At 35.0% G+C, this 144,179-nt stretch overlaps 4 protein-coding genes and 4 pseudogenes across 8 annotated transcripts; 4 read left to right on the top strand and 4 right to left on the bottom strand.

The window, feature by feature from the left end:
• The first annotated feature begins 12,822 nt into the window (after positions 1-12,822).
• On the top strand, positions 12,823-35,559 carry GPRC6A (G protein-coupled receptor class C group 6 member A). The gene is given in 17 exon segments (XM_033102715.1): positions 12,823-12,956; positions 12,958-13,014; positions 17,018-17,321; positions 19,519-19,825; positions 19,828-19,869; positions 19,872-20,294; positions 20,297-20,352; positions 27,100-27,163; positions 27,166-27,210; positions 27,213-27,310; positions 31,701-31,824; positions 34,544-34,757; positions 34,759-34,863; positions 34,865-35,058; positions 35,061-35,137; positions 35,139-35,344; positions 35,346-35,559. Coding segments are annotated over 17 exon segments (2,664 nt in total).
• Positions 35,560-54,457: 18,898 nt separating this feature from the next.
• FAM162B (family with sequence similarity 162 member B) lies at positions 54,458-61,840 on the top strand. Of its 3 annotated transcripts, none has more exons than XR_004422688.1 (5): positions 54,458-54,858; positions 55,011-55,119; positions 58,016-58,124; positions 61,100-61,261; positions 61,375-61,840. XR_004422688.1 is itself a non-coding variant. In XM_033102868.1 (4 exons), exons 1-4 carry the CDS (start codon positions 54,687-54,689, stop codon positions 61,196-61,198), a joined length of 492 nt encoding a protein of 163 aa, XP_032958759.1. In that variant the 5' UTR covers positions 54,464-54,686; the 3' UTR covers positions 61,199-61,284. The 3 variants fall into 3 exon arrangements, 1 of the variants encoding a protein (XP_032958759.1); XR_004422687.1 differs by having other exon boundaries at positions 54,464-54,858; positions 55,008-55,119; positions 61,375-61,837; XM_033102868.1 differs by lacking the exon at positions 61,375-61,840 and having other exon boundaries at positions 54,464-54,858; positions 55,008-55,119; positions 61,100-61,284.
• A 1,178-nt stretch (positions 61,841-63,018) lies between these two features.
• Positions 63,019-63,149, bottom strand: LOC117020930 (uncharacterized; annotated as a pseudogene).
• A 5,665-nt stretch (positions 63,150-68,814) lies between these two features.
• Positions 68,815-110,222, bottom strand: KPNA5 (karyopherin subunit alpha 5). Of its 3 annotated transcripts, none has more exons than XM_033103210.1 (14): positions 109,967-110,220; positions 104,872-105,005; positions 103,344-103,445; positions 103,125-103,224; positions 98,717-98,811; positions 95,630-95,761; positions 93,714-93,802; positions 86,349-86,448; positions 82,159-82,322; positions 80,087-80,165; positions 78,191-78,316; positions 77,464-77,591; positions 74,649-74,827; positions 68,815-70,285 (listed from the first exon to the last, which is right to left on the bottom strand). In XM_033103210.1, exons 1-14 carry the CDS (start codon positions 109,968-109,970, stop codon positions 70,098-70,100), a joined length of 1,620 nt encoding a protein of 539 aa, XP_032959101.1. In that variant the 5' UTR covers positions 109,971-110,220; the 3' UTR covers positions 68,815-70,097. The 3 variants fall into 3 exon arrangements, with proteins under 3 accessions (XP_032959101.1, XP_032959103.1, XP_032959102.1); XM_033103211.1 differs by lacking the exon at positions 68,815-70,285 and adding an exon at positions 70,346-70,659 and having other exon boundaries at positions 109,967-110,222; XM_033103212.1 differs by lacking the exon at positions 104,872-105,005 and having other exon boundaries at positions 109,967-110,221.
• Positions 108,825-108,926, top strand: LOC117020931 (uncharacterized; annotated as a pseudogene).
• Positions 110,223-112,989: 2,767 nt separating the features above from the next.
• Positions 112,990-142,950, top strand: ZUP1 (zinc finger containing ubiquitin peptidase 1). The gene is given in 12 exon segments (XM_033103006.1): positions 112,990-113,212; positions 113,883-113,975; positions 114,908-115,459; positions 115,462-115,482; positions 123,680-123,790; positions 127,022-127,140; positions 128,746-128,914; positions 131,984-132,172; positions 132,473-132,638; positions 134,698-134,849; positions 135,922-136,142; positions 139,637-142,950. Coding segments are annotated over 10 exon segments (1,734 nt in total). The 5' UTR covers positions 112,990-113,212; positions 113,883-113,975; positions 114,908-114,921; the 3' UTR covers positions 139,685-142,950.
• On the bottom strand, positions 122,384-123,283 carry LOC117018280 (eukaryotic peptide chain release factor subunit 1-like; annotated as a pseudogene).
• Positions 124,557-126,997, bottom strand: LOC117020481 (HIG1 domain family member 1A, mitochondrial-like; annotated as a pseudogene).
• Positions 142,951-144,179: the final 1,229 nt, after the last annotated feature.

The raw sequence follows: 144,179 nt of genomic DNA, 5'->3' as shown, positions 1-144,179 counted from the left end.
AACAAAAATTCACTGACACATACTTAATATGTGTCAGGCACTTGGGGTTCATCAGTGAGCAAGACTGAAAAAGGTCTTGCCCTTGAGGAGCTTATATTCTAGCCAAGAAGATAGACAATTTAACAAAATTAAGAATAAATTATATAGTAGCTTAAAAGAACATAAGTATGGGGAAAAGTCAAACTAGTACAGGATAAATGAGATCAAGAAGGTGCTGGGAAGGCGAGAGTACCAGGGTTAGGGCTAACTGATAGTCTTAAATAAGGTATCAGGGTAGGCCTCATTGAGTAGTCTATCGAGAAGTCGACATTTGAGCAAATACTTAAGGGAGGAGAAGGAGTTAGCCAAGTGGCTCTGTGGAAGAAGAGTATTCTCTAGCGGAGAAAACTGCTAGAGCCATTAGTAGGATATTACTGAGTGGTTTTGTTTGTTTTCCAGGAGAGCAGAGGCAAGTGTGGCAGCAAGGACGGCAGCAGGGAATAAAGGTAGAGAAGGCATGGAGACCAGATTATGTAAGGGCGTGAAGATAACTGTAAGAGCTTTGGGTTTTATAGTGTCACAGAGTGTATCCAGAAGAAGGACAAGATCTGATGTACATTTCAAAGCACCCTCTGGCGGCTGTGCTGAGAGTGGGCTGCTGGGGAATGTTCTGGTTATCTATTGCTGGCTAACAATTTACCCCCAAATGTAGTGTTATAAAATAATCCCCATTATGTCTGTTGATTGCATGAGTTAAAAATTCAGGCAAGGGTCAGTTTGTCAATTCCTCTGTTCCATGTGGCATCAACAGAGGTCACCTAGTGGTCTTTTGCAGGTAGAAAGGCTGCTCTGGAGAGTCTAAGATGGTTTCACTCACATCTCTAGTGTTTGGGAAGGTTGGACTGAGAGTGTCAACTGGAGTACCTACCCACCCACAGCCTCTCCACCATGGAGGTCTCAGGGTAGCTGGAGTCTTACATGAAGCTTTGGGCCTCCCAGTGTTCCAAGAATCAGGAAGTGGAAGCTGCTCATACCCTCATGGGCCTGGAAATATGCATAGTATCACTTCCGTGTATTATATCGGTCAAAGTAGTTACAGAGCCCAGCAAACTTGGAGGAGAGGGGCTATAGACCGTCATTTCTCAGTGTGAAAGAATTTATGGCAAGCTCTAAAGTCCATTCTCTGACCACAAATCACGTTCATTTCTCCCACTTTTAAATACCCTCCCTCCCTCCCCAAGTCCCTAACGTGTCATTCCCTTATGGCACTGGGCTCAGGCTAAGATCCAGGATCGCACTGTCTAGATCATATCCTTTTTCAATCTCTTGCTTCCCCCAACCTATGGGATCTTTATCTAATCAGGTGGGGAATCTGTTCTGATATCATTGTGTAATTTTTCAAATCAACTTCACAGTATTTTTCAAATACTTCATGCTATGTTGTCTTCTGGGGTTTCTCTTTGCATCATTTTCACTCACAAGTCCAACCCTATCAACTGAAAGTCTTAGCTTTAAGACTATTGTCCCTGCTTTGAAAAAAAAAAAAAGTTAACCTTTCTTTAAAAAGTCTATTCAGAAACTTATTTCCCGTCTTTGTTTTTAACTGCCACAAGAAAATTAATGTCACAGTGTAGAATGGACTGGCTTGAGGAAAAACTAGAAGCAAAGAGGCCATTTAGGTGGCTGTTGCGATCAGGCCCAAGATGATATGGATCCAAGATCCTACTTTAGATTGAGTCACTGGTTTGTTCTCTTGTCCAGTGATAATGTTGAAAATAATTTCTTCCGTAGGTTACAACGACTCAATCTAAAACATACTTTATTATTCTGTGATTTACCATATCATAAAGCTCTTGAAAAGGACTCTAAACACTTAGTAAGTGCTCAGTACACATTAATCATTACCATTACTACTTTACACTACACCTTTAAAGCTGGGAATTATCAGTTCTTTCACTAACTGAATAATATTTAGAGTTACCAGTAGGTGGGGATGTTGAACTATATTTTTCGAGGTTGTCACAAACCTTGTTTCTAACTAAAAAGAAAGAACAAGCAGGCCTGTGAATAAACATTTGCCCTATTATATTGCATAGTCTCTTTTTAATGGAAAATTTTTTCAAAACTTATAAATGACTTTTCAAAATAACTATAATGATTGAATTCAGCCTAGATGTGAATTGTGGACTTCCTGGAGAAGGCCTTCTCACTGATGGGGTCAACATTTCAACCTCTTGCCTGTGGGCTGCTTAGTGGACTCTGAACCAATGTCTCATCTCATTTTTAGACTCAGTGCTTTAAGAGTAGGTTAAAATATTATTGATAAATAAATGCCTGTGTCTGACCCACATTCTGAAAATACTAGGGTAGAGCCTGACTCTACTTATTCTCTTTTTATTACTAATGGCTATTAAGCAATTTACTGGTTCCAGGTGCTTACGTTGGGTACTTTCCATACTTGGAATTATTTAATCCTCATAGCAGCCTTAGGAGGTCAGTGTTACTAGCCTTATTTAACAGATAGAGGAACTGAGAAATTAAGTTATTTGGCTAGGCTCATTCAACTACTGGGTGGTAAAGACAGAATTTTAACTCAGACCTGGTTGACTCTCACGTTTTGCTTCTTATTGCTTCTGATAAGATACCAGAATTCATTTACTAATTTTTAAAAGAGAAACTAACTTAAACATGTGCACTGTTGGTCCCCCTCAATTTAAACTATCTACTTGATGACTATGTTTTGTCCTAGGAGTAAATCCTGTCTAAAAGCCTAGAGATTAAATGGAACTAGCAAATTATGTCGCTGCCAGTAGCAAAACGACAGCATTCAACTCACTGTTTTGGAAATTCAATTTCAGTTTCATCATAGGGTTCTGTAGGCATCTATGGAAACTCCCGGTTTAGCAACAAGGAAAAAAACAAAGCAAAACAAAACGAAAAGAAACAGTGTTTTCTTGCCTTACCCATGAAATTTTCTCCTTGGACTAGTCATTCCGACCTAAATGAGACACAATTTTTTTCTGACACTTTAGGGAATAAAAATGGAGAGGGGCTTGAGAAGGCAAGACAGAGTGTTACAAAATACTTTTATTTCATATGTCTAGCTAAATTCATAAAGAACTTCAAATCAATAAGAAAAAGAGACTATCCCCAAACACTTAGAACATGTACTTCACAAACGATACCTCCATATGGCTGTATGTCTTGTAAGGCCAAATCCAGTTTGAGATGTGAGAGCCCTAGGGCTGAGTAAAAATCTGACTCCTAAATTTAACCCAGTGTTATCCATTTTATTTAAACAATCCTTTTATCAAAGGATACTTATTAACATCTTCAGGAAGTTTTGGAATTACTTTCTCTTTTCCTCTAGTAGCTTACATAAAATTCTCAGAGGTTCCTGGCACCTAAAATAGTAAGTCATTAGACACACTTTGCTCTTGCTGGCTAGCTATCATTCACTGAAATTGTAACTCATCAGTGTTTTTTCTTGTATTTCCTGAAAAGTCTTTTCTTAAGGGAGTTGTTTGTTTACTTCATAATCACAAAAAAATGCTTTCATCATCTTTTGTTTACTAAAGCAAATTGTGGAGGTTTTAAACTAATCATGAAAGTAAAATGTGAAAATACACTGAGAGATAGTAACAAAGTTCAAAAGTGGAAAATGTTCATTATTATTCTTTTTCCTGTTTTCCCTTTACTATCTTTGAAGATGAATGGAGGAAACCCTTTGATCTTTTGCATTTTCCAACATGGATATATTCAGTTATTTTTAGATAAACACAAAGACAGAACCATGAAGTTCAAATTAAATGTCTCAGCCACACTTCATTAAAAGTAATATTTACTATATGCTTAGTAAGAGAAAAGATAGTTTGCATTTTATCTTTTATCTTATTTTATCTGAATAACCTAGAATATAACAGTTACAAAAATATTGAGAAATATTATATAGTTTTCTTGACTTTTGTCTACTTTAAAATTATATCTCTATAGGCAAGTAATTTGACTTTCTGAATCAGCCCCAGAATCCTTAGTATGTAGATGGCAACTGACAAAGGAAAAAAATATGAATTTCAGAGTTGGCAATTTTTCTAAGTAATTATCTCAGTAAATTCTGTTGGCCCTACTTTTTAAATACAGAAGGTGACAAAAAAAAATGTATACACATTTTAAGAAAGGAAAACTGTATTAAAATTGTAATATTCAATATATATCGACAACAAAAGATGAATACTACTCATGTGTATACATTTTTTTGGCACCCTCAGTATATCCAGAATTTGACTACCTCTCACTTTCTTTGCTGCTACCGGACTCATCAGAGCCAATATCAACTTGCCTGGGTTATTGCAACGACTACCAACTTGCCTCCAATCTAATGTCAACACAGATAAAATGATCCTTTAAAAACGTCAATCAGAACATATCACTCTACTACTCAGAATCTTGCAATAACTTACCATTTCATACTAAAAACCAAAGTCCTTACAATGACTGGCAAGGCCTTCGTGATATGGTCCCCTGCTGTTTCTCTAATTCATCTCTTAGGATTCCACCCCCTTGTTCCCTTTACTCAGTTACACTGGCCTCTTGTTTTTCTGGTGTGCTCCCTGTTCAGGTCTTTACAATCACCTCTACCTGGTTCACTCTTCCTTCCCACATCTACCAAGTTCTCTCCTTTACCTTCTTTAAGTCTTTGCTCAAATGTCATCTTCTCAGCAAGGCCTTAACTGATCAAATTGCCTGACCAAAGTTCCAACCCTTCCCGGGAATTTTCCATGCCCCTTCACTGCTTTATTCTTTAAACCTTCTTAACACGTTCTAATATATTGTAAAACATACATTTTGTATAATTGCCTGTCTCTCTCCCATTAGAATATGAATTCTATGAGGTATGGGGTTTTCTTTCCTGTTTTGTTCACTTCTGTTTCTCCAGCATCTAGAACAGTGCCAGACACATAGTAGACACTCAATATTTATTGAATATGAATATACTATAGGCATGGTTTAATATACCTCTTTCCCCAAAAAAGGAAAGCATCCACAGGCAAATGAAAAATAACTTTGATCAATTGTCAGGTAATTGCCTGAGGCTAATTTAGATAAATCAAGCCTCAGGATTGAATTGCAAGTATAACTGATCCAAGTTCTCTCCACACTTCCTCCAAAGGCTTGAATTGCTACATAATCCGTTTCTTTTGATAGATTATTATCATATTTATTGAGGTACTATCAACACAAATATATTTGATTCAACCTCATTTGTTTCCAACTCTCATTTTCTACTTTACTGATTTAAAGACTTACATATATTTATTTCTACAGTATTTGAGGACAGTTGGAAATAGAATTGTTTTCTTTCTAAGTTAGTTATCTGTTACACTGTCTATTTCAATTATAAGAGAGAGGTTTCTACCTGTTTGTTTTCAATAGCTCTATTATCTCTTTCTACAAGTAAACTTTGAAAAAACCCTTCAATGATTGCATGCCAACTGAAAGCAGCCAGATCTGCAATAATTCACTAACCTGGTCTAACCAAATTTGCCTGCCTTTGTTTGAGGAATTAAGCCTGTTGATTTTCTGGAATCTCAAGGGAGGAGACCTGATCTTGTCTCTTACACAATGTCCTGTTTCCCACTCAAAATCGCCAACCTCTTATTTTTCCCACATTTCTGTGAAAACTATAAAGGTGAAAACTCCTATTCCTGAGCAATCTTTCAGTCTTTTCACTGATGACCTTTTTCTATGACAGTTTCTGAGTTCGTTGACTAATTTATTTATTTTGTCCTGTTCTTTGCTGTTGAAATGAAATTAAGATTTGCATGTGCACGGAGCACATCCCAAAGGTTATCTATCCTTAAAATATAAACATGTGACACTCACATGAACTGTGAACCTGATGAAGTATGTTGAAAACAAATAGGTGGGTAGTGAACAGAGTGTTGAGGCTACAGTCAGCCAGGTGCTCACTATACCACTTCATTAGGAGCTGAGAGCAGAGAATGAATAAGAAAAAAGCAGGTTCACTGATGCCCCAAACAAGTCTCCTTTCTGGAGAAAAGCTCTGTGAACTGGGAGTTTCTGCTTTTAGCTTGTGTGTGGTCTTCACCAACAGTCAGGTCTCAGAGTTCCTGCAAGTGCTGCAGGTACCTAAAGCTACAGCCACTTGGCCACGAAGGGCAGCCAAAGCTGTAATCATCCATTTCTGTGCTGTTCCAATACATTCATTCATTTGTCTAACAACTAGTTATTGTCCACCATGTGTTAGGCACTGTATAAGATACTGGATATTCAAGTGAACCTATGGATATATCTCTATCTTTATAGAGCTTTAACTAAAATGGAGGAGGTGGACAGTAAACAAACAACTAGTGACAGATACAAATAAATGCTGTGATGAAAATGAATAAGTTCCCTGAGGAAGTGACATTTGAGCCAAAATCAAATGCAAGGAGGTTGCAGATGCTCTAGTATCAACATCTGCAGGGTAAAAAGAATGATCTTTATACTTTTTCAACTTTGAGCCTAACACAGCAATCTGGGTAAGAAGGAATAGGCTTATCACCAAAGTAAGCATCTGTTATATAAAGTGTTTGTCAGGGAATGCGACGACATAGGCATACAGTTTCTAAATTCCCGAAGAAAATTTATTTCATAAATTCTACATTATTTATTGACCATGGAGAAAAGAGAGTTAAGTGGTTGACTTGGACTATGTCTATACACATCAAAAAAACTATTTGAAAAATGAGAAGTTCAGTCAATCAATTAACTGTATCAACAGTACTAAAGTAGTGATTTGCCACATTGTTTTCCCATTGAATTTACAGTCCAGTTTGATATTAAAAATGCCTTCAAAGCATATGCATCTTGTTATACACAAGACTAAGACCTTTCAGTTTTTTTCTGTAACTCCACTGAAAATAAAATATAGTTTGCAATATGAGAGATTTAGTTAATATATAAAAAGAAGGTTGAGGCAATAATTAGATACTGAGGTAGACCCTGCTGGATTTCAATTTCCTTGCCTATTTTACAATTAATGATAAGATGGGTAAAAGCGTACTTTTAGAAGTGAAACTCTAATATCAGAGCTGAAGGAGATGAAATACTGCATTATCATTCCACATGAGATTATGAAAGGTAGATCTAAATGATAACCCCAAATATTAAAGTTCTTCCCTTAAGAGAGAGGGTTGCCAGGGTGGGGGGAATACACACGACACACCCCCTCAAGTTACACAAAAATAACTATTTTAATAATAATTAGCATTTTTTGTGTGATTGGTGAACAAAGAATAAAGAAAATAGAAAACGCTTTGAAAAATGTATACTTGGCCTATTCTAAGCTAATGAAACACTAGAGACTCCTTGTGCTTACTTTCACCATCCTTGACTTCATTTTGTCGTATGTAAGGCAAGTTGGTCTGGTCTTCTTAGGGTAGTGATCTAAGCTATGCTCTATTCTGACATGGACGGGAAGTGATTTGTGGGCAATAATGCTTTGCTCGCATAATCCTCTCAGTAGTGGTATGAAATGGTGATGTGTATTAAGCAAATGATGAAGATGTTGGTGGAAGATTAGTGAGAATGATTTGAATTACAAATGGGTAACAACAAAAGCAGGACTATTATCTCAGGAAACATTCCTGTGTTTCCTGGGAACCAAGGCTCAAATCTGTTCTAATAGACAGTTCTTAACTTTTCTGGGCATAACAGACCCCTGTGGTAATTTGATAAAGGCACTGGACACTCTCCCCAGAAAAATCCATATATGCATGTTCACTCAAAATTTTCATACAACTTTAAGGGATTCAGAGACTTCCATAGACCTTCTAGCGTGCCCTAAGTAGTATAACATACCCTATGTCATACATTAAAATAAATTAATTACCTAATATTATAACTATATGTTAAATGAAAATGCTAAGACATAAATTTCAATTACAGACAGAAGTACAGCAAAGATGATGGTATATGATACAGTGTTGCAGTGATAAATGACAATTCAATATGGAATAGCACAGTGAGGGAATACTGAGCAAAGGTGGATAAATACAGAGGAAGAGGGTACCTGATAAGAGAAAGAATGCAAGAGGACCCAAATCTGACTCAACTATTTTATAACATTGTTAAGGACCAACCCTGATCTTATTGATATATTTGAAAACCAACTAAATGAAATAAACTACTTAGCCATGCACCCAGTTTGGTCCATTGGGGAATTAAGACTTTGCCATGTAATTTTTACCTCTAGCTGAAGCTTTGCTGAACTTTGTGATTTATACATGGTACATGGTATCCTTTTAGCACCAATGCTGCTTAAGCAATAGCAATATGAATTGAGATTTTGATTTTTGCACGTGAATGATAATAGTAATCGACTCTAAAAGATGGTCATGTCCACTGCACAGTATAGCAGCATTAGCTTTCTGTGGCTCATCTGTCTACTATAAGCTTATTGATAACTTGGTAAGATGATCTAACTGAGCGATATATTTGTAATGTAGTAAAATACATCACAAAACTGTATTTTTTAAACACTGAGATGTACAAAGAACTTGACAACGCTATCTCAGTCTTCAAAAAGCTTCCATCTGGTTGAGGTAATAGTCAAGCACATAAAATATTAGGAAACAATGAGAGTAGTTAAGTAAACATATAAGACATTATCACAATAGATGCCAGTTGAAAGTGCCTAATGATGAGATGCATGACTTAGAGTTGTGTTTTTAATGTGACCATCTCTCCTGTTAGGACTTCTTGATAAGGGATTCTTATAGAAGAGAAGCACGCTACAAACAGAAAAATGCATTGAAATTTAATGTCGATCAAATAAAATGTAATTGTGATGTTGTGCTTTGAATAACTGCTTGTTTTAGCTAAATATATTTTTGTTTGTGCAGCCCTGAAAAAAAAAAAAACTAAAGGAGATTGACAATGTGGACTGCTGGATCAGAACTCATTCTTGAGCTGTTTATTTTCCCCCACAGCTATAGATATTGGCGTCTACCTTCATACCATGGGTGCTGGCTTCTTTAATTTCACAATCAGCACTCTGACCTCTCCTGTCAGGCTGACCCTGTCAGGCTGGCAGAGTAGGCATCTGCCTGTGTAGTGTGGGTCAAAGGTTCCCCACGAGCCCCTGCCATGCTGTATCTTCCCCAACCCTCTTGCAGATAACTGAAATCTATTCCTCTAATTTTGAAGATGGTTTTATTTTTTGAATCTCATTCCCAATTCAAATAGTACTGAAAGCAACTTTGTGGCATCATTGTAATTTAATGAATTATGAAAGAAGTGTGTGGAGGTTGGGAGGGTACATGGGAAACTATGATAAAAGGAGGAAAATCTAAGTGCTAAAAGATGATAAGTGTCAGACCTCATTGCTTTAAAAGTTCCCTAGAGTGCTGATGCTATATTCTGTGCCTATGGTCCCAGAGGGCCATTTAGAAATGCCACTGACCCTCTAAAAAGCCTGACCCAGTCTTCACTGCAGCCTTTTATCATGGGGGGAGTCATCCCATTATCAGTGCTACCAACTAATAATGATAGAACAAAGCATCCTTACTCAGTGATTAGACTCCATACTGCACTTGTCCAAGCAGAGCAAAAGTGTCTTTATGAGATTTACTTGGGAAGGGATATTACTTTTGTACTATTCCCTTTAAATAATATTAACCAGATACCCCATCACATAAAGATAGCTACAAAGAAATATAGAACCTTGGGATCAAAAGGAGGAACAAGCTAATGCCATCAGAAATTCATCTCTCAAAATTTCTTCAAGAGTGTTTATCCTCCAGAAAAAGTTGTTTAAGGGAAAAAGACAAAACAAAACAAAAAAACCCACTGTTGGAATAGTAACACTCATTGTCACTTTTAAGTGTCTTTAAATAGCAGAAAATATGTACTATACACTATTGTGGATTCTTGATTATGGCTAAAAGTTCTGTCCCTAGTCCACAATTAAATTTTGATAATAAAAACTACAACAATGAAGGTTATGTGTCCAATGGAATTCTGAAGTAATTTATACCATGTTTCCCCGAAAATCAGACCTAGCTGAACAATCAGCTTTAATGCGTCTTTTGAAGCAAAAATTATAGTAAAATATAATAAATATATTTTATTTAAAAATATATACTTTATTAAAATAAACATATTTTAATAAAATATAGTAAAAACTTATAGTAAAATAAAACCGGGTCTTACACAATGTAGTGTAATATAAGACTGGGTCTTATATTAATTTTTGCTCCAAAAGACGCATTAGAGCTGATTGTCCTGCTAGGTCTTATTTTCAGGGAAACATGGTATACTTTGTATCTTCCTTCAAGCTTAACTTAATAATGGATTTACATTATAGGGGGACAATGACCAGCCAGTGGTACTATTACAAACATCATCGTTTCTACCAGGCATACATTTAAGACGTTTGAGAAAGAGCTCTGAACAATGATTTAACCAACTGTAGCAGTCACTCCAAATTTAGGAATTAATACCATTCAGTTTAATTTTGGGAGGGGAAGGAGGGAGCTCCGAGGTTCTGAATGCTTGTGTGGTTCCAAAGTTCATATGTTGAAACCGAACCCCAAAGGCATGGTATTAGGATGTGGGGAAGTCATGAGGTCACAGACCTCCTGAATGGGATTAGTGCCCTTAGAAAAACAGCCAGAGAAAGCTCCCTTGTCCCTTCCGCCCTGTGAGGTTTACATAGAAAAGCCCGCCCTGTATGAGGAAGCAGGCCCTCACCAGACATCAAATCTGCCGGCAAAATATCTTGGATTTCCCAGCAAAATAAATGTTTGCATTCTTTCAGATAAACAAATGTTTGTGGTTTAGAAGCCATCAGTTCATAGTATTTTTGCTATAGCAGCCTTAGCTAAGATAGGAGCTAATTATTGAGTACCTACTACAATACAGGAGCTTTACAAATCAAGGCAGCACAAGTCTCAGAACACACGCATGAGGTAGAATATCTTGCCTATTTTACAAAAGATAAAATTGTTGTTCAGAAAAGTTAAGTAACTCACTTACGGTCACATGCTAAGTGATGGGCAAAGCTTCTCAGGTCTGAGCCGAAGTTGGAGCCTTTTCTGCCACATGACACTGCATTTCCCAGGACAAGGACTTTAGAAATCTTTTTGTTTTCCTACCCTTAGAAGTCTCCATTATAAGAAATAGATTTTCCATCTTAAATTACATTTATTAAAATAAGAAAACATGGTTTATCTTTAAATTTTCTCAGATAACAAAGACCTTAAATACTGTTAAAATTGCAACCTAAGAGAAATTATTTGTTATAACTTTTGTCACTGATTTCTCAAATAAATGTCAGGTCTGAGCAATATGCTCACATGAGGGTCATATCTTCAGAATCATACTGAGTTGCTTACCATCTATTATGTATGTTTGCTGGACAATTATCTGAATTTCTTATTTTTTAGTATATCTTTTCCAAAATCACCTTTGAACTATAATCATGGCAGAACTTGAAGGTTATGTGAGCAAAATAGCTAAATTCATTAAAACATGAGTTTATTCAATTGGACGTGCGCACACACACACACACACACACACACACAGAGAGAGACGAATAAATAGTAAGATTAAGATGAGTAAAATGCAATTGTGAAACATTTAAAAAGTATTCAAACTTATGTATGTTTATTGGACTTTCTGGATAGCTAAAGTTTAGTCATTTGGGGACTAAGAGGAAATCTTGCCATGGGTAAAAATGGTAAGATTTAAGAAAACATTTGACACTGTGTAAAAAACTGTGACTTCTCCACTCTTCAGTTGGCATAATCCCGTATGTCAATGGAAACTAAGGCTAATATGGATGATGAAAAATACCATAATAGCCATTGTACTCTTTTATTTTTGGAAATTCCTTTAAATGTGTGCTACCCATTAAATAAGCTGGACGTATTAGATTTCGAAGTGCTTGCCCATAATATTTTCCTCTTTAATCCAATGTTTGAAAAAAGATTGATTTTATAAAGTTTAAAATTTTAAACTTTTTCTTAATGCTGCCTAATTTACTGAGGTTTATCTATCCTCTGTCAAATTCTTAAAAATATCCATAAAATCATGTTAATTCAGATTCCTAAGCATTTAAAAACATGTAGCCGAAACTAGTTCCAAATTTATAAAAATAAAATTCACAAACAACTGTGAAAGTGTCAATGATATATGACAGATCTTTCTTGTTCAAAGCAAAATACTATAAGACAAATTTCCTTTCATTTTTAGTTTTGCTCATCACCACAAAAGCTTCTTATTTCTGAAACATGTAAACAAGAAATGATAAATACCTAAACTTATTGAATTTCATTTTTTCAAGTAGAGCTTTTCCAAGAAAGTAAAAGCAGGATGCTATTTTTCTAAACAATTATAAACTACATTGAAACTTTTGTGCCTTGAATGTCATATACCTAGAAATGCAAAACTTCCATTTCTGAAGTGAGACAACTTTCCCAAACGGCCACCTCTTAAAGATTCTATACTCTAGTTCAAAAGAATAATAACTCAAAGCCCTTGACATATCAGTGGAATAAAAGAGAGCTGTTACAGGGAGACTGTGTTTCTAATTCTATCAGCATTTACCTAGCGTCCCTACTATAACATATCTTCAACAGAGGAGTGTTAGAAAGTTTGACATGTTTTGATTAGTGAAGAACTGTTTTGACTACCATCTGAATACTGAATGTTTTGGGCTCTTGACACTGTCTTATACCTTACATGGTGTTTACAGGTAAAATAGGAACATATTGCTTGCACTGTATGAGCTTAATGATTCCTAAGAACTTGCATGAAGTGAGCAAATGAGATAGAAACATGGCATTATTGATTACACTGATTACCTGTTTTGTGATTATTCTTCCTACTTTCCAGCCTTGCCAGATCCCTGATGACTCTGTGGCTGCCAGCTGTCTGGGACGTATCATGATTGAAGGTTTCTTTGCCATTCATAAAGATACTGTCCTCAGAAGACTATCCCAGACGACCAGAAATCCAGAAGAATGTTGGGTGAGTAAAGCCTTAAAGAAAACAATTAGATTTCAAGATTATACAGTGAGACTAGGTATATGTTGATTTGTATTGACATCTAACTTGTTTTTATAAAAGTTAAACTCATATTTTTAAGTTGTGCATAGTCTTGCAATGCTTTCTTAAAAGAGAGAAATATCAGTGCTATGTTTATAACTAACTTCCAAGTGCAGAGGCAATGAATGCTTTTCATTAATATATTTACATGGATTTTGCCTAAAAAAAAAAATCCCTGAAGTCAATTGAGAAAACCAGTAAGAAGACACTGCAGCCTGTCCACCACAAGCATACATAGCACATTTCCATTTCTATCATCCACAACATACACTTTGTCTTAAACATGTATCTATTATTTCTTTGTCTGAAATAGACTACATTTAAAATTTTTCTCTATGCTAACATTTTTGTCAACAGTGTATTCATTTCCTTCTTTTTAAAAATTATTTTATATTTATTTTTAATTAAAGTTTATTGGAGTGACAATTGTTAGTAAATTTCATGTGTACAATTCTGTAGTGTATTATCTATAGCTCACTGTGTGTTTGCCATCCAGAGTCAGACCTCCTTCCATCACCATATATTTGACCCCGTTTACCCTCTTCTAGGACCCCCACCAACCCTCTGGTAACTACTAAACTATTGTCTGCATCTATGAGTTTTTGTTTCTTCATTTGTTTGTCTTTTTCTTTTGTTGTTTTCAGTTTTATATACCACATATAAGTGAAATCGTATGGTTCTCAACTTTTTCTGTCTGACTTATTTTGCTCAGCATAATTATCTCAAGATTCATCTCTGTTGTTGCAAATGGTACTATTTTATCTTTTCTTATGGCAGAATACTACTCCATTGTATATATATACCACTTCTTTATCCATTCATCTATCAAAGGTCACTTTCGTTGTTTCCATGTCTTGGCCATCGCATATAAAGCTGCAATGAACATTGGAGCACATATATCTTTATGGATAAATGTTTTCAGATTTATTTGGCAGATACCCAGGAGAGGGATTGTTGGGTCATATGGTAATTCTATTCTTAATTTTTTGATGGACCTCCACACTGCCTTCCATAACGGCTGCACCAGTCTGCATTCCCACCAACAGTGTATAAGGATTCCTTTTTCTCCACAGCCTCTCCAACACTTGTTACTATTTGTCTTGTTGATGATAGCCATTCTATCTGGGGTGAGGTGATATCTCATTGTGGTTTTTATTTGCATTTCTCTGATGAGTGACGTTGAGCATTTTTGCATATGTTATTGGCCGTTTGTTTGTCCTCTTTGGAGAAATGTCTCTTCAGGTCCTCTGCCCATTTTTTTTTTTTTTTGGATTGTTTGTTTTTTTGTTGTTGAGTTGTATGAGTTCCTTATATATTTTGGATATTAGCCCTTTATCAGGGCGTTGTTTGCAAAAATCTTCTCCCATTCGGTTGGTTGCCTCTTTATTTTGCCAATGGTTTCTTTTGCTGTGCAGAAGCTTTGATAGTTTGATATAGTACCATTCATTTATTTTAGCTTTTACTTCCCTTACCTTTAGAGTCAAATTCATAAAATGCTCTTTGAACCCAAGGTACATAAGTTTAGTACAGGTGTTTTCTTCTATGCAGTTTATTGTTTTAGGTCTTATGTTTAGATCTTTGATCCATTTTGAGTTAATTTTGGTACATGGTGACAGATAGCAGTCTAGTTTCATTCTTTTGCACGTAGCTTTCCAATTCTCCTAGCACCATTTATGTATGTTTTTGGCTTCTTTGTCAAAAATTATCTGTCCATATTTATGTGGGTTTATTTCTGGGTTCTCAATTCTATTCCATTGGTCTTCTGCCAGTACCATACTGTTTTGATTATTGTTGCCCTGTAGTACAACCTGAAGTCAGGGAGTGTGATACCTCCAGCATTGTTCTTTTTTCTTAGGATTGCTTTGGCTATTCGGGGTCTTTTGTGGTTCCATACAAATCTGATGATATTTTGTTCTATTGCTTTAAAAAATGCCATTGGGATTTTGATGGGTATATTTATTTTTATTTAAATGTAATATACAGATTAAGTTTCTTTCTAATTTTTAAATTTTTTTTATATTAGTTTCAGGTGTATCATTTCCTTCTTAAAAGAATCTAATTCTTTTATGATAAATTAAGGCCCTACATCAACTCAAACTGTTCCTTCTTTGATGAGCTCTTTACATTGTAAAAGCTTTTTTATTAGAGAAAAGACATTTGGCACAGTGTAGTATGGAAAAGTAAAGTTGGGTAGAGGATGTTACAAATGGCTTTTCTTTAAGGGGAGCAGGATATTTGAATTCCAAATTCAGTTTGGGGACAAACTAATTTTATACACTATGCAAATCACTTAAACTCTTTGAGTTCCAGTTCCTAATGTTCTCATCTGTAAAATAAGGGGCCTGGATAACCTCTAAGTACACAGGTGGCTTCAGCTTCTGTTGCTATGGCAATGTGATCCTGATTTCTATCTTGATGTTTTTATGTGCAAATTTAATCTCCTCTTGTCTCCTCCCTGTTTTTCTTTCTCTATCAAAAAGTATTCAATATTGTATACCAACTATACTTAAATTTAAAAGACAGTATTTACCACCCCCTCTAAGAATGCTTTCTGATAAAATGTGATCTCACATCACACTGAGATTCCTTCCTGGCATTCTACCCAGAAGTTGGTCATGTTGAGCTACTGTCATCATAATTGTTGATCATCAGGAATACCAGGGAATGCCCCAAAATAATTCATGAAGATTTTTAGAGCACTAAATTGGTACCTAAAGAATGATGGCAGATTTGAGGCCCAGAATTGTAGGCCAGCAATTAATGAAGGAAAACACTAAAGAACCATTTGATCTAATAAGCAAATTTATTCTGGGAAGTAATCACTAAACTGAACATCCTTTCACCTTATTGTCATTCGTTGAGAGAAATAGTATTCATTCAACAATAAATAACTATTTTTTAAATGCCTACATTACCTCGGCCCAATTCTAGGCACTGAAAATCCTGAGGTGAGTACACCAAAAAGGTTCTGACTGTCATGGAGCTAACATGCAGGGTACTCTGAAGATATTACACAATTTAATTGGCAGATAATCTATTACTTTAACCTTTCTCTCTTCTTTGTGCCTTTATTTAAATTAAAAACTTAATGGTAATTTACCAAACTTCACATTTAGATAGTCCACAATGACAAATAGTATTACTCAAACAGTTTTATTTATCATAACTCAATGAAGTAAAAGGAAATTTTAGAATATTAAAACACTGAACAATAATATCCCTCCTTTATTCATTTAAAAACATTATTGAACCCTTACTATGGTTTAGCCTCTGTTTATAATGTTCTGTATACATCAGTGGATGAAATAAACTTAACAGTAAATCAATACAAAGAACTCACTGCTCTGGGAAAATCACAAATCTAAAAGTCAATTGGAAAAGTCCTCTAAAAGAGAAAATGGCTATGACTTAGAACTAAAACTGTGTACTTTTATCTAGGAGAAGGCTACTGGACTTTTATTCAGAGCCCATTTTATATGTACTTTTTAATGAGCCTTATTACTCTAGATTTCAACCACAACAGATTAAAATCACAAAAGTAAAAGATGGGCTAGTGAGTGTAACAAGCAAGTGCTTACACAGAAGTAAAATGTTGACATTTAATTACAAAAAGGAACAAAAATCAAACACATCTTCATACTGCAGAATACTAACTTGAGTGTTCAAAGTTATCCCAACATTCCTTAAGAAAAGGTTAAATCCTGTTCCATAAAATCCATTTGAGAAACTGTGTGTTTCTATATACACTTAGAAATGTTTCCATCAAAAATTATTTTTAAATAAATAAAGTTTAGACCCATCAAGAGGTAAGCTTCAGTGATCCAGAAATTATCTATTGTAAGGCAGAGAGGTGGATAAAATGAGATATCATCATGTCTGTTGAAGAGATATATTCTGATTTCAAAAAACACTTGTTTCTCAACAGCTTTGAAATATCAAATTTTCTTCAAACTCTTGCTATGATACACAGCATCGAGATGATCAATAATTCAACACTATTATCTGCAGTCAAACGGGGGTATGAAATCTGTGACACTTTTACACAAGACACAGTGGCAATGGCAACTGCTCTGAGGTTTCTTCCTAAGTTCAACTGCTCCAGAGAAACTGTAGAGTATAAGTGTGACTATTCCAGCTACATGCCAAGGGTTAAGGCTGTCGTCGGGGCTGGCTACTCAGAAATAAGCACGGCTGTCTCCAGGATGTTGAATTTACAGCTCATGCCATAGGTAAATTTTGTTCTATTTCCATAAATTGGTTTTGATTATTCTTTATTATGAAAGGACCAGGGTAACCTGGGAAACTAGTTAGGGAGTTGGTTTTACCTTAACTTTCCTTTCTCTTCAGTCAAAGGATGTGCACTATTATAGATCAGATAATAGACAAAGCACTAAGGGAGTAGTTACTCTTCAATCTGTTGTGTCTAGTTTCTGATGGTTTTCAGCATGATTTGGATCGGATACAAACTTCTGAGGATCTCTACCGCCTTGTTTCCTATTATAACATAAGTCAGGTACTATGAAGAAAACAGAAGAGAGAATGAAGAGTAAAGGAGAATGGAGGTCAAAGACTTCTTGAGGAGGTGCTGTTTAGCTTAAAATTTGAAGGAGAAGGGGCAGCCAAGAGAAGACGGGGGCCAGGGGGACAGCATCTAGGCTGAAAAAAGCAGCAAGTGCAAAGTTGAAATGTCCAAAGAATAACAAAAAGATTAATAGGGCTAAATCAGTTGACCAGAAAGGAGCATGGTAAGTGAGCATTTATACAGATACACAAAGGCCAGGTCATGTAGCATCTCATAAGCTGTGGTATGACTTACATTTGTTCTGAGTATGACGAGAAAACTTTGAGCCGAAACTGTGGAACTACGTATCTCCCTGTGATGCAAGTCAATAACTAGGAAGTAAGCAAAAAGATCTCTGAAAGACCAAAAGAGATTTTAGAGAGCCCTGCACTAAGTTCTTGCATATTGCTCAGAGTCAAACAAGTCTCATTGGCTTTCATTTTGAGCTATTTACCTTCAGATCACAGCACTCTGTAACTAAGTAGGTCACTGCTTTCTAAATTCAAGGAAGATTAGAAGCCAAAAGTTAGAAAATAAAAAGGCTTGTAGTCAGATTATCAAGAAATGACCATCTGACAGAAGTGAACAAATAGAAAAAATATATAATAAATGTTCATAAGAATTCAAAATATATAACTCCCTGGAGCTGTAGAAAATGAATTCTTATGCCCATGAAAGACACAAGAGTTCTATTATGTTGTAGCCTAGTGAAGTTGATAATGAAAAGTTTAAACCCAAAATGATAAAACAACAGAATTATTCCCCCAAATATCTGAGATAAGTGTAATGCTATGTGTAATGCTAGTTAGGAGACAAGTAAGAAAAGTAGACCGTTTTTGACAATGATTGCTTAGTGTAGAAATGTAATTTCCATGACAGACAACACAAAAGTAAAGGAGACCCTGCACGGACACTGACTTTATAGAAGCCCAGCTTTTACAACACAGGTGGGCATGGCAATGTCCGGTACTAGGAAAGGAACGAAGGTTTAGTGGAGGTCCACCAAGTGCTAATATCCATTTAAATTTAAAAAAAAATTCACTGAGCAAGTGACATGGTGCAACTGCAGCTGTTGAAGGTAATAATTCTCCTTAGAATAAAATCACCAAAGCCATAACTCATTCAAAACTTTCACACATTAGACAGGACTCCGCAAATGCTAATGCTTCTTTGATGAGATCAACAATCAGAAAACTAGCCTGCAGACCAAATGTGGCTCTCAAGTTCTTAAGCTGTTGAGCTAAGAATTATTTTTATATATTTTTTAAGTTTGTAACCAAAAAACTATGACAAAGACAATATGTGGCCAACAAAGCTTAAAATATTTTATATCTGGTCCTTTACAGAAAAATTTTGCTGACCCCTGCACTGAATGATTATTTGGCTGGATGATTTATTTGATATAAAATAAAAATCACCAAAGTTGTAAATTAGACAAAATTTTGAACATACTAGGTGTCCCAAAATGCATTTTGCTTATTTGACTGGCTGTGTTTTTCCTATATTTATCCATAAGTATTTAAATAATATCCACTGTTGTACCTGGTCTGAGATATAAGATAGATATAGATGGATAAGGAAGTATAGATGGAGATATATGATGGAGCCTGAACCCTCAAAGGGCTTGTACTGTACGCAATATGAAATGATTGAAGAGCAATGCCTCTAAACCATCACCAGGCACAAAATCTCATTACTTAAGCTATTTGTAAAGTAGGAGTTTATTGAAAGGAAAGGATGGAAAGGACCAGAAAATTTAGGAAAAGTTTATGATAACTCACAGACATCAAAGAGAGGAACATGTGCTATGAACAGCCACCTAAAGTTCGTCAACACCATAACTAAAAGATTCTGTCAATTTCCAGGTGAGTTACGAATCAACTGCAGAAATCCTAAGTGACAAAATTCTCTTTCCTTCATTTTTACGGACTGTGCCTGGTGACTTCTATCAGACTAAAGCAATGGCCCACCCGATTCAGAAATCTGGATGGAACTGGATTGGCATCATAACCACAGATGATGACTATGGACAAATGGCTGTTAACACATTTGCAATTCACACCATGGCAAATAATGTGTACATAGCCTTCAAAGAAGTTCTCTCAGCCTTCCTCTCAGATAATATCATCGAAGTCAGGATCAATCAGACACTTGAGAAAATCATAGCAGAAGCCACGTTAATGTCATTGTGGTATTTCTGAGGCAATTCCATGTTTTCAACTCTTCAGCAAAGCTATTGAAAGGAATATAAATAAGGTCTGGATTGCTAGTGATAATTGGTCAATAGCCACCAAGATTACTACCATTCCTGATGTCAAAAGGATTGGCAAAGTTGTAGGGTTTACCTTCAGAAAAGGGAACGTGTCCTCTTTCCAGTCCTTTCTTCAAAATCTGCATAGGTTTCCCAGTGACAATAACAAACCCTTAAATGGATATGCTTTGCTCTTGTCTGCATGTGCATATGTTGAGGACAGTGATTTGAGTCAATGCATTTGGAATCATTCTCAGGAGACTTTAGCCTACCAGGCTAACAAGGATATAGAAAGGAAATTTTCCCTGAGAAATGATTTGCTGTGGGATTACATTGAACCAGGGCTTGTTCACAGTATTCAGCTTGCCGTGTTTGCCCTTGGCTATGCCCTTTGGATCTGTGCCAAGTTCGAGACTGTCAGAACACCAGTGCCTTTCAACCATGAGAGGTGCTAGCTCATACATCCAAGAAAATTCCCCTACCATCATTGTATCCTTCTCTTTATTGTTTTAATTTGCAAAGAGTTGTATGAACAGCTCTTAAAACTATTCTTTTTATAAGTAGACACCTTCAGTGTTTGAATAACCTGCATTCCTATTATTTCTCTGTTCTTGAGGATAATAGAGCTGTTATTTTACTTTCACCTCCTACTCTGACCCACCAAAATTGTGTTCTTTTATTTTTCAAGAAGAGTCTATTGATAGTGCTGTTTTCCTTGAGTCTATGGCTTTGTAGCTGATCTTAGAGTTTCTAGTTTTCATATGGATTATCTCTTTTAATGCTCTTAACACACACAAGAGCAGCATGGTTAATGATTCTTTTTATTATTACTAAATATTTTGGATGAGAAAGCTAAAGCTAGGAAATGCCAGAAATATGAATCTAGTCTGGGTCTTCTGGCTCCATACCCTTTACTTTTCATGGTGTCTCTGGTGGTTTATAATCCCAAAGACTCCAGTTAGGACTATTACTTACGGCTGTCTCCCTAGAACTCCAGTCTTCTTCAAATGATTGTTGTTTGGTCAATCATAACATTTCCTACTATATCTCTCTTTAAAAGGAATCACTAATTGTGTGTAAAAGAAGTCTCTCACTTTCTCTTGTTTGATTACTTTGTAGAAACTCAAAGCTTAATGTGGCCCTGTTTAGTGAAAAATGTCTATTGTATTTTTTTTAATAATGCCCATGAACAAGGCATTTAAAAGCAAATTGCTGCTTTATATGATGGTAAATTTTACTCATCAAAACCAAATTCCTCAATAATGTGTATTTAAAGCCAAACTTATCTGTCGTGAGACAGAATGATGTTCCAAAAATATATTTGTTTTAAATCTGTAAGAGAAAAGAGCATGAAAGGGAGTAAGATTTAATTCTTCTGATCTTACAAGTGGATATACAAGACAGGTTATTTCTACTTTTTTAATTTTTATTTTAAACACCCACAAACGCAAGCTGTAAGATTGGAAGTGATCAGCTTACATTTGGGTGGATCACGTGATGGTCAGAGGGTGTTTTTATGCTCATTTTAAAACGAGTTTTCACTTGGTAAATGCAAAGCACAAAACCTAATGAAGAGGTAAGACTGGAGATTAGGATTTTTTTTTAAATTAAAACTCTTTTAGAATATATATAGATATTTATATGTCTTGTGATTTTAAGGTGCCTGTTTGAAAGTCTACTCTTTGTAGTATAAAACTTTTAATGAGGGATTGGTAAAAACTAAATTAAGTGGACCACTATAATGAAACCACAACATGGTATTTTAGAAATCAGAGATTGAGAAAGTGTATGGAAAGAAAATAGACCATCATAGAGACAGACAGGATAAAGGGGAGGAGATATGATGAGCTTCATAAAGAAAGAAATAAAATAGCAAGATCTAGTTATCCTCTAAAGATTTGGGAAAGTATTTTAAATCAGGAATAAATCTCAAACATTCTGATGAAAAGACTCAAGAAAGTATAATCTAAGCAGAGTCTGCTAAACGTTTTATTTAAACACAGAAGCCTAGGGTCATTCTTTATGTCCCTTGGAGCCTGTTTATCTAGAAACAAACAGAAACAGATTGGAAAGGAGGAACAGGGGAGTGACTTGCTCCTTTGATCATGCTGTGAGTGAGCTAAGTCTGTGCCACGTTCAGTAGGACAGATAATGCAAACAATTTTATCTTTTTATGAAGGAATCTCTGTGGACATTAAATTTAAAATATCAGCAACATTTAGGCTTAATAATCAAAGATACATTCCTAAAGATTATTTTGTCCCCTGGCAAAATTCACTAATATTTAAATGATAGATTCTGAATGATTTTAGATCCAAAACTCTTTAAAGGAGATGGTTTTCCCCAATATTTGAGGACAGTCCTTACTTAGGCTTCACACTTGGTGATAATTGTGACAGGGACAGTACGACCAGTAATTTCGGTATTCTTTTTTCTTTTCATTTACCTCTGATGATATTCTAAAAATATTATAGAAACTAAGACAGTTTTCTCCCTAAAGGAGTCATCTGTCTAGTGAGGTATATAATCAATTAGGGGGCTGACTATAATGCAGGATGATGTATTACAATATTTCATAAATACAAGATAGCAGAGAGGCACATAATTGAGGCAAACTAATCCAGTATTAGTAATTCAGAGAACATTCTCCAAAGATCATGACATCTATAGTGAATATGATGGATGGGTTAGAATTTATCCAGGCGGAAATTCTCCAGCAACATCCCAGAAGGGGGAGAAAACATGGCATTTTGAGGGAGCAGAAAATAGTACCATTCCCCTCTTCCTCCTTTCCAATCTGTTTCTGTTTGTTTCTATATAAACAGGCTCGCAGAGACATAAAGAATGACCGTAGGCTTCTAGTGTTTAAATAAAACATTTAGCAGAATTGGAGGGGAAACTAGACGCAAATGAGACTGGTGGGTTTAGTAAAGGATCCATCATTAGGGCCATATCAATTAGAGCATCTCAAACTTTGACGTGCAATTGAGTTGTCTTGGAATCTTATTATCATGCAGATGCTAATTCAGTACAGTTTTGGGGGCCTAGGGGGACAACATGAAAGTCTGTACTCCTACCAAGCTCTCAGGTGATGCTGATAACTGCTGGTACAGGACCATCCTTCAAACAGAAATTCTGCAAACTGTGTTGAAAGATTTGGGCTTGGTAGAGCAAAGAGGAGCCAATTAAAGATAGGTTTAGACAGGAGAGTGATGTGATCTGTTTTCCAGTATGGAAATAGCATTCTCACTGCAGTGCACATTGACTAGCAGGAGACAGGACTACAGGGAGAAAGACCAACTTGGTAATCCAAGCATAAGATAAGAATGCCTTGTACAGCAGGTGTGACACTAAGGATGGAGAGACATATACATGGATATTTAAAAGGATGAAGAGCATTTGGACACAGATTGGATGTAAAGATAACAGACAGAAGCAAGACTATTGCAAACGGTTCAAAAATTTGGGCAACTGGTTGCATTTTATGAGATGGAAACAGAGAAAATGGCGATCTGGTGGGAAGAGAAAATATTAAGCATTTGATTTTGGAGATGTTGAATTTGAAGAACATATGAGACAACCTACTGTAGCGATGGTCAAATATTAGTCCAGAAGTCAAAAGAGACATGTTCCAAGAAGAGAATGAGTTTGGAGTGGTAGGGAAAATACTGATTAAACATTTTTAAGGCCTACTGTACTAGGCACTGACATACATCATCTCTCATCTTCATAAATTGTTGTATATCCACAGGACTTATATTCTTTATACTTCATTCTAAAGAAGTGACAAGAGGAAGTGTTACTGGTGGCTGACTACAGCAGTTTAGAGAGGGAAGGGACCTGGCCCAGGGTCACCTAGGGTCTGGCCCAGGGTCACTCACGTAGTAAGCAGTAAAACTATCCCAGCTTTAGTCTAGTAGGCTTTTTGTTACACCACAGAAAACCTCCCAAAAGAAAAAAAAACATAGGTTGGGTACCAGAGATGCAAGGCTGCTTCCTCTGCTACTCCCTAATTTACTCACATAGATCCCTCTTTTTATGAGCACAGCTTACTTATGGAGACATAGTGGACATCAGAGCAGTTAGGGAAATGGAAAGCAACATCCCATACCAGCTTAACTGGTGTGGTGCCCTGGCCTTTTGTTCTCAAAAACAGGTTATTACCATACAGAGGTGAATTATCTAATAATGAAATGCAAATCCTGCTCTCTAACTTTTGTAGTGTCAATTCATAGTAAATTTCAGTCTCAATGAAAAATAAATAAATAATCGATGGGAAAAGAATTTAGTAGCTTAATGACTGGAGCATTAATGTTCAAAATTTACCCTAATACAGAGCAAATGTTCTGTCGTATTTAACAAGTAATGAATGCCCTGTTTTATTTGCCTCCACCCTCTTTCCTGTAAGAACAAGCATAGAGTCGCACTAGTTTATTTACATCACACAATGTTATCATTATTTACAGAACATATATGTGTCAGAACTTTACCCTGTGAGACCTAATTAAATGCAGGAAAAAAACGGGTGGATTTATAGTTCAAACACAAGAGTAGACGACGATATGCTCTCTAAAGAACTGAATTACTGGGGCTTATTGTGTGTGTATTGCTTAAGGGAAGAACAGAAGAAAACTCAATATATAGGTACAGGTGGGACTATTGACAGTAAGCCCTCACTTATTCTTTTATTTTTGTTACCTCCATTTTTTCTCTTCCAACAATTGGTAGAATAAGTTTTGCTTTTCGGTTTTTTTTTCTGATTAATTCCACAATGTCAGAATTAATATCCTTTAATGTAATACTAATTAACTTACAATCGTTAAACTATGAAATCTGTAGGGGTGTATAATAAATTCAATACACTTAGAGATTTTACTAATATGACATTTGGTCATTGACATGACTATGGTAGCTAATATATTTACTTTAAAATGTACCCTGATTTTCTTATATTCTCTTGACAAAATAATAATAATACTAATAATAAAAGAAAGAAATATTCATCACAGATTAACAGAGAAGGAATAGAGTAATTCTATTCAAATGAAATAATTTTTGCTGCATTCCATAGATTTTGCACCCAATAAAAGCCACGTGGCATCATAGATCTAGATAATGGCTGGGCTTCGTGTGTTCACAGAGTTTACTTAGCCATGACTATGCATCAAGTTAATGGTGAAGCCAGAATTGCAATCTGTTTTCCTCCCTTCTAGTCTTCCTCTGCATCACAAGCTCAGTATGGCTGCCTCATTTGTCAGTAAAACATTTTCTGTCCTGTGTACACAAGTTCTCACTACGTAAATTGGGTAACAAGACAAGTAATTTTCATTACATTTCTATCGTCTCTAGTTTAAAAAATCATTTTATTAATTTTTTTTTTTTTCCTTTTATTAGCATTTATTTGATGTTGAATTTACTCCCGGGCCATAAGTTTTTGTTTCTTCAGTTTCTTCTAGGAGATCTTCTTCTTCTGAGCAACCTCCTCTTCTGGTTTCGGAACAATTTGTTCTTTTTCAGTGAGGATCATCTCAATGTGGCAGGGAGAGTTCATGTATGGGTTAATCCGCCCGTGAGCTCTGTAAGTTCTGCGCCGCATCTTGGGAGCTTTGTTCACTTGGATGTGCTCGATGACCAGAGAGTCTACATCTAAGCCCTTAAGTTCAGCATTACTCTCTGCATTTTTAAGCATGTGCAGTAAAAATTCTGCACTCTTTTTGGGCCAACGACCTTGTGTCCAACCCCACTGTTTGGCCTGGGCACATCTCCCAACTCCACCATTGTAACGACGGAATGGCACACACTGCTTTTATAACGTGACATCCTTTAAATACTTGGTGGCTTTTCGGATATGCATCCCCTTGATGGCCTGCGCAGTTTCATGAGTGTTCTTAAAATGAACCCGCAGATTTGAACCTCTCGATTTACATGATTTTGTAGGGTTCTCTGGGTCAAGCGAATAGCGAACCATTTTCAGAGGTCACCTCAGGCCGCTTTCGGGAAAAGCCATTTTATTAATTTAATTAGCAATATAATTTAGAGGTCATTTTACTATGCACTCAATCACTGAAGAAGACTTGAAAACCGTTGGAGATAATAAGATCCTCACCTTCCACTGAATGAGTAACGAAGTATTGACTTAGGAGGTGGACACTAGCAGTTCCCTTACTTAGGCCTCCCAACAAAAGTTCCCTAGTGGGAACATTTCTCAATACACACCCAGGAACAGAGCACTGTTGTTACTGGACTGTCTCCCAAGTTTGTAGCTCTGTTCCCTCAGCCTTTACTTCGGGGATGGTGAGCACTGGCTTGGATTGCCCACTCATACTGGGCCGAGAATCAGTCCCGATTGACACTAGAAGGGAAGACTTCCATAGCTCCAGATGGCACATTGGTGATTACGTTTCGGTGAGAAGGAAACAACAATGAAGAGATTTTTTAAATTAAGATATTATATGGTGTAATAGAAAGACCCCACATTGAAAGTTAAGATATGTGTCCTCAGATAAGTCCCTTCACTGAGTTGTTATTGAGTAAAAGGATATCACAGATTTGAGTATTATCAAGTAATATATGAATGTCAGTTGACATTATTAGTTGATAGACTCAAAACATTTTTATTTATTTGCACATTGTCCCTATTAGCTAATAACAGGTATTAACAGGCATTAATCCAAATTTTATGAACCCTTAATCTGTGCCAGATACCAGGCTAAACTCTTTATATTCCTAATTACATTTGATCCTTCCCGTAACCCTATAAAGTAGGTTTCATTTGTCTCATCTTACAGACGGGGAAGCTGAGGTCTAGAAAGAAATTGTAACTTTCAAGATCACACCATTAATGAGATATGCAACCAGAATTAGAACCTAGAGCCCCAGATAACCCATTTTGAAATTCTGCAATGTGGAAAAATTAACATGCTCAGATTTCAATTTTATGGGCAGAGAAGCTACCCTCCAAAATATTAACTTGCTTTCTCAATTTCACAGAGCAAGACTTTAGCAGAAATGAGGCTAGAATTCTCATTGTTCCTGCATAGTTAAGAACTTTATCAACTACATACCATACTCACTGAACCAGAATGGCCGTTTTGCATTTTTAAATGATATTACTTGGAAGTCAGTGTTATAATTGAGAAAATGAATACACTTACAATATTTTTATTAGTGTTCAGTATTTTATTAATTTTTGTAGTTACTTGATGTACTGAAAAATGTGACATTCACTGACGGAGGGAATTCATTTCATTTTGATGCCCATTGGCTATGAATACTGGATATGATGTTGTGCTCTGGAAGGAGATCCACGGCACCTGTATATGACCAAGATGGCACAATATGATCTGGAGAATGAAGCCTTTATCATCATAGACCAGGAAACAAAAAATGAGTTCAGGAATCTTAAGGTAATTGTGTTGTAGGCTGCTTTGTAGCATTCAAATCAATCGGTACCTCAACTGCAAAAGTCCTTGACCCCATCAGGACTTCCAGGGATCCTAGTACCTGTTCACTGTCCCTAACTTGCTTCCTTAGATTCCATCATCAACTTGTATTTCACTTCCTCGTACACACCCTCAAATCCTTTGCCCCGCAACCGTCCCCCACCTTAGACATACTCATTCATCCAAAGCAATATCCTAGTTAAATTAAACTCTCTGCCTCATCAATGTAGCCCTCAGGTAGCTGAACTTGACAAAAAGAAAAAAAAGAAAACATGACCTTGCTGACTGTTCTCACTTTAAATTCATGATCTCTAACCTCCAGTGGGCCCGAATGCTGCTGGGCAATCAGACTATTACCCTAGTCCATTAACTTGCCCACTTACCTAGATGGTTATTTTACGCTTTCTTTTCTGACTCCAACACATTTTTCCCATCATCACTTTCAGTTGATCCTGCTTCCTATTTCACTAACAAAACTGAAAAAAATCAGAAGAAAACGCCAGTGTTCCCCTGCCACCACATCTGTGCCTGTGTCCCTACCGTCCATCCGGCACTGTGGATGGACTGTGTGTGCTTCTAGCCAAGGTGAGCTCCTCCACTTCACATCTAGATCCCAACCCCTTTCACTTACTCAAGGATTTTGCTCTGACAATTCTCCACTCTCTCCTTTATCCTCAAATATGTTCCCTTCTGGGTTTTCTACATGATGATATAAATGTGCTGTTATTTCTCCCATCTTAAAGAAAAATAAAAGGAAGAAAGAAACTCCATTGATCCCCCACTTCCCCTTCCATTCCTCTATTTCTCTTTACAGCAAAACTCTTTGAAAATCTTGAATATATTCACTGGCCCAAATTTCTCCCCTTCTAGAATTATCTTGAACTCTTTAATCCATCAAAATTATTTCCGTCTAGTTCCCCAATGTTAATAAATCCAAACATCGTTTTACTTTGCTTACTTGTTAGTTAGTCTCCCCTCCATGAAATGCTATCTTCATTTGCTTGCTCGACACCACACTCCCTCGATTTTCTTTTTCTGTTTCTGGCTACTGCTCCTCAATCTCGTTTGTTGATTCCTCCTCCTTTCCACTGCCTATAAATATTGGTGAGCCCAGATCTCAGAACTACTCTTTTTTTTTTTTTTTGTCCACACTTTTCCTTAGTGGTCTTATCCAGGCTCTCGGATTTAAACAATGTTGTTACCTAGAAACCAAATGATTCCGAGATTTTTCTCTTCAGAATTTCAACCCAAATAAATATACACTTGCCTAATTGATATCTGTACCTAGTTGTCCAATAGTTATCTAAACTGATTATCTCCAATTGAGCTCCCAAACTTTTTCCCATCTCAGTAAATGGCAACTCCCTTCTCCTAGTTGCTCATGGCAAAACCTGGTGGGATCCTTCACTTCTCTTTCTGTCATGCTTCATAATTAATCTAAGTTTTACTTTCAAAATGGGTCCAGAAGCTGACAATGTTTGTCTTCTACTCTGTTGCTGCCACTCTACTCCAAGCTACAATTACCTCTCAACCAGATTAAGACAGTAGGTTTTTAACTGCTCTTTGCTTCCACTCTTAACCCCTTCAGTCTGTTCTTAAAACAATAGCCATGGTAATGCTGTAAAATATAATACTCTGCCCAGAACCCTCCCTAAACATGTTATTTCTCTCAATGTCTTTAAAAAAAGCCTTACATGACCTGACACCAGTACCTCCTGACCTTATCACCTACTAATCCCCCTTACTCTCACCCCTTTTTACTACCCTGCAGGCTTTCTTGATCTTTTACACACGCCTTCCCTTCTCCTAGTTCAAGGCCTTTCACCTGCTGTTTCCTTTGCCTGTAATAATCTTCTGCGATATCCACGTGGTTCACTTTCTTACTTCCTTTCTGTCTTTCCTAAAACATCACTATCTCAGGAAGGTCATCCTCTGTCACCATATTTAAAATTGCATTGTCAACCTAATACTTCTTATACATTCTCCTGCCCGTTTCTCCAGAGCACTTATCACTATGTAGCATTCTGTACATTTTGCTTATTTTTATCTTGTTTATTTCAACCTTGTCAACTAGAACTGCAGGTCTATGAAAACATGGATTTTTGTCTTTCATTTCCTGCTGTGACTCTAACAATTACAAGAGTGCCTGGCATATAATAGGCACTCAAAAAAATATGTGTTAGATGAAAGAATGAATATAGTAATGCTTTAAATCACTATCTTTATTCAATTTTCCCTAAAGCAAAATACTTTTTCCTTGAAAGATAGAAATGTAGTTATCATTCTGTGTTCTTAGACTTTCATCATCTTCATTATCATCACCACATCCTTACAAATGCCTTGTCAACTCAGCACTCTGCTAAACACAGTAACTCACACTGGATCTTTTAAACCATGCTGTGACTCATTTTCTCATTGAATACAGAGAGGATTCTCTATTATAATTTCTGCAACAAACATTGTTTTTAATTGTTACCAAGACTTATCTCCAGACTTTGTATGAGAGACACTCAATGAGGGGGAGGTGATATGATCACAAATGAGTGAGTGGGTCTTTTAGTGACTAAATGCAAGAGGACGATCACAAAGAAAGAGACAAGTTTTCCTTTCTGATGGAAACACCCATAAACACTTCAAAAAGGTAGTAGAAACCAATAATATCTGAGATCAATTAGGTCAGATTCCATTTGCCAATATGCAGCTAGCTGGGGTATAGCATTTCTGGTAAGTCACCAAAATTCAGAGTCTAAGACATTGGATAATCCTAAATCTATTGATATCCCAAAGTTATCAATACTGGACTTTAGAATGTCTTTGCTATGTCTTATGTGGTGGAGGGAAAGGGTTGTGTTTCTGGAAAGAAATGTTTCACGTTTATCCCCTTAATGATGTCCAACTTTATCTTATAGTTAAATCCTTTTTTGTCCTCTGGGCATCCTTCAGATTAAAAGTTTTTCCTGGCGAATCCACAAGGCAGATGTCCTGAGTACTGAAAACCCAGGTCATCAATAACTCTGTTGAGAAGAAAAAAGACAGTGCTTATGGACACAGGGATATTGGCTACTTTTCTCTCTCAGCCAGTCCATTCTCATCTCCCAGAGAAAAGACTAGTTAGCTTAGTACTTAGTGCTCCAGGCTTAGGAACAGCTGTTAAGAGAACCTAGAGAATGTCTCATTTCCTCATTCTGCTTTGGCTTCCCAAGAGTAAGTGTGAGAAAATAACAGATTTATCTCACAAAATGTGCCATGAGAAAGAGACTGTGAATGGAAAAAATGACACAGCTGAAGGGAATTATTAGCTACATTGGAAGTAGAGGCTTTTATGAAAGTAGAATGCTACATGGGATTCACATTGTGATAGAAGAATTATAAACTAAATTTTCAGGATGATTTAAATATTTTTTATACATGTAGGGTGTCGTGCGGGGGACCCTGCTAGCTGCGCCATTTGTCTTGCAGGGCGGCCTGCGGGGTCTCTGCTCCCGCTCCCCCCATAAGAACGCAGGACAAGGTGAGGTCAAAAAGGAACACCCACGGAGCCATAGGTAGGGGAGTCACACCACTATATTCTCGCTGGCGGCTGGGTTGGAGACACAGGAAACAGGAGCCACACAATTCTCAACCCTCACTGCGCCGCTTGCAGGCTCAGCCACCATCTTCTTGCTAACCCCCATTTGCTGCTAGCCTAGCCACGGCAGTTATATTAGTGGCCAATGGCTCACTGGTTACAGCTGACGGCCACTAGCCACAGCTGATGGCCATTTGATCACAGTCGATGGCCATTTACTACCTGAGCCAGCACCTTTCCATGTGAGGCCGAGAGCCTGGAAACTGCTTTTTGGGGCTCTGTCCCCACATAGGGCTAATACTTTAATGGTTTTAAACTAAAATTTTTTCCATTGTTTTGTTTTTTAAGATTATACTGGACATGGTCCTTAGCATGATTAATAATCTTGTTCTAAAGAATATAAAAGCCTAATAATTTACTATTTTCTTATATAGTTGAACTCCTTAAACAGCACATGATTGGGAATTTCCAAACAATCATTTCCTTCTTTAAGTCCACTACTACACATTTCTCCCTCTGATAGGGGCTTTTTGAAAGAGCTAATTTCCCTTATTTGCTTATAGAATTTATTAATACGACAAAAACTGTGTTCTTCCTAAAGCAGTCTCACAATCTGAAATATTTCTGTTTTTTTAGACTTGTTCACATTCCTCCAGCTGACAAAACAATTTTATTATGCTCTAAAAAAAGACCAAAATACTATTTACTAAAAATATCTTTAAATTAAGTCAAAGTTAATTAGGATAAATCTTTTTAAAAATCTATTTGGGATTTTGCATTTTGAAGCATATTCAGTCCAAATGTTCCAAGGAATACAGTCCTGGGCAAATGAAGAAAACCACAAGAAGTCAACATATCTGCTGCCATGAATGTGTGAACTGTCCTGAAAATCACTACAGTAATCAGACAGGTAATTACAGTCATTATACATGTACAGCGACACACACCTAAAACATATCTCTTAGGCTGATTTTTTTTCCCCATGAATCCTATTTTGTTTGTTTTTTTTTTTGTTTTTTTTTCATTTGGAAAAAAAGAGCATCTCCTGCTCCTGCTGGATTAAATTCCAGTGAGATTTCATTTTATCGTGGAATTTGTTCTATTTTATTAGCAGACATGCAACCAATAAATAATAACTTTACTTCCAAGAGAAAAATTGTCATGCAGAGACTCACCAGCACCATACCCTGCTCGCTGCTCCATGTGTCATGCAGGGTCTCTGGTCCCGCTCCCCGCACAAGAACACAGGACATGGTGAGGCCAAGGAAAACCAACGGAGCCATAGACAGGGGAGTCATACTGCTATATTCTCACTGGCGGCTGGGTTGGAGACACAGGAGGCAGACATCCACCAGTTCCCCAAGGAGAGGTCTTCCTACACCACAGTCTTGCTGGTGGCTGGGTGAGACACAGGAAGTAGGATCCAAACGATCTGAAATCCGCCATCTGCGCTTGCTAAGCGCACTTCTTAGCCGCATTCCGCAGTCTGCTTCTCTGCCTGTCAACCAACCAACCAACAAACTTGCTAACTGCAATCCGTGCTTGCTAGCTCGGCCACGGCAGTTATATCGGTGGCCAATGGCTAACTGGTTACAGCTGATGGCCAACTAGGCACCCGAGCCATGTACTGATGGCCATCTACTACCTGAGCCAGTACCTTTCCACGTGAGGCCGAGAGCCTGGAAACTGCTCTCTGGGACTCTGTCCCCACAAAAATGTTCTCCTCTCAACTGAATTCCTCTCCAGCACCTATTAAAACAATGAGAGTGCAATTGTTATCCACAGAGGTGTGCATACCCTGGAAATCTCATTATTCCTACCAAGAAGCAAGAATGAAGCCCAGAAAAAGAACTTTCTGTGAGACAAGGGGATGAACTGTTGAGATGTTATAACTGATTGTTTCCCAAACCTGTTAACAATTTAACAAGGCCAGAGCAAAATACACAAATTAAAGAACAGGAGTGAGGAGCTATCAGCACTTTCCCTGGTGTTAAGCCTTGTTTAAAAGCATCGTATTTCCTTGTTTATGGTAGCATTCTTATTAATCCTATAAAAGCTGAGAACTCCAGAGTCAGAATAGTGCCCAAATACTTATTCTTTTTTTCTTATTGGCTCCAAGGGGAGAAGTATCCCAGTGTAAACATTCACTATCTCAGTGAATAACATTCACTGTTATTGTTTTACCAAAATGCCATTTATCCCAACCTGAAATGGGCTGTGCTGTGTCAATAATTAGGTAATGTCGTGGGGGGGGGGCGGGGAGGGCGGGGCAGATTTTCCAGGCAAAATGGTAGCTAACGACTGTCTGCTAAGTGGGATAAATAACAACAACAAAAGAGTATGTAGCATTTGTTTGCCATAAAGATGTACAGGGGTTTTTCAAGATGCAATCTGGGTTGTTGTTTGATAATTAGGGCAAGTTGCTTCCAAGAACAAGTGTAAAAGACTGAGGACACATAGAGGAAAAGCAAAGATTTAGGATAATCAGAAAGGACAGCCTCTCCTATCTCTCTTGACATCTCCAGTGTACGGCTCACATATATAGACACAAAATGTTCGCTGAAGGAATAAAATGGCAGACACTAGGCAGTTATGGTTAAGGGAGGACAGAGAAAAATGGATATTTGTAGGGAAATAGCGTTTAGAAAGAGGAGGAGGCTGGGAAGGTAATGAAGTTTATAAACAGAAACACAAACTGACTTGGAGGTTAATGAGGAAAAGAACACAGGCACTGTCTTGCACGGACACTGGGGAGTGTCATCAAATGGAGAGGTGTTTGGACAGTCACGAGGACCCCATCAGTACGGGGTGGAATCGGGAGCAAATGCAATCACACTCCAAGAAACTCCACTCTGGCATCAATTATCAGGTGCTACCCTGCAGTCAGAATCAGCATAAATCATTTTCAAGCTTATCACTGCCTGTGTGAGAGTCTCAACTTTACTAGCCTCCTGGAGAAAAACTAAACTTTAATTCCTCATTAACTGTCATTGATCACAGCCTTATGCTATCTCACTTTTAGAGAGCTTTTAGGGTGACCCAGCCACTTTGTCTTTGCTTTTAAAAGAACGGCAGCCTTTTTTATACTATCAGCTCCCACCATAGTGGTGTCTAATTGTGTGCAATGCTCCATGCAAAGCATTTGATGTTTATTATGTCACTGAATACAGCATCTCAATGAGGCAGCATTTTTTTTTTATTTTTTTAAGAGATTTAGAAATAGACTCAGAACATTCAATTCGCGTGTTCAAGATTACAGGAATCATAAGTGATAGAGCAAGGGACTTGAGATATGTCTGGTTCCAAAGCCCTTATTCTTAACAGAGTCCCTGAACTGCCACCTATCATAGCAAGTTCATAAGAGGCTAGCATCTGTCTTGAGTATATTAATTTCCTAAAGACTCATAGTCCAGCTCTCTTTTTTCTTTCTCTTCTTTCTCTTTGCTCACCCTTCTCTCTCACTTTCTTTGGGTTCTGTGCATGATTTATTTTAATAAGCATGCACCAGTGTGAAAATTACCTATATCCATTTTGTGGTGAGGGCTATTACTGAGAAGTGTTCTATTTGCAGCATTGTGGACAATTACCTGGTTTAAATGTTTGCAATGTAACTGAATCTCTTCTTTTAGACATGGATCACTGCCTTTTATGCAACAATGAAACACACTGGACCCCTGAAAGGAGCACTGTGTGCTTTGAAAAGGAAGTACAGTATCTCAACTGGAAGGACGGGCGCACTATCCTGCTCCTGATCCTCTCCCTACCCAGAATCCTGTTTGTTCTGGCCATTGGCATAATATTTACAAGAAACCTGATCACACCTGTTGTGAAATCACCTGCGGGAAATCCTCTGTCATTTCCTCGACTTTGCCAGCACTGCCTTTTTCATTGGAGAACCACAGGACTTCACATGTAAAATCCGGCAGACGCTATTTGGTGTGAGCTTCACTCTGCATCTCCTGCATTTTGACGAAGTCTCTGAAGATTTTGCTAGCCTTTAGTTTCGTGCCCAAGTTGCAGAACTTCCCGACGTGCCTCCATAAACCGATCCCCCTTATCTTCACTTGCACAGGTATCCGGGTTGTCATTTGCCCACTTTGGGTAATCGTTGCAGCCCCTGCTGTGGAAGAGAATGTCTCCTTGCCCTTCTGGCCTTCATTTGCTTCATATTTGCCTCCAAAGGCAGGAAATTACCTGGGAATTACAATGAAGCCAAATTCACAAACATTTGGCATGCTCATTTATTTCATAGCTTGGATCACGTTCATCCCCATCTATGCTACCCCATTTAGCAAATATTTGCCAGCTGTGGAGATTATCGTTACTTTAATATCTAACTGTGGGATCCTATGTTGCACATTCTTCCCCAAATGCTATGTTATTCTTTGCAAGCAAGAGACTAACACAAAATCTGCCTTTCTCAAGATGATTTTCATACTCTTTCCACAGTGCAAGCAGCCTTCCCGTGAGTCATGCTTCACTGGACTCCAGTAACAGCAATGTCACAACAACCAATCTCAGCTCTGGAAGCACGTCTGCAGCCTGGCAGAAAAGCAAAGATCTCCAAGCATTTTCACACATATGCAAGGAAAATGCTACAAATCTGTCTAAAATTTGACCTCGAAAAAGATTTTCAAGTTTATGAATGAGTCCTTAAGAGAGGGCACATTCCAGAGTGAAATATTTCTAGGGTCTTTGCATTTAAAATGTGCATTTACTTTCTGAACAAATATATTCTATGTGTTTCTTCACTGCCACTATTTTCACCATATTTTAGTTGAACACTCCCTGTGTCCAAACACCTGTTTAATGAAGAAAATAGATTCCTCAACCTAAAACTCCTTTTATTCCTTACCACCTCCACCTGCCTCCATCTTTACTTCCTTCCTCTTAGGCATGTAGTTAAAGGTATCTCTTCTATTCAAAATTATCCATCAGTATACCAATCATTTTTATTCCATCCTCTACCACTCTTCTCAAACCTCTTTGTATCAGTTCTCTCCTTCTCTCTTGAGCATCTTACCTTCCCACCTCCACTGCTGTGTTCAGTTAAACCAGTATTGGAGCAGTTGCCACATGCCAGGTGATATACTAAATACAAAGGAACAAGAGGATCAGGGCATCATTTCTGACCTCAAAGAGCTCAATATCCAGGGGGAGACTCACCTATAGATATCTTCACTTCAGTGTGGGGGATTCTATGAATGTACAGTACCACTTTAACAGTGGCACTTTAGCCACCCTGGGGGATGACGGGAGGGTTTCAAAGAAAGCTAGAGAGAGGGTATGCTGTTTAAGTGAAGTCCCAAAAGATGAGAAAGAGGTAAAACTATTAATAATCAAATAAATTATAGAAAGCTGTTCTATATAAAGGGGGAAAGCGGGAGAAGCAGCAGAAAGTATGTTGAGAAGTGTATTCAGAGAAGTGCAGTCACTTTGGTATTACTAGAGAGGAGTCTTGTGTATGTAGAGGTTAGGCCATGAATGAATGCCAAGGGCTGGAGTTCTTTCACAAGGATCTTAGGTCTTCAGCATGTGGGTGGCCATCAAAGTATCTGGCAGAAAGATGACAGATTTCAAATCCCATTTTAGGAATGTCTCTCTGATACAGGGTGGAGGATGAAGTCTAGTTGGGAGAGGATCAGCAACTATACTAGGAATGGAAAAGAGAATATGTATATTATTCAAGCTAAATAGGAGGTAGCAATTTATTTGAAGAAGGATGAGGTATAGACTTCTAGTTTGGTTTATTGAAGGGTGACATGGTTTAGAGTAGAAGATGGAACATTGAATTTGAAGTACGTGGAGTAATTTCAAAATATATCAAGCATTCATATGAATGTAAGACTGAGCTCAGGGGGTAATAGATCAGCGCTGGTGATAAAGATTTGGATGCCATGTTCATATCACTCCCATACTTATAAAATAGATAAAGGCACAAAATACCATTGTCTCTAATCCTGAAATTCTTTTTAGCTTCCACTCCTTCTCCTTTCTTTTCACAACTTAGTGTTTGAAGGAACAGTGTCATTGACTTGGGACCCAGTAATTCTGAGCCCACCGAAATCTGGCTTCTAGTTGCACCACTCTGCTGAAATTATTCACAGAAAAGTTACCTGTGACTTTTCATCTGTCAAATTCAATGGTCATTTTTAAGCATTTATCTCCCTTGAATCTTAATGATATTTGTGGTATAATTCCTCCTCCTTGAAATTGTTCTTCATTCCCATGATATTTTAAAGCTTTCAATTAGCAAAACTCTTTAATTTGATGCAAAGGCCCTTTGGGTCTGACATCCCTGACCATTCAGTTTTGGCCTTTATTGCTGGTATGTCTTCCTCCCTTGACTCTAAAATGTGGGTATTCCACAGAGTTTCACCCTCAATCTAAATTTCTTTTCTCTCAACACACTCCCTTGCACACAATATTATCCGTCTCAACACACAATATTATCCGTCTTCATGTCTTAACTCTGACTCAAACAACTCCCAAAACCACATGGTCCAGGTCACTCTCTAACCAACTCATCTGCTTGTCCCTCTAACACTTCAAAGTCAGTATGTCTAAGATTTAATTCAGTATTTTCTTCTCCTAACTCCTCCTTGTTCTGTTTTCCATTTCTCAGCATGTTGTACCACCTTTGGGCTAGGCTGAACCCTGGAATTCATCCCATCCATCCTTGATGCCACTATTTGCTTTACCCTTCTACCTTTAATTCATCATCTGTATTATTTTCTAAGTCCTGCATTTTCTCAAAACTTCGCCATGTTCTCTACCCCTGTCACTGCTTCCTTAATCCAGGCCTGTATCACCTCTTTCATATTGTTGCAGTAACCTTCTCATTTGACTCTGGTCCCTCAATATTTCATTCTAAACATAGGGAAGATCTCAACAAACTTTCCACTCATTTCCACTAGACATATTTCTATAGTTAAAACCTCTTTGTGTTATTCAGTTGTTTTAAGGCCTGCAATAAGTCAAATGTTCTTATCCTGATTCCCAGATTCTTCAAGTCCAGCACCAACATCTACCCCTTCCTGTGTGATGCATTACCCTTGAGATATGGCCAAGTGCTGGTGATTCTCTGTACCCACGCCTCAGAGCCTGCCTCTTCTCTCTGCCTTGATGTCCTCTCCACCCCTTGTTCTCCTGGAGCACTCTAGCTAATCCACCAGACACAATTCAAGCATCTCTCCTTCTACCAAGTCTTCCTTTCTGCTTCTGTCACAGCACCTATTACACTTTATTGCATTTACTTGTTTTCGTTTATTTTGTTCAGCTAATATTTACCAAGTGTCTACTATGTGACAGGCATAATTCAATGCCTAGGGAATATAAAAATGACAAAAGACAGCCAAGTTCTCTCCTCTCAAGGAATTTACATTCTAGTGTTTTCACCATTGTGCAGTGAACAGTCACTTCTTTGGTAGCAGCTCTCTCCACTGCTCTTTCCTCTCTACCACCACTACTATCATCACCACAGTTTAGGTTCTTATGACTTTACACCTCTGTTGTTAAAAGATTCCAAATGAGTTACCTACCGCAGGAGTCCCCTTCCAATACAAAGAGCACATTACCACAGACCAATGATTCTCAAGTTAGTTCCAGTACTATCATTCTCCTATTCAGAAAAATTTAATAACCTCCGATAGCCTTCAGAATTAAGTCAAATTCTCCTATCTTGCTAGCAAGACTTTCCACACTCTTACGTCAACATGGACTGAATGTTATAAAGCAAAACAGGATATTAATCCTAGTTTACTGCTTAACCTAAATGTATTCACATACAAGATGTTGATAATCTCTCATAAATTGTTAAAGGTATAAAATATTCTGATGTACATGAACATGTTAAGAAATGAGTATTCGGTGGTTTCACTGACTCATTGCTCTGTTGATGTGAAAACAGTTTTTTCTATTGATATGAGAGCAAAGCTAGGAGAGCTTCCAGATTCTTGAGTGTGATCACATAAAACAGAAAAACTGTTGTGCCAATAGAACAATAAAAGAAATATTGTTTCATAAGACTTGTAAGTTTTACTACAATTACATAGCTTTCAACAATTAATCCAGAAGAAAAAAAAAATTCAGAAATTAAGTTCTGAATTCCTTGAAGGCAAAACTACACCTATGCCATTGTATACAACAACTAAGAGAAGGACTATTGTACTTCATTTTTCTGTTAACTTTTGAGGCTCTTAAAATTAATAGGGTGTAAGTTAAATTATTTTCTTACTTTCTTTGGAGTAAAGGATTTCCTCTTTTCTATTATAAAGGCAATATCTGAATATTATCTTAAAAATAATTAAATAAAACTAAGCAAAAAGAACACACAAAAAAGAACTTATAACTCTATAACCAACAATCCTTTGTTATATGAATAGTCAACTCTTTACATGTTACCTTAATCAAGTCCAAATCATTATTCAGAGAGAAACTTTCTCATTGCTCAAGACAAACTGATCTGAAAGGACGAGGGAAAGCATTTAGAGTTCTGTGACAGACTGACTCATAGAGTTATCCCCTTACCCTGCTTGCAGAAACTACACACACTAAAATAGTTTATTGTTAAAATGCAGGGGTTGGGAATAATCCACATTGTACCATAGCCTTTATTGACAGAATAAAATCAGAAGCCAGTCAGCCCAGATTGTGAAGATCTCAAGAGCAAGGTACCAGGGTCATTGTTATCTGTACACTCTGGGTTTTGTATAAGGCCACCCCCAAAATTAGTATTCAATAAATGTTGAAAGAGTAACTCTAATGTTCTCACAAATATTCTTGATATCTTGGTCAGTACAGTAATTCTGTCATATTTTTTACAATCTTGTCCTCTGATAATTGAGTCTCCACAGCTTTAAATTAAACCAGATAGGCCTTACCGCCATTGCCAGCAAAATAAGATTTCCAGAAAGTTAGAGTAGAAAACAGTTAATTGCATAATCCCCAAAACTATGGTTAAAAAAGATGAAGAATAAACATGTGAACAATTAAACATGAAAGTTATTGTGATATTAAAAGTAAGAGTGTGCCCTCCCCCTACTTCTTTTCCCCTTTTTGCTGGCTTCTATACAGAATAGGGCAGCTATCTTGTACCATGAGATAGAATCTGCAAATTAAAGGTGGCAGAACAACAAGACTGAAGAAGCCTTGGCCTCCAACACCCTGAAGCTGCTTTTTCAGCCCTGGATTGTTTATGTTTGCACAATATGTAAGAAAAGCAAACAGCCTGGTAAATTCATGTGTGGGCTGCCTGTCTGCCAAGCACAAAAACAATGTGAAGAGTTGGAAGATTGAACATAGCAAGTAGATGCATTCACATCCAAGAGCTCCTTGGATGAAATAGCTTACATTCACAACTTCTTCTATTACTTAATTTTTCTGGTATCTGGCATTACAATTCCAGCCAAAATCAGATTATCAGAAAATGAAAATTTGAGGATATCAGACCTAAAAGAAAAATTAATAAAATATCTTCTCATTTTTACAAATAGCCATTCTTTCACATCCCTAAGTATGTGAACCTGATCTGTTTCTTGCTTATTAGACATAGAAGGCAAGACTAGAAAAAGTACAAACTGGAAGTGTGAAGTCCAGTATGTAACTAATCAGTGGGTCTGTGCTAAAGTATTTCCCATCTAAAGAGCTATCCATCGTAAATAGTCTGATAAACAGAAAACCTGGGAACAAAGTTCTGGGAGTTACCAGTGCAAAACTAATGGAATCCAGCATATTACAAAAACTGGTATGCCCTTACGTGAGACTGAATAGAAGTGAGAACAGCTAGTAAGTAAGAGACCCCAATATTGGTAAAAAGCAGAGGGAATGTATTGATGGGTACAATTTATTCATCATATTTGCCACCACCTATTTTATAAAAAGATCGGAACTGAATTTTATATTAAAAATATATATTTAATAAAATTCTCAAAATAAATATTTTAAAAATCAAACACATGGTGGAACAAGGAAGATAACTGAAATAGAGCCTAGGAATAGTGGTTGCTCTTACACTAAATTTAATTCTGGACATCATGGCAGATAAGAGAAGTGGACACCATAGCCCTCAACAGGCATAACCTGCAGTAATGTTGGAAAGTTCATACCATAGGAGATTTATTTTCCGGTCTCAGCTCCTTCTGTATCTGCTATGTAACCTTACACGTCGCCATCCCTCCTCACAATTCTTTGAGGAACTGTTCATTTTATGTGCCACTGGAAGGATTGCGAGTCCATGGAGGTGGAAAGGTGGCTCAGACTAAGCTAAAGAGTTCATCTGGGTCCTATATGTTCTTGGGAGGAGTCAGAAAGAGTCTCCCTGACTTAGACTTATGAATGATAGGGCTTCCAACCATCAGCTTTCCTGTCACATGAAGGAAACCTCTTTGATACAGGAGAAAATGAAGTCAAAATCAAAGTAAAGCAGAGCCACGGGATGAAGAGGAGGAAGAGAGGGAAAGAAAGGCGGGCAGGAGGTGGGGAGGAAAGGGAGAGGAAAGAAAAAGAGAGAACCATTTGAACATCTTGATCCAGCTCTACCTAAACCTGAACTACCTTAGACTATTGATCATGAGAGCTGATAAATTTGTCCTTTTCTTTTTCAGCATATTTTTCTCAGATTTCTATTATTTGACACTAAAGAATCATGATTAAAACTTTTGTTTCACATCATTGGTTACATCTTCCCATCTGTAAAATGAAAGGCATGAAATAAATTTATCTCAAACTTCCCTTTCAAATCTAAAAGTCAATATTTCTAACTAGATTAATATGTGAACTTCTTCTGGACGGGGTATTATCTCACCTGTTTTGGTATCCAGGGTTACTGGCACTTAGTAGGCTCTCAGTAACTACTTCTTGTAGTCAATTGAAAAAAAAAACAAAAAACAGTTTAGCCATTCTCTAAATCTATCATTTTATAAAGCATTTACCTTTTGTAATTTTTGCTTATTTCCTGTCCTTGTCCCCAATAAAGCAGTGACAGATACATGTTGGCAGCTAAATAATGTAGTTAAATTACTGAATGTGTTTATTCCCCAGGTGAGGAATACACATTGTACTGTAAATCTGATTCCATGGGAAGTCTACTATTTCAAAAGAATTATTTATTATTGACCTAGTCCAAGCTAGTAAGAAAAACTCTTAATTATTCCATTCATAGTGAATATTAAGATTTGATATTTCTTGCTTTCTGTTTGTGGAAAACATAAAAGAATTTATTGGATCAGTAGATTTTAAAAAGTATAAACCAAGTTTTGGAACATTAGCTCATGCTTCTGTTAATGTCAAGACTTTTCTTTCAAGTATCGTCCCTCAGAAAAAAAATATATATATTCCATTTGATCCTCCAGGTTGGGGGAGAAAATAACATATCATTCTGCTACGCACATGACAGAAAGAGTTGTTTTCCGTTCTCCTCTAAGACACAGTGTGTATTGGGTTCTGGAGCTAACCCTAATAACCTAGTGTGAGAACTCACCAAGAATGAGTTTAGCAAGTCTTAAATCAAAGCTTGTAATGACATTCTAGTGGGAGCTGAGAAAACAGAAGTTACAAGTTAAATGCATAACCAAGGCTTCCAGTGGTGATAGAGGGAAGAAAATTTAACTATCCTATTTTCATTGGGCATTGGTGAAATGAATTGCTATACAAAAGCAATGACTGTCCAAAAATTCTCATTATTCATATAATGTACATTTATAAACAGATTTCTATTTTCTGGTAATTAAGCTTTTCTCTATAACCATATACAAGGAGTTTTGGTGGGAAAAATGGAGGAAAAAAGGTCCTCAGGAATGTTGGAAGAAGAAATGCCATAGGCACACAGTATTTTCTGAAGCTCATTGCCAGGAACACTTACATGTGTCCTTGTCCTTGGTATTAACTGATGTGGTAACCTGAACTTCTCAAAGAGACATTTCTTGATATTGCTACCAAATCTTAATTGTGCCCTTGTTTTCTTATGTGACAAAATGATGATAAAAATGCTTGTCCACTCTACCATATAAGGTTACTATAAAGATCAAAAGAGATAATGCATATTAAAGTGCTTTGAAAGCTATAAATCACTATTCAAAATATTATTACTATCCTTATCATGGCTATTATTTGTTTTCACAACAATCTTGTGAGGTCAGTAACTATTACTAAGGAGGAAATTAAGGAACAGTAAGATTAAGTGTCTTGCTTGACGTCGCACAGCTATGTAGTGGTCAAATAAATAAGAATTCAGACACCCTAACCTGCTATGAGACCGTACAGATTCGTGTACACTGAAAATCAGAGAGAGAAGAGATTTCCCGAGTTGTGTAGGAACACTTTTTTTTCATGTCTTTGATCTAAAATGTTTAAACTTTTAAAGAGATTTATGAAATAATCTTACAGACATCCAAGTCAAAATATCAGGTTACAGTCATAAACTTGTTTTTCCAGTGAATCATTCAAAACCAGATATGGAACAAGAAGAAAACTGTGCGTTCCACGGAGTGTTTACCCAACCAGAAAAAAACAGATACTGTTTTCTCAGACTTTCAGATACAGGATGTTCTTTGTAACAATCCTTATAATAATATTTTTTTTCCAATTTCAAATACCTTAAATGTCCGTAAAGAATCCACAAAATAATGGTACATTTGTTCAATAAAAGACTGTTCAACCATTGGAAAAAGTGAGGTAAGTTTATATGAATAGGTATTAAAAGATCCTGCCAGTCATTGTGAATGACATAAACTGGTTGCAGAATAGTATTAATTTTTGCATATATAATATACATTAAGATTGGAAAGACAAGTATCTAACTAACTACTAGTTCCCCCTCAAGCGTGCGTGATTGAGTAGACTCACTTTCTATGTTTCTTTATTGTTTGAATTTTCATGACAATGAGCATGTTTTATTTCAGAATAAAATTTAAATAAAAATAATTTCTTAACCAGTCCATTTGCTGATTTGGTGTCATCCTAATGAAAATCATGTTTTATATGATAAAAATTGAAAAATGATGATAAAGAATATTTTAAAACAGAATGATGATGATAAAGATAAAACTAGAAACAACCTATTTCCACCATAGAAATAAAATAAATTATAACTTATCTTTATAACGAAATATTAAGATGCCGCTTAAAAAAATAAATATGAAAATTAGGCTGCAATAGAGAAATGGTTTATGACCTAATAACTGAAAAATTTTAAATGTTATCGGTACTTTAATTAGAACTCTGCATAAAGGTGGATGAAAATTATAATAGAAAATATTTGTGTTCAGGATGTGGGATAATTTTAGGTTACCTTTAATGTTATTTTAACAATATATATTTAAATCACCTAATGGAGTATATTGAAATTACAGATGATAAGAGAAAGATTGTTGTCATCAACTTGCAACTCTATGGCCACTAGTTAGGACGAAAGGACACGATAAGGCAAATGTAATAATGTGAACTGTGTGCCACAGAAGCACAATTGTTTTCTAATACATAAACGCCAGTTTCAATTGTCTGGAGACTGAGCAAAAATGCAATGAAAAAAGTAATGCCTGAGACCACATTTATTTTTAGTGTAAAGTATATTATAAACTGTCTGTTAGATTTACTTTGGGGAAGGGGGTTGTGACACAAAGCTCACAATTTATTTCCAGGCACATCACATACCATTGAGTAGCTTAGGCTCCACACTGGCAAAATGACTACAGTAGTCTCACTTTTTTTTGCACACTTGAGACTGGTTTATGCTTAGAATCTTCAATTACCAAAAGAAAAAGAGAAAAGAAAATGCACATATTTTAGATTCAAAATACAGACTGTGAGTTAGTTGAGAACAGGGACAAAAGTCATCCCCTTCATATTCCATGAATTTAATCAAGTACCCCTACTCTACTGGTGTTCGTACAACAATTGGAAATTCTGCTGCCACCTGGTGGGCAATTCTATTCTTACTTTTTATTTATAGGCAATATAACTGGAACAAGATCCTCATGGAACACTTTTAGAACAATTTCATAATAAACACTAATATTGATGTTTCCATTTAGTCCAATATTGATGAATACAGGCATTAAAATAAAAAATGTTTTATTAGTTTACGAAACATAAGTAATTAAGACATAGTAACAGAAAGATATATTCTTAGAAGCAAAGAATTTTTTTTTTCTATCTTAAAATTCTCTGCCATGAAAGCTTTTAACTGAAGATGAGGATCGTTTTAAGAAATCTATTGGCTAAATGAAATTCATCAGTATACCAAAAAATAATGTAACATGACAAGGAGCTTTCAATCCAACCATCCAAAGTCTGTTAATGTAATATCCTCATTTTACATGAAAAAAAAGTAGAAACTCTTTTAAGTTATTACTCTTTTATTTTTTAAAAAAATATCCTTGCAAATTAAGAATAGAAGACATATTCTTAACCTGGTCAAATCTATCTACCTGTACTGTGTTGAATATCATCCCCCCTGCCCCTCCAAATTCATGTGTACCTGGAACCTATGAATATGACCTTATTTAAAAATGAGATTCTTACAGACATAATCTAGTTAAAATACAGTCATACTGGGTTAAGGTGCACCCTAAATCCAATATGACTACTGTACTTGTAAGAAGGAAATTTGGGCACAGAGACAAACACACAGGGGAAAATGCCATGTGAAGATAGAAGCAGAGATTGGAACGACGCATCTATAAACCAAGGAAAACCAAGAATTGCTGGCAACCAACAGAAGCTAGAAGAGGCAAGGAAGGATTCTTTCCTAGAGCCTTTGGAGGAAGAATGATCCTGCCAACACATGATTTTGGACTTCTAGCCTCCAGAATTGAGATAAAGTAAATTTATATTGTTTGTGACAATTTGTTATGGTAGCGCTAGGAAACTAATATACCACCCAAGCTTTCAAGCCAATTGTCTTAGTCCATTCGGGCTGCTATAATAAAAATGACATAAACTGGATAGCTTATAAACAGCAAACATTTATTTCTTATAGTCCTGGTGGATGGTAAGTCAAAGATCAAGGTGCTGGCAGATTCCATGTCTCTTAAAAGCCTGCTTCCTAGATAGCCATCTTTTCACTGTAACCCCATATGGCAAAAAGGACAAGCAAGTTTTCTTGGGCATTTTAAATAAGGGCACTAATCCCATCCACCAGGGCTTCAGCCTCATGACCTGACGACCTTCCGAAGGCTCCACCTCATAATACCATCATCTTGGTGGTTGGGATTTCAACATATGAAATTGGGGGTTGGGGGAGTGGGATATACACATTCCGACCACAGCACCAATATTAGAATTCACGGTGAAACTGTAAAAGTATCCCATTAAATAAAAGAACAAAATACATTATTCTATCTTCTCATAAATACTGTTCTGGAGGTCATAGCCAGTGATTATAAGGAGGTATAAAAGTGAGAAAGAAACAAACCGGAATGCCTTATTTTTGACAATATAATTATATAAATAGAAAATTCAAGAATATGTACAAGCCAACTAACATAGAAAGTTCATCAGGATCGATGTATACAAAATCAGTATAGAAAATTCAATAGCATTTCCATACATTAGTATTAACCCATCAGAAATTATCATTGAAAAAATATTCATTTGCCCAAGTAATAAAAACTATAAGTTACCTAGGAGTAAATCAACTGATGTACAGTATTAACTTTATGGAGAAATAACCAAATATTTCTGAAGTATATAAAAGAAAACCTGAATAAATGGAGACTTCTAATCAGGATTAGAAGACTTGCTATCATAGGAACAATAAAAAGTCTATCTAATTAATTCTCCACAGATTAATTTCAACACATTTCAGTAAAAATCCCAACAGGATTGACAAACAGATCTTAAGATACATAGAGAGGAATAGAGTCAAGATACTCTTGTAGAATCAAGGTAAGGAGATTTAAGGTAGCTCAATACTGGTGAAGGGATACATGATTCAACCAATGAAATACAGAAATAAAAACCCAGATATACGTTTTGCCTACATCAAAAATCAGTGCAGAAATATGGATGCTTTATATTGATGGCAGGAAAAATGGTTCTTCTTATTGAAAAAAAAAATTAGACCCCTAACTCATAGCATACAAAAAACAATAGATGTTATGTATCCCCAGGTCTCATGGCAAGTTACTGGGCCATCCATGAAGACGAAAAAGAAATCACCAAAAAGAACTTTGTGGTGTATAGTAGACATGTGGACATACTCATGGATGTCCATTTATGCATGCTGCCTTTCCAAAATGAAATAAAAAGTGACATCATATATTTCCCATTCTCCCTTGCTGCTGCTATGCCCCCATATGAGATTTTGATTTAGCAGTGACAAATGTGAAGAACTAGGCAGAGGCAACATGTTCTGGGGTTAACAGTGTCAGCAACAGCTGCCCAACCAGGGCAGAGGCAGGGTGGCTCCAGAGTTGGAGGAGGCAGAGTTCCTAACCAGGCCAATTCTGTGGGTGGTTTTCCAAGAGCAGTTACTGAAAGCTTGGCTGAGAGCCTATTCCTCTAGCAGTCCCATGATACCATAAGCTTTATAATATCCCTAATAATCCCTCCAGTTTAGACAAATTAGAAAGGATTCTGTCATACTCAGAAGATACAGGATCATTATCACCTATATTATGAATATTTAAAACACTGGAAGAGCCAGGAGAGAGGGACGGTTTAAGAGAGAAACTGTTTGAGAAAAATGTGAAGTGCTTCCGAACTTCCGTCACTCTGAGATTGGCAGGAGAGGGTTGGGAGAGAGAATCCTTTCTCTCACATCAAACCAAGGGAGAGAAGTTTTAACCAGTTGGAGAACTTGACACATGTACCCTGGAGATTGACCCAAGACTTGAAATTTAAAGGCAAAGATTGTGACTAAAGCAGCACCGAATAGCTGTATCAGGAATAAGCTCCAACTCCACTGATATAGTGAGGGGTGCATGAGGGTATCTCCCAGGAAGAACACAAAGCACCCCCACTCAAGAAAAAGAATCAGCTCGTAACACGCATCAAGCACAGAGAGCGTCATCAGAACACAAAAGAATCTCTCAAGTAAGACCTTTCTTGTCCCTTTTCTCTCCTCCCAACCTTTTTCATTCCCAAATTTGAGTGATCCCTAGAGGACTAGTGAAGGGGACAAGGGGTTAGGGCCATCACAGGTTTAAGAGCATAAAGTGGGGAGGTGATAGAAAAGAAACAGACCACATGCTCCTTTCCCCATGGCAGGCGTTCATCTGGGAATACACTGGAGTTCAGAGAGGGAGACAAGTTTAATTTTAAGTGAAGTTCAGAATATTTATCATTATGACTGTATTAGACATTTAATTTCTAAAGTGAGACCTTCTTAGGACTAAAAATAGCTAGTTGACTCAAAAAGTAATTTAAATAGTTTAGAATCTGCCCAAGATTTCATTCAAGCGGCCAAGAATAGTTCAAAGGATGGATTTAAAGGGACAGCATAGGGGTTGGGTGCAGGGGAGGTAGGAAATAAAGTAACTTTCTTTTGTGCCCTACCTATCCATTTTAACCTATAATGGATACAATAAAGATTTTTATTTATGTTGATTCAGAAATTTCACTTCTGGGTAAATACCTCAAGACAAACTATTGTGCAGATGCCCAATGAGATATGTCAAGAATGTTCATTGCAGCATAGTTCATAATAATGAAAAAATGGAAACAGGACAGTAAATAAATAATGGGTAAAAAATAGACAACTACACAGCAGGTAAAATGAATGATTTAGTGATAGAGGTAGTAATACAGATACATTTCAAAGACACTGTTGAGTAAAGAGAACATATGTTAGAAGGTTAAGTACTCTATGATCTCAACCCAAGAGAGCCTCCTCAGTGATTGGGGAGATTAGGGGGGGAAAAACTGAATGTGTCTGGCCCAGCTTCTTCCTCTGTGAATCTTGCTGCCTGCAGAGAGCACACGTTCTGTACTGTCCCCCATGCCACACATTTCACAAGGCCAATGCTGGTGCAGATGGGAGTTCTGCAGGTCCAGGTGGCCTGGGATTTGAGTCACTCTACTTAATTATAGGATTCAGTATGGAAGTCCACTTGCCTTACAGATGCCATACCCTCCTGTCCATTTTATGAATAATAGAGGTAAAACTTTGGTTTCCTGTCAGCAAACTCTTTTGTTTTATTTTTCAACTGGCAGGAAATAGATCCATTTTATGAATACTAGAGGTAAAACTTTGGTTTCCTGTCAGCAAACTCTTTTGTTTTATTTTTCAACTGGCAGGAAATAGAGGTGTCATTTATTGGGCCTCCTCAAATACCCCAATATTCTACATTTAGAATAGTAGCCGTTAAGTCTGGAGACCTGCTACTGGCTTTAAGTTTAGGGAACTGCTACTGGCTTTAACATGTTTCTTTTTGTACTTTATTATGTAATTCACATTTTAGTCTTTCTCTAAATTTTCATATTATTCTCCTTTGTGCATTTTTTGTACATTTTGTACATTGTGATAGAGATTCATCTTATGCTTAATTATAGCCAATTACTCTATAAGGCAGGATATTTTTCATTTATGTGTAACTAAATTTATTCTCTAAAGGCAATTGAGATAGTATACATAAAAGTGACCTCACAGTTCAATCTTTTAATAAAACACTTACACAACTGCCAAGGGCTGCGAGCCCTTCTTTAATGGCCTCTTAGAACAGTCTAGCTTTTTATGAGCTGGCTTTCAAGATTTTAGATGACTACTAGAGGAAGCAAGGAAACACTTCAAACTCAGAACATAATGGTTGTAACAGAAGTAAAGACTATTTAACACTTAGGTACATACCTCTCCATCCCATTTAATCTTTTTTGCATGATCTAAACAGAACTTTATTATTGAATAATACATCTCATCCCGTCAGTGTCATAAATTCTTTTGTTTTAGAGTTAGCATTTAGTCAAAGTACACATAAGACATAGAATTTAAGTATACATTCAAGGAAAAAGTTGTTTTATATATTTTTAATGTTTGATTTCTGGATACGCTGGATGTGGCTAATTCTTGGATATATAGTAGTACTAAGCTTCTGAGAATAGATATTTAATCTATACTTTCTGGTTGTTGAAAGAATGAAGAAATTAATGAGCAAATAAAATAGCTGATTGTTAACCTCTATAACATTTTGTCTCTTAAGTTATCCAGTTCAACTTTAAAAAATTTCCCTAGATTTTGGTTCTTTAACCCAACCCAGACCTCATTTACATGATTTGTGGTAGTAGTGCCTTGCCAATTACCTTTAACAAATTTTCTTGTAAATCTTCATTATCATAATCATAAATAATGATTAAGCTTCCATTTGTAGATGGTGGTGTAATGGGAAATGGGGAAATGTGAGAGAAAAAAAGAACTTAGTCTGTGCCCTTTTAATTAGCTATGCCTACACATTATATTTCGCACTGAAAATTAGCAATCAGTATGAGTAGCCCCAAGTAAAAAGGTTTGAAAGAGAAAAAGAAATTCTTCTGATAAGTTGATTTTTAAAATTTTTATCCCCGAATAGGCAAAACATTCAAATAGGCCCAATTTCTGAGAAAACATGACCACATAAGCCAAGAGACAAGCAGCTGAGAGAAGCTGAAGAACTGTGCAAACACATGTAGGGCAAGAGGTAATTGTCTTAAGGGAAGTTAGGGTGGCATCATCCACATCATGATTATGAAAGAGCAGCCTTCTTTAATTGTAACCAGTTAGGTAAGGTATTATATTTATAATAGGTGTTATTAATTTTGCAAGACCACTTTCCTATGTGCTTGTGAATGTATGTGTATGTGTGCATGTGTGTGTGTGTGTGTGTGTGTATGTGTGTGTGTGTGTATGGTATGGGATGGGGGCTGGGGGCTGGAGAAGTACTAGTAAGTCCTCATGATACTGAAGCATGCAGATTTGAACCACTTAAAGTCATTATTGTACCTCAAGGGTGAAAATTCTGTAGCAGATTTAGTTCTTGGGACCACAAATTGCTCACTTTGTTTTATAAGACTGATACCAGGAACTTTGGAGTTTGAAATCCATCACTGGGGCCATTGCAGATGCACCTTTTCTGTCCTGAGGGCAGTTTGTATAAACAGTACCTCATAAGACTGCATGCATTTCAGATTTGCTATTTCTAGAACAAATAAAAGCTATGTATTATGGAAAATATATAAGACTTTGAACAGTGCAGGAAGCAGTTAATCCAATCTGTTTTCTTCTGAATGTATGCCTCAGACTAATGTTTAGAACAATAGGACAAGTAACAACCAGTCAGAACTCAGCCATGTCCTCATGAGCGCTGGTCACACACACAGTGCTTACCCAGCCGTCCAAGCCAGAGCTAAACTGTGGGTAGCTTCCCTATGTTGTCCATCCCTATTCCACAGAGTCATCCATTGTGGTCTACCTACCTGTGGTTAGTGACATTTTAAATGTCTAGGGATACGACAAGGGCTGAAAATTTGAATCAGACTATACAAAATATCAAAGCAAAAGGCTCGCAAAGAGTTCTCCCTGCCTCACTTTGCTTTCTTTCAGAGTTGTTTTTGTAGCCTATGTATGGGTAGGAATGTAGGATGCAGGGTTAGAGAAAGAACAGGGAAGAAATTGGCACCACAAAAGTTTTACATGATTACACTTATGTTTTAGAAAACTACCTCTGGGGACTAGGCAGAGAAAGAATTGACCAGAAATGGGGAAAAGACTTTGGAGGTCATTATAGTGGGATGGTTGAGAGAGAATTAAAGACTGAATGGTAGCAATGAAAATGGGAATTAAGGGAATAACACGAAGATCTGTATGTAGGAGCTCATTAATGGTTTCTGAGGTCTCGTTTTGAGCTTTTGCTGCTGTCCTAAGTGCATGCTTAGTAATCTCGTCAGTAATTGGCCCTTGCCTGGGCCACCCACTTGATAAGGTTGCCTAAAACACTGGAGACCGCTATGAGCTGGGTCTGCAGGTTAACTGCCACTTCAGAACTTTTCCTACAGAGAGACTAGTAGGGCTGGCAAACAAGTGAGTTAAGTTCCCTCCCAGCCCCTCCTTTAAGCAGAAGGCATTTCCTGAGGAGGAAATATCCCAGCCAGACTGGGAGCTTCTCAGAGATAGCTCTGCAGCAACCTTTGCATATCCCGTCTTAGCCCAGTGCCAAGCACAGTAGCTTTCATTAATAAAAAAGTAGTAATTAAAAAAATAATTTAAAAATGACCTGCACTTTCCACCCAGTCTACATAATGACTTTATTTAAAATGTATTCCTAGTTATAACTAGTATATCTTAAGAAGTAACTAAATTAACTGTAGGACATGGAAACATAAACCATACTCATCAAAAACAAGACTTGAAGGAGCAAAACGTATATACAAATTAGATGAACCATAGGATTGAAAAGCAATATACTATAGAATGGGTAAACTGAAAACACCATGGATTAATGTTAAGCTCTGTGAGAAGCAAAGATTTTTGTGTGGTTACCTGCTGCAACCTCAGAGCCTAGAGCAGTGCTCAGTACATAAGGGGCATTCAATGAGTCAATGAGGTGTCCTGGTTAAAACAACAACAACGACAATAATAATATAAAGAAAGGAATACAATTAGCTTTTTCTTCTATTAGAAGTTGACTTGAGTCTTTTTAAAATTTGTTCCAATTCTAGACTAAAGAAAACATCTCTCATACAGCTGCAAGTAATTTTTTAAAAATGTAGGCTACTGCCAAATAGTGATATTTTAATCCCATCAGGAATAGAGAATAGAATGCAAATTGTTCTTTCTCTCATGACATAAGCCCTTATTCTCTTGCCTTGTCCTTCTGCAATGCTACAGAAGCCTGAGACAGAAAATCATGTGTAAATGCCTGACATTTAGTTTTCTCCAGGGAATAAACTCAGATAGCTCATTTAATGTTCCTTGGTGAACTATTAATGATTGGTTGATTCGCAGAGATGTTTTTCTCTAGCTCTCCAGATATTTCTTCTTAGTAACATGAAGAAAAATAAAATATTAAAGTAAAAATAACACATTTGAATAATGGGAGAATTATCAAGTAGCATATTCTTGGAACAATCCAATATTATCTATGGCAATATACTTATGCAGAAATTCATTCAGTTCATTTTGTAGCACATCCTCAAGTATTTCAGTCTTTTCTTAAACTAGCCCAGACGGAGTCTATTTTACTATTGAAGACTTGCATGCATGTGTTTATTTACTTAACAAATACTTATTAAATATCTATTAAGTTGCAAATTTTCAGCTACATCCTGGGGATATTGTGGTAACTAAGACATAATCCTTACAGTCGGAGAGCTTATAGTTTGCTACAATTCTCTACAGGAGATTTCACAAATTGTGATTTGGGACTCATTAAACAAAAATGTAAAGGGAAAGAAACCATAACATCTTTTGAAGTGTTATTTTGTGCCAAGCACATTTAGAGGGGTTTCCCTAACCACCATCCTTTCTAAATAGCTTCCATGCTGACCCTGCTTGCTTTTTTTTTTTTCTTCATCTACTAACCCCCACTTGATATTGTTCTCTGCTCTATGAAGCTTTGAGAAGTAGCTGGCAAGTAGTAGTTTTTTTGTAGTCATTGCATGAACTTAGAGATAGGAAGTCTTGTTTTACAAATGGGACCAAGACTGATGACTTAAATGATTTGCTGATGATTGTGCAACTCTTAAGTCACAAATCAGAGGTTTAAACCTTGGAAAGAAGGCAAAGCCCATGTTCTTTCTACACTCACTCCTCTACATGCACATTTCTTTACAAAGGTATGTTCTCTTCTTTTGTTAAACACCATTACATGAAAGCCACTTGGAGTTACAGAGATCTTGCCTTCAAGAGCCTGACAGTCTAGTTACTAAGAAAAAAAAAACTATCCGGAGCTCCAACTGAAAGTGTAAGGCAGAGTCTGGGTACGGAAGGAACCTCAGAAAGGTGAACAGGAGGAGGGTAAGCTGGGCCGGGTCTGTGACCTCAGAGCACTTTCACCTGACTGGGGTCCGTTGTCCCTGGAATACGAATTAAGGAAAATAAGTAAACTCCTTCAGAGTAGACAACTTTCCTACAAAGAATGTAGACAGTCCTTTCTCTGAGTCCCTGTTCCCATTTAGAATCACAAAATAGTAGATTTCCCCCGCTTTTGGCAGAGGGAAGATGGTGGAAGGTAGAAGAAAGGCTCATTTGGAAGGGAGTTTGGAGAATTTGTGGTCTTACTAAGAAATGAAGAGGTAGGGGAAAACAATTTTAACAGCTGAGGTGGTTTTGCCTAGAGAGAGAAAAGGTATGGAAGCGGAGGGTGGGGTGAGGAGCAAACTTCAACATCAGAAGTTTGTAGAATGTCCTTACATTTATTTGAATGTCCTTAAACTTTTGAAGTGTCCAGTACCTGAAAGACTGTTGGGGCTTCCCGGCGGAGAGGGTTTAGATATATTCTCTTGGGCACCAAACAGTGGGACCAAAGGGTGAACCAAAGGATATTTAACTCCTTACAAGGAAATGCCTTTAAAACGAGCTGCAGGGAGTTGTCTCAAGCGATGGTGAGTCTCTGCGGCCCAACGTTTTCACGCAGAGCAGGCCGCTCCCAGGGTCCCGCTTGCAGAGGGAATCAGCGCCTAGGGTCGTGACGCACTGGTCCGAGGTCGCCAGCCGGGGCGGGGACCAGGAGTCGAGTTTGCGCGCGTCAGACACTCCAGCTACGCGTCTGGGATCCCCTGGGAGGCCAGCGGGGCCTTGCAGGAGTGCCCGGAGCTCGCACTCTGGCTGGACCAGCTCCTGCCAGCGCGGGAACAGAGCGCAGCATGCTCGCCGCCGCCGAGAGCCTCCTGCGTCTCCGCCCGGGGCGCATCCTCAGCTGCGCCCCGAGGGCTTCTCGAGAAGCCGCGCGGCTACCCATCGCGCTTCTCCGGCCCCGGGGTCTCCCCCACTACTCCAGCGGTGGAGCTCCCAGTAGCTCTGGGCCCCAGGGTCCGGGTGAGTCAGGACTGGGAATAGCTTAGGAGGGAGGGGGCTGCGGTAGGATGGGGCAGGAGCTGGGGCCCGGGGGTCGAGGCATGAGCGCGCGCTTATACTCTGTGCCTTGGTTCTGTCGGTTTCTCCATCCATCCCCGTCGTTTTCGCAGCAGGGAAGGTTCACAGGGTCCCCGCCGAGCACAAGCCTTCCCAATTCGACAAGAAAATCCTGCTGTGGACCGGGCGTTTCAAAGCGATGGAGGACATCCCGCCTCGGATCCCGTAAGTGTATCTATCCTATGCCAAAGCCGGGGTTGCGCTCCCTTGGGAGGGCCCGGCCCGAGATTCGCGGGGTGCGTGGTCCATCCACTCCCCGACCTGGGCGCACCCTGGAGCGAAGGCGGCCTCAGTGCCACACAATGCTTCACTATAACACCTACCACCTTAAGGAATTTGCCTATGCTCTCCTAGTGCAGTTACTGTCAAGTTTCTTGACTGAACGGTGGGCAGCTAAGCTGACAGGGAGACTGTTGAAGTTGGGTGAAAACCGAGAAGTTCAGTGGGCACTTCAACCATCGCTCAGATACCCCCCCCCCCGCCCACCCAGTACCCTGGGTGGCTGCGGGGCCGCCAGGGATCGGGGGCATCTCCCTGCCCCACCCAAGGAAGGATCATGGCCTGTGGAGTGGCTGGCGAGTCTCTGGGAAGAAGCCGCATCCGCGAGACCTTCTTGTCTGGGGCGAGAGACGCCTGGCGTGCGTGGCTCTACAGCTTTCTAAACATCAGTTTAGTCTGGCTCGGGCTCCTGGAGCATCACCATAACTCTCTTCACTATCCCAAACCCAAGATAGAGGTTTGATAAATGATAAAACAAGGTGACAACTTCACCTCCAGGGTAAATGTTTAAAAAAAAAAAAAAAGGTAAATGTACCCTGTAAAAACCATCTTTCTACAATTTGAATTTATACAAAGCCCAAAAACTTCCCAGCACTTTTACAAGGGTGTGAGTAAAAAGGGAAGGAAGGAAACTAAGAATAAAATCAATTTAACGCGCTTTAAACTGATTTTTAAAAAATAGACTGGAACTATCCTATTAAACAAGGACTTCACATGTTCTGTGTATTACACTTACACAATGCAATCAATGCCTATCAGAATGGATAATGGAAACTCGGCCTACATCTTGTTCTGTACATATTACATACACTTTTATTGTTTATTAATTTACTAGTTACCAAAAGCATCTTAAATAAATGGGGGAAAATATGTGGTGAGAAATGCTCACTCGAGAATGAATTCTCAAACATTATTGTTCCTTTCTTGGATCAAATTATTTAATGAAGAATGGACATGGGATTTGAAATAACATTTGAAATCTGTTTTCAGCATTTATTCAACTACAGAGACGTTTTTAAGATTATAAAACAAATTTTATTTTCTTTGAGATCTATAGACTCCAAATTACAGACAGCCCAAAGCAGAAATTAGCCTCAGAAAAACTAAAATATCACCCTCAGTCTTTTTGGATTTTGAGTTCTAGTGCCGTAACAGTAATTTAGAATGTAAAGAACCCGCATTATTGTAAGTTAATGCTTATCAAGAGACACTGGTCCTGGTATTGCATTAACATAGCTGTATGTGTGAAGAGACACAGTTTATAGGAATAAATTTAATTTCCCTCAGGATCACAGTCCAAAGAAGTATTATACGCAGGAGAATTTAACTTTGAACAAGATACCTCTGAAAAGTACTTTAGTTTGGAGTTGAAAACATGAAAGTATTTGAATATTTTTCATTTTATTATTTTCTATAATTCTATAATTTTTTAAAGCATTGCTACTTAGAAGGGATATGCCTCCTATGCTTGGTTTTAGACTTACAGTGTAAATAGCTTTCACTTTTTATGCATTTAATGGACATATAATTACCAACTGACCTATAATTTTTGTACCATACACTAATGATATTTAATAATAACTGTACTTGGCTATTTTTTTTCCAGTGCTAAACTAATTTGGTATAGTAGATCAAAGCCAGATGGATGAGTAAAAAAAAAATCAGATCTTTTAGGTTCCATCTGGAACAAAAGTCAGCAACAAATGTAATCTAATAATATCTTCATATTCACCTGTTTGCAACTAACATCTTAAAACTTACATTAATCTGACAGAAATCTAAGGAAAGCAGGCTTGATATTGGTTCTCTGTGCTCTTTCAACTAGTGGAAAAGTTTTTCATTTTTAAGAGAAATTGCAATTTGCCTTTCTGGAATTTTTTAAATGTAATTGAATTCTATTTAAACTTGACTTTAGATGAGAAAGAATACTGCTGAATACATTCTCAAGAATTATTCTTTAATAATCTGTATTTATAAACTGCCACTTCATATTATTGCAAATTGTTAATTTCAATATAAAAGGCTTACAGATATGATTACTTTTGTAACACTACTTTGTAAGTGGTATTGTTAAAATTTTGGACAGTTTGCTTATAACTTTATTAAAAAAAGAAGACTACCCAGTGTTCAAATAAACATAAAATTTCAGAGTAAAAATAACAAAATGAAGGTGTCTTTTCTTTTTCTTTTACAAATTATTGTGATTTTGATAATTTCTTTGAAAACTTCATGCAAAAGCTATGAAGGAAACACCCTATTTTCTATAATCATTCTCACAAAATGTATAATAATTTCTTTAATTGGGATAGGATGGGAGGGGCCAAGAAGAGATTGGGAGGCCAGTGAAAAAAACGAAATGATGAAAATTAGTTTTAAAAAGACAACCTGTTTAAAACTGAAAACAAAGCCCACTTAATAACACAGGGGCCAAATGAGCACAAATCATAGACATACATAGGCTTTAGTTCTTATCTTTACCCCAATCAGTGAAAAAAAAATGGTGAGTCAGGCCATTATCTCTAGTAATTATATTTCGAGAAATTAGAAATGAAATAATCTACACTGTGGTTTCATAGTGGCTAACATTAGTTAAGACCTAAATAAATATCTGTTGATTTGAAATTGATAAGACAATGAATGACCTAGCCTTTGGAAGTCTTTCACATCTGTAATTTGCATTCAGGGATCTTTGGAATATTAACATTACAAAACATTGCCTGTTATGCAAGTCAGAAAATCACATTGCTTTAATATAATTAATAAACTATATATCTTGATTTAGGCCAGAAATGATAGATGCTGCAAGAAACAAAGCTCGAGTGAAAGCTTGTTACATAATGATTGGACTCACAATTATTGCCTGCTTTGCAGTGATAGCATCAGCCAAAAGGGTGAGTACCTTTTTAAAATCAAGATAGAATTTAAAATAATGATAGACAGAAGTACAGTATGTTTTCACTTAGGAGTGTGAAAAAAAATAAAGATTTGTGAATTTTATGAAATGTTATGAGATTTGTTCTCAATTTGGGGATTACTGCTATTCTTTCCGTGTAAGAACAATTTTGTCTCAGACACCTTGAGTCACCCACATATATCTACCATACTGGAAACAAACATGTTCATGGAAATTTGAGTCAACAAATTATATGGGCAGGAGGGACAAAAGCTTGTTTCCACTTATAAACAAAAACAAAACAGAACAGTATATTACCTGGTTAAAATCTGCACAAGAAGAACTTGCTTGTGGGAAAGTTATCCAGACTAGATCATTCCTTAAATCATGAACTCAATTAGCTAGTGCACAGAATCATAAAATAGTTAGAAATTTAAAAGTTGGAAGTGATTGCCAAGGCTGACTAGTTTGCCTGTATCCTGTATTTGAGCCCTTTTCTCACTGTCTTCAATATGTGGCTTCTAGAGAGAAATTAAGAGTTAATTACTCTCTCATTTTGTTTCTTGCTTCCCTAAATCCTTCCATCTGCTGATCACTTTTTACCACATAGAGCAGCCCCACACATATTGGGAGGCATCCAATACAGACCTATGAGTCTTCTCTTCTCCAGTGCTAATTACTCTATCCCTAAAAACTTCTATTTTGAGCTTTCCTCTGGACACACTCCATTTTATCAATGTCTGTTCATTTTGGCACCTGCAACTAAACCCATTGGAGCATGATTATAACTTCTTTGTTCATGAACACTGTGTTTTGGTAGTGCAGTCAGAGTTGGAACTAGATTTTGACAGCCACATCATACAGAATAATTTGCTTGGATCCATACATCTTCAGTCTCTGGGCATGTTTAGCCAATGCCCAGAGAATGGTAATTTAGAATGTTAATTCTGCCTAGTCCTATGATTCTGCTCTTCTTTGCTTCTCAGGTTTTCAAGAGTATTTGAGCCCAATAATTCGCATATGGAATAGGGCATCTAAGTTTACTGATGTTATGTTATTCATTTCTGTTAGTATGACAAAGAATTTAATTCCTTAAAATTATTCTCTTCACATGGAAAATGTCATCAATATTTGCTTGACTGAACACATAAACATAGGAATAAAGAAATTTAATCATCTCTTGTTTTTACCCTCCCTAAATAAAATGATTGCCCACCAAGTTGATGATTCTCTAGCTCGTAAATGATAGATTGGAGCCTGAGACTGTCTGGACCCTCCCTGTTTTACATCATCTTCTCTCTGTTCATTATGCTCCATACACAATGGTTCTTTTCTATTTTTCAGCATACCAAACTCTCTCTTTTCTAGGCTTTCCTTCCTTTCCCTGTTCTTGCCATAGCTGGCTTATTCTCGATCTCCACAGAGAAAGCTTCTCTGGCCACCACACCTAAAATGGCCTCGTCCAGGTACTATTTTATCATCTTTCCAGTAACTCATGAGTAAGTCATTATATGTCATTGATCCTTTGGCCCTACTTTAAAATATATTCACAACTGGACCACTCCACACCATCTTTCTTGATATCACTCTGGTCGAAGACAGCCAACATCTGTTGTCTAGTTTATTGCAGTATCTTCTAAATGGTCTCACTGCTGTCCCGCTTGCCTCTCTCCAATTCACTTTTCATTTCGAATCACTAATGCATGTACCTTAACTAAGATCGGGGCAGATTGGAGATGGAGAAAAGGTTAGCAATTTGAAATATATTTGGGAGGTACAAAGAACTTTGTGGTAAATTCATTGTGAGAAGAGGATAGAAAACAGAAGAAAGAAACCCAAAAACCTAGGTTTTTGACTTGAACAAACTAGATGGCTGATGATGCCATTGTTGAGATGTGTAAGGCTGGGGAAAGAACGGGCAGCATGCCAAACCTCTCCTTTAAGTACGTGGACTGTGACATGCACCTTAGATATCCATCAATATAAAATTTTTGTTTATTCTGCTCAGGGCATTGTATGTCCTTCAGTCTGAGGACCTAGAGCTTTCCTTACTTCTGAAAAAGTCTAAGCTGTCATAACTTCAAGTATGGCCCCTTCCCTCAGCTTATCTATTCTCTTTCACCTGTTATGAATATATGTTGGAACTTGTAATTCTATTCTCCATGTTTCTTAACTTCTCTTTTCTATTATTTTGTATCTTTGTCTCTGTGCTGCATTTAGATTATTTCCTCAGATATATTTTCTAGCTGGAGTTCTTATTTCTTAATTATGATGCTGATTGTCTTTTCTCTTCACAGGTGACTTGCGCCCCCGCCTCCCCCCCACCCCCCCCCCAGATAAATGCTTAGTTTCTTTGCCAGTTTCTCGGGCTGGTGAGAGAAGTTTCATTAATTTCTTAGGGGTATCTTTTTGTGATACCTCCAACTTTTTATTGGTAGCTCAGTTCTATGCCCAAGATCCAAATCCTGGACTTGACTGTTGGTATAGGGATTAAATTCTCAATTTACAGCTGCAAAAGCCAACATTTTCCCTTAATAAACTCAGAATAAAACTATTGCCTTCCATCCTGGCTTCAATCCTTTTCAGTTCCCACCAGTTTATATGCCTTTTGAGTTTTTTCCATTTCTAGAACCTGAGGATTTCCCTTTCTTGATTTTGAGGTTAATTATTTGAAAATATTTTTGTTACTTTTTATCCAACAAATACTATATCTATGTATGCCAAGAGAGGGTGGGGCAGATTTCTGACATCAGCTTGTCCTGTTGACTGGAAGTCCAGCAACTTAAGGAATGTTTTTCTATACAAAAGCATCATTTTTCTTGGATACTATTTGTGACAGATGTTTTAAGTTACTTTTCTCCTTTTCACAGAGTCGTTCCTATATGTCGATCTAAAATACAAATTCGTTGCAGAAAGTTAAAAAGCTTTGTTTTGTTCTGTTTTGTGTTTTGTTTTGTTTTGTGGTTTTTGCAGGCTGTAGAACGACACGAATCCTTAACAAGTTGGAACCTGGCAAAGAAAGCTAAGTGGCGTGAAGAAGCCGCGTTGGCTGCACAGGCTAAGGCTAAATGATACTCCAAGTGACAAAGTGTTAAGCAGAAGGTCATCACTATTACCAGCAACAATTAAAGATAGGTAAAATAGAACATTTAACAAAACATTTGCCATGGTCTTTGTTTTGTTTTGTTTTGTTGGTTGGTTGGTTTTGTGACAAGAAACACAAAGTGTTTTCTATTTTTCCTTTCTAGTAAATTTTTATTGAAGTATCAACCATGCAGACAAGTGCACCAAAGTGTATACAGCTTGATAGATTTTTGTACATAGAGAACACACCTGCATCACCACTGCCCAGGTCAAGATATAGAACATCCCCAGCAACTCGGAATCCTCCTTTCTGTCAGTCAATACCCTCCCAAAGGAACCATTCTTGTGAGTTTTATCACCATACTCACCATTCATTAGTTTTTGAACTTTATATAAATAGAATTACACAATATGCACTTGTGAACATGGATTCTTATACTCAACATTATGCTGTGAGATTTATCCACAAACTGTGTACAGTGTGAATTCATTTACTTTTAGTGTTACGATATTCCATTATATGATGTGCCACAGTTTATCTGGATATTTGATCCAGTTTTTGGTCATTACAGATAATGCTAAAATTAACACTCTGTGCAAGTAATTAAAATGTTATTGAACTAAAATCACTAAGGGCCCCTTAAACTCTAACTAATTTTTAACCAAAGTTCTACTGTTATTTGGTAACTGGATAGTCCCTCTGGTTATTCTTTTCATAGTTTGTAACTAAGTGGAACAGGTTTAAAAAGTCTTATAAACCAAGAACTATTAATTTCAAAATCTATTTTTAAATTATAAAAGTACTTAAGCAGTACTTGTGAAAACAATTTTAAAAAGACAAAATCATTAGAAAAAGAAAAATAGTATGTAACAGTGGTCTTCAAACTTGTCTGAGCAATCCCAAAAGCAACTTTTAAAATTATATATACCTTCTCCTCTCACATTTTTAATTTGGCATCTATAATTTTTCTCTAAATTTATTGGGATAACATTATATAAATTTCAAGTGTACAACTTTATGTGACATCTGTATAATTTTTAATCATAAATGTAAGTAGTTGAATGACATAATTTCCAGTTTATTGTATATTAAATGCACCTTAAATATATTTTTCATCATAACTTTGAAGCTACATAGTTAGTTCATTCAATGGAGGATGTCCGCTTTGTAATGTTAAGGAAAAAGCCAGTCCCCACTGTCAAACTAACAAGCTAATTCAAACTTATACTTTCTTTTAGAAAAAGTCCTATTTTGATTTGAAAACGGAAATGTTAATACACATTCCTGTGATGATAATCTCACTTCTAAATTCAACTCTAAGATAGACAGAGAAGGCAGGAAACGTTGTTATGAGTTCACCCCCTAGATGAACCAAGGCATTTTGCACCTGGCTCTCTTTGCTTAGCCCTCGTGGAACTCTTCCTCAGGAGCTACCCGTTCTTGAACTATCCATTTGTCACTCAGAAGGTTTTTTGCACCACAGAGCAAAGCATGAGTAACATTCAAAATGGATGAGAAGTACTTTTTTGGGGCATAATAGTATTAAGTTGATTATGAGGAGAGATGAGAAAGGAAAACCAGCAGACCGCAGGTCTATTCTCAGACAAATCAAATTTAGGAAAAGTATATGAGTTTATTTGTATATAGAGTTTAAAGATCTAGAAATCAGTTCTCTTAAAAAAAATCTTACTCTATATACTTCCTTGAAAGTTTTTTTTTTTTTTTTTTTTTTTTGTATACTCTGCTTGAATCCTGAGACATTCTAAATATTATAGGAAAAACCTAAAATGTTTATAAGGATGAGTATGATGATTTCTATTTCTGGTTAGATGGAAGACTAGATGTCCAGGGAAGTCACCTAGTATTGAACTATAAATTATATTAAACTGATAAGAACAGATACTACACTTGATCTTAGCCAAAAGGCCGAGAAGCGATGAACTATAAATTATAGATAAAACAATTTTTAGAGCATCTTTAAAAACACTTGGCTGAACTGTTGGAGAAAGAATAAGATCCTTGCTACAGATAATAAGAAAGTAAACATCGAGGGAGTTAAGCCTATCTTGTGCTGCTATTTGCCAAGGGGGCATCTGACTATCCTATGGGGGTCATGTGCTTGAAAGAACAGACAAAAACATGAAGCTGGAAAAAGCTGAGTATAGATATCCATATGAAGCCAGAATCCCAGAAAGATTATACAGTCAGAGGATTGAATCAGGGTTTGGTGGTGATGGCAGTATGCCTGTATCAGTCAGCGTTCTACAAGAGAAATAGAACCAGTAGAAGAAGATCACACACACCGCTAGTCAAAGTATCTTTAATCTCCGGTTGCTGAGAATCCAGGGCTTTGATTAAAAACATTTTTGAGAACAAGATAAAAGTTCACCTTGCCATCAAACCCAGGAACTATCATGGGCTGGTGGTAAGCATTTGGTACCATGGGCTAATCAGAGATAGCCTTAGTATGACAGTGGAATCTGGGTTTGGAAGGCAGAAATCCATGTGAGATAGGATGTGAAAGGTTCACTGGTTAATGGTGGAGTGGGTACTGACACTGTCCATAAATGTACAGTCAATGCATTATGAAAAGTGAAGGCGTCTGTCGTCATGTTAAAAAATGTTTGCTCAGAGGCTGCTTAGAATGGCTATTATCAAAAGTCAACAAATAACAAGTATTGGCAAGGATGTGGCGAAAATAACACCTGTACATTATTAGTGGGATTGTAAATTGTTGCAGCCACTATGGAAAACAGTATGGAGATTCCTCAAAAAATTAAAAACAGAACTACCATATGACCCAGGAATTTCACTTCTGGGTATTTATTCAAAGAAAACAAAAACACTAATTCGAAAACATACATGCACACCTATGTTCACTGCAGTATTATTTAGCCAAGACATGGATGCAAGGTAGGTGTCCATTGGTAGATGAATAAAGAAGATACACACACATACACACACACACACACACACACACAGAGAATATTAGCAATAAAAAATGAAATCTTGCCATTTGTGCCAACATAAATGGACTTAAAGGGAATTATGCTAAGGGAAATGACTAAGAAATACAAATACCACATGATTTAATTTATACGTGGAATCTAAAAAACCAAAAGCAAACAAACAAAACAAAGACTCATGGAGACATAAAGCAAACTGATGGTTGTCAGACAGGAGGAGGGTTGGGGGATAAGTGAAAAAGGTAAAGGGAAAAAAATGTTTCCTCCTTTAAAAGGACCAGTATAATTTCCAGTCCCTAACAAAAATCCCAAAGACTAGGCCAGCAAGCCAGGATTGTCAGTTTTATGGTGTAAGTTAAACATCCTTTTCACCTGAGAAAAACGTGATTCATACAAATGTACAAATCGTCGAGTTTCACATAGAAAAATTGTTGTAATAGGTTCAGAAAAATTTTCCTTACTGTATACTCTCCAATACTGTATATTGTATTGCAACATTATTCTTTGAAAAATTTTAACTCTAGGATGCAAGTAGAAATAGATTTCTATTTAAATATAGTAAGCTACGGCAAGGAATGACTAAATAGGTTAGCTAGAAAGACAACAGTATTTTTATTTTACACTGATGTATTTTTTTTATTTGGAGTGAACCTAAAAGATGTGAATGAACTATATGAAAAAATTGTAAAATTTTGTTGAAATACAGTAAGGAAGATCTAAAAAAAAGTTCATGGATTGAAAGTATCATTAAGATGCTGTCCAAACTTGTCCTATAGATTAAATGTAATTTCCTCCAAAATCCCTATGGGGCCTTTCATGGAATTTGACAAGTGGATTCTGTATTTATATGGACATGCAAAGAGCTAAGAGAATCATGGAGAAGGGAGAAGGCTTGCCCTACTAGAGATATAATGCTGTAACCACAAAATGGAATAGTATACAACAAAGAAAATGGACCACAGATATAAGCATCAACATGAATCTCAAAAAATGTTAACACTAAGCTAAAAAAAAAAACACAGAGTGCATAAAATACTCCATTTTATACATTTCAAAACAGGCAAGTAAATCTATATATCTTAGGAATACATACATGTGAGCTGAACAATGAGGAAAAGCACAAGAATTATTAATAAAATCCAGAGTAAAGATCACAAGGTCTGATAATTAAGCTGGGTAGTGAAAAAATAGGTGTTCATTTTATTAGCCAGTCTTCTTACACATTATTCTGTGTATATTTTATAATAAAACAATTTAAATGATAGAATGTTCAGAAAAGTCATGTTGAAGCCCTAAATAGAGTATATTAAATATTGCCATTCTATTTTCGGTAATAGATTTTAAAAACATGTTAACTATAACTGAAAGCGAACAGGAGGGATCCCTCAAAAATAAAGTTGTCCACAAGATGAAAACATTCAATTTTTAAAGAACAGGCACTTTGGGGTATTACACATTGAAATCTCTAAACTGTCTACTGTTTACAAATTAAAGTCTACTGTTGGTACATTAATTACTGAGTTCTTTACTTGGTGGGGTTGCCCCCATCAACATTTTAGTTCTGGTGCTGTACAGCATTGCTTGCCAGTGCAATTATTTGAAAAAGATTTTTCATAACAGAATGGAAAATTGAAATGTTAGTGATATTAATAATGATACAATGCATATGTCTCCTAAAACTTAAACTACTGAAAGACATAAAAATCATTAGATGTGCTACAAGGGGGCGGGGGGAATCATGTGCTCATTGAACTAATCAACTGTCCAGATATGAATGGAAAGAAAATTAAAAATAAAAAATGAATAAAATTAAGCAAACATATCATTCAAGGGTGTCCATAGGGATTTCTGGGAAGCTGAACCCTAGTGTATACTGAAGTTTATCGTGTTTGACCTGTACATTGTATTTTCATATGTTCTAATTCATTTGCCACAAAATTGATGGCTACCTTACTGGAGGCAAGGTACCTAAAAATAACTGATTCAATTACTTTCACTACTGTGATTAGCATACTCGTAGTTTCAAATACTAAAGGAAATGAAGCCAACCAAAAGCAAAAACCATGGTAGCGAAAGAAAAACATTAGGCTAGGGGATCTAGGCTTGGCTACTGTGTGACCTTATGTTCCAGAGTATATTAGGAAAGTTAAATCAGACATTCCCTCCGATTTTTATTTATTAGGTTTAAACCTCTACTCCTTAAATAGAGGTATTGTATTGCATTAAAGTAACAGAAAAGGAAAATAATCTCAAATATGTGAAGGCCGACTAATTGCCAAGATTTGAGATACAAAGATAAATCAGACACATTTCCTATTATAGCAGAACACATAGATTCTAAAGCAAAAGGAACATACTAATTCAATCAGATATGCTACAAACAAAAATCTTGCTGGTTTTAGAAAAGTGGATAGAATTTTAATCAATGAGGGCATCTGCTTTTGCTCCGCTAGGAATACACAATCACAAGTGAGAACAAACAAAATAGACACATTTATATAAATGCAATTGTAAAATAGTATTTTATTATTTTTAATATAGTACTGTAACATTTCATAATATTGCATACTGCTCAGATATTGATTTATTTAGTTAGGCAACAACATCTTCCCTTCATCCCACTCCCCAACCAGAATTTAAAGATGCATTGTCCTTTTAGAGCCCTACCATATTGGCTCCTAATATGTCACATTTCATAAAACAGTAATGCTATGAACTAAAATGAGTAAAGGTTAACAATTACTTTGATTTCACAGTTTCACAGAGCAGCCAGTAAATTGCTGAATTTAGAGCAGCAACAAAAATCCACTAAGATTTTTTTTTACTTTTAAGTTACTTTTTTTTTTAAGTTACTTTTTCCGTAATGCTCCTTCTTAAGAGAAGAAAAAATAAGAAGGCAAAGATAATGCTTCTTTTAGTCCTTTATCCTACAAATGAAGCTTTAACTGCAAATAGGTTTTAGTTACCAAATGATGTTATTTCTGTGCCAGCAGATTTTATTATTTATTTATTTATTTATTTTTTGCTTTCTTGTTCTGGTGCTACCAGTAAGTGAACAAAATAACACTAAAAATTAAGTCCTAGGAACACCTTTCAAAATACTTATAGTAAAAAAAAAAAAAAAAAAAAAACAGGCCAGTGAGTCAAGTACTTATAAATATAAAACAAGTAAGCAAAATTGCATAGTTTGGTAAAAATTAAAATTCAATAAAACACTGAATTTAATTAAATAAAGGGCTCTTTCAAGTATTTTCTTGATTTTTGTATTAATGTTGTATGTGTTCCTCTTTGCAACATGTTTTATTATTTTTGGCACAGTTTCTCGCAGACTTAAATATAATAAATCTTAGATAAGCAAGTTAAAAACATGTTTTTCCCAACAAAGGTCAGTGAAGATTAATGAAAATACATTTTAGAGCATTTTAAATTGTTCATTTGAAAGTAGTAGTCATGTGGGAAAAAACTGTTAAGAACAAAGTACGAGTATTTGCTACTCTTGGTTCAATGAAATCATCACCATGTCAATAGCTGGTCCCAACTATACAGTCCCTTGTATTAAAATCTAATCAAATTAATCATCCAAGTAACAAATCCATGAAATTAAATATAACTTTGTATTTGAATACTTAAAATATGGTCATATGTGTACTTAGAGATATGTTTGTTTTATTGGCTAAGATTTAAAAATCCTCCCCTCAAAGCTTATCGTGTGTGTGTGTGCACGCGTGCACACGTGCACAAACATACATATTAGTTTTCCTTCTATAAGAACTATTTTGTTTGAAAGACTTGGCTTAGAGATTTGTTAATGTGACTACAGGGCCCTCAAAATAAAAGCAGGCACAGCTGGTTAGTTTATGAATTATGCTGCATTATTAAGTCAACTGATTAGAAAGAGTGGAATACCCTGTCACCTAATAGTTTGAACCATCCATACCACAAAAGTGTTTATCTGATAAATTCACCATCAATTTGGTAACCTTTAATATAAACACCCTGTTCTTTTGAACATACGTAATGCAAAAGAAAAACTTTTTATGCTACATAACTTCCACTACAATAAAAAGGGCACAGATACAATCCTCTAGTTAATATAGAAGAGGTTTGGCAGATACAGACAGTCAGCATTATGGACACCATTTAAACCTGTATTTTATAGCTGTAGGTTTTAAGTGTCTTGACAAATGTTTAGTTTCAAGATATATAATTTACAAAGTGCCATACTATTTAAAACTACTCATATATACATTTTATTCTTGTAACATGCCTCTGATTTCCAGCAGAAACATTATAAATGCTATCATAAACAAAAATCTTCCTTTACAGAATAGACTATGAATCATATCAAAAATGCTTCAGTTCCCATCTTAAAACAGTAGTAAACTAATTTTTAAATAAGTATTTTAGTTCTATAATTGGAAATGTAAATAGCCTGCATATAACTATAAATGAAAAGACCAAGTTCAACCATATCTGTTTAGAAAACTCTTACCAAATATAGTACTGTGAGAGTAACACAGACACACACATACCAGGGGTGCGAAAAAAATGTATACATATGACTTGTATTCATCTTTTGTCATTGGTATATATTATTACAATTTTAATACAGTTTTTTCCTTTCTTAAAATGTGTATACATTTTTTGGCACCCTTTGTATATATGTATCTATAAATAAATATATATGTAATTTTTCATTGAAACTTTTTTAAGTTTCAGTTTGAAGAGGTTTTTCTTTTAATACATAAACACATACATTATATTGATCAATCTGATACGATGTAATTTAATACACTGATTCATGACAAGAAGCAGTATGACTCTCTGTGTATTATCAAAAATTTTCCTATTATAGATTTCAAGTATATTAAAGAATCCTTAGCAATTTTCATTAATATCCTCTTTTAACGTCTAAACATTAAGGGTATTTAATAAACTTTAGCACATAACAAGTAGATTTCTCCAGGATAATTTTGCCATTCAAATACCTCTAAATTCATTATTAAACAGAAAATGAAACTTCAATCACTGCTCCGAAAAATCAGAGAAAGAATTACAGTATTATTTTTGCTATGCAGCACTACTTTAGATTCATGAAGGCATCTTTATCATGATGCTTTTTAAAATGAGTGAAAAAATAATAAAACACTATTTCAAAAATGGTAGCACATTTAGTCGAAATACAAAATATACTAATATAATAGCATTTATATGTTAAAAACACAAATATTAAATGTTGTGTAATCACTTTAATGTGTTCAACATGAAGAACAGTTTATCTCTTCACAATTGTCACATTTTAATTGATTATCAGTACAATTATTTCTTCTGTGTTTTATAAATAAATTTTATAGGTTTTCTGTTGCAATTTTTTTTTTTTTGCAAAGTTTAACCTACAGCACAGTGATTTATAATTTAAGGTAATAGATATTTTCACATTCTAATTTAGCTTTTATATTATTTCATGCTTCTAAAGCTTTTTTGTTTTGTTTCTGCTTCAAGTTAGAGGTAGATTTAGTAGAGATTGGGCCTGTGAGACTTACTGCCAAAATGCAATTATAAATATCTGTACTGCTAATATGCAGTTTCCAAGAATGCTAGAAAAAAAATTCAGAACCATATGTAATACTTTATCAAAGTTCTTTTCAAGCTTCAAATTAAATAATTTCATAATTTATTTAATTGTTCATAGATTAAAAATAGATAAAATAATAAAATACATAAATACAGGCACACAAAATAAAAACAAAATTACACTGAAAGGTTGTATCTGAATGGAAACTTTTGTTTTGCTTTTTAAAAGTGCATCAACTTCTTCTTCTGTTCTACATAAAAACATGTCAAACATTCTTACTGACATTGTAACAAAGAAGAGACATCTGAAAATACCCTTTTTAGCCATTAATTTTCCCCCACCAAGTTAAAGTTGAAACCCTTCCATTGGTGCTTCCTGCTGCTGAAACACAAACTGTTGTTGGTTTTCATCCACCTGAGGTGCAATGCTGGGGTCGTCGTCTTCTACACCAAAGTAATGTTCAATCAGATCAAAAGCCTTTTGGTAAATTTCTTGATTTTCATGGCTTTGCAGAAATTCAATTTTATCCAGACCTATTATACAAAGCATATATATAAAAACAAAATTGTTATTCAAGTTTCAACATATATTTAAATCAAAATAATGATTTAATAGCATCCATCAGTCCACTGAGAATAGGATTGTTATTTTTATCTAAATTTCACACGTACTGATAGCCAACACTATTGCCTTATTCTTCAAGAATGAGAGTATGGGGCAGCAGGGTATGAGGAAGTAGCACATGCCTAAGAGTAAGGTCACAGACTCCACCCTGCTAGTTACGTCATTTTGCTCAGGTAAGTTTGGTTCTTCTGTACTTTAGCTTCTCAATTTTAAAATGACAGTCTTAGATTATGTAACTCCACAGATCTTTTCCAGAGTAATTATGCTAAATAAAAAGCACAACCTGGAAAGCAACAAAACAAAAACAAATGAAAAAAATGAAACTCGAGCAAACTAACACATGCACAATTCTCTAATAGGATAAGCCAGAGAGTATCAATATGGAATAAATGAGTACTATTTGTAAATCCAATATAGCTACTAAATAATTTTTAAAAAGTACCACCAATAAGTGAAACTGAAAAAGCCCATTTTGATTGTAAAAGGAGAATCCATAGCACTCTATTTTATTGCTCACAAGAAAAAAAAGGATACACACAAGTCTGAGTGATGCTGAAAATATTTTTCATTTAATTATAAATAAACCTCTTCAATTATATTATTGCAGGACATAAAGAATAAGTAAAGTAGTCATATCTATATACAATCATAGACTGCCAAACTCTAGTATAACTTGGGGTCAATATAATTAATGTAGTAAGAAAACATTCTTAAATCACTGATTAATACCTTGTATTTATATAATATCTTAACCAGTGACATTATATAATTTGAAATAAAGGCAAAGTAATATACCAGGCATGGTTTAAGAATCATAATAAAAGCTTGAATCAACCATACAAGTTAATGGCACTTAAGACAAAAAGGGAATATTTAACAGAAATCCATTAAAAGGAAAAAAAATCAACTTATATTCATGCTTTACCCTAAAATAAATTCCATGTGAGTTAAGTGTTTTAAGAATCCAATCAGAAAAATCTAGCCAAAAAGAAAAAAAAATTAATCAAATCTCTATAGGGACTCTCTAAACTATGAAGGAATAGATGATTAGATTGAGTCATTTATTAAATATAAATGAACATGATTTATCTTATTAAAATAAAAAAATTAAAAATGGGAGAAAAGCCATATTAAACAACTGTAAAATGAAATTAATTCAAATTTTTACCAAAGAAGAGACAAATAGGTAATTGGTCAAAGTACAATAAATATGGAATTCAGATGAAGAAACACACTAACATGGAAAATGCACACCACCTTCTACATTAGATAAAACAGCAGACACGTAAAAGAAACTTGGTGATACTATTTTACATGTGCGAAGTCAGCAAAATGAACAAAACAGGTAGAGGTGTTAGAGTAAATTTATACAATGCCAGTGACATTGTCAAGTAACGTCTTTGGAAAGGAAAATGAGAAACATAGCAAAAGCTTAAAAACAGGTCTGTGCCTAAAACTGCAGTAACATTCCTAAAATTTTACCCCATTATTTCAACAGAAAGAAACTATATTCAGAAAGATGCTTCTTTTGTCATATGTAAAGTGCTAAACAAAATGGGAACAAATAAATGGTCAAGTACAAGCATATGGCTAAAACTGCACTCAGCATGGATAAAATGACACACAATGTTCACTCAATATAGTATTATGTGGCTATTAAAAATGCAAATATTATGTAGAAATGTAAAATTTCTCCAAAATATTAAAAAGTGGAACATAAAACTATACATGTACTGCAATGTATATAAAGTATTTGGGTATAAGGACAAAGTAAAAATCTATATAAAGTATTTGGGTATAAGGACAAAGTAAAAAGAAGGCAAATAATGAAAATAAATTGTTATGGTAACAGAATTAAGTGTAATTTTAAAAAGTATTTAAAAAAATTACACTTTTTTTACACAAAATATTTCTGTGGAATTGGAGGGGGAAATGCCTATGGAAGTTTATTAAGAACTGACTAACTCTCAACAAAGTGGGTACAGAGGGAATGTACCTCAACATAATAAAGGCTATAAATGACAAACCCACAGGTAACACCACACTCAATAGTGGAAAGCTGAAAGCTTTTCCTCTAAGACCAGGAACAAGACAAGGATGTTCACTCTTACCACTGTTATTAACATAGTATTGAAAGTCCTAGCCAGAGCAATTAGGCAATAAAAAGAAAGAAAAGGCATTGAATTTGGAAAGAAAGAAGTAAAACTGTCACTATTTGCAGACGACTATATTATATATAGGAAATCCTAGACTCCACCAAAAAAACTGTTCAAACTAATTAACTAATTCAGTAAAATTTCAGGATACAAAAATCAATACATAAAAATTTGTTATGTTTCTATACACTAATAAATAGAAAGAGAAATTAAGAAAACAATCCTATTTATAATTGTATCCAAAAAAATACCTAGGAATAAATTTAACCAAGGAAGTTCAAGACTTGCACACTGAAAACTATGATAAAAGAAACTGAAGAAGACAAATAAATGGAAAGATATTCTGTGCTCATAGAATGGAAAAATTAGTATTAAAATGTCCACACTACCCAAAGCAATCTATGAATTTAATGCAATCCCTATCAAAATTCCAGTCGCATTTTTCACATATAGAACAAACAATCCTAAAATTTGTATGGAACCACAAAAGACCCCAAATAGCCAAAGCAATCTTGAGAAAAAACAAAGCTGGAGGCATCATGCTCCCTGACTTCAAACTATACTGCAAAGCTGTAATAATCAAAACAGTATAGTACTTACATAAAAACAAACCAATGGAACAGAATAGAGAGCTCCCAAATAAACCCAGACATATATGGGAAATTAATTTATGACAAAGGAGCCAAGAATATACAAGGGGGAAAGAACAGTCTCTTCCATAAATGGTGCCAGGAAAACTGGACAGCCACATGCAAAACAATGAAACTGTGCTATCTTATACTATACACAAAAAACTAACTCTAAATGGACTAAAGACTTGAACTTAAGATTTGAAACCATAATACTCTTAGAAGAAAACACGGGTGGTAAGCTCCTTGACATTCATCTTAGGAACGATTTTTTGGGATTTGACATCAAAAGTGAGGGCAACAGAAGCAAAAATAAACAAGTGGGACTACATCAAACTAAAAAGCTTCTGCACAGCTAAGGAAACAATCAACAAAATGTAAAGGCATAGGAGAAACAGAAGATTAGGAGAAAATACTTGCAAATCATGTAACTGATAGGGGTTAATATCCAAAATATATAAAGAATTCATACAACTCAAGAGCAAAAAAACAAAGAACCCAATTAAAAAAATGAGCAGATGATTTGAAAAGACATTTGTCCAAAGAAGACATACAGATGTACAACAGGTACATGAAAAGGTACTCAATATCACCAACCATCAAGGAAATACAAATCAAAACCACAATGAGATTTCACCTCACACCTGTTAGAATAGCTATTATCAAAAAGACAAAAGATAATGAGTGTTGGTGAGGTTGTGCAGAAAAGAGAACCCTTGTGCACTGTTGGTGGGGTTGTGAATTGATGCAGCCACTATGGAAAACAGTATGGAGGTTCCTCAAAAAATTAAAAATAGAACTACCATATGATCCAGCAATTCCACTTCTGAGTATTTATCCAAAGAAAACAAAAACACTAACTCGAAAAGATATATGCACCCCTATGTTCACTGCAGCATTATTTACAACTTAAGTGTCCATCCATGAATGAATGGATAATAATGTGGTGAATATGTACAATGGAATTATTATAAAGCCATGAAAAGAAGGAAATCTTGTCATCTGTGGCAAATGAAATAAATCACACAAAGAAAAATACTGGATGATGTCACTTATGTGGAATCTGAAAAAAAAAACCAAAAGCCAAAAACCTGAACTCATAGACAGAAAAAAGATTGGTGGTAGCCAGAGGCAGGCAGGGGAAAGTGGGTCAATAGGTGAAGGAGGTCAAAAGGTACCAACTTCCAGTTATAAATAAGTCATAAGGATGTAATGTACAGAATGGAACTATAGTTAATAATACTGCATATATGAAAGTTGTTAAGAGAGTAAATCTTAAAGGTTCTCATCACAAGAAAAAAGATTTTTGTAACTGTATAGTGATAGATGTTAACTAGACTTACTGTGGTGATCATTTTACATTGAGTACATACAAACATTGAATCATTATGTTATACACCTGAAATCAACTTAATGTTATATGTCAATTATATGTCAATTTAAAAAAAGAATTGACTGTAATTGTAAATTTTTAACTGACTGCTTACCATATGCTTCCTCAATGAGAGCACAGTATGGATTAATGCCTATCCCATTCTGCTTAGATTCTTGTTCTCCAAGACGTAAAATATTTTCAAGTCCATTTAAAGCCACTTGGACTATTTTAGAGTCCATAACAGTCAATAGGTCACAAAGTGGTTTAATGCAGCCTAAGGCTACCAAATACCTTCAGAGTAATTAAAAAAAGGTGGGGGAAAACATTGAAAAAGACTTAAATATTATTTATAGCAAATGACACGAAAATATTCTTCAGTGAAATGTTATATAAACAATTAAGGAAAGTGTTCTTATAAACTCAAACATTAAAAACAATTCAATAGTCACTTACACAGGAACCAGAAAACTTTTTTTACTCTTCCTGTTCTCATAATTTAACATAATTAGCAATAAATGGTATCACAAATATTATAAAAATATACATGCAAGCAAATTGGTACTTGGGCCTGTTTTTGCATGGCATAACAACACTTAGTGGGTTAGAGGTTTTTTGTTGTTTATTTTAAAGGTGGTCCTATGTACACACATAGGGGTCATATGGGGGTAGGTAGAAATGGAGAGGGAAAAGAAGATCCAAATCAAACTTCAGGAAATTTCCCACACACAAAAAAATCACAGCTAACGTTCTGAAACATTTGCTCTGTTTCAGAAGCATACAAGGCTTCTAGGAGCAAAATAGGGCATGTTGTGAATAATTTTAATAAATAATGCTGACAAAAATTATTGGTTTTCAGAATGCTTTGTTCTTTTCTAGTTCTTATTAGCTCTTTTTCCATTCTCTAAAAAGTAAATAAGGTAACCGATTTGTTCACTTGGCAAAAGTTCGTATTAAGCATAAAGGTAAAAAATATGCTCTGAAGTCAGACTGCATGGCTTCAAATCCCAATTCCACTCATTAGTCGTGTGACTTTGAGTAACTGCTCTGTGCCTCAGTTTCTGCATCTTAAATTGGGAATAATAATAGTACCAAATTCAGATGGTTGCTAAGAGAATACAATAGGCATTCAATAAAAGTTAGTTTCTATCTTTAAAAAAAAATGTACACACCTTCACTGGAACATTCACTTGCCATATACTATACTATAATTCATCAAATATATTTGTTGAGTGAATAACTATGTCAGAGAGTTACGGAATTAAAGGAGAAAAAAGAAGGGAAAGCACCTGATATACTACTGGTACTCAGTAACTGAAATGATTTAGCACAAAAACTGGCAATGTTAAACACTCCACAAATATTAGTGGTATGCATGCTAAACCTAAGTTGAGATCAAGACCTCTTCCTATATACTCAGACTTAATGAAATGGTGAAAATGGTTAGAAAAACAATGATCTGAGTTTGGATACTTGACTCATACTAATAAATTTAAGGAATAACATATGGAATAGATAAAATGATGAAAATAAATAGAAAAGATACAATTGTTCATAGGTGAAAAACAAACTTTGGATCCTAAAGCAGATATAAATAACACTAGCCTTAAAAAAAATACAAACTAGAACAAAGCAAAGATCTTGTTTTATTACTGCTTGTATTCATGGCACAAATGAAATGGAAGTATTGATTAAAGCAAAGAGGTGGAATGGAAAATAAAAAGCAGAGACAGATGTTATCAATATATAGAGATATGAATCTGAGAGCAAGATAATAGTACAAATGAAAAAAATGATAGACAATGATTTCACAATAGGTAGATTTCAAAATCCTGTGATTTGTAAAATAGCATAGTAGCCTAACTTCTTCTTTTGCAAATTAAGAAACAAATCAAATATTCATTAGAAAATACTTCCTACATAGTCACTTCAAGAAACCTAAAAAGTCCTGAGTTTCATGGAAGGATCTTCATAACAAGAAAATTCTATAGGATGTTAGGCTTTTGTAGAAGTGCAAAGTAGAACTTTGCTGTGGAGGAAAAAAGAGCAAAAGTACAAGATGAAAAGAGACTTAGAAATCAATACTGATCATAAATATTATGATTATTACAAACAATAACAGCTAATCTTAATAGAGAACTTAACGTTTAGGCACCACGCTAAGCACTTTAAATGTATGAACTGCATTTAAGTGTTAAGCTGTTATTATAAGGTACTGTCCATTATTGAATCCATTTTAAAAAATAAAGGAACTGTATATTAGAGAGGATAAATGACTTTGTCAAAGTCACACGACTTTTACTGAAGAAGGATTTGAAAGCAGGCTGACTTCAAAGCCCATGTACCGACTATTTGTGCTGTTAGTAAAAGAAATAAGCAAATTAACAATAAAAGGCCTAGGTTCAAAAAGCTATGATAAAAAAGAAAATAGTATAGAAAAATAAAGATACTATCCACAGATAAATCTAACAATTAGAAGAACATTATATAAACAAATGTCTATTTCAGTTTTTATTTTAAATTAGTACATATTCAACTTTATTAGCCATTTCTATATAATAAAGTAACATATATGTGATTCAATGGTCTAAAAAATATGTAATGCCCATGAAATGTATTTTGCAAATTAACAAACTATTTTTTTCAGAATTTTATTCTGTTTTCATAAATTGTCTGCAAAGGAGAATGATGTCAATTATACTTTAAATGAAAAAAACAAACCAGTGTAAATGAATGACATAACTGGTATAACACTGTCATTTCACATTAGAAATTCTATTTTTTAAATAACAAAATGTTTTAGTTTCATCAACAAATAAAAAGTACGTATTATTTCTAATTTTATCTCATTTACATTTAAAAATACAATTACAATAAAATTTCTAACTTTATCTCATTTACAATTTAAAAAAAAATCTGTATCACACAACCTTATTTGCTCTGGAGTGCCTCCTGATGTTGCATTAGTTATAGCCCAAGCTGCTTCTTTTCTGGTACGAAACTCTGCTTTCTGAAGAATTTCAATCAAAACAGGAACAATATCTGCATCTATAACAGACTGAAGAGGAAAAATGATAGAGCATAATCAATGCAAATACAGTTTTAAAAATATGAGTAAGTAGAGGGATCTTGAAACTCATGGCTTTAAAATGTCAGGTTTTTTGGAAATACCTTTGGAAATATTTTATTTATTTCAATAAACTTTCACATACTTTCAAGTCTGGAGAATGTATTAGCAGAAATTAAATTTTAAAGGTCACAAAACACAAGGCAGATGATTGATCAAATGGGTAAGTAAGTATTGACTCAAGGAGCTTGGCAGGGCCCTAATAAATCATTATTTAAAAGTTTTGAGAGGAAGATCATTGCCTAAGTTTTCTAAAACTAATGAAAATCGATCCCTTTTTAAAGACTAGCCATTATGTGTCAGGCAATGCTGGACAATTATATATATATAGTTGCTATTCCTCATTAGAATACAGTTAAGCAAATGCTATTAAAGGTGAAACAGGCTTTTTTCCTTTAAAATACTTTTCAAGAATCTTTTAAGAATCTTTTTTAGTAACTCACTAAAAAACATCAATGATAAAATGCTGACTTTTTTCCAAACTAACTTCTGAGATCTTCCTGTTTTCTCAGATTTGAAAGGTTATTTACCTGAATCTGAGCTCTATTTCCAGCAGTAATGTTAGAAACAGTCCAACAGGCTTCTTTTCTGATTGACTCCTTTGGGCTACTCAGTAAGTGTAAGAGACAGGGTAATGCAGAGCAATTCAAAACTACCTAAAACAAAAGTTAGAAATGGAAACCGAGTTTTATAGGGAAAAAAAAAAGACTACACAAAAATATACTAACAAGTTATTTAGGAATACAAAAACCATTCTGAAAAACTAAGAAAAAAGAAATTTCTCTCAAAGAAACCTTACGCACTTGCTGTCTTCTACTCTCCTACTTTACCAAAACTTGTCTAATGTTAATGTAGTGAAGTGCCCTGTTCTCAATGCACTAAAATGTAAATAAGCAAGACATTCAGAGGTATGTCCTTCAAGTTTACAAATGTACTCAGAGTTCAATTGATATATTAATAACTATTTGAAGAGAGATTTGGTGATTGGATCCAACCAAATCTCAGGATCCAACCTCCAGTTTTGCCAAATAAATTGATGAAAAGAAACCTTAGTGTAGAGTAAGTCTATTTGTTTCATTAAAATTTTTATTGTTCCACTTTTGTAAAGAAGTATATTCTGCTTTGTCCCTTTGTTCTTTTTTCTATGGCAAGATTATGTTCCTATTTTCAAAATACCCACGATTTACATTAAATTTACTTGGTGAAGGAAGTATTAAGCAGTAGACTGCAATTCGGCTGAAAACTTTGTATGTTTAGAAGGGCATTTTCACATAAAGAGCTACTTTAAATTAATAACTCAATTACTAAGGCTCAACTGTTTGATAACTAAGGTAAGTATCAAAGTAGAACTTTTAAAGATTAAAAATGAAAGAAAATATGTAGATTAGAATAAAATATGTAGATTAGATTCTCCTTTGTTTCTGGTGAGAAACAAAGGAGAATCTAATGTGTAACAGAGTTTAAGTTTTATCTTCAAGACTATCCCAGATCTGAAGACAATCTTGATATCACACCTTTTTTGGTATCTCACATACGTAGTTAATTACCAATCCGAGGAAGTGTTTCCTCGTTATCTTTCCTTCCATTCTCATAATCTAGGTCTTCAATCTATTTATGGGATTCCATTTGCAACCCCACTTCTAACCTATTTATAATCAATCATCCTTTCACTAAGTTTCTTTTCTAGTCAAGTTTAGTGCCTCTTACACCTTACACACGTCTGCCTCTGTGTCTGCCTCTGTACCTACGTTCACATAAATCTCTTCTAGTCTACCTTTCTTCTCTCTCTTTAAAAATTTTATTGGGGAATATATTGGGGAACAGTATGTTTCTCCAGGGGCCATCAGCTCCAAGCAGTTGTCCTTCAATCTAGTTGTGGAGGGTGAAGCTCACTCGCCCATATGGGAATTGAACTGGCACCTTGTTGTTCAGAGCTCAAGCTTTACCCAACTGAGCCACCCGGCCACCTCTCGTCTCTCCTTTGAACATCTAGCTTTAGTTCCAACTCCTTTATAGAATCTACATCGATTTCTCAGTACACATTTCTTTTTTAAACTTTTATAGCTTTTACTGACCAATCAGCTCTCAGAAAATACATACCACCTTGGGTAATTTACTTTAATATATATTTTGTTTGTTTTAATATATAAATATATATTTTCTCTCCAATTGAACTGTAAATCTCTCAAGAGCCAAACTGCTATCTTGTACTTCTTTGCATTGGTATAGGTTTAGGATAGTGCTTTCATATAGAGGTATCTGAGGCTGATCACTTATTACCAAGAATATGCTTACTGTCACATGACAGATGCCTGCATAATTATGGTAATACTATAGTCTTGATTAATATGTAATCAAGTGGTACAAACATGATAAACTTCTTAATGTCCTTCATGTTAATTTACCATAGTAAAGTCTGAACTCACCTGTGTTTGAGTATCATCACCAGTCACAATATTACCAACTGCTCTTAATGCAGGTGATACAACTTTATAATCATTGTGCCTAAAATAATAAAAATATGAACTTACAGAATATGTAAGAATTTAAAATTTACAGAAAATTTGCAAAAATAATACAAAAAAATTCCCCTTTACTCTTTACCCAGAGCGCCCATTCAAGTTTCACTAATTATCCCAGTAATCTCTATAACAAAGAATCTAATCCAGGATCATGTGCTGCACCCAGTTGTCATCTCTCTCCAGTCTCTTTCAATTCAAAACAGTTATTTAGTTTTTCCTTGATTTTCATGAGCTTCACATTTTTGATGATCACAAGCCAGTTATTTGTTTTTGCTCAGTGTTTCCTGATGATTAAGACCCAAGTTATATACTTTGGGCTGGGATAACACAAATGCTATCGTCTTTTCATTACATAGTAATGGATAGCATATGGTTATCTGTTTTGTCCATTATAGTGACACCGAACTCTAGTCGCTTAATTAAGATGGTGTCTGCCATATTTCTGTGCTTTGACATTACTGTTTTCCCCTTTATAATTAATATTTCAGGAGGAAATACTTTTAGACTATGTAAAATCCTATCCCTTAACCCACTTTCACCACTAGTGTTAGCATCTCTTGATGTTTATTGTCAGTATTACTAATTATTATTACTGTTGCCAATGATGATTTTCTATTACTACCATTCCAACTACATGCTTTTTCTACCTATTGATCTATCTACTTATTTAGTGTGGAATTATGGATTCCTATTTTATTCAATAAGTTGTACTACATTAATATAATTTATTTCAATGTTCAATTCATCCCAGGTTTGAACAGGAGTGCCTTCATGTGGGCTCTGTGTCTTTTTAACACTTCAGCATTCTTTGAGCACTCATTACTTTCTGGGTTCATCTTATTTTTCTCAGTCCCAGCCCTGGAATTAACCACTAATCGAAGAATCCTGGTTCCTGTTAATGAAGAGTAGTGTTCAAAAATCAAGACCTGAGAATTTGGTGAGCTCAACTTGTTAGCATAAATGTGTCACTGCTCTGAGGCCCTTTAAGAGGACGGACACACACACACACACACACACACACAGTTTATATATATGTTTATTTCTACATGCATCTCTTTAATGTTGAAAGCCATGAGTTCACATTGACACCTCCAACTCTAATACCACAAGATTACTCTGGCTTTCTTCCTTTTCATATCTATAAACCCATTCTCTGAGACTAATCTCAGAGATTAGTCTATGATCAGAATCTCCCTATGTATGACCAATCTTCTGATCCAAGTAAGCTGCTATGCTCCAGGGTGCTGGCCCACCCCCTGCTCCAGCCTGTTTGTGTGCTCCAGCCTCAAGTGTGGGCCCTGACCCCCCCATTGCACTTCCCTGCCCACCCTCCTCAGATGCTATCCTCACACTGGGGCCTCAACTCCTTTTCAGACCTCTCTTCTCTGTGCCATCTGCACCTTGTTTGGGCCTACCTAATGACAAAAGAAGAAAGGAAAGAAGATAATAAATTTTTAAAAGAAAAGGATGAAGGAACTAATACCTTTTTAAAACAACTTTTCTTACAAGTTTTTAACTTCTTCATATAGAAAATCTGTTCTTTTTAAAGAAGGTAGCAATTATAGCTCAGCACAGAGAAACATACTATCTTTAATACAAGTTAATTTTCTATACAAATTAATTATTGTAATTGATTATTGGAGAGTAGGAACTACATTCTATACTTCATGAACAGTATCTTGCACAACACTCTAGCAGATAACAGGCATTCCATACATCCTTGTTGAATTAAGTCCCTCTCATTCATAAAGAGATCAAAACTAATGAAATTCATTAACAAAATGATTAGTCCCAACCAGAGGATAGAAGATACAGGTTTAAGGGTCAACCTTTCAGTATTATAGCTATTCTGCAAAATAGGGTTGGCAGCTTTTCAATTCTTATTATAGATAGTGACTCTTGAGAAGTTTACGAGGCTACCTAACTGCTCGACTTAATACAAAATCATACAATTAATAATCATAAATTATAGTTACATCAAAAGTTCCACCAATCTTCGACATACTCCAGAATCAATGACTGCTTGAATTTTATCATTGGGTCCATCAGAGAGATAAGAAAGGGCCCAACAGACATCTGCTAATACATCTGGGTCACTGCTAAACAACAATCGTGACAGGACATTTAAGCAAGGTGATACCTGGAAGGGAAGAAAGAGCCAATATTTAATTTTTTTCTCTATCTAAATCCAAGTTTCTTTAGGGAATTATAAAAACTCATTTTAGAACAAAAATTTAATGCTACAAAACATACCAGAGAAATTAAACAGTCTGCTGTTTTAAAATTATGATCAGATATAAACATGAAATTGATTATAACTTCTATTACTCTTACATAAGATATATGATAATTTAAAGGTTTTTTTTTTTTTTAAATCAAGCATCTATTTGGGATACCCTACCCATGTCTAAATCACACATACACACACTCCCAAAATGGCATAACAAAACTGAGAGAAGTAAAAATGTTTAAGTGCTTAATATAATAATCGTGATGGAATATGATCCAACTTAAATGAACCTCACTTTATTTATTACATGTATATTATAGGAAATAAATCTAATAATCATTTGAGAAGTAAAGGTGTAAAAATACAAAAGAAATTTGAAGAGTTTTTAAGTGGAAGTCACTAATAAACTGTACTTCTTCTTAATGTATTAAAACCCTAAATCTTCAATTAAAAAAACACACACACGACAATAGAGATTTTAATTCTTGTAGCATTAATACTATAACTACAATTAGTTAGCTGGGAGGTGAGCAAGTCACTTCACTTCTCTGAGACTCAGTTTTTTGATCTGTGAAACAAAGAGGCTTAATTAGATAAATTCTATGACCCTTCTTCTCACATCAGACAGACCTAGGTTCAAACACTACTAACCAGGCGTGTGACCATGGGCAGATAACATCTCTAAACCCCAATTTCTTCATTTATAAATCAGGATACCATGGTATTATTAAATTAGTAAGAATGCATGTAGCATCTTAGAACAACGTCTGGCATATAGCACTCAGATGTTAGCTCTTTTTATTGTCATGATCAGTATTGAGTCTATATTCCTTAAAGATTTTTTAAAAATCAGCAACCTAACATATCCCTTAGGCTCTCACCCTCAGATAAAAGTTGTATGTAAATGTTAGACATGGCACAAATGAAAAGTGATGACAGCTCTTTTATGTTCTAATATTTTAGATGATTTTTTCTTTCATCTCTATTTTAAAGATTGCCAGTACATATACTACAACCTTCTGGGAGAAATTAACAGCATATTTTTGTAGTAATGAGAATGATATAGGAGAGAGTAAAATAATTGCCAACGTTGGAGAGAGAAAAGGGAATGCTGGAGGAATGACCCTGAAGGAAAGACAGAAAGCTATATAGTACACAAGCAGATGAACTAATTTTATAAATGAGAATGGGAAAAAATAACCAACAATGACAGGAAAGTATAATAGGTAGGTACCAATTATACTTTGATGACAGGACGCCAAATGTGGTGATGGTGATCTATGGAAGTTCTCTTCTAAGTGCTTCCATTTTCTCACTGAAGTAGGAAGCAAGGTCATAGGCTGAGAGTTAGGAATGAAGGAGGAAAAAGTAGAGGTAGGAGGACGGAAGAGAAAATAAACAGTCTCCTAATTAATAATTCTTTTTTGCCAGCTGTTAAATAATGTCTATTAACCAATTTATAAATGTGATTTGATCCAAAGTTCAGATAACCACATGACTTCTCATGATCCATCCATGTATCTTCTTAAAGTCCCTAATGTTCCATGAGATATTTCATAAAGGAAATATCTTTAAAACGGAAGCTTAGAAAAATGTGGTTTAGACTACTGGTTTTATAGATTATCAATTTTATAAATTTCAGTATCTTTCAAAAAGCAAATTCTTCAGGAAAAACATATTACATAAGTTTTAAGGTATCCATATGAAACACAATTTTTTAAATGAGTTATTACAAAATTTTAAAATGAGTTATTACAAAAATTGTAAAATCTTTACTGTTTGCCAATGGCTGAAGGACTCTTAAAACCATGTAATGTAGTTAGAACAAAAAGATCTCAAAATATAAATACTGCTTTAAAAAAGAATCCAATACTGCTACTAAGCAGAAGAAAAGAAAAATCAAACATGGCATTTTAAACTAATTGTATCTTACAACTATTATCACATAACTATTAACTCAACATACACATATATGGATGCATGCCCTTTACTTTAAAATGGAAAAAAAAGAAAACTCTCAAAAACAATATATTTTAAAGAAAAAAATTTTAAGGAGAAAAGCAATGCAAAAACCAAAGTTCATTTAGTAAAAAGTCAATTAAATATGGGCATCCCATACCATTTTAAAGAGGCAAAATTTTAAAATTACTATGATTGCTAAAACCATGAATATAATTAGCAAGCCAATTTTACATATGCAAGTCTAAACATAGAAAGAGCAGGTGAAGGGATTCATTATCATTAGATGCATTGACTGTTATTTCCTCAGACAAAATATGAACATTGTCTTTCCTTTCAATTCTAAAACAATCATTGCCAAATTATGAGTTTTTAAATGTAATAAATATTCAAATGTATTTTTAAAAGGCCATTTGAAGGATACTTGTGCACCTCATAAATATTCTTTTCCTTGTATTATACCCAGTCCAAATACTCATTCCTTCCCCTTCTGTTATCAAAATGAAAATAATACAAACTCCTTACAAACTGAATAAGGCAGTTGCTACAACATTATTTTATAACTTGTTACTTTGAGTAAATATAAGTATAGCTTACTCAAAACTTTTCTCTAAGATTTAGTTGATCGTTCAAAAACATAGGTTTGAACTACATGGGTCCACTTATATGCAAATTTTTCCCCAAACATGCCAGTAGTGTTTTCCATCCAAAGTTGGGAGTCTGTAGATACAGATGGCCAATTGTACAAGTATACATTGATCTATGCCAGTATTATAGGGGACTTGAGCATCCAAAGAGTTTGGTATCCACGGGGGTGGGGGGGTCGGGGGGAGAGGTGGGCTAGGATGATGGGGGTCCTGGAACTGATCTTCCATGGATACCGAGGGACAACTAAGTTTTCAGGGAGTCAAAAGTTATAAACAGGTTTTTGACTGTAAGGGAAGCTGGTGCCTCTAACCTATGCATTGTTCAAGGATCAACTGTAAATCTATTAAACCAAATTTCTGGTTAAAATAATAATTTGTTTGCCCTTTTATTTTTAGCATACTTTACACGCTTTATACCAGTTTCTTAGTCGTATTATGCACTTGTCAATAAACACAGAACAGAATAGGCATGGAAGGTTGTGGAAGAATTTCATGAACTATGATTGAACCCATAACATGTTATGGTATGTGGTAAAAGATCAACAGACCATGTACAATGAGATTGTAAAGTCAGGTTAGTGGTTCAGATGAAATGTGGTTAAATCATAAATTCTTAAAACTGGAATGGTGAAAGTACAAATGAGAAGGTATACTAACTCACGTATCATCTTTTTTGAATGAGGAATTCATTATTTTTGCCCCCAGAAACTTTATCACTAGATCTTTAGATTTTGCACTTTCTTAGTGTTGTAGTCATTGTTCTCCTTTAATTCCTATAGACAGTAAATTCAAAAGTAGAATGGTATCCCCAAAATTTATCCACATTCTATCTTTCTAACATCTGACTGGTAATACAATAGAATTATATTAGCAATTTATAAACGATCTATTCTTTTAATAGCAGAATATCAGTAGATGAAGGAAAAGATATTTAACAGATAAAAAGTACAATGGGAAAGTTCAAGCCACTCTGGACTAGTTACTTTTCCAATTTTATAACTAACAGTGGACCTGGATGAATTACCTTATTCTATTGGGGAGGGCTTCAATTTCTAATAAATGAAAAAACTAGACTAGAAGATGTCTAAAGTCAAATCAAAAATAAACATCTAGTGACGGAGAGGCAATCATGGGGTGAGCCAAGGGTAGAAAGGAAAACTTCCTTTTCACTGTATATCTCTTGATTTTGTATATGGGTATATATTGCCTAGTCAGTAAGGAAAATAATTTACTAAGGTAAGAATAAAGTCCCTTCAATCTTTAAAAATCTATTACAAGGAGATTTAAAAGTATATAGACAGATTCCTTCATTTGTGTATTTTACTCATACCTTACTAAAGTTTGGAGGAGGGTTTTTACCTCTACATAAATTTGAGAGGGCCCATACAGCATTTCTGGTTGTTGTAAGCCTATTTGAATTTGTTAATAACCTGCAAAGAAAAAGAAAAAAGGAATGGTCGCTTTACTTTCATTTTTCCTCTTGAGCTATTTTCTATCATAACATAAAAATTGTCAATACATTTTATAAGGCATTCAAAATGACCTGGTTAAATAGAAAAAGGGAGTTTTTGAAACTCATTGTGTTGTCAGAAACAAAAATAAACACAGCACCGCTCTATTTTTAAAAATTTGAATCTATGATCTGACAGGATTTTTACAAAACATAAAACACATTCAAAATAAATGGTGTCATGGGAAATTGACTTAATTATCTCTGTATACTTTTAAAAGAGTATTAGATTACTTTTTTAACCATGAAAATAACACTTCATACAAGTTCAAAAAGCAAGGAACATAAAGTCAAATGGAATAAAGATTAGCTGTTGAGAAGGTATGTTTTGTTTTTTTTTGAACAGTCTTAGTATTTTTCATCTCTAACCTGCTACAAGTATAGAGAACCTAGGTTTAAGACCAAAAAAATCCTATTCTTAAACGAGCAAACAAAACAGAAATAGACTCAGAGATATAGGGGGAAAAAAAAGATGGTTGCTAGATGGGAGAGAGGTGGGGATGGGGAAGGTGAAGGGATTAGAAAGTACAAAGCCGTAGTCACAATATAGTCATGGAGATGGATATAAAATACAATATGGGGAATATACTCAATAATGTTGTAAAGACTATGTAGGGTGCCAGATGGGTACTGGACTTATCAGGGGGATCACTTCATTGACTGCATAGAGGCCTAATCACAGTGCTATACACCTGAAGCTGAAGTAGAATAATATTGAATGTCAACTTATATGTATATGTATGTATGTGTGTGTATATATATATACACATATGTATGTATGTGTATATATGTGTACATATATACATACATGTGTGTATATATATACATACATACATATATACACACATACGTATACATACACACATATATATAGTCACTAGATATATATATAGTCACAGGATATAAAGTACAGCATAGGGAATATAGTAAAAAAATGAAATAAAATCCCTATTCTGGAGTGATATCAGCAAAAATGGTGGAGAGAAGAACCCTGGGGGTCCACCTCTCCCCAGAACCCCCCAAAAATTTACAAATCCTGTCAGAATCAATTTTATCCAAACTCTCAACAGTTTACAGTAACCAAGAAACTTTTAAGGAGGTAAAAGTTGAAATGTGGTACGAGAGCTTTCTAGCAGTATAACTTACCATTGCCCAGCCCCCTCCCCATGTCTGGCAGCAGCCTTGAAGACAAAAGCTGGAGTTCCCACTGTTGAGTTCCTGGTTCCAAAAGTAGCTCAGGAGACTTTGTTTCCAAGGAATTGTGTTTGTCTGTTTTGACCTGTCTGGGTATTCCCTGAAGGACTGATGCAAGAGGCTTGCCTTTGTTTTGACTGACTGGGAACTCTCTCATTAACAGCTGATATCTCATCAAAAACTGATGCAATGTGATTATATATTTAAGTGCCAAAAGAAAAAACTGTTAACCAAGATTCTATACACACCAAAACTGTTTCAAAAATGAAAGAGAAAGTAACACATTCCCAGAACAACAGAAGCTGAAGAAATTCATCAATGGTAGTACTGCTCTACAAGCGTTAACTAAAAGGAGTCTTTTACTTTAGGTTGAAATGAAAAGACAATAAATAATATCTCAAAAGCATACGAAGAAATAAAGAACAATGCTAAAAATAAGTACAAAGGTAAAGTATTATTGTGTATTTGATCTGCAATTTTCTTTGTTCTATATGATTTAAAAGAAAAACACATAATGTAATAATTATAAATCAGTGTTTATGGGTGAATGTACATATCATGTTTCCCCGAAAACAAGACCTAGCTGAACAATCAACTCTAATGTGTCTTTTGGAGCAAAAATTAATATTAAGACCCAGTATTGTATTATATTATATTATACTACATTATATTATATAAGACCCAGTCTTATAGTAAAATATAAGACCAGGTCTCATGTTATTTTTTGCTCCAAAAGATGCATTAGAGCTGATTGTACAGCTAGGTCTTATTTTCGGGGAAACATGGTAATGTTGTAATTTGTGACAATAACAACTTAAAAGGCAGTAGGACAGAGATATACAGGAGTTTTTGTATATTGAGACAAAATTGGTATTAATTCAAACAAAGTTATTATAAGTTTAAAATGTTATTTATACTTCCTAGATTAATCATTAACAAAAATTAAAAAAAAAAACTATACAGAAAAGGGAAAGGGAAATCAATACAGTATATTACAAAAAAAATCAAACACAAAAGAAGGAAGTAAGGAAGGCATTGAGGGAAAAAATGATATAAGACATATAGAAAACAATAAAGTGCCAGAAGTCCTTTCTCATCACTATTTACACTGAATGGATTAAACTCTCAAATAAAAGGTACTGACTGGCAGAATGAATTAAAAAAAAAAAGACAATCCATCCATGAGCCATCTATAATGTACTCTACAAGACACTTTAGATTCAAATACACCAATAAGTTGAAAGTGAAAGTATAGAAAAAGATTCCATGCAAATAATAACTCAAAGTCAGAGTAGCTATGCTAATATCAGACAAATAGGCCTTAAGTAAAAAATCTGTTTTAAGAAACATTAAATATTGACAAAAAGTCAGTCCATCATGAAGATATAACACATAAATTTATAAGACTTAACAACACAGCAAAGCATATAAAGTAATTGACCGACTTAGAGGGAGAAATAGAGAGTTGTACAATTTTAGTTACAGACTTCAATACACTGTTTCAATAATGATAGAACACCTACATAGAAGATCAATAAGAAAACAGAGGACTTCAACAACATAATAAACCAACTAAATATGAGACACCTTTACAATACTCCACTCAATAACAGCAGAATACATATTCTTTTCAAGAGCACATGGAACATTCTCCAGGATACACCATATGTTAGGTTACTGAGCAAATTGGATATATTTTAAAAGACTAAAGTCATACAAACTATCTTCTCTGACCACAATGGAATGAAATTAAAAATCACTTCTAGGAGGAAAACTGAAACATTCACAAATATGTGGAAATTAAGTAACATACTCTTAAATGGAACAAAACACCAATTGGGACATACCAGTAACCAGTGGAAATTAAGTAACATACCAATGGGACAAAAAAATCACAAGGAAATTAGAAAACACTTTGAAATAAATTAAAATGAAAACACAACATGCTAAAACTTACAAGCTACCGTGAAAGCAATGCTCAGAGGAAAATTTATAGCTGTAAATGTCTACATTAAAAAAGATCTCAAATCAATAACCTAAACCTCCATCTTAAGAAACTAGCAAAATTAGATCAAAAAAATGAGGTATGCCTGATTATTAAAAGGTTTCTCATGTTCATGGATGGAAGACTTAATATTGTTCAGACAGCAATACTCCACAAAGTGATCTATAGTTTCAATGTAATCCCTATGAAAGTGCCAATTGCCTTTTAGCAGAATAGAAAAGTCAACCTTCAAATACATAGGGAATTGGAGCCCTAAACACCTAAAACAATCTTGAAAAAGATAAAAAAGAAATTTGAAGTACTCACACCTGATTTCAAAACTTACCACAAAGCTACATTAATCAAAACTGTATAGTACTGGCATAAGGACAGGTATGTAGATCAATGGAATAGAATTGAGAATCCAGAAATAAAACCAGACATGTACGGTCAACTCATTTTCAACAAGGGTGTCAAGACCATTCAATAGGGAAATAGTAGTCTCTTCAACAAATCATGCCAGAACAAGTGGATGTCCACATGCATTTCACATCATATAAAAACATTAACTCAAAATGGATCAAAGATGCAAATACAAGAGCTAAAACTATAAAACTCTTAGAAGAAAACCTAAGGGTACATATTCATGATCTTAGATTTGGCAGTGGTTTCTTACATGTGAAACCAAAAGCATAAACAATAAAATAAAATAGAAATCAACTGGATTTCATCAAAATTAAAAACTTTTGTGAGACAACGAATAATATCAAGTCAGTAAAAAGACAACCCAGGGAATGCCAAAAAAATTTGTAAATCATATATCTGATAAGAATCTATCCAGAATGTACGAAGAACTCTTACAACCCAACAGCAAAAAGACAAATAAATGAATTAACAAATATGCAAACAACCTAATAGACATTTCTCCAAATAAGACATACAGATGGCCAACAAACATATGAGAAGATGTTCATTAGGAAATGCAAATCAAAGCAAAATGAGATACTAGCTCACACCTACTAGGATGGCTTAAATCAGAATAACATAATAACACATGTTGGTGAAAATGTGGAGAAACTGGAACCCTCATACATTGCTGGTGGGAATGTAAAATGATGCAGCTGCTATGGAAAACAGTTGGTAGTTCCTAGAAAGTTAAAGATAGAGTTATCATATGACCCAGCAATTCCACTCATAAGTATATACCTAAAAAGAATTGAAAACCAGTGTTCAAACAAACACTTGTACACAAATGTTCACTGGAGTACTATATACAATAGTCAAAAGATAGAAACAACCCAAATGACCAATCATCAGATGAATACATAAACAAAATGTGATACATCCACACAATGGAATATTATTCAACCATAAAAGGAATGAAGTATTGATACATGCTATAATATAGATGAACCTTGAAAACAATATACAAGTGAAAGAAGCCACACACAAAACGTCGTATTTTATATGATTCCATTTATATGAAATACCCAGAATAGACAAATCCGTAGACACAGAAAAATAGGTCAGTGGTTTCCAAAAGCTGGGACAATGAGGAAATGGGATGTGACTGCTTAACGAGTACTGGGGTTTCCATTTGGGATGATAAAAAGTTCTAGAACTAGACAGTGGTGATGGTTATGAAACATTGCTAATGTACTTAATGTGAATTGTACACTTTAAAATGGTTAAATAGTATATTTAATTATATATATATATATATATATATATATATATATATATATATATATATATTTATTTGTGAGAGAGAGAGAGAGTGTGTGTGTGTGTGTGTGTGTGTGTGTGTGGTAATATATATATTTTTTGTGATTATATATGTATATATATTACCATAAAAAGAAACCTGTTCTAAAAGTTTTCCTATAAAGAGTCTTTGAGGTATCCTAAAATCATAAGTCATTTAGAAATAAAATAGTTACTGATTTTCTATATCAGGGGTTGACAAACTTTTCAGTAAATATTTCAGGTTTTTCAGGCCTTTCCCTGTTTCAACTACTCAACCTTGAGGTTACAGCATGAAAACAACCATAGATGTTAAGTAAGCAAATGAGTGTGATTGTGTTCCAATAAAACTTATTTACAAAAACAGACAGCAGGCCAGATATGGCCTAGGACTGTATCTGGCTAACCTGTTTTGCATAATATATTATTCTTCTTTATCTGTACATATGAGGTTATTATGAGAAAGTACAAATCTCTTGTCCAGATTTGCTGTATTATAAAGTTGATTTAAATAAAAACAAAACAAAAACAAAGCTGTGTCAGTATACAAAGTCTATAGTAGTAAAAGGTTTACATTCATTGAGAATCAAATGAATTAGAATAAAACAAATTAAACTGACTCAAACAGAATTGACAAAACCATGCATTAATAAGCTTTACATTTACTTAAGCATTAGCTAAATGTAATTATCAATGTGAACAACAAATAATCCAGAATCTTTTTTTAAGCTAATAACTTTTTTTTCCTTTTGCCAACTAAATTGAGAGTATCTGGTATCAAACTTGACATAACTTCCTTTTTACTACTTTCCTTGATTTTTTAATAAGACTTGGAAACTTTCTAACACTATAAGCCTATTCTTTTTTCTGATATTGATTATAACTAGCACTATATAGCTGGGTACTGTTCTCCAATAGAATTGTATTTTTCAGTTATGATTAAAAGGTCCTTAGAACATTTAAAGGAATTAAAACTAAGAAATGCTTACTTACTAGTTCATAAACCATTACCAATTTGAGATAGTAACATATAATAATTTAGAAACAGAGCAAAAAGTAAAAAGAGCAACAAAGTGCTCAGTTAATCTACAAAACATAATCAGGCCAGAAAAATCTCAAATTAAAAATTTAAGAGATGTTTTTAATAGTACAAACTTCAAAATAACTTGATACTGAACTCTAAATCTGTATTTTCTTTTATAGCTCAGCTAAAGTCTCAAATACTATGGAACATTAACTTTGAGTAAGCCCAAAAGAAATGAAATTATAGCGAGTGACTCAGAGACCGACACATAGTAGGTACTACTTGTTAGTTGAATGAAATCATGGTAATAAATCACTTCATCCATGGAAAGCTACTCTCTCTAAATGAATAAAATATCTTTTGCAAACTAGTATCTAAAATTTTGTTCACCCTATTCAATTCCTCAGCTTGGAGAAGATGGAGAATGGCACACAGAAATAATAAGAGTAAAATTTTTCCTTCCAACCATTTCCTCAATTTTTTTTCTTTTTCACTGTTTACCACTTAAGTCTTTAAAAAGATCCTCTTAGTGAATGATAACCAAGATAAAGAAACCTATCTTTCAAGTAATTTTGTCATTTTTTTCTTTCCTTTTTTTTTTTTTTTAAGGCGGGCACAGCTCACAGTGGCCCATGCAGGGATCGAACCCACAACCTTGGTGTCATTAGTACCACACTCTAACCAACAGAGCTAACTGGCCACCCCAATTTTATGTCATTTCTGTAAAGGACTTTACATCAAGGGCAATTTCTTTTTTTAAAAAAGTGTAAAGTATTTGAAAAAGAAACCATTAGATAAGTCACTTTAAGTAAAATTCTAATTCTGAAAGAAAAATCTCTTATGATATTTGTTTTCTGAACATTTCAAACTCAAATATAAAAACATGACATCCTAAAGATGCCATCTGTTCATGTATTAAAGATTCCCTGCTTTAGCAACATTTAAATTTTTATTGTATTAAAAACTATTACATATCCCTTTTTTTGTAGAATAATTATTTTAGCATAGTAAGCGTCATGTAAACAATGACCACCAAGAAGTATGGCTTAACAAAACAAAAGACAGATATGACACAATTGGAAATTTTTTTTGTATTTTCAAGCAATTGCATGCAGAGTATTAAGAATAAGTCAAATTTAAAAACATCACTGAAGGACTTAATTATGCATCCAGAAAAATTGTGTATTATTCTTTTCTAAAAGTAGTATTACTTTAATTGCGATAAGTTTAAAGTACTTACTCTAAAAGAGGTGGAAGTATTTCACAATTCAAAACAAAATCTCTGCATTCTGCATTGTCACCAGCAATATTACCAAGTGCCCAAACAGCCTCAGAAAAATAGGAAAAAAAATATTGTTACAACAATATTTTAAATAAGATGCTCCCTCTTAAGATGAGATTTTAGTACAGAATGAACAAAGTTTCCAAGAAGTTAAAATATGTGTTAGTAAGACAGTAAGAAAGAAAAACTTAAAAGTGCTATTTAGTAATATTTTTAATCAAATTAAAGATAGGATATTTTTAAAATTTTGCATTTGCATAATTTCTCATCTAACTGAAATATTTCTTCTGTAAGAGATCCTGAATCTACAAGGAAAGACAAAAATATATCTATTTCGTGTCCAATTACCTATATTTAGAGGTTTGCTCCTATTCCAAGGAACCCACTCACTGGGAAGGGACTGATTTATAAAAGAAGAGAGAGTGGCAAAGCACAGAAAAGTGTGGTAGAGTATGAGAATTGGCTTGGATTGATTCTTGAAAATAAGCTTAGAATTAGTTCAGGTTCATTATAATTTTTTAAACAAATGGTAGTAAAAGATCAAATTATTCACTTATTAAATTTCAGTTAGATCAGAAAATATGAAATGCAAAGTATCATTTTATTATATTCTCATTTCAAATTTTTCATATAAGCACAAAAGTAGACATAAAATTTTCCCAATTGCAAAAGTAACTTATTTTAATGTTTAAAACATAGGTTAGTTAATATTTTTAATATCTTCTCTAGACTTAAGTTTATTTTCTATTTTTTTAAGAAAACCTTTTAAAGTAATGACATTTTTCCCTGTGAAGTCTAATATTCTTTTGGTGGGGATATCAAGTTGTGTAACGTTTTGGAGGTCAACTTTGAAATATGTAATAAGAACTTAAAAATTTTTTCTTTTGACAGGGTACTCATTTTTTTGTAATGAAATAATCAAGAGGCACATAAAGATTGATATATAATATCACAATATTATTAACAACACTAATAAGCTAGAAATAACTCCAATGTACAATTGAGTAGATAAATTATGGTACATACTTGAATGGATATCAGTAAAATTTTCTTGGAATATAATTAATGCCATAAGAAAATGCTCCCAATATTAGTGTTAAATGTGAGTGTGTGTGGGGTATATACATATATACGTGTGTGTGTATATATATATATATATATATAAAATTAAATCTCAAATTAAAAATTTTATATACATATAAAATTTTGTATATATATATAAATGTATATACATTTTTTATAAATAAAAAATGTATATATATACACACACACATCTATATATATATAAATGTATATATATACGTATATGTATATATATATACGTATACATATATATAACACATCAATTTACATAAAAAGGATTCAAAACAAAATATCAAAATATTTTATTTTCTTTGGATGATACAAATTTTATGTATTTAAATTTTCCCTCTTATAACTATGAGAATTTATTCATAGAACCATTTTATAATGGTTCTATTCGAAATTATGTAATATTTTTTTAAAACACAAAATAATCCATGTGCATGCTAAGAATAAGGAGTCGGACTGAACCAAGTTTAAAATCTGGTTCAGCCCCTCAATGTGACTTTGGGTAAATTACTAACTTTGCTGGGTCTCAGTACGCTCTTTTATGAATAGGAATAGTAAGTACTTCCTGATAGCTGAAATGACACATACATAACCCAGGATGATGCCTGAGACAGTTAGCTCATCCTCCCTTCTAATCTGACACTGAATAGAAATTACTGTATTTTAATAAATGCAATACAAAGGCAATTTGGTAAAAATGAATTTCAAATCATAATCACAAATGGTTCTTTCATGAGAAAATTAAAATCTGGTAAATATACTAGTTCAAATTAGAAACTTACCTGTTCTTGAACATCCTCATGCTCTGAATTAAGAAGTTTGATAAAAATTGGAACAGCCCCAGTTTCAATCACTACCTTGGTATGCAGAAAAGTTCCAGATGCTATATTAGTTAATGCCCATGCAGCTTCAAACTAAGGAAAAATAAAGTAGAATAAATGAAAACACTAAAGAAATGTCAGAAAAATGGAGAAAGGAAGAGAGGGAGTAAAGACTTAGCTGGACAAGTCTGAGATAAAGACTGGCTTATAATGAATAAGATTCAATGTGAAATCAGACTGTATAGATAAAAACCTGTAATTTAAAAATAGAATTCTTCAATCTAGAAAAATAAGAACTGAGAAGAATATAATGAAACTTTACAAAATCACAAAAAATAAATGAACACATTTGAATTTATAATTCATAAAACTACTAATGTTTGCTAATTAGAGAGCCAGGAATTCTAAAGCAAACAGTTTAAAAATAAATAAGACATTACTTAATAGAGCAATAGTATATTTATGGATCTTAGAATCATAAAAGGTACTTTCGTTTCCCTAGAGATCATCTAGTCTCAACCTCCTCATGTAGAACTAAGAAAATTAGACGTCTAGAGATTTAGGTCATTTGTTCAAGGTCAAAGAGTTCACTGGTAGCAGAGCCACAAGCAGGACCTGTGGTATTCTTTTAAACATCAGAGGCTCTGAGAAGTTATTAATATCAATTCAATTAGAATTTGGATATACTTACATATGATGAATTTGTAACAGAAGCAACTGAGAAAATTCATCCTGTGTCTCCTACACAGTAAACTAAATGATCTACAAATCCATTAGTAAACTAAGGAGTGACTACAGCCTTAAAAATATTTGGCAGAGACACCTTTTCACATTATGGTAGATATCATTATGATTAATAACACAAAAATGCATCCAAAAGCATTACTGAAAGGCATGAAAAGTACAGTTATTATTATGAGACTAAGGGAGCCTATGTAAGAGACAAATTTAAGGGAGGAGTTTATACTTTAAAAAATGGAGACCATACGCCTAACCAATTATAGAAAATAAAATAAAATAAAGGACAATTAAAAGGTTACTCCATTAAAAAAAAACCCAGGTATCTCTGGGAGAAAGCATTAATAAAGAGTGGTGAATTCACAAGCCTATAGACTATAGAACAGATAACATAAAAAGTCAAGTGATCAAGTGGGGAACTGTGGAAACTGGAGAGCAAAGCTGTAATTTTTTTAAAAGGAAGGAAAAAAATAACTTTTTTTTTAAAAAAAGCAGAGCTATTCAGCTCCACTAGATCTTTACTTTACTATGTGGCAAAAATGCCAACTCTTCTGATTTGTGAAAAGACAAAAAATTAGATTTTCATTTGATATTCCCCAATTTTTTAAAGTCCAGTTGTAATTCACATCCTTTAAAACACATGTAGGCCATAGATAGCTTGTTTGTGGGCCGGACTGGTCTGTAGGCCCCCCGTTTGAGGCCTATTAGTTAGACAGACCAAAGTTCTGAACTAGCATATTTCATACAAACTTGGGTAACACGGCACAGCAGATAACTGTACCAAGACCACAGAACATAGTGTTGAATTTCATTAGGTTTTAATTATAGTGATCAATAAACGCTCAAGTCTCTTATGTTCTTCTGGAATACTCTGTGCTCTCCGCACATGATATTCTCACAACCTAAAATTAATTTTCCTCTTTTCAGCCTGCCAAACTCTCATTTATCCTTCAGACTAGCCAGTAACCCTACCTTTGCAAAGCCTTCCTGGACTTCCCTAACAGGTAAAGTGCTATGATGTCTATGCTATCAAAGCACTTTGTTTCTAGTTCTGTTCGAGCACTAAGCATATTATGGCATCACGGTTCTGTTTATGTGTTTGTCTTCCCCAACAAAGTGTGAAGAACTTCCGCGGAGGAGGACAACATCTTACTTAATTTTGTAACTATAATGCCTTACACAATATACAGCTCAAACTAAAACTCAATTTTATTTATTCGCATTCACTCATTTTCTCTTTCATTCATTTAGAATTAAAGAGTCAAATAATTAGGTATCAGGAGGCTTGGATTCTAGTCTGGACTCAGGACTTATGTATAAAGCAAATGGACTCAAAGTCATGATCTCTAGTCCTTACAGCACTAATACCTAAACACTTTGAAAACTAATTGACAGTAAGACTATAACATGAACAAAGTGGCCTTTTCCTCAGACACTCTTATTGCAAACATTCTCAACAATTTTCCAGCATAAAACTCACTGGGTAACATTCACATGTGCAACACATTCCATTGCTTATTATTAAAATGTAAGGACCTTTCCCAAATTATTCAGATAAGTGGAACACTCTTCTAAGTTGTAATTTCAATAACTATTACTAAAATACCAGTAACAGTCCTCCATTAGTGACAGTAATATTGATAACCTAAGTGTAGGTCTTGTGCAAATCCTGACAGCTGTAATCCCACCCTGTTCTCTTATTTAAGAATATATGTAGCAATGAAGGTTAGTAAAAGCAATCTTTTTTTTATTATTATTTTAACAGTAACGTATTTGCTAACTTCAGTAATTTACTATTAGTTGCCAATTATTAGGAAGACATCTTAAAACTGTCACTGCAGTATAACTGAGAAGTAATGTTTTTTAGAGAAAACCTAACTTTGGTCACATTTTTAGATTATACTGATTTTTTCTTTTTTCAAAAAAAAAAAAAGTCAGATAAAATATTTTAATAGGTGAAAGAGTTTATCCTAAGAAGTTACCACCCAAGTTAGCTAAGAGCCAAAATAAATGTAACCGTAAATTAACATTTTAGCTTGAGGTTTTCTGAAACAAAAGTTATTAAAGGCTGACAACTACAAAATTTTTTATTAATATCAGGAATGATTTTATAAGTTTATCCCAAAATTGTTTAATAAAATAACAGTTCCTAGAAAAAAATAGCATTGCAAGCATGACCATGGCAAGACAAGTGGAACTACCTTTTCCTTTAATTGCCAAGTATTCACTGAATGCTTAAGTTGCTTTCACTAGAAGTTTTTATTATGTCATTTCTGGAAAGAGATTAAGAAAGAAAACTATAGAACTCACTTGTAAAGTACAATTTTCATTTCTTTCAAGAAATTTCACAAATCTCTGTACAACTCCTGGTTTCTGTATAACTTGATCAATTGGTGGATTAGGTTCTAAAAATTTAAAAAGAAGTAAGTTATTATACAGACACAAAAAGACAATCATCTGTTCCCTGTTATCAATTAACAGGCACACAAAATAACTTTCTTAGGTTTCACTGACCAAGTTTAAAACTCTTAGCTGGATGTAACTGAAGAAAACAAATGTTCTCATAATTGTGATATTTATTGCATAGCAAATTCTTTTTCAATAACCATAATGACAAGAAATTTTTAAAATATTTACTACACAAATATTTAAATTTCAGAAGTTGAAAGCTATTTAGGAGGTCACCTCAACAATATGAGAGTATTTCAGTCCAATACTCAAAACACCAACTGAAGGATAATGTTCCCACTAATTCTTTATAACCATACTCCAATTTCCAGGATGTCTCCTTCATTATCAGCCATGAACTGCCTAATGTCTCAGCCAGATGAGGTTCTATTTTGTCAAGATATTATTTATTATTTGAAGAAACACTATTGGACTATCTAGAATTCTTGATGAATTTTCATGAAATGCAGGGGGCTTTTAATTATAAAATCGCTAAATTTTAAAACAAAGACATGCAAAATTGAAGCAAAGACATTTCAGCGACTGGCAATCTAAGTACCAAGAACTCTTTCTTCTCCCTTGGCTTCAACAAAAAGCATATTCTTGTGATTCTACAGGAACTTCTCTGTTGATGTTCCTTTGGGTTAGTTTTCTCCCTGTTATTTATTCTCTTTATAGAAAATTTACCTATTTTGCTAATTCACTTATCGCTTATAATTATCATTTGTGATAATTCACAAACTTAACCTTTATAACTGGAATTCTCTCCTAGACTCTAGACCACATTTTTAAGTGTCTATTGGCTACATTTTTTTCCCATGGCTTCTTTAAAATGTACCATAACTAAAACCAAACTCATAATATCACTATGCTTATACCTTCCTCTTGCCCTGTACTCACCACCCAAATTTGTCTATTACTGATTAATCTGTCCACCTACTCATAGGAGAGAAATCTCATTTCCACTTTTGACTCTTCCTTTTCTTCTTAATTCTTCTGTTTGACTGTGTTACTGATCATAAATAACTCATGTATATAAATGTTAACATATTGCGTTTAATCAGTAGAATAAGTGAATGGTAACCATAAAAGATCTATACAAATCCTGTCCTTTTAATATAGAAAACCCTTATTGAGTTTTAAATCAGTTTAAATCTTAGAAAGCATGTTCTCAATTGTTAAGAAAGGTTTGTTTAGAAATGGACTTCTTTCTTCCTGTTTTCTACATATTTGCTGACCTTCTAATTTGTTAAAAAATTAGATTTCTGCAATGTTAGTAAAGCCACACACAGTTTTGCTAGGGTGTTCTAAACAGAAAGTCTGAATTCTTCAAAATGTAAATTCCAGACCCTAGTTTAAACTGTTGTGATAGTTACAAAACACCAACAGGACAAAACAATTTATATCATTTATGCCTTTACCCCCATCTTTTAAAAAATGAAAACAAAATTATAAGGCTGTAGTTACCACTTGCACTTTCTAGTTTTTTCTCTTTTTCCAAGACAAAATTCTAAATCTACTCTCTTCCATTTTTTTAAAGCAATGAAAATTTTGTCTTGCTCATTTTATTTGAGGGGAGAGAAATGGGAGGTTGAGAAAAGAAAGAAAGCATAGGGTTTTCTGGTTAGAAAGTGAGAGAAGTGGGTATTGAGACTGTCAGCTATAACTAAATATGTAGATAAATATAGATGTAATACAGACACAGATTTAAGAACCCCATTATGGTCTCTTCCTGGAAAATAACTTTACGTTTACTTCACATAAAAGAAAGCAATTAAAGTACACTTGCATCATCAGCTAATCTAAAAGGTATCTTGAACTATAAGAAGCTGCAGACTTCCCAACAAGGCCTACAAAGATCTCCAAGTCTGGATTTGCCAACGGTAGCCAGGCAACAAAGAAAGCCTAAGTCATAGCCATCAAACTTGTACAAGTAAGCCTAAAGAAACTGTTTCAGCTCTTGCTCCAAAAACTCTTTCAGAAGCAGCAGCACTTAATGAAGATGAAGACAGCGAACCAGAGGAAATGCCTCCAGAAGCAAAGATGAGGATGAAGGATGTTGGAAGGGATACACCAACATCAGCAGGACCATACTCCTTCAATAAAGGAAAGCATGGATTTTCTGATAACCAAATATGTAAGCAAAATAAAAAAACCTCACCTTGGAAATGCCCATGACCAAGACAATTTAACGATGTGTTTTGAAATTGGGGTGTGGGCTGGGTGTAAAGTTAAAAGGAGCAGTTTCCTTTTTAAAGAATAGTATAAGACTATCTTTGGAGTCGCCTTTTTTTCTTTTTCTTTAAAGATTGAGTGGTATACTCTTACAATAAATGAGTTTGAAATTAGAAGTAATTTATGTTTTACATACAGATTCCAAGACATTTGCTAACTTTGTAGTTTCATGTGATTAGTTTCCAAAAGTTACAGATAATTTTAAAAAATCAGAAACGGTAGCTTATTAAGAATTGCACATTTTTTAGAGACACCTAGTAGCACATTATGAAGGAAGAAAAAAGTTATTGTCTGTTTAAACTGCAAGCAATTACTCTCTAAATTAACTCTCTTATTAACATAAACTTTCTGGCTCCCAGAAACAGCCTTTTCTTGGAAGGAAAATGTTACTGGACTATTGACTGAAAGTAAATTAGATAAAATTAAAATATTGCTTTTTTTCCTAATGGGCATTTGTTTTGTTTCAAGTCATAAATAGATATTACATTGCTATCAGTGAATACAGATGCTTAGTTCTTTAAAAATACATTTTTAAATTTCATGTAAACTGTTGAGTATTTAAATCGCCCAGTTCACCTTAACGGGTCTTGTCTGCCTTCATTAGTCTTCAAAGAACAGCTATTTGCTATCAAGTAAATCAGTATTTTGAATGTGCTTTTCTTGGTTTTTGTTATTAGATAGTTCTATAAACATCTCCACCAGATCTTGAGGCAAGTGATAGGAAGCTGTTTTCTTTTAAAATACACACCACCCCCAAAATTTTAAATGTACATAATACTTAAATATTTGGCTGCTTTTATTTTTCAAAAGGTAATAAACACCAAAAAAAGCAACACTGTATGAAGATGGAAAATGAGAAAAATGTCCTTTCTACAACTTTGTCAAAACATTTAAGTTACTAACTTGTGAAATCCAGTTTGATTTGAACTTACTATAGGAATTCTCATTTAGTCCAATCATACGATTTAAGTGTATACATATTGACCAATGGCCTCTCAAATGCACATTTTAGGTACTGAAAACAGAAGGAAAGAAAATGCATCTTTAAACATTTTATGGAACCTTTGACCACATATACTTTGTTAGATCTGTGTGTTGTAAGGTTTTGGTTTTTCTGTATTTTTGTGTTGTATGTGAATTTTTTTTTTTTTTAATGTGACAGTTAAACACATCTTTAAAGGCATAGTCACAGATAAAAAAAAAACGCAGTATAATAATTTCCTTGAAAACTCCTACAAAGTTATATTTGCAAGCGGCTTCAAACTGTCTTAATGGTGGTAACTACTCGCTCAGCTCTTTTAATGGGTAGTAACTCCAGAGAAGCAGCCTGTATATATATATTTCTAATGCTTTGTTTATTTGCCTTTAAGTTCAGAATAAGCCCCAAGTAAAACAATAGAAACGTATATAGAATTATTAGTTCTTACTTATGTGATTTAATTATATCAAGATACATGAATTTAATTTGCTGTAATGTAGGCAAAATTTTCACTTTTGTACCTTTTACTGTTTATGTCAAAATAACACCCCTCACCTAAATATTCTCTTCTTTACTCAAATGAAGTATTAAACTACGGTCAAGATGGGAGAAAGAGAAACAACTGAGATGAATGTCTTTACTAAAATACTAATAAATTTGTCAAACTGAAAAAAAAAAAAATTGGGGAAAAGAAATTAAAGATCTGATTGATTGACCATCCTATGATGTTATGCCACCATTTTAAAAAATCATGTCTGAAAAATACTTATACAGGAATTTAAAAACATGTTTCTATAACTGTTTCTTGGCAGCAGGAATAATGATTTTTATATTTGGTTCTTTAAATTCTTTTACATTTGCAAATATTCTACATCAACATGTGTTACTTTGATAATATAATGTTAAAAAATAAATGTTATCTAAAAACATATTTTAAAGAAAAATGAAGACCTCTTGGCAAAGAAAAGAGCCTTAAAATAAAAAAATAAAAAAACCTCATAAATAAGACACTACTGCAGAATCATGTAGTATCAAATAAGCATAAATAATTCTTGCCTTTAGAAAGCAGCTTTCTAAATTTCTGTGTTGCTGTTAGTTGTTGATCAGCATTATTAGAAAAAATCATCTGAACCATATCTGTGGTAATAACTTCTTCCTAAAACACAGAAAATGTAATTTATCACTTAAATATTTTGAATGAATAGTATTTGCTGCAAACACTATTTCTGAAATATTGTTGAAGTATAATTTGAAATAGATTTTTGTAATATCTACCTCTGGAATGGGTACAGTGGAACTGATATCCGGATCCTGGATAGGACTTTCTAGCATAGATTCATCATTTCTGGGCAAAGAGACATTTCTACGTTTGAACAGCTGTAATAAAGAGAAATAAATCACTTTATACACTGAGCTTTCCACAAAACGCTGCATTCCCATGAAATTATATTTTTCTTTCAAGTGAACAAAACAAACTAATAATTTTATCATTTAAAATTCTGAATATTTTAGTATCTCCCAATCATTATACCATGAAGATCTAAATTATCTGTGAGAAGTTAGACTTTCTGGGCTAGGTTAGCTCTTGTCCTATAGACTGCTTTGGGTCATTCTTAATCTCAGGTCTTTTACCAAAGGCCAGTTCCATGAGTAGAGAACACCTTCACATTTTACAGCATTTGAAAAAATCACATATGCCCACATTCGCTTATGAGATATCTAAGAATATTTCCAAGAAAATCTTAATTAAAAAGTAAACCTGTTACATGGGAGAGATAATGTGGTATATATTAACAGAAATAGTATACCAAACTAACAAGGAATAAAGAACTCTCAGAAAAAATGGCCCTATGCTTATTAACTCAGGAACGGATAAAAATAAAGAAAAAAAGACGGAGGAAAGAGACATGGTGAGGTCACTGAGATTTAAAGGTGCATCTCCTAACTCAAAATTCAGGGTAAAAAAGCTATTATATTTTTATAGGTAAATAAATACTACTCTTCTTCAATCTGTGCACAGTTGCTATCTAATCATTCACTCAACAGATTATTTTCTTGGAGTACCTATTGTAAAACAGTAGGTACTGTGCTAGATATGCTACAGATAGGGAGATGACAAATCATACTCATGTTTGTACAGCAGACCTTTTGTCTACTTTCTTCATTGCTAGTCCTTTTCACACATTAGTTTCATTCATGTATGTGAGGCCCACACCCTCATTATTTATGAATACTTCTAAATTTAAGTGTATCTTGGAATGAAAAATGTTCAGATGCAGTCTTTTAAATGATTTTTCTATTCCTTATGTCACGCAGACAAAGTTCAAATAGAGAAGGCTAAGAGATCTGGCTGATGAAACTAGAGGAGGAACAGTATGAGCAGCATAGGAAGAAGACTATAATTAATTTAGGAACAAGAGCTACAAAAACCACAAAGCATCAAATGAAATAATATTTTTTTAGGAGGCAAATTTTATAATGACAAATGGAAGTGATCCAAATAGGCTCAAGAGTAAAAATTTCTTAGCACTGGGTTAGAAATATGATTAAAATAAAATATGTATCAATAAAACAGAAGTCATTCCTGTCAGTGATTAAGAATAGCACAGGATTCTGATTCATGAATTTGCTAACATTATTCCTGAAGTCCAACAAACTAAAGAATAGATTTATCTATATTCAACTTCCTGAAACACTTTCTCATTTAAAATGATTTAAAACTTAGCCATAATAATACAACTTCTAAAATCTGTAATCATAATATTTTTGTGTTAAACAAAATTAATTATTTTAAAACACCTACCTGTTCTTCCCTTTTTTGTTTTCGAAGTTGTATTCCTTCTTCTTCTCTTCGTCTACGCATCTCTTGGGGATTTAGGGCTTTATTCTTATAACTTTTCATTCTATAGTTATCTTTCCCTGGACTAGCCATAGCATCTTAAGATTAGGAGAGAAAAAAAAAAAGGATACTGATAACTCTCAAAATAACATGAGATGTTTACCCTAGGGTAACTAAATTCTGGCTCACTGATTAAATCGACCAACAAAACCCATTCTGAAAATTATGTACAAAGAACACATTCCCTCACTTCCATATCAAATTGGAGCAAATGACCTAATATTTTAGGATGAAACTACCAAACAAATAATATATTTTGGTCCAAACACAGACAAAGTCATTACCCTAATTTCACTGATTGTAATATACATGCCCCGGTCCTTGGTGTTTTAACCTTTCTGAGTGGGATGCATCTTAAAATCATGGTCAGCCAGGAAATAATCATGAAATAGTTGGATAAAAACCTCCTAAATTACCGCTTCCGACAAGATCAAGAAATACCCAGCAATAAAATGTCTTACTTTCAATGGAACATGGTATTAGGCTTCAATAAGCACACCTCAAATATTTATTGGGGTCTGGCTTCTTCCATTTACTTAAGACAGCGCTTAAGAACTAAGGCCACACAGGTGATGACTTGAATCATGATTGCAATACCAGTTTTCACTACTACAGCATAATTAGTTCTTTTTAAATACTGAAATACTTGTATACTTTATTTTAGATAGTTTTATTACAAATGTATTTTAAAATATTAACATTTATAAAAAACATTTTATAAGCATTTAAAAAATATTTTATATAAATATGAAATTTTATATTTATAATATATGTAATAGACTTACTTTTAGAAAAAGAATTATAAACACTTGTTAATAATAGTGTTATATTGATTATTTTGATATCTGAAATGAATACTAAATTACTGATATTATAACCTATCTTGGATTTACACATAAAAAAATGAGTCTAATGCAGGGTTTCAACTTGAATTTAACATGATAATTAATGGCTACCTGGAATGTTATTCTGATAAATTCAGAGAACATACCCATGTCCAACCAGAGAGGATGTAGTGATCAATTAGCACTTAGAAAGTAAACACAGAGAAGAGGCTGGCATTTCTCTGCCATCCCTGATGTAGAAGAGATAGACTAATGACAGGCAAATTATATTGTGAGTAGTAAACTACACTAAGACATTTGCATTTGATCCTATGAGAGTACAGAAGACAAAGCAACAAACTGGGCCTCAAGGAGTTTTGTAAGTCCTAACAGTTTATCCTGTCTTAAAGGATGAGCAAGAATTTCCTAGGGAAGAGGATGAAAGGGAAAAGGAAGGAACAAGCATCTCAAGCAGAGGGAACATATGTAATGGCAAAATTCTTCAGAAGCCTGACATAAACCAAAACAGTAAGAAACTGAGTGTGCCTGAACAAGAGGACACATGGGAGAAGGAGAAGATAAAGCTATAAAGATAGCTAAGAACACATATGGTGCCTGTAATCTGGTTGAGAAATCTGGACTCAATACTAAGGAATACAACTAGAAAAATTAAAGAGAAGGTTGTTTCAAATCTTGATGATGAAGAACTGAACTAAATTAGTAGCTGCACTGGAAATATAGAAGACAGTTTGATTCCAGAAACATTTCAGAAACTGATGCAACTACAGGCAAAACAAATGTAAGGAATGTATGGTGAGGAAGAAAAGGGAGTTGATGACTACATGGTTTTCAGCTTGAGCTATAGCATAATGACAAAATAACCCAAGACAGGGAATATAGATGGAGGATCAGAGAGATGGTTTGGTTTGCTTGCCTGCTTGTTTTTGAGACAAAAATTATGAATACAATTGTTTTATTTTTTAAATTTACATGCAGTAAAGGAATCACTATTTTAGTATATGGTCCTATAAACTTGAAAATGCATGGGCATATAAACATCACAATCAAGATACAGAACAGCTCTATCACCCCTAAAACACTTCCTCGGGCTATTAGCTCTCCTCCAACCCTTAACACCTGGCAATCACTGATTTGTTCTCCACCTTCACAGTTCTGCCTTTTCCTGAATGTCACATAAATGGAATAGTAACAGTGTATAGTTTTAAACTAGCTTCTTTCATTTTGCATAGTGTATCTGTGAGTTGTTCAGATTGTCGGTATGTACCAATAGTTTATATTCCTGCTTATTGTTAAGTAATATTCTACTGTATGGATATTTCACAGTTTATGAGGTGAAGGACGTTTAGGTTGTTTTTAGTTCAGGGCAGTTACGAATAAATCTGTTATAAATATTCATGTACAGGTTTTTGTGCAAATATAAGTTTTCATTTTTCTTGGGTAAATATCTAGGAGTAAGGATTGATAGATAACATGGCAAGTGTATGCTTCAGATTTCAGAACAAACTTTCAAACTGCAAAGTAACAAACATTTTGCATTCTCATCAGTGTTTAATGGTTCTTGTTGCTCAACATCCTGTCTACACTTGGCAGTGTCAGGACTGAACTGGAGCCATTCTAATAGGTGTATAGTGGTGTCCATTTTAAACATGTCAAATTTATAGTACTTTGGGCACATATAGATGGTTGAAATATGTGTCAAAATTCAGGAGAAAAGTCCTCCTGATTGATCATCCAAGATCATGTAGAGCTACAAAAGAAAGATGACCAAAGGAGAAATCTTGAAGATGTTCACATTTGAGTAGAAAAGAAAAAAGCAAAGGAAACCAAAAAGAAAAAGGACAAAGAAACAGAATAAGAGTCATGAAAAAGAACAGAATTCAAAACATAAAGAAATATTTCACATAGTACCACAGCACAAACAGGCCACTCAATTTACGCATTCATTGATCCACCCGGCAAACGTAAGTGCCTACAATAAACCAAGTACTATAAGAGACATCAGATTTGATAATTAGGTCACTGGTAAAGATAGTGAGAGAAATTTCATTAGTGGTGGAGCTAAAGGTAGAACAGAATGGAATGAGGACTTAGGAATGATTTAAAAGGTACTTTGTGCCTTTGAACTTAACACACGTATATCCTAGTAATTAAAGTACATTTGCAATCGACCAAAATCCTTCTTTAAAATATATAATGAATTGACTCAGCAATACGGTGTGCACCTACGAATATTTATCATTAGAAACAGCTCAAACTTTATTAATAACAATGTTTAGCATTATTCTCTAATTATTTCATATATAAAAATTCTGTCTCATTAATAAGAGCTTAATCTCTTAGAGGAGAAAAATAGAGATCAGAGTTCATTACAGATAAAACTGAGCTTCAACATTGTTGAGTTATACTCAGTAAGTATAAAATACTTGAGCAAAATGAAATGTTCACAGCAATAATCCTCTTAAAAATATTTATCACCTACACATTAGGCATAATCTAGGCCCTTGGCCTCTAAACTTTTTTTGATCACATACCCTTATATATTGCATATTCATTCTCAATGTTTATATATTTATACACATGTATTACTAGCCTAATAAACTATCCCATTATAAAATCCAGAAACAGAAATGTTTTTAAAGTTAATAGCTTTTAAAGGTAAACTAATGTAAATTCTATTTTTTTCCTTTCCACGTCTGATTAAATCACCTTGTGCCTCTGCTCAACACACGTACTAGACAGTACTTCTAAGACCATTAATCTAGTGACCATATTAAACCTTTCAATATAAACATGTTAACGAACTAAAATCTAGCCAACAACTCATATATCATTTGTTCCTCTTTCTTCTACCGTACTAATTTCTTGCCTCTTATTTAAACATCTTCATCCTCACTGCCGTTGCTTTAAAGAAGACATAAAGTCTAAGGAAAATGATCTCTCTAGGTGCTTCACCCAATAGGATTGTTTCATTCTCTGGAAAATAACTTTGAAGGTACTTTAAAGGCTGCTGTTATCTCTTCTCAACCTTTTGGCTAAGATCAAGTGTAGTATCTGTTCTTAGTTTAATTAAGGCTGCTGTCTCATACAAGTTATTTTAAATTTAAGAAATGCTATTCAGATACTTTAAGGTTGCAGAACAGAGGAATTGTTTTTTCTGTCATAAGCTTATTTTTTACTCAGCTCTTTGAAAAACTGTGTTGAGGATAGGCAAATAACTGGAATGCAAAATTTTTCTACATCTATTACCAGAATTTCTTGTGCTTGTAAGCCTCCAACTCTATGGGTTTGGGTGCCCATTAGTAAAATTACATGACTGGTACAAAGGGGGAGGTGTGCTGACTTCAGCCCCTACAACTGAACAAACAGTACCGAAAGATCCAAAGAATAGAATTGTTTCTTGTTAACCCAGAAAATAAGTCACTTTCCTACAGCAAATGAATCATTGAACGTTGTAATGGAGACATCAAGTCAGAAACATTTTTACTGTGTAAAAAAAGCCCACGAGTAAATGCCAATGGCATATTCTTCTTCAGTATCACCATCCCATTTCACAGCTTTCAGATCCTTTCATATCTTACGCATTATTGAGGAAACACTACTAAATTTTGGTCTTAGGAGTTGGCAGACTATGAGAGGCATCTAACCCACGCTTGCCGTCGTGGGGACTGAGTCCTTCCAGGCACCTGCATCCAAGTGGAAGAGGGCCGCTGGTCGAGGTAGAGGGTGCGACGTGTAGGCCCCGGGGACTGAACCTGCCTTATTCTTGACACTATGGTACTTCTAATAAGCTGCAGAACACAGACGCTGAGTCCCAGGAGTGAATGTCAAGGTTTGAGAAGAGAAACTACTGAGAAAAGGCGAAGAGGAGCGGCGAGTGGATGATATTGGCTGCCTCAAGCTCCTTCCGAGGACCAAGCCTGGCTGTCTAAGAGGATCTGTACTCCCCGCGCCTCCGCGTCCGCTAGGGAAAGGTCCGCCTGCCACGCCCCCGCCACCGCGGTCTCCCTTAGGGCACCCTGAGAAAACGCCCGGCATGGCCTGGTCCTGAACCCTATGCAAGGAAAGGGGTAAATACAAACAGCCCAGGAATTCCTAGCTCCCAAAGAGACCAAGCCCGATGGTCACCCAACCTGGCCTGCATCACTCCCACTTACCCATTAAAGTGGCACGATCCGGTACCCTGACTTCTAGTCCTCCGCTGCGGCGTCTGCTCCGGGTAACAACGTGGTCGCCACTCCGCCCCTAGCGTTCAGCGTAGCGATCAGGTTCGCAACTCAAAATGGCGGCCACCTGAGCCCCTTCCCCGAGACCCCGAGGTTCGGCTCCCAGAAGCCCTTGCATGAGGCAACCGCAGCAGCCGCGGTGGCGGCGGCGAAGGCTGCACAGATCCGCAGCGGGGCGGGGAGAAGACGCGTTCCAGCCGCACCCACCAAAGGAGGAGCCGGCGTCTGCACACGCTCACTGAGCGCAGTCCCTGTGGCAGGAGTGTGTCCTACTGCCCTAGTCCTCCGTGAGGGTTCTCAGTCGATCATTCACTTGTTTGATCATTCATTCGTTTATCAGTTTGGCATCCATCCATCCATCCATCCATCCATCCATCCAACAACATAGTACTAATGGAGGGCCTAATCTGTGCCAGGTATTGTTTTAAATATTGGAGCTACAGCAGTATACACAACGGATAAAAAACCCAACCTCATGGAGCTTTACAGAGGCTCTTGCCTTCTTCAGCTTCATTAACTTCTTCCCATATGCTCTCCTTGTTTTCAAGTTTTTCAATTTGCCATTTATTTAAAATTTTGTATTCTATAACATCTGTAGATTTTTGTCAAAAAAAAAAGTAGTCACTGATATATGAAGTAAATAACTAAATTATTATAAATATGTATAGCCTTGTAATCCACCCTGGAGTTCAAACAATATTAAAAACAGACTGTTTTCTAGATGCAATGCTAGGCACAGAATGTACAAGATAAATTATACATGATTCCTACCCCCAAAAAGCTCCTATTTTCCATCTCTTGTTCTATGTTTTAAAAATTTTGGGGATTATCTCTCTCTCTCTCTCTCTCTCTCTCTATATATATATATATATATATATACACACATACACACACACACACACACACACACACACACACCAGGGGTGCCCAAAAAATGTATACACATGACTTGTATTTAGCTTTTGTTATCGGTACATATTATTACAATTTTAATATAGTTGTTTCCTTTCTTAAAATGTGTATGCATTTTTTGGCACTATATATATACATATATATATGTATGTATGTATATATACATATATATATATATATGTTCTTGTTACTGTATTTTTTAATTCCCAGAGCTATTTCCTATTTTTGATTCAGGCATTAAATATCTTTTCTTGTCTCTCTGAAGATATTAATTGCAGTTTCCTTGAAGTATTCTTTTTCTATTTTATTCATTATCTATGTTTCTTCAGAGTTCATTTTTTTCCTTTTTGATCATTTTGGATTTTTCTTCTTTCCTACAACAGACTGCACTCCAATGCCTGGTGATTCTTGAGAATTCATTTGTATTTAAGAGTGAGACACTAAAGAAACCTATTGTAAGCTTGTGTATTAGTGGGGCTTGTTTACTGTTGGCCTCCTTACAGAGTGATAAAATAGGATCTAGGCTATTTCACTGGAGGATTTTCTAAAAGTCATTATCTGTAGTTTTCTAAAAGTCATTCTCTTGGACCAGTGGTTTTCTCTGGAGAAGTATTCTCCAACCTCCTGATTTGGAGGCACAAATCAGACATCAGAATGTGATGGTAGAAAATGGCTAAGGGCATCATAATTCAGAATTTAGCTTCCATTATTCCCCATTTTTAGTCCAACATTTTGACTCCCACCCTTAGCTGTGCATTTCTAACTTCATAGCCTCTCAGTTTCATTTTCTTCATAAACTAAACCTGTAGTGTTCTGTCTTTGGGGGAAAGCTGAGTCACTTGGCAACCTGATGATAGAGGAAATCTAGAGGTAGGGTTGTAACTGCTCCTTGTTCAGAATTTCAGCGAAATATTCCTCTTTTCAGGCCCCAATTTAATATCTTTTCCAGAAGTATCTGGTCTTTACTTTCTGAACATCTCCACAGTTATGGTGTATGAATTGACTAGTTATTGATTGACTTCTTAGCTAACTTGGTTACTACTCATCCATCCTTTTTCTAGCTTTCAAATTTTTAAAACATCTCATTAGTATGTATTTTTATTATTAGTTTTATTCTTCTATCATTTTAGATTTTGAGAAGCAGGGAATATAAACGCACATGTTCAATTTGTCGTGCTCAACTACTCAACCCCAAAAATGATTTTTAAAATATATACTGTACCTCATCAGTTCATGCCATTCTATTTAAAAACTGCAATAGTTTTCTACAAGGACCTGTGTACAACTATGACCTCACATTGTAACCACTTCTGGAACGTTATGCTCAAATCACAAAATGTTCTTTTTGCTCCAGTCTTAAGGCCTTCATTCTTATTATTTTCTCTGCCTAGAATGCTCTTCCTCCTCCTGTTGGTGCAAAGTTTGTTCATTGTTTACTCAAAAAGACATTGGCTAAGGACATTTGTCCTTTCTATAAATAACCCAGTTTTATTTCCTACTATGAAGGAAAACTTATCATTATCAGTTTATTTATTTATTTCTCTGCCAGAATGTAAGCTTCAAATGGCCTGGATTTTGTGTATTTTGATTACTGCTACAGTTCCAGTTTCAAGCAGAATGCTTTTCTAATAAACACTCATTAAATATTGTTGAATGAAATAAGGACTGAACCATAAAAATAAGGTATTAATACACATGATCTTGCAACCTTGAGGCAAGAATCTGTTTTAGTCGTCCTCTATCTGTGGAGCATAGTTTAGAGTGTGACACTTGCTAGCACTTTAAGCCCTTTATTGGTAATAGAATAGAGTACTACTCTGGCCCTATACAGTGGATACTGTGGACTCGTGTAATGAATGCCCTAGGACCAGCCCTAGTAATTCTTTCAGAAAGACCTCAGAGCCTAGTGTCTCTCCTAGTAAATTAGGAGTCGAACCCTAATGGGAGGATGGAAAAATGACTACAACTTCCAGAATGCAGTACAACCTAGACCGGCGCATGCTGGGAGCCCTCCCCTTCCGGGAACAGAGGGAAAGCTTTTTTTGAATGTGATACTGGAGGCTGAAGTCTTTTGAAGTCGCTGGTTCTTTTCTCCGTTAACTGAATCTCTGGGTGAAGAGAGGGCCTGCCTTTGTCTTTCAGGCCGGGAAAGGTAATCAACGCCGCTCACGTATTCCTCTTCCGGCGAGCCAGATGCTGTCAGCTCCGAGCGTGTAGAAACTGACGGTCCCAGCCCTCATTTCCCAGGCCCAAATCTTTGACCCAGTAAGTGTCTGAGCTTGTTTTGTGTCCTGGGTCGGGACGTGGGAGAGGATCTTTGGGCAGCCTCGGCTTTGCTGCATTCTGGCCCTTGCCGCCTCTCTCATTGCATGCCCATCCCAGCACCTGTCGCCCGCCTCCTTCCAGCTCACGCAAAGTGGGAGTTGAAGTGTATCCTTCTGTGTCTAGCCGTGGCCCAGCCACGAGAAAAGAAGAAACTCTGGTGTGACGTTCTTTACACTGACGGATTGGGAAAATTTTCTTCTAAAACCGGACTATTTTCACTTCTCTAAAGGAAAATGAGAAAAATAAGGACAGTGTAAGGAGTGCTTATAAAGCTAAATTTATTTAAATGATGAGAATAGTTTCCATATCTTTTTTTTTTTCTGTTTGTTTTTAAATAGTCCTCAGCTGAACGATGGTCTGTGGTAGGAAGGTTGTGGCGGTGCTTTTTAAAAAAATATTTCTTAGCAAAATCACTTTTTGTCGGTAGCCAGTACTTTTAAGTCCATAAAACTCAAAAGTGACTGCTGATTTAGTACAACTTATTCTATAAACGGAAGCTCAAAGAGGTGATGTGTTTTATCTAAAATTCTGAAACAGATTATAACCCAGTTATTTTAACTCTGGAATCAGTGTTCTTTTCTACTTTGCTCACTCTCCTTCTATTCTTTAGGTTGAGAGTACAGCCTCTGGAGCCTGACTGGGTTCACTTTCTGCCTGTTGTGACATATCTGATCTAGGGTTTACTCCGTATAGTATTATAATGGTACTTAAATTAGTTTGATATGTGTTAAGCTCTTTTTTTTCTCTTTATTTTTTAATTTATTGGGGTTACAATTGTTAGTAAAATTACATAGATTTCAGGTGTGCAATTCTGTATCACATCATCCATAAATCACACTGTGTGTTCACCACCCAGAGTCAGCTCCCCTTCCATCACCATACATTTGATCCCCCTCACCCTCATCCCCCACCCCCCAACCCCCTTACCCTCTGGTAGCCACCAAATTACGTTCCCCAGATTAATTTTCAAACCCGTGGCCATCCTGTGGTCACCGACTGCCCTTCAATCCCCTCACCCTCCCCCCCACTCCCCACCCCTCCCGCCCATCCAGCAACCCTCAGTTTTTCCTCTTTGTCTCCAAAACTGTTTCTGATTAGTTCATTCACTTATTCTTTTCTTTAGAATCCGCAAATAAGTGAGATCATATGGTACTTATCTTTCTCTGTCTGACTTATTTCGCTTTGTGTTAAGCTCTTTAACTGTTAACTGCTATTGTTAAGATGTGTTTATTTACCCTCCCTATCATTAACTTTAAGGTTGTGTATTTAGATACATCAGTTGATAAAACTTCTCTTCGTTTTCTCTTACCTGATTTTTCTTACCTGAGCAATTTTATAAATGTTACTTTTTTTCTACCTCAGACCGGACACATTTTTGGAAATATTTGAAAAATTATTTTTTTTAATTTGAATTATTACCTTTGTTTTATTGAAACTATAAACTTAAAATACAGCAGTGAAATTTTGGTTGAAATTTATAAGTTTGTATATTTGAGGAACAGTAGGTACATTGAAAATTTCTTCATCTAAATAATCCAGCTTTAAATAAGTTTAATTGTTCCAAATCATTTATAAAATGCATTTTCTTTTTCTCCAGCTCTTTCTAACTTAACATAATATTGTGTTCTTTTCTAGCTACCTGATGTACCATGCTTTCTTGTGATATTTGTGGTGAAACAGTAACCTCAGAACCAGATATGAAGGCTCACCTCCTAATTGTTCACATGGAAAATGAAGTTATATGTCCATTTTGCAAGTTGTCAGGTGTGAATTATGACGAAATGTGTTTTCATATTGAAACTGCTCACTTTGAACAAAATGAACTAGAAAGAAACTTGGAAAGGGTCAACACAAGACAGTATGAAACTTCAGATAACAGGGAGGACAACACCCTACAGTGTAGAATGGAAATTAATTCAAGTATTCATTCAGCTGGTGCATCTAATCATCCGAAAATTTCAGCTCAAAGCCTGCCTAAGGATGGTACTTTAAACCACAAAGCCTTTTACTCGGAGAACTTAACTGAGTCTAGAAAATTCCTGAAAAGTAAGGAAAAACAGTGTGACTTATCCAAAATAAAAGGATCAATTTATGAAACAATGTATAGTCCTCCCGATTGTCCATTCTGTGGAAAAATAGAAGATTGTAATCAAGACATGGAAACTCACGTGAAAACAAAGCATGCCAATCTTTAGACACTCCATTAGAAGGTAAAGTTGTTCCACTTTTATATAACAAGTAACAGTAGTCCTCAGTTTAAGAGAATTTTGAGGCAGATACTTAATAGTAAATGTTCAGCTACATTGAGAGTAGTTTTCTAGGGAGAAATACACTCAGTCCAATTTCCAGAGGGTGTTCTTTTACTTACCACCAACCCAGTGGACTGTCTCAGACTGATTTTCCTTTATTGTGTTCTAGTTTGATTCTATTATGATTAGAAAACACACTCCTATTATTTCAGTTCTTTAAAATTTATTGAAACTTGTTTTATGGCCCAAGATAATGGTGTGTGATCTACCTTAGTACAAGTTCCATGAATACTTGGGGCAACCAAATGTATTCTGGTGGTGTTGGGTGTTCTATATTTATCAGTTAGATGATGTTTTTTGATTGTGTTCAGATCTTGGTAATTTTCTGTGTAGCAGTTCTACCAGTTTTTGAAAAGGGGGTTGAAGTCCCCAATTGTAATTGCATATTTGTCTATTTTTCCTTTCATCTTTATCAGGTTTTATTTCATGTATTTTTTGAGGCTCTGTTGATGCATGCACATTTAGGATTGTGTCTTTTTCTTACTATTGGATTTTAAGAGTAATTTATATGCTTTTGGATACAAGTCCTTTATCAGAGAAGTGTTTTGCAAATATTTTTTCCTAGTCTGGGATTTGTCTTTTCATTCTATTAACAATGTCTTTTGCAGAGCAGTTTTTACTGGTAATGAAGTGCAACTTGATTTCTTTCATGGATTGTGTTTTTGGTGTTGTATCTAAAAACTCAACGAAACCCAAGGTCACCTCTCATATGTTATCTTACAGAAGTTTTATAGTTTTGAATTTTACATTGAAAGCTGTGATTCATTTGCGGTATATTTTGTAAAAGGTGAAAGAAAAGTGTCAAGATTTGTTTTTTTTAATTAATAAATGTTATTTTTTAGAGCAATTTCAGGTTCATAGCAAAATTGAACAGGAAGTACAGAAAGTAGCCATATACTCCCTTTCCCCGGAGACTCACAACCACGTCCCTATCAATAATATCCTGTATCAAGTGATAACATTTGTCATAATCAGTGAATCTACATTGACAAATTGCTATCACTCCAAGTCTGTAGTTGAAATTAGGGTTCACTTTTGGTGTTGTATATTGTATAGGTTTTGACAAACGTATAAAGACATGTACCCACCACTGTAGTATCCTACAGAATAGTTGCACTGCTGTTAGAATTTTCTCCTCTCCGTCTTCATCCCTAGCCAAACTCTGATATTTTTACTGTCTTCATAGTTTTGCCTTTTCCAGGATGTCATAATTTAAATCAGGGGTGTCCAAACTGCGGCCCGCAATCCTTTGTTAATTGGCCCGCAGCAAATTCCAAAAATATATTTAGTTGACTTAAATAAACCAGGTGAGGCAATAGTACTTCACCTCGAGTGAGTGGCCCGGCTGTTTGTGTATTTTACCACATATGGCCCTAGGTGAAAAGCATTGAAAAAAGTTTGGACACCCCTGATTTAAATCATATCATATATAACTTTCAGATTGGTTTCTTTCACTTATTAATATGTATTTAAGTTTTCTCCATGTCTTTTCATGGCTCGATAGCTCATTTCTTTTTAGTATTGAATAATATTTCATTGTCTGGATGTACCACAATTTATCCATTCACCTAGTGAAAGACATCTTGATGCTTCCAAGTTTATATTATAAATTATAAATTATAAATAAAGCTGCTCTAAACATCCATATGCAGGTTTTTCTGTGAAAAGTAGTTTTCACTTTATTTGGGGAAATACCAAGGAACCCGGTTACTGCTGTTTAGTTTAACCCTGTTTAGTTAACCCGGTTAGTGTGTTTAGTTTTATAAGAAACTGCCAAACTGTCTTCCAAAGTGTCTATCATTTTGCATTTCCACCAGGAATGAATGAGAATTTCCCGTTGCTATACATCCTTGTCAGCATTTGGTGTCAGTGTTCCAGATTTTGGCCATTGTAATATTAATATATATGTAGTGGTATTTTGTTTTAATTTGAAATTAATAACATGGTGAACATCTTTTTATATGCTTACTTATCTGTATATCTTTGGTGAGGTGTCTGTGAAGGTCTTTGGTCCATATTTTAATCTGGTTTTTTGGTTTTCTTGTTAAGTTTAAGAGTTCTCTGTATATTTTGGCTAACAGGTCTTGGTCACATGAGTCTTTTGCAAATATTTTCTCCCATTCTGTGGCTTGTCTTCTCATTCTCTTGACTTTTGTCTTTTGCAGAGTAGTTTTTTATTTTAAGGAAGTTCCACCTTATAATTATTTGTACATTGAACATGCCTTTAGTTGTTACATCTTAAAAGTCATCACTTATACCTATAGTCATCTAAGTTTCTCTCCTGTGTTCTAGGAATGTTATAGTTTTGCAATTTTACATTTAGGTCTATGATCCATTTTCGAGTTAATTTTTGAGAAGGGTGTTAAGTCTGTGTCTAGATTCACTTTCTTTGTGTGTTGATGTCCAGATGTTTCAGCACCATTTTTTGAAAGACTGTCTTTGCTCCATTGTAATGCCTCTACTTCTTTGTCAGATATTTGTTGACTGTATTCATGTTGGTTTATTTCTGGACTTTCTATTCTGTTCCACTCATCTATTTGTCTTTTCTTTTTCCAGTACCACACTCCCTTGATACGGTAGTTCTATAGTAAACTCAGGAAGCGTCACTCCTCCAACTTTGTTCTTTGCTATTGTGGATCTTTTGCCTCTTCACATGAACTTTAGAATCAGTTTGACAATATCCACAAAATAACTTGTTGGGATTTTGACTGGAATTGTATTGAATCTATAGATCAAGTTGGGAAGAACTAACATCTTGAACAATATTCAATTTTCCGATAGTGAAGAAGAAGAAATATTTCTCCATTTATTTAGTTGTTCTTTGATTTCCTTTATCTGAATTTTGTATTTTTTCTCACCATTAACTATGATGTTAGCTGTAGGCTTTTTGTAGATATTCTTTATCAAGACAAAGAAGTCCTTCCCCATTCCTAGTTTGCTGCGAGTTTTTATCATGAATAGGTGTTGGATTTTGTTGAGTGCTTTTTCTGCACTTGATGTGATTTTTCTTCTTTAGCCTGTATGTGATGGATTACATTAATTGATTGATGAATGTTGGTTCAGCCTCGCTGACTTGGCATAAATCCCATTTGATCAGAGTATAATTTTTATATATTCTTGGATTTGATATTTTAGTATTTTGTTGAGGATTTTTACATCTCTGTTTATGAGAGATACTGGTCTGTAGTTTTCTTTTCTTGGTTATCTTTGTCTGGTTTTGTTATTAGGGTAATGCTAGCCTTATAGAATGAATTAGGAATTATTCCCCCTTATTTCTATTTCCTGGAAGAGATTGTAGAGAATTGGTATAATTTCCTTCTTAAGTGTTTGGTAGAATTCACCAGTTAACCCATCTGGGCTTGGTGCCCAGGAATGTTATTAATTGTTGATTCAATTTCTTAGTATATATAGGCCTATTCAGATTACGAGTAGCTCTATCTTGTGTGAGTTTCACCTCATTGTGTCTTTCAGGGAATTGGTCCATTTCATCAAGATTATCAAATTTGGGAGCATAGTTGTTCATAAAAATTCCTTTATTTTTGTCTATGAGACATGTAGTGATTGTCCCCTGTTCTATTTCTGATATTAGTAATTTGTGTTCTCTCTTTGTTAGAGGCTTATTGATTTTATCAGTCTCTTCATAGAAACAGCTTTTGGTTTCATTGGTTTTCCCTATTGATTTTCTGTTTTCAATTTCATTGATTTCTGCTCTGTTTTTATTATTTCTTTTCTTCTGCTTACCTTGGATTTACTTTTTCTAGTTTCCTGATGTGGAAACTTAGATGACTGATTTTAGATCTTTATTCTTTTCTGATATATGCATTCAATGTTATAAATTTCTTCTCTAAGCAATGCTTTTGCTGCATTGCACAAATTTTAAGCTGTATTTTAATTTTCATTTAGTTCAAAATATTTGTTAATTTCCTTGGAGATTTCTGTGATGAATTTTTATTTAGACATATGTTATTTAATCTCCAAGCGTTTGAGGATTTTCCAGCTATCTTTCTGTTAATTGATTTCTAGTTTAATTCCATCGTGGTCTGAGAGCAGACATTGTATGATTTCTATTCTTTAAATTTCTTAAGGTTTAGTGGCCTAGAATGTGTTTTATGTCCTAACACGGGTCTGTATTGATGGATGTTTTATATGAGCTTGAGCAAAATGTGTATCCTGCTATTGTTGGATGAAGTTGTGTAGAGGTGTGAATTATATCCAGTTAATTGATGCTACTTACTATTAAGTTCAACTATATCCTTCTTTTCTGCCACCTAATCTGTCTACTACTGATAGAGAGTGTTAAAAATTCTCTAACCACTGTTTTCTCTTTGCAGTTCTATCAGTTTTTGCCTCAGGTATCTTGACAGTCTGTTGTTAGGCACATACGCAATTGAGGATTTTCATGTCTTCCTGGAGTATTAAATCCTATATTATTATGTAATGCCCCACTTTATTTCTGATAACATTCCTTGTTCTGAAGTCTGCTCTCTCTCAACTTAATATAGCTACTCCTGCTTTTTTATTTTTTTGGATTAAGGCCCAGCATGGTGTATCTTTATCCCTTTACTTTTTAGTCTATACGTGTATTTATATTAAAAGTGAATTTCTTGTAGACAAACATGTTGGTAGGTCTTGTTTTTTGACCCTCTGTGACAGTTCTGTCTTTGAACTGGTGTGCCATTTAGGTGATTGACATTTAAAGTGATTGTGCCTATAGTTGGATTAATATCTAGCATATTTGTTGTTTTCTGTTGTTACTCTTGTTCTACTTTTTTTGTCCTGTACTCTTTCTCTGCCTTTTGTGGTTTTAATTGAGCATTTTATATGATTCCATTTTCTCTCTATTGAGAAAGACAGTTCATGCATACAGTCTTTTCACTCCTACTTGGCCACATAAGCATGGGCCTTCCTCCTGAAACACTTCTTATCAAGAGCTACGAGGCCTCACAGCCTTGTGTGGATATATCTTTCTGTTTCAAACAGTAGTGTGTATACTTCTTTGTTCTTTTTAAGTGTGTGTGTGTGTGTGCCATATAGCATCTGCCCAACCTTACAGCTGTATCTCTTCCCCGGGGGAAGGGGATAAAGTCTTTCATTCCCCTGCACTAGATGAGTGCTGGGAGGGACCCACTGGCCATGGCATACCAGTGTCTAATACGGAAGTGATTTTGTTCTGTCTCTGTCTGTGTGTTTCCCTATGTTTTACTATGAGTAAAGTGTTGTTCCATCCTGTGCCTAACTGCCACTGTTTTCCTTGGTGGTTCCGATACCAAGATGAAGTGTTCGTTCTGACTTCTACTCCTGATAATAGCCAGCAGATGCTGCTGCTCAACACTCTCCTTCTTAGCATATCAATTATACCTCTGTTTTTAGTTTTTTTAATGGTTGGCCTAGAGTTTGCAGTATACATTAACAACTAATCCAAGTGTACTTTCAAATAACGCACACTATACCACTGCATGGGTTAGTGCAAGTACCTTGGAGTAACACCAAATTTCTCCGCCCATCACTTGTATCATTGCTGTTATTCATTTCACATAAATGTAAGTATACATATAATACATACATATATATGTATACATAATTGAATACATTGCAGCTATTTTTATTTTGAATAAACTTATCTGTTAAATCAATTAAGAATGAGAAAAATACAAGTTTTTCCTTACCTACTTCTCTGATGCTTGTCTTTATGTATATCTATATTTCTGAACTACATCATTTTCCTTCTCTCTGAAAACCTTTTGACATTTTTTGCAAGCAGTTCCACTGGTAACAAATTATCTCAATTTTTGTTTGTCTGAGAATTTCTTTATTTCTCCACTTTTGAAGAGTAATTTTGAAGGATACAGAATTCTAGGTTTGGTGGGTTTTTCCTCTGGACACTTAAATATTTCACTCCCCTCTCTTACTGCTTGCATGGTTTCTGAGGAAAAGTCGGATGTAATTCTTATCTTTGTCTCCTATATAGGTAAGGTGTTTTTTCCTTCTATCTTTCAAGATTTTTTTATCTTTTATTTTCTGAACTTTGATATGATATGTCTAGGTGTAGGTTTGTTGTTTGTTTGTTTGTTGGCATTTACCCTGCTTGGTGTTTTCTGAGCTTCCTGATCTGTAGTTTGGTATCTAACATTAATTTGAGGTAAATTCTCAGACGTTATTGCTTCAAATGTTACTTCAGCTCCTTTCTTTCTTCTCATATTCCTATCATATGTGTTACGCCTTTTATAGTTCTCCCTCTGTTTGGGATACTTTTTTCTTTTGGTCTTTTTTCTCTTTTCAGTTTGGGAAGTATCTCTTGTCATATCCTCAAGCTCAAACATTCTTTCTTTAACAATGTCCAGCCTGCTAATGAGCTCATGAAACATTTCTGCTGGTGCTTTTTTATCTCTAGCATTTTTTTCTTTCTTTTTTTTAATGATGTTAATTCTATTAACTTTTTACAGCACCAATAGTATTTTTATTTATATGTATGAAAGTTAAAAAAAAAAACTTTTTTCTGCCCCATAAAATACAAGAGCAACCAATTTCACCATCAAATAAAAGTGAAAACTGGGTTTCTTTTTAAATTAGTCCAAAGTGGCATCTAGGAATTTAGTTGTTGGCTGCTGCTCTGACTCCATGACAAACCAAAGTATAGAGTCGGTTCTGGTTTTGTTTCCGTTTCTTTCACTACCCGATGCTTATGGATTAAATTCTGGAAATCGTCTAGTTGTAAGGCAGGGCTCTGTTTGGATTCCACCAAAGGTATGCTCTTTGGGTTGGATGCTGGAGGGTGAAGCACGATTTGCAGGACCCATATCAACTATCTAGTATTCGTCAAGGTAAAAAAATTCATTGTTTCTGCTTGGTAGTCCATTCCCTGGAAATCTACTTAGTACTGCAAGATAACTCCAATTCCACCAAATTCTTTCATAAACTGGGATGCTTCTTGTGAATTATCTGAGAGAGTTTCCAATGTAGCTCCAACTATTTTATAGTTGTTAGCAAACCATTCCAACAGTGGCATGTTCTCAGCCAGCTTATATTCCTGTCCCATCTGTGAAATGAAATTTATCCTTCTCTTGTTCTGCAGTTAGATATTTTCTCCTTTTCTGTGCCTTGGCAATGAGAAACATATCTCATTGTATCCAAATTTTCATAAACTATTAGAATCTCTGCAGCTTTCATGTTCAAAGCCTTTAATGTATAAGTCAGCTCCAAAACAGTACTTGTCTGTGTCCTGGCTAATTTCATCAAAGTATCGTTGGATTCATTTCTTCTTTTGAATGACTTCACTTTGGAAAGTAAATCAGCAGATAACTTAATACCTCGGCTCCTATTTTCACCACCATAGGATATATCAACTAATTTTAAGACTTTAGATTGCAACCTCTGATCAAATGTACGAGATTGACTTAGTTCCGTTTTAAAGTCAGCTGATCCAACTAAAATGAGTCCAGTCTCATTCACTTTGTTCACAGAAATAAATAGCTGCACAGCAGTCTCAGCTACTTTCCATACGTAGTTACTCCACTTGCAAAGCAGGCCTTACATGTATGGATTGATCAGTGCTTTCACTCTGCCCATCTGGGTCCCTCTTTGGTGCCCAGTATTGGCCAGGTCTTAGTCTTGCAGAGGTAACACTTCTTCTGTCCTGGACACGTTGTACCTATTTGCCGGCAGTGCTGGTTGATGGATCCAGCTTTTTGATTTCCTGCTCCATACTAGGTAGTAAAACCCCCAGTTCCTAGCTTTATGCTGAATGCTTGACTTGTGCATCTCACCACTTAGTTTGGAAAGTGCTAAGAATTTAGCCTCTAAAATTCGTATCTGGACTGGCCCCTACATACCATTTTAACTTTTCTTTCAACTTTGCTTGTTTTGAGTACAGATATGAATGTTTGTAATATTTTCTTTTATTACAGTGGTAAGAAAGGTTTGTGCTTATGCTCAGTCTTCCATCTTAACCCTAGAACTAGGAAAAAAACAACTTTAAATCAATTTACAAAGAGCTTTTATTTCTTTAATCAGGTTTCTGGATGGTAGACAATCTTTGACTTGGGGTAAAAAATTACAAAGTTTTAAAAATAAAACCAGTTGAATTATATCTCTAATACAGATTGTGATCAACCACTGTATGACTGCCCTATGTGTGGACTCATCTGCACAAATTACCATATTCTCCAGGAACATGTAGACTTGCATTTGGAAGAAAGCAGTTTTGGACAAGGTATATTTATATGTTTAAAAATAAGAATGTCATGACTTAACTTCTACTTCCTAGGACACATATCTAATTTTTAGATTAGTGGTACATAGAGGAAAAAAAGCATACTGGTTAAAAATAAATCTATACCTTTAAAGAATTCTAATCTAGCTTCAAGTTTTTGTAGAAGTCGTTTCACAGAAAAATTGTGAAGGATGAACTATTGTGACCAGCAATTGAACTACAGTTGTACATCCAGTGTTTTGCCCCTGACTGTCAGTATTTAGTAGACAATGAAATATTGTGCAATTTTTTCCTTCTTTCTTTTTTTTTAAATTACAGTTTATTGGGGTGACAATTGTTAGTAAAGTTACATAGATTTCAGGTGTACAATTCTGTAATACATTATCTGTATGTCACATTGTGTGTTCACCACCCAAATTGTGCAATTTTTAAAAATCTTTGTTTTGGAAGTTGAGGCCATTCTTTCAGCAGTTAGAAGTAACTGAATTTAGCATCTGGTCGGCAAAAATTGTTGAACTAGGCACATACAAAAAATAATGTGAACTACGTGACTAAAAAGTTTCTCAAGTGCATTTCCAGTTGCTTGCCCAGATTCTTCTATGCATATTACCACTTACTAGTTTTATGTAACTCTGTAAGAGTTTTCCTCTTCATATATATATATATATATATATATATACACATATTTTTTTTTTTATGTGTTCACTTACTTTAATAACACTACATTTACCATGTTGTCACCATGGAATGTAAATTCAGGTTACACAAGAGAATTTCACAAATACAGTAAAGCCTTCTATAGTACACCAAAATTTGTGTATATCTGACCAGCTTGCTCATAAATCATTAATCACTTCTATTATAGGTAATTTGTTTAGCTTAACATGTATAATTCTTACAGAGACAATAAACATACCGCACACATTTAAAAAGTGTTTTCCATTATTTGCATTAGCACTTAAAATCCATGTTTCTATTTCAAGATGACATTTAAAAATTATTCTAACAGCAGCAAAAATATAATTCTGTAATTACAAAAGAGCTAATCTGGGATCCATAATTAAATTATTTTCATGTTTGCAAGTATGATTCTGAAATAAATACTACCTTCTAGCAGCCCTGCTATCGGCATTTTAGGTTTGGCTTAAACACACAAACACATACATTTTCAGTTGTGGGGAGGCATGTAACATTGCATGCCATGCAGTCTTCTGAAAGGGTTCTTCAAAAGCTGACCAGCCCTGAAAACAAGTGCTCATTCAGGCAGGCAGAAAAAAGTTAAATTAACAGGGGCAAATAGGATTCCTACATAATATCAAAAGCATATGATATTCTACAACTGGGGGTACTTCAGGATTGGCATGTTGTCCTGTTTAGAACTAATTATATCAGAAGAGTTTAACAAGGTGGACATTTTACCACTATCAAGTGTATTTAAAAGTGACATGTTTCTTATGTGCTAAATGACTTCCCTGAACGATGTACTTCGTGAACTAGTCACTAGTAATTTAGTCACCAGGCAAAACAAGCCTGTAAGAAAGGAAGCCAATATTCAAATTACCGTGTTATTGTCTGACCCACCCAAATGCTTTATTTTCAACACAAACATGACCTCAATATGAGATGTCTTACTATAGCAAGTATCACCAACCACACCAAGACAGCATCTCCTAAGGTTTAGGTTTTGCCCAGAGTTCCCGATACATGGAACACCCCAAAGCAACGGTCATTGCTCCCACAACAAAGCCTTGAGCTGCCCTGCACATGTGGATGTTTTGGTATTTCCCCTGCTCTTTAATTTATATAATCCATACGCAACAATTGCTGCAAAATCTGCCATTCCGCTGGGGACAAATGGTGCCTCTTTAGCTTTTCGGATAAGTTTAGATCCCTAATCTTCATCATATGAAGAAAGAGAAATATCTGTGTCAGTTGACATAGTGATTGAAGAACCTTCAAAGAACAACAGGCTCTCTCAAACTTCAACTGGCTTTTGACCCCCACCTACATGCGCCCTCTGGCCAGCTTCTCCTCTTTCCCTATATTTTTAATGTGGTATTGTTTTAAGAAGTCATTATGGCATCTTAGAAGTGGAACGATCCTATATGAGTTTCACAATCCCAAAGAAACAAATATAAAGCAGACCCTAAGAGAAACCAGTTGTGTTCTGCTGGATTTCAGCTTTTTAAAGTACTTAGACATTACCTGTTAACGCTGGGGTCTTTTGTGTTCTAGTGTCAGCGGGCCTAGTAGCAGTCAGTGATCTCCCTGCACAGGATTACCTGTTCACTCAGCCAAATCTCAAGATAAGAGTTACTGTAGCAAAAATGGAACAATCTTCTACTCTGTTGGTTCTCTACTAACTACTGTGCAAGAATAACCGTCTGAAGCTCAATGTCTGATAATTCTTTCTTTGTTTATGATAGGCTTTGTATGGGTACATAAATTATTCTGTAAGCAATAGTGAGTAATGAGAGAAAGATACGGTCTGGGTGTATCACTGTAGATAGTCCCAAGTACACTAAAATTCAGTTGTGAATTGCGTATCTCCAATAATGGAAGTGGGGACCAAACAGGAACATGTAGCAGAGGCTGAGTGATTTGAAAGTAAGGAAAGAATATTCAAAGACATAATTAAACCATCCAATTGGGAGGTCAAAGAGACAAGATTCTGGCCAAAAGCCACTGACTAATGGATCTATGGGACACTGGGTAGAGTGGAAACGGCATGCTGTTGCAGAGTTGTACTATTTGTTTGGGACCAGACTCTTAAGTTATGACCTAAAACCTATACTTTGCAAACATTTTTATGCTCTTTATTACCCTCCATCCCCTCCATTCAGTATTTCTTTAAAAAAAACCCATCTGCCTGATTTGTGTTAATGAGGAGTACCAGTGAGGGTGTTACTAAATTTTTCTTAAGTTCTGGTTTCTTCAGTAGTTAATGATCCCTAACTTCCTAAGGTTATTGTAAGGATACAAATGAGATCATTAATGAAAAGTGCTTGTCACAGCCTGAATACTCCGTGAATATTAGTGATTTAAATGGAGATTATACCCTTACAGAAGCAGTTTAAGTTCTGCTAGATTTAGTCATTATTTCCATGACATCATAAATATGAATGACAAAATAATAACATTTATTCCATTTTAAAAATACACATTTACATATAATGAATAAGTTTTGATTTCAATAGTTATTGTATTCTAAACATGAAAAATATCTGATAGGAATGGATAGAGTCCAGTGTTCTAAAGATCTAGAATTGGCTCACCAGCTTCAACAAGAAGAAGACAGAAAGAGATCTGAAGAATCAAGACAAGAAATGGAAGAATTTCAGAAGCTGCAGGTACATAGATTAATAACAGTTACCATATTCTAGTTTGGCAGAGTTCTTACTTTTGAAACATGCTGTCAAGACTTCAGCCGATTATATTTGTCCTTGTTATTATACAAAATATTTTTTACATAGATATTTTATAGTTCATAATAGCCACCATTTATAGGTACTCATCCTGGTCACTTAAGCACTCCATATATAGTATTTAAAAATCTTCACAACAACTCCATAAAGAAGTTATTTTAGACTTATTTTGTTTACGGATGAAGAAATGAAGATTAAGAATGCTTAAGTAACTTATCTTACTCAGGATCCAGCATTAAATGGTAAAGGCTGGATTCAAATCTATGTTGAGTTGATGGGGCATATTAGGAAATTGAGACTCAGAATTTAAGGATTTGTTTAGGTACTTAAAAGAGAAACTTAGAATTAATGTCCCGCGTCTTAAATTCTTTTAACGATTGTAATTCAGACATTTAGAAAGAACCATTTTTAATGGAAAATGCTTTTTGATGATATTTTAGACTTCATTTACCTTAGGTGGATGGTAGTATCTGTTGAACTAAACTGGCAGCAGCTATTGTATTTTGAATGCATTTAAATTTTTAACAGATCTTTCTACTGTTTTCCATCCTAATTTACTGTGGACTATGGTGTCATCTGTGCTAATAAAGCTCATAGAGTTTTTAAATGTTCTTTTTCTATGTGCTCATAGGATAATGTGTAAGTAAAAAGGGTTTATGATTGAATAGATTTGAAAGTGTTCAGTTAAACAGGTTGTGTACTTCAGGACTTCTCAAATCCTTTTATATACTAATGTGCATTGTGCATACCATAATTTTCCCAAACTTACTTGACCTCTGACTTTTTTCTCAGACATCTCACACATGGCGATGTGTGAGATTATCTAATTCTTCTCTTGGAATATCTAATTTAGGCTATTTTTCTCATTGGTGATTCATTTACTTGTAGAATATTTTCTCACCTGAATTCAGAAGAGAAAAGAAAATTGTTTTTTTCTAAGTCTTCTTGCCTTACATAATTTTGAACATTATCAATACAAAAAGTTTCCAATATTAAGGGAATTTCTTATGTAACTTTGCAAGTTAATTGTTTAGATCTCAGAAACTTTTCCATAGAAGCTGTTTTATACCTATTGTTTGAGTCTGTTCATTGTGTAAAAACATAGTTCATTTACTACGTACAATGAATGCCTGAATGAATTATGCAGTAAGTAGGACTTTGTACTCTAGCCCGGGAGCCAAATAATAAGTAGTAACAGGTTTCCTTGAAAAAATCAGCAGTACGTTCAGAATTTATTTACCTTTCACAGGAAGGTAGATAAGTTTAGTAGGAAGACAGGATTCTCTACTTTCCCTACTACAAGGAAAACGAGTCTCTTGCCACCGTGATTTATAGAGAAGGGCTATTACTAAATCAGGGATTTTGTGTGTGTGTGTGATTTTATTTTTTATAAAAATCTTTTTGACCTGTATAAAAGTCTATAGACCAGTGTGTTTTAAATGCATTTCCAGAATAATGAAACTGGTAAGTCTGTTTCCTCATTGAGTTAAAGGGACATAAAAATAAGTCATTTGTTTTTATGTTCATCAGCGACAATATGGTTTAGATAATTCTGGAGGGTACAAACAACAGCAACTCCGAAATATGGAGAAAGAAGTAAATAGGGGAAGAATGCATCCATCTGAATTTCATAGAAGAAAAGCTGATATGATGGAATCACTAGCTATTGGTATTGATGATGGAAAAACAAAAACTTCTGGTGAGTACTTAAACATCAAAATCATGGTTTTAGTCTTCCATACATCACTGAAGTAATCAGAATTACTTGAATTTTGCTTAATTTCCATAATCCACAGTTTATAAAGATTTAGATAAGACAATATGTTCAAATAATTTTTTTAAATGTGTTGTTTTGAAACTTCTAAATTTCTATTTTTACAGTAAATAATTCACTTTAAAAAAACTTCACTTTTTTATTAGTTTCAGGTATACAAAACAATGTAATAATTTAGGCATTTACATCCATCACAAAGTAATAACCTCCCCAATCTCCTACCCCTCTGACATCATACATAGCTGTCACAATTCCACTGTCTCTATTCCCTATGCTGTACTCCACATCCCGTGACTACATATATATTTAATTATAGTTGATATTCAATATCATTCAGTTTCAGCTTCACTTTTATATTGTGTTAACTTACTTGGCATTTGAAAATGAACCTTTCAGAAGTTTTTATTGAGTGCTTATTATGGTTTAGATGAATGCTGTCTAATAGAAATATAAGTGAGCCACAATTTTCCATAGTCACATTAGAAAACATAAAAAGGACCAGATGAAATTAATTTTAATATTTAAACCCAGTATACCCATAATATTATTTCAACATGTGATCAACATTGAAAACTACTATTGAGATATTTTGCAGTCTTTGTACATTCTTCAAAGTCCAGTGTGTATTTTATACTTTACAGAATATCTCACTGTGCACAAACCACATTTCAAGTGCTCAATAGCCACATCCATGTAGATAGTGGCTACCATATTGTTCAGAACAGTTTTAGACACTAAGACCTTTTTTAGACACTAAGACCTTTTTTACCGTGAGTGCCAAAAACGTATACAAGTGGATACTTTGGTCACCGTTGCTCAAGCAGTAGTTTATGGTAATCAAAAGTGTCTGGACGTTGATGGTAACCACTTTGAGCACCTCTGTAATTGCAGAAGTCAAACGTGACTTGTATTCATCTTTTGTTATCAGTATATATTGAGTATTAAAATTTTAATACAGTTTTCCTTTCTTAAACTGTGTATACATTTTTTTGGCACCCTCTGTGTATACTTTAATAGGGTATCATTTAACTGTCAAACATTCTCTTGTGTAATGTTACATTTTTCTGGATGAGGTAATTGTGACTAAATTACTTTCCCAAGGTAAGGTTCCATAGCTAGTAATTGGCCCCGCTAGTGTTTACAATCAGTTTTGCCTTGCTCTGACGAATGCCTTTTTTCCTGAAGTTTTTAAATGATGAATGCCTTTTTTCCTAAAGTTTCTAACATTTTTAAAAGTATTATCTATTAGTGTAGTAAAAAGACAAAAAACAAAGAAAACTTATATGGAAACAGCTTTGATCCCACCACCCAGCTTTTTTGAATCTTAATATTTTAAACCTGTAAAACCTTTCATACATATATTAAACCCCTTGTGTACCCCTCTCTGATTCTAATCTCTCCTCCTCCTCTACCAAGGGAACCATTATATTGAATTTGGTATTTATCCATCTCATGTATGTTTTAATATTTTACCATATATGTAGGTTTACATAAACAATATGTAATAGTTTGTGTTTGAACTACATAAAAATTGTTTTACAGTATGTATGCTCTAATTTGATTTGCTCAAATATATTGAATCTTATAGTTGTATGCCATTCGTTTTGACTGCTGTATAGTGTATTTTCTTGGGTGAATTACACGCAACTTAATTTTGATTTCATGTTGATATTTAGATTTTTTCCAGTTTTTCACTCTTATGAATTTTGAACAGGTCTCCTTCAAGAGTTTGTCTCATATTGCATCCAGAACTGGAAATACAGTGCTAAGTTAAAGGGCATGTGCATCTTTAACTTTGTTAATGTTATTGTGAAACTGTTTTCCAAAATGGTCATAATCTACTTTTGCATCAGTATATTTTCACTCACACTTTGTATGGTGACACTTCTTAATTTTTGCCATTTAATACAGTATGAGATGATAACATCTCTTAATTTGCATTTCCCTGATTACTTCTGACGTAGTTTCTTCAGTAAATAACCTATTCCCTTCCTTTGTCCTTTCTCTATTGGATTTTTTTTTTTATTATTAATTTGTGGGAGTCCTGTAAGTATTCGTGATTCTAATTCTTTGTTGATTAAATGAGGTGCAAATATCTTCTTCAAGTCTGTAATTTTGCCTTTAAATTTTGTACATGGTGTCTTTAATTAGTTTTAAATTTGAATATTATCACATTTCTCAATCTTTCCCTTTATTTGTGTCCTAAGTGTCTTGTTTAAGAAACTTCCCCATCTTTGAGATCAGAAACATATTTCTTTATATTATCTTTAAATATTTATACGTTGCTTTTCATATCTTGACTTTAATCCACTTGGAATTTTTTTATACATATGTGTGAAAGAGGGAGGAAAAGAGAGAAAGAAAAGGTATGGTTCAAATATTTTCCCCTTATTTATAATGATACTTAAAGTTCTTATTGTTTGTATATCTCAGTACCATTTAGTGAATCTATACTTTTGCCACTTATTTGTAGTACCATAAGTCATATATTTTCATATATCTATGGGTCTGTTTCTGAAGGCTAACTTTATACTTCTTTAAGGGTCTCCACATAAAAAGTTTCGATGTGGAATGGGAGATCCCAGCAGATGTATAATATGATTCATTAGGGTATTCAGAAAGAAAATATTAGAACTTCTGTTTGTTTTTAATTCATGTCATCCTTTAATTTCTATTTGTCCATGTATTTTAGAGTTACTATAGAATATACTAATGTATATATAATTTAAAATAAATATATCTGTAAAAGATTATAGAACACTGTCCTTTAATATACTATGTCCTTTTGCCTAGCTGCCGTGAAAGTTAGAAGTGATTGCTTTAGTGGCAAAGCAGGACGTGAACCTTAGTTATATCAATAAAAAGATAAAGATGGAATCGATAGGATTTAGATGTGGCGCTTGAAGGACAGATTGATATTAGAAATATATTAGACAGCCATAGAAAGATGATAACTAATCCTTCTAAGTTTCCTAAATCTCTTTTCTACTTTAGGAATTATTGAAGCGCTTTATAGGTATTATCAGAACGCTGCCACAGATGTGAGGCATGTGTGGCTTTCTACAGCGGTGGATCACTTTCAGTCATCTTTTGGTGACAGAGGTTGGGGTTGTGGTTATAGAAATTTCCAAATGCTACTTTCATCATTATTACAAAATGATGCTTACGGTGACTGCCTGAAAGGTATGTGAAATACAGTACTTTGAACTTGTCATTTGATAAAGTACATACGATATGGAATGAATTGATATATAGTAGGCACAATTAATTAATAGCTGTAATGAAGAAGTATTTTGGTGGATATTTGTGTTAAAAACATGAATTCTGGTTGGAGGAAGAGAAACTGATACAATAGAAGATGTCAGGAATAATTGTTTAAAAACTGTATTGTAGGTTCCCTGTAAAGTGTATGGTGTTATGCTAAATGATATTATTTAGCACTTTAGTAACTGTAATGTAACATGTTTGCTTGTATGATTTTAGGTATGTCAGTTCCTTGTATTCCAAAAATTCAGTCTATGATTGAAGATGCATGGAAGGAAGGTTTTGATCCTCAGGGTGCCTCTCAACTTAATAACAAGTTACAGGGAACAAAGGCCTGGATCGGAGCATGTGAAGTATATACACTTCTGACTTCCCTAAGGGTAAAGTATGTACCTAAAAAGCCAAGTTAATATTATTGTCATTCTGGAAGGTCTTATTGCTTTTTTGTTTTGTTTTGTTTTTCTATCAAAATGATAGTTAAAAAATAAAATTTAAGTAGCATTGAAAGGCTCACCATGACAACCAGCTACTCATACCCTTTCTCAAGCACCTCTCTATTCGCAAGTCCTTTTTATCAGAGGCAGCTGTCACTTCCATTGTTTTTAAATAATATGCTTTCATGGCTTTTTCTTGGTTCATCAGTTTTAGACATTGACTATTGCATTCCCCTTACATCTCCCACCTGTTCACCCTCAATCCTTCTAACATGGTTGAATCTCAGTTTTTATGAAGTTAAAAGTCAGAGTTTTCCATCATGACTGTAAATATTATTCATTGCTGGTTTTATTTTCTTTCCTGAAAGTTTTAACGTTTTTTTCTTTGAATTAAGAATTGCCTTTCCTTTTCCCTTTTGCTATTTGACTGCATCAATAACTTGGTCTCAGGTTATTACAAACACTCCACTATTATGTAATCTGAGGCTCTTCTTATTCCTGGACATCTCTGTCTGGAAGCTGTCAGTCCTCTTCGCTCTAGTCTAGATCATTTGCCTTCTAGATCCCCTCCGTAGCTATCATCGTGTAGCATTTCTTCATTGTTTTCTTAAATTTGACACTGGATTTTTCCTGGATTCCAGGATTTTGGATTACTCTCTTTTGCTTGAACACTTCCTTCATTAGCTTCCTAAAAATTTTCAGAGAAAATAAATAGGTTGTACACACAGGAATGAAAATCAGGTGGCATCTTACATTCTCAATACTAATACTGATTCAGCTATGTTAATGGAAACTTTGCCTTTAAGCTTCATGACTCTGTATTTCCTTTTATGTTTGTTTCTAAGTAATTTAGCTAGTGTTTTACATCATTTCTACCATATTAATTGATTAGATTCAGAGGTTAAAATATATCTTAAATTATAAATAGAAAACCTAACGTGTGTATAATAACTTTCTTGAATTATTTAAATTGAAAGAAGGTTTTAAGGAAAGGACATTTTCCATCTAAAATACCTGATGTATCCAGAGTTTTTCTTGGTAACTGACAGTTTAGTTTTTCAACAAAGCCTTTTTGTAGCTAACACTTGAATTTGTTTACTAGGTATTTAAGTGTCTTGTTTTTGCTGTCTATGAATTATACTCTAGGGTGCTATTCAATTTCTAAATCTAAACATGCAGTCAGTCAACTGCTAACCCAACAGCACTGTTTCTACTTTTTAACAATTTATTCAAAAGTTCATTTTGACATTTAAAATTTAGTAGTAATCAGTTTGAAAGTTATCAACATTAAACTTACTGAGGCTAAAGAGAGCAACCATTACAATTTGAATGTATTGGGAAATTTTATTGCCGAGAGAGACAAGGACAGGATACCTGCACTATACTTCAAAGTGAAAATAAAGATTTTTTAAAATAATTTTGTTTATTCAAGACTGACTTCTTGAGGAAACAATGCTACCAGGCCTTGTGCCAAATAGGAGATAGATGTATAGATGGGGGTACATACAGGTTTTTCTATGATTTTTACAGGTATTCTTTTCTTGTCTATTATTGGAATTTGAAAGAACTGACAGGAAAAATAATAAGGAGATTTTTGATAGATGTTAATAGCTGTTGAGGAATTAAAATTAGAAGTCAGCTTCTCATTGTTTATCAGGTTTAGAGGCTTTAGAGGAAAAGCTGTGTCTCAGGTTATATGTAGATGACTTTTAAAAATCAAGTCTGATCCTCATTTACTATTCATGCAGCTTCTATTCTATTTCATTACTTTTCATGTCAGAAAAAGTAACTTAGGTAAGTCATCCACCTTATTATGAAGTTACTAAAATAAGGATTTTTTCATAAAATGAGTTTTCCAGATAAATAATAAAATTTGTAGTTTTCTTTCTTAGAAAAATGATGAGATAAAATTAGTTCTAAACTAAGAGTTTTTTTATTTTGATAACTCCACTGATGAAAATATTTTTTATAATATTCTCTAAATAATCCATTTTATCAATTTTTTTATAGGTGTCATATTATTGATTTTCACAAGTCAACTGGTCCTTTGGGTACACACCCTCGCTTATTTGAATGGATATTGAAATATTATTCTTCAGAAAGGGAAGGGAGTCCAAAAGTAGTGTGTACATCTAAACCTCCTATCTATCTTCAGCATCAAGGTTAGTATAACACATAGATAATAAGTTTAACTTATAAGAAAATATCTTTGTAAGACAACTGATTGGCTTTTGCTTTAGGACAGGTTAAGATTCTGATAAGGTAAGGGAGAGGAGGGGAGTATTGTGACAATAGTCTGTCTGATTTTCACAGCTACATTTTAATTATAATACATTCCTGAGTAATAAAAGATGATAAATAACCCTGGCATCTTCAGGGCCGCCTGGTTCACTTCTTTATTGTTCATCCTTTACTTTTTTCAGGTCTTTACCCATGTGTCACTTCAGTGACACCTTACATGATTACGTTATTTAAAATTTCATCTTATTCCAACCCCCAACCCTGGCATTTCTTATCCTTCTTCTTGTTTTATTTTTTGTTTTCTCTAACACAGTATGTACTTTGCTTATTTTTCTTGTTCATAGAGTATCTCTTCCTATTCGAATATAAGCTCCATGAAAGCAGGAATGTTTGTTCTGTTTGCTTCTGTATCACTAACTGCCTGGAATACTGCTTATATATACATATTTGATAAATTTTTTTAGATGGATAATTTCGATTGACAAGAATAAGGAGAAGTAAATGTTAGAAATTTCATCATTTAGGAATACAAGCTATAAAGGTTAAGCCCTCTCCATTGAAATTCTAGTATGTATAAATTTACTTTTTTTTTCTTTTACCTTTCGGAACCATAAGAATTTTGTTCAATGGTAGGTAAATTTCAAATCCTTTCATTTAAGGTAATTTGAATAAGGAGGAACAAGGGATGAGGAAAGAAAAACTAAAATATATGACACAGTAAGAGTAGAATTTTTTGTAATGAAGCCTTTAGAAAACTAAAATTGAACAAAAGAAAACTGAGGGTTAGGAAGTAGAACTAAACTCTTGTGTCTTAGGAATGAGAGAGCTCAGATATCTCCATGTCAGAGGCATTGACTCACTGTATTTATATTCTAAACACACATTTGAGCACACACTATATATACAAATAGTATATGTGTATAGTTACTTACATATGTATGCATAGCTATACATATACATATATATGTATCTATAACTTATATTTTTTGATAGGTCATAGTCGAACAGTTGTTGGAATTGAAGAGAGAAAAAACCGAACATTATGTTTATTAATTTTTGATCCCGGATGTCCTTCTCAAGAAATGCAGAAACTATTAAAGCAAGACATGGAGGCTAGCAATCTCAAGCAGCTTCGGAGATTTGTGGGAAATTTAAAACATAAACAATACCAGATAGTGGCAGTAGAGGGTGTACTTACTTCAGAGGAGAAAGTTGTAAGTATCTAAATATTTATTATGTTATGCTTCATGAACAAATTTAAATTTTTAGTTAAAAATCAGTATTATCCCTTTGTATATCCTCACACTATATTCTATATCATTAAATTGGCAAAGATATTTTGTTTTTATGTTATTTAATTTCTGGAATGGATGTCTTTAAATTTCAAATAGTCCCTACTTTAAAATACTTTACTCAGAGCTTCTTAAAAATACTCAGTTTTGTAAAAAATAATTTAGGTTTTTTGGTCTCAATACATTTTATTATTACTTTTCTAAAAATTTATTGGAGTGACAATGAATAGTAAAATTACATAGGTTTCAAGTGTACAATTCTGTAATACATCATCTATATATCACATTGTGTGTTCACCACCCAGAGTCAGTTCTCCTTCCATCACCATATATTTGACCCCCTTTTCCCTCTTCAACGACTCCCTTCCCCCCTTACCCTCTGGTAACCACTAAATTTGTCTGTGTCTATGAGTTTTTCTTTCTTTGTTGGTCTTGTTCTTTTGTTGCTTTCAGTTTTATATTCCACATCTGAGGGCAGTCAGACTTTTTCTCTCTGACTTATTTCGCTTAGCAAAATAATTTAATTTTTAATGTCAAGTGAATGATGAAAAATGGCAACCATGTGTAACATGAATGATAAGAAAACCTAAATCATATTGGTCTTATAATTGTATATGAAATGTGATTCATGTGATTTCTGAGGCTCTATATTGTGCACTTGGATATACACAGTTCTAGAATTTAACTTCAATACAGTTGCCTCTTTATCCCTTGCAGTTAAGTGATCAATGGTACATTATACAAAAATTTTGAGGAATTGAAAAACCATTCACTTGGTATAAAGAAGCTGTGTGGCAGCATACCAAGTCTAAAAAGTGTACAGTTCTCGGAATTTTAAAGGAAAAAAATGTCCCTATTAGAGTACTTCACATTGATTTGTTTCTCACTAAAGAGGAGCATTTATGGAGAGTAAGGATCATGGGGGAAAGGACAAAAATTGTTTGAAATGAGAGACAGAGCTAGGGTAATCTTTTCAGTCTCACAACTTGGGATATAAAGGCAAGGATTGTTTAAAAGGTTATGCAATTTAGTTATGATACATTAAAGATTTTTTTTGTGATGACTTAAATGCCAAAATTGCATTCATTTTTTTTTCACCCTATTATTAATATGGCTGAATAAAGTCATAGGTTAATTTTAATTATTATAAAATACAAAGATGCTTGTTTACCAGTATACAGATGACTTTTGAGAGCATAGGTGGGTTAAATATTATCATAGAGTCTAGCAGAACATTTAATTAGCTGTTGTCTTTGGTTTGGGAAACTAAGACCTTGTTGATGGTGTTAGAATTCTAAAAATGAACATTTATTACTGTTCCCTTTTTTTTTTTCTTTCGAGTCATGGAAAGTAGCTGTATCTTTAGCCATAAGAATCAGAACTTGGCTGACACTGTACAATACTGCCAGATAGAGAAGGAATAATAATTATAATATGATTATAATTGCATTACAGGTCTTTGAATAACATCATTTTGTTTAACATCAATTTGTTATAACATTCATGAGACACTGCAGGAACTTCTTTCATGTTTATATCAATTAACCTATGATAAAATTGGTTTTGTTATACATCATTTCACTCAAAGTTGCAGAATCCATCGACTGTATTAAGTGAGGACTTACTGTATCAATACCGTGTTTCCCCAAAAATAAGACCCTGCCGGACCATCAGCTCTAATGTGTCTTTTGGAGCAAAAATTAATATAAGACCCGGTATTATATTATACACCGTATTATATTATAATATAATATTAATTATATCCTATCATATATCATACTATGTTATTATAACACCTGGTCTTATATCATATTAAAATAAGACCGGGTCTTATATTAATTTTTGCTCCAAAGACGCAGTAAAACTAGGTCTTATTTTCAGGGAAACATGGTAAAAGTTAACACTTGTATAATGCTTACTTTCTACTAGGTGCTATCCTAAGCACTTCACATATATTAATTTAATCTACACAACTGCTCTATAAGATAGGCACTGTTTTTCCCATTTTCCAGATGTGGATGCCTATTCTCAGAGAAGTTGTTATATTCCTAAAGTCACACAGCTACTAAGTAAGAGTCAGGATTCCACTTCAGGCAACTTACATCCAGAGCCTTGCCCTAAGGTACTTCTTCTGTGAGGATAAAAGGCTCATAGTTTCATGTTTGCTAAGCTTTTGTGTGAACAAGTTCACATTTATTGTTGAAAAGGTAGGATATTATATTTTGAAAAATGAAAAAAATCTTGCCAGTTTAACATAACATTGTGTTTGCATATTGCTTGAAACCCTTTTTTTTTTTCTTTCTAAGCTTCTGTGTCTTACAGTTATTCTGTCCTTTTTAACAGTGCATTCATTATACATTGTAGGAGTTCAGCAAGTATTGATGTACTGATTTATTTGCAAACCGTCAGATAGAAATCTGCAGCTTTAAATAAGGGCAGAAGAGGGATTTTACTTTTTTTTGTTTTTACAGCTCATTTTTAAAACATCTTTTTCCTCCTAAGTGATAATTACAATTTTAATTGTAGGAACAAATTTTGTATTTTAAAGTATCCCAAAATATAGATATTTATAGATGTTTTATGTTTTGTTCATCATATTTGGACTTAATTATAATATTTTAATAATCATGCAGCTGTCATTCAAGGAGAGCAATCAGTTCTTCAGAAAAAATTTTTTTATCTTGGCAACTATCTTATAATTACCATAAGACATTTATTTATTCCATATATGTTTTTTAAGTATTAATTCCAAAGTCTGTTCTTAATGTTGGAGCACTTATTTTACAAAATATCTCCTAAACAAATTCAGTCAAATAATAAATACAAATCTGCTTAATAGCCATGTTCTTCAGTTCCTTTCACATTTTGATATGTAATTAAATTACATCACTGCATTCTTTGTTTTCCACTGTATAATCCTTATACTCCTAACTTGATTTAGCTTTGTTTTAATTTAACTTGGTATATAATATGCCTTGATTTGTAAGTCAAGTTGTAAAAATAGTACAAACGTTTAAGTATTTTAAGGCCATAATTAAGAAGATGATTTTCTTATAGGTTCTGTTCATAGCCGTCTCTCTCTATTTCTCCTTTGCTCTGTTTTCACCTGTCTCTCTCGCTCTCTGACTTTGAGCAGCATTTTTATTTTTGACTCATTATTCCATAAAAAGTGAAATTTTCTTTTTACTTCTTTCTGTTTTGTCTTTGTCTAGAATTTTATTTAAGTTTTTTATGGCTTGGCTTTAAAAATGTTTATTCCTATTTTCCTAAATTCAGAGTTGTGATTTTACTTAAAGAATTTTCATTATTTTGAAAAATTTCCAGATTTTATCTTTTAATATTAGAATGATAATAAGTATTCTAATTAATTGATTTCTTGTTTACAATTAACATTTTTTTTTAAATTCCTTTTCAAGGCCAGGAAACAAGCTTCTCAAGTCTTTACAGCTGAGAAGATTCCTTGAAGAATTAAGCATTTCAGTGATTGTGGGATTTTATTTTCCAAATTCTGATATTAAACTCCTTAATACAATTTACGAATCTGTGAACTCTCTAAATACTCAACTTTTAGTTTCTAAAATGTCTAAATTATACCTTTAGTGCTGATTTAGTAATTATTCCAATAAAATAATGTTATTTTCATTGTGAGTTTTGTATTTTCTTATCCATGTTCAGAAACTGGTTCTGTATTATGGTCGTATGTAATATTTATTGGGTTCTTATTTGTGGTAGGTAGTCTTAGTATTCTTCATGTATTAATTAGTTTAATCTTCAAAATAGTTCTGTTAGACAAGTACTATTTTAACTGTGTGAGGAAGCTGAAGCTCTGTGAGATTAGTAATTTGCCTGGGAAAATTGTCATAATCCAGGATCTGAACCCAGGCTGTCTCATTTCCAAGCTCTTACCAACATAACATTCTGCTTTCTTCTGCTGTACAACATATATAATGAAATTCCCTTCTCACCACTTACAAATAACCTTAATATTTAATAGGTATAGCTCTAAAAAGAAGGGTTTGCTTTTGTTAAATATTCACACTCTTATCCATACAATTGTGATTTAGAGCCTTGTGTTTAATGTGTCCCGTAAGGAAGAAACTTCCAGATTGGTGTTGGATGTGCCATGTAAGGTTGCAAGAAAGAATACTACTCTGGCCAATTTAAGCAGAAGGAAATTCTCTGAAAGATTATCAGAGGAGCTCACAGAATCCACAGTTAACTAGGGAACTGTGCTGGAACCAAGACAACTCTAGAGGCTAGAATATGGTCTAATATTGCAGAACCCAGGTTAGGAGCCGAGGAGAATGTCTCTGCTCAAAATTCCTATTTTAGAGAGGGCACATCTGATTGGCATGATGTGTGCCTTGGACAGAGGCAGTTTCTCCAAAGGAAGTCAGGCTAGATGAGGAAATGGATATTAACAAAAAAAGAAAAGCCACAAATGTCTACTATACTATGAAAAATGAACAAGAATATACTTGAAGTTGTATAAATATTAGCTACTCCATCAAATACTGAAAGTTGTCTTCCAAGACTGAATAATACAATTGGGAAATTTTGGAAACCATCCTTTCTAATATTTTGTCCTTCAGATTGGTAACCAGGTTTCTACTTTGTATCCCTGCAGTTTTCCTTTTTCATTCCACCATTACCTCTTACCTAGATAATGGAATAACCTAAATGGTTCCTGTGGGTCCACGTGCTACACTGAGGCCAAAACATTCGATACAAATGTGATTTTGGCAAGTCCTAGTTGAGTCCTCTTCATTGTTTACGGATGAAATCCAGACATCCTGCACAATCTGGGCCCTGCTTACCTCTCCAGGCTAATTTCTCACCATTCTCAAAATTTCACTCCTTTCAGCCCTTTAGTATTTGCCAAAATACTGCTGGGGCTGCCTAGGACTCTTCTCCCCTTAGTTCACCTCTTCGAAGTGCTTCCTGAACTGCTCAAGCCTGAATAAATGCACCTTCTGTTTGATAAACAATGTTTGCCAAAGTGTAGGTCAGTGATCTGCGAATTGTGTCAGTAGCCTCAGGGTGTCTGGCACAAATGGGACTTGAAATAACTTTTTTAGTGAATGAAAAGACAGTTTTAGTGAAGCAGTGGTAGAAAAATTAATCTGAAGTCTCTGGAAATCCCAGTCAGCCATCTCTGTGCAAATCATTTTTCCCCTATCAGAGCAAACCAATTTCTGTGGAATAAAAAACGACATTGAGAAAGTTCCTTAAGAAGTAACAAGTAAAAGGGTTAAAATTTTGATTCTTCTCACAGTCTGAGCTGGTGATGGAATTATTAACCCATCCTTATCAGGATTTTTGGCCTCAACACCCCTTGATGCTCAATAAATACTGAAGTCCCCAAGAAGCTTTTGTGGGTTAGATATTTCCATTTTTGCCATATTAGAAATTAAACCCGAGACATTCTATGGACCAGACAACCAAGATGGCGCAGTAGGTAAACGCTGTGTTTACCTTCTGTCACAACCACATCAAAATTACAACTCATCTATAAAACCACCATTATTGAAAGTCGCCTAAAATCAAGCTGAACTGAAGCCTTTCAACTAGGGACGCGCAGAAGCCACCTCCAGACTGGTAGGAAGGGCAGAGACGTGGCATGGGCTAGTCCCGTACATGCATGTGACCATTAAAGATCAGGAGGGCTATTTCGGCTGTGTGTGTGGGGGTCCCCCCATCCCTTAAAGGAGCAAGAGATACCAGCCCCACCCCAGCCCAGTGTTCCAGTGCTGGGGAGAAAAGTCCCCATAATTTCTGCCTGTGAGAACCAGCAGAGATTGTGACTGAGTGAGACTGAGGACAGCTGCACTCAGGCTCTTCTCTTAAAGGGACCCACAGATGGAATCACTCGCTCTGAGTTACAGCATTGGGCCAGCAGCTGGAAAGGTGGCAGGGACAAATGGTGGGGAATTGTCTGGCTTGGGATGGGGGCTGGAGAGGTGGCTTTCTCCTGAACGGGGGAGCTGGCGGAGGCCATTGTTTCTTTGTTGAGCTCTCCCCCTTCCAGGTGTGTGAACACAGGTGGCCACCATTTCTGAGTTTCTGCTGTTTGTTCACCCCGCCCTGGAGATTTGAGACCTGGCCCCACACAACTTTGAGGCACACCCAGGCCACTTCCAGGGCTTTTTCCATGCAGACCGCCAGCCTTGGCTCAAGCTGCAGACTTTCCTAGACTCTCAAAGGTTCGTGGAACCCAGACAAGCAACACCTGTCTTGAGTGTGTCCTATACCTCTGGCTGAGCAGCCCTAAGCTGGCACTAGTGACAGCCGGCCTTGGTTCGTGTCTTTGCCTCTCAAGGTACTTCCAAGCATAGTACAGGTGGCAGACATCTTCGGATTTCTTTGTGGCTCCCTCTAGGTGGCCCCAGGTGGGGCACAGATTGGTTGAAGTAGACCTATAGCGGATCCCCTCCACGGTGGTCCTGGGGCTGGCATCCCAGTGGCCAGCTTCAAAACGAGCTGGAGCATCACTCAGCTGCCTCCAAGTCTGACACACCCAGGGGGTGGATTGGGCAGGCACCAGAGTCCTGCTGAGGCAGATCCTGCTCTGTAGGGTCAGCCCCTGTACAACAATTCTTCCACTGTAGTCTGGGCCATTCCTCACAACCAGTGAGCCCAAGGGTCAGTCCCTCACATTGATGTGTAATTATCACCCAAGGCTCAACTACAAGAGGAGGGCACATACAACCCATGCAAGAGACACACCTGGAGTGTATGGCTGAGGTGACCAGAAAGACTGCGCCACTGAACCCCACAGCACACCTATTACATAAAACCACTCTACTAAGACCAGAAGACATAGCAGCCCTACCTAATACATAGAAACAAACACAGGGAGGCTGCCAAAATGGGAGACAAAAAAAAACGCGTCCGAAATGAAAGAACAGAACAAAGCTCCAGAAAAAGAACTAAGTGAAACAGAGAAGCTATTTATCAGACTCAGGGTTCCAAACACTGGTTATAAGAATGCTCAATGATCTCATAAAAATGGAGATGGAAACCATAAAAAAGAAACAGTCAGAAATAAAAGATACAATAATGGAAATGAATATATTACAGGGAATCAACAGATTAGATGAAGCAGAGGCTCCAACCAGCGATGTAGAAGATAAGGTAGCAGAAAACACCCAACCAGAACAGCAAAAAGAAAAAACAATCCAAAAAATTGAGGAGAGTTTAAGGGGTCTCCGGGACAATATCAAGCATACCAACATTCGCATTGTAGGGGTACCAGAAGGAGAAAGAGAGAGTGCAAGGAATTGAAAACGTACTTGAAGAAATAATGACAGAAACCTTCCCTAACCTGGTGAAGGAAATGGACATGCAAGCCCAGGAAGCACGGAGAGTCCCAAACAAGATAAATCCAAAGGGGCCAATGCCAACACACATCATAATTAAAATGCCAAAGGTTAAAGACAAAGAGAGAATCTTAAATGCAGCAAGAGGAAAGCAGTTACCTACAAGGGAGTGCCCAAAGAACTGGCAACTGATTTCTCAACAGAAACTTTGCAGGCAAGAAGGGAGTGGCAGGAAATATTCCAAGTATGAAAAGCAACAACATACAACCAAGATTGCTCTTTCCAGCGAGCCTGTCATTTAGAATTGAAGGACAGATAAGGAGCGTCCCAGACAAGAAAAAGCTGAAGTTCATCCACCAAACCAGTATCACAAGGACTCTTAGAGGGATTTCTTTAAGATGGGAGGGGGGTTAAGGACAGGTGAAAAGGGAAGGGATTCAGAAGAACAAATTGAGTGTTATACAGTAGGCATGGGATGTAGGTTATAGCATAACGAATATAGTCAAAAATATTGTAATAACTAGGTATGGTGGCAGATAGGTATTAGATCTATCAGGGTGATAGATGGGAATGGGGTTGGGGTCAGGGTGAAAAAGGTGAAGGCATTAAGAAATATAAATTGATAGTTAATACAGTATGG

This window comes from Rhinolophus ferrumequinum, chromosome 3 (genome assembly GCF_004115265.2).
Source record: "Rhinolophus ferrumequinum isolate MPI-CBG mRhiFer1 chromosome 3, mRhiFer1_v1.p, whole genome shotgun sequence".
Lineage (NCBI taxonomy): Eukaryota > Metazoa > Chordata > Mammalia > Chiroptera > Rhinolophidae > Rhinolophus > Rhinolophus ferrumequinum.
Note: the sequence above shows the minus strand (reverse complement) of the source record. Positions and strands in the feature narration are given on the sequence as shown.

What these genes read in the sequence shown, in the direction of transcription:
- FAM162B (XM_033102868.1), top strand. Translation starts at nt 54,687, where the DNA reads ATGCTCGCCGCCGCCGAGAGCCTCCTGCGTCTCCGCCCGGGGCGCATC. An exon ending in GACATCCCGCCTCGGATCCC is followed by an intron (nt 55,120 to 58,015) that starts GTAAGTGTATCT and finishes ATCTTGATTTAG; the next exon opens with GCCAGAAATGATAGATGCTG. An exon ending in TGATAGCATCAGCCAAAAGG is followed by an intron (nt 58,125 to 61,099) that starts GTGAGTACCTTT and finishes TGGTTTTTGCAG; the next exon opens with GCTGTAGAACGACACGAATC.
- KPNA5 (XM_033103210.1), bottom strand. An exon ending in CTCCTCCAAACTTTAGTAAG is followed by an intron (nt 82,323 to 86,348) that starts GTATGAGTAAAA and finishes CTTCCCTTCCAG; the next exon opens with GTATCACCTTGCTTAAATGT. An exon ending in AGATTGGTGGAACTTTTGAT is followed by an intron (nt 80,166 to 82,158) that starts GTAACTATAATT and finishes TTATTATTTTAG; the next exon opens with GCACAATGATTATAAAGTTG.